This window comes from Phyllostomus hastatus, unplaced genomic scaffold (genome assembly GCF_019186645.2).
Source record: "Phyllostomus hastatus isolate PE091 unplaced genomic scaffold, TTU_PhHast_1.1 phas_contig_283, whole genome shotgun sequence".
In the NCBI taxonomy this organism is placed as follows: domain Eukaryota; kingdom Metazoa; phylum Chordata; class Mammalia; order Chiroptera; family Phyllostomidae; genus Phyllostomus; species Phyllostomus hastatus.
The window spans coordinates 5154433-5267802 of NW_025333833.1; the positions used below are offsets into that span (position 1 = coordinate 5154433).

Genomic DNA, 113370 nt, shown 5'->3' on the forward strand with positions numbered 1-113370 from the left:
TGTTGGGCTCCTCTTTCCTTGTCCATCCCCAAAACAATGGTATTTGTTGCCATTTGGCTTATGGCCCTTTTGTCTTCCCATGTGGCCACGGTAAGTAGGGAGGTAACGTGACCCACTCCAGCGTCATCAATTACCGCCTTTGATGACGATGCCCAGCTCCATCTCAAGATGAGCTCCAGGTATACACGTGCCACTTCCCTCCGGCCGTCTCCATTTGGGAATCTCATTATTCAGCAGGTCCAAAGTTGAATGTAACTGGTGCCCATGCAACTACTTCCTTCCTTTTTGATTCCCAGTCCTAGCGAATCCATCACTCCACCCTCAACCCATCCAGTGGCCAATTCTTCATGCCTGTTTCTCCCTCACTGCTTCCCCTCTCTCCAGACGAATCTTGAATAACTCTTGAACCCAGCTCCCTTTTCTCTGGTCCCACAACCATTACCCATGTTGACTTCCACTCTTACTTTCCTGCAATAATTTATTCTCCACATCACAACCACCATGGTCTTTCTGAAGGAAAGAAAGAATGAGAGGGAGAGAGAAGGAAAGAAAGAAAGAGAGGGGAGGGAGAGAAATGAGAAAGAAGCGGGGAGGAAAGTTTGATTACAATAGTCTTCTATAAAATTCTTTTTACGGATCATCCCTACCTTCAGATAAATTCTGGCTCCTTTGTCTGGTTACCAGGACTCTACTCACATTTCCTCGCCCCCCTCTTTATTAATCTGCACTCTCTAATAACACAAAACTACCTTGGGAGTGGGGGGTTCTTCAATGGGTATTTCTTCAGCCCTGGGCTCGGGATTATTAGGCTGTTTGGCTTGGAATGCTTTTATCCTCCCCGGGTCCCCTCCACCTGGCTTCACTTTGTCCTCAAGAGCTCAGTGTAGAGCTATCGCGTCTTCTGGCCCTTCCTCCACCACACCTGCAGTCTAGGTTAGACGCCCATCCTGTGTGCGCCAGCTGCACTTTGTCGTCTCCTCCGGGATGGTGTAGAGAGGAACACCACCTATTTAAAGCAAGAACTGACTGTAGCAACCTTCAGGCCCTAGGGAATGTTTCTGAATCGCTCGTCTGTGGAGCATGTTCTGCGCACACCCTCCTTCCACCCCAAACCACTGGGTCTGTTTGGGGAGGAGAAATCGCACTGCACAGAAGACCCAGGAGGATTTTCAGGTTTGGAGACTGCCATGCCACAGAAAGAGTGTTTACGAAGAGCAGGAGGCCAGAGCATCTGGTAGCAAGCTGGGGCTGAGCCCTCCCAGGCTCACAACATCGGCTGGTGGACTTTCAAGATGATAACACCCGAATTCCCGTAAGTCGGTATCTGTACTGAACTTTCCTGCAGACTTCTATTTTCCCCCATTAGCTCCCTTTAATATACATGTAAGAAAAGGTATAATAAACTCTGCTGCAAATATCTCTTATAAATAGTCCTGGGCTGGGGGGAGGGGAGCAGGGGGATTGTACAGAGCAAAAGGCACCACGTGATATTTCATCCCAGAGTTGACACGGGCGGAGAGAAAAGCTAGCCATGTCCAGAATCAGGTTTAGAGTAGGGTGTTTGCAGCAGTACTGACTGAATGCTGGACATTTGCCCACTGCGCCTTACCCCCAAAGACTTTTTAACGGTGGAAAATGGACCAGACTTCCTGCTGTTGCTGGGATGGGGATGGAACCCGACCATTTAATAATCAAGTGAAAGGGACAGGAGAAAGCTGGAGAACTTGGAGCCTTTGCGTTGCATCAGTACTTAACCCACGTACTGCTTTTGTCTGTGTATAGGCCAGCATGGGGAGTGACTTAAGTCTGTGCTCATGTGAGCTGCAACGCCATACTGCTGACATTCACACCCTGGCTCTGCCACTTCCTGGCTGAGGGGCGCTGGGCGCGTTATCTCACCCCTATGCACCAGAACTCGACCGTTATCTTACCTGGGGGTGAAAATGGCAGCCACCTGTCTCATGGGGCTACTGTGAGAACCATTTTGTATATGTCACGTGCTTTGATCAGAGCCTGGCGAAGTCGGGGTTGATGTCTGCCCTGTGTACTCTCACATCCTGCGTGCCTAGCGCAGTGTTGGGCACATAGTAGGTGCTCTGTCAGTATGCGTTGAGTGCATTAGGAAGTGAATAAATTGTATGTCATTCCTTCTGCTTGATATATTCTCCCACCTCTTCTCCCCAGGTGAGAAAATCCTTCCCCATCTTTAGTTGAGCTTAGGTCTCAGGTATATCATCACTGGGGCATGAAAAGCCTCTCTCTCTTTTTTCATCTCCAATCCCCATTCCCATGCACTTTATCCCCACAAAGACGCATTGTAATGTGTTCGATGTGTATCTGGGCATATGTGTATATATACTCTAAAAGTATATATACGTAAAGGCATGTATGTAATTGTGTATTTATATCTTATATACATTAAAATATAATAAATATATTTTCTAAATCTTACATTCATATAAATATACATATGTATTTGAAAAACTGTCACTTTGGGTATGTATGTGAATGAAATTCACTTACAAAAGCCTCCATCTTTAATTAACCTTTTCTCTGCACTCAGGGAAAAGCTCACAATACATACCCACTGTGATAGACAGGTTTGTAAAACTGGCAGAATGTCACATTCCGAACTGGGAGGGCAAGAAGAGGTTTTCTGCAAAGGCATTCAAAAGCCAAAATTGTTTCAGGCATGGCCCTGGACCAGAGATATAGCATAAGGTATGGGGGTTACCTAGCTCTAAAAAATATGCGTGTGTATCAATTTAGACATAAAGTATTCTACTGGACTTGCTCAGCATTGCTCTCAAGGTCTCTGCTGTTCAGGGCTGGAATAAGGGACTAAACAACACAAGGTGCAGGGTAGCTGAGAATACAGACGTTCTGCCTCCAGGCCCTGCACGGAGACCCAGCAAGCCCCAGACCAGGGCCTCACAAGATCCACTGTGAGTGGCGGGTTCCCCAGTTCCGATTGCCTAGCGTTTGTGGGCTCCGAATCCAGAATTACTCGGTTTGCACAGAATGCCCCTGGAGTAGGAGGCCCCTCCTCCACTACTTCCAGTTTTGTTTCTCAAATGAATCCCAAGGCCCATTTATTCCTGGAGTAGAGTTTGGCCAACCACACATGCCTCTTTGGAATGTTTATATCAGCTCCTGCAGGTGCTGCCGTGGGTGTTTCTTCACCAGCTGCGGTTTATTTATAGCCCAAGAGTCAACCATGCATACGGACTTATTTCCTACCTCCCTTTCCTGCCAAAGCTTTCCATGCAAAATGAATTGGAGGTTTTAAACCAACGGTCTAGCCTCCACTCAAGCAGATGGGTGCAGACAATCTGGAAGCCCTGTGGTCCAGGACGGGATGACCGTCACCTCCAATTAAGTGCTCCTCATTTTACTAATCCCTCTTAAGACAAGTATCAGACACTCATCTGGGATTCATGAAGTACTGCCCTCAGATTCATGACTTAGCATTTGAGAATATAGATCAATGAATATTATGGGACTCTAGCCCTTCGGAAAAATAACCTACTTCCCAAGAAATCTCTTTTTTGATCATTGACACTATTAGAGCTGTCCCCCATTTCCCCCCACTTTGCCGCCCTCCGCCCCCAGCCACCCTCTCCCAGCCTTCCTCACATTGTTGTCCTTGCCCATGGCTGTGCGTGCATGCATACATGCCCCTTGGTTATACGCTGCCATCCCTGAGAACCCCTGGAAAGAACTATGACTACCAGAGGGACCGGGCAAGAAGAGGACTCCAGCACAGTGCTGGGCCTAAACGAGAGGGCACAGATGGTACTTTAAAATTGGGTTTGCTACTCTGGAGGGCAGCATGACAAGAGGCACGTGTTATTTGAGAGCGGAGGGGCTGAGCAACAAGGCTGCTAATGCACCCAGGTAGAGAGTCCGAGAGGGAGAGAAAATGAGATTCTTCATGATAGGGCAAAACTAGCTGTGTCGCATGACTCTGTGCTGGTGACTTACCATCTTTTGGTGTGGCTTGACCTTGGAATTTTTTTAGACAAAGTTTTGCAGAAAATGTGTTTCTTGGAATTCGATGAAGGGAAAAAGGCTATTTCTGATAAAGAAGACAGAATGGAGAAGTCATGACTTCAAACAAAAACAAACCTACCCCCTTCTTAGGAAGCCCTCAGCAGTATCTGGGCAAATGGACCAAAAGCCGAGATGAGAAAGGATGCCCGCGGCAGGCCCTCCGGGGTCGGGGGAGCCTGTGGGGCGAGGCCGTGTGTTCCGTGGCCAGGAGAAGGAGCAGGAACCCGCGGCACCAGGACAACCTTGCGCCCGGATTCTCTCTGAAGGACGTGGGGAAGAGTCGAGAGCTGAAACGTTTGTTAGCGAGGAATGGCTTCGTTCAGATCCAGAATTTCGTTTCCAGGCAGATGCTGCTTTTGTGAAGCAGTGTTGGCTGGACCATTCGGTTCACCACAATACACACTGATGGTGTGCTAGGTGCTGGAGATACAGCGGGGAACGTCGGGGGCCCCATCTTTATTTTTTAAATATATTTTTAAATTATATTTTCAATTACAGTTTACCTTCAACATTACTTTGCATTAGTTTCAGGTGTACAACGTAGTGGTCAGACAACCACAGCCTCTACAAAGTGTTCCCCCTGGTATTTCCAGGGGCCGCCCCTCCCGCCCCCTCCCCTCCCCCTCCTCCTCTCCCTCGGCAGTGATCCGCGTCGGCGCAATGTTGTTAGCTGACAGTGCCAACACCCCGGGGTCCAGAAGCAAATTCTAAATCAATTCAAAAGGCATTACATGTGGCCAGACCTTGTAAAATGGTTCTCTCTCTACCCCATGACCTGCTGATTGCTTTGTTATTATTGCTGTTACTTTTTGCATGAATGGAGAGGAGTTGCCTCACTCTACAGGTGTGGCTTCACCTGAGCAAGTGACTAACTGCTTGAAACTCACGCAGAGGCTAAAACAGGAATTGGAAGGATTACAAAGAGGCCCGTGGGTGTGAAAGGGAGTCTGTCGAAATTCCCTTTCCCTGCCACTTCCCTGCTGCTGCTTCTGTCCTTGGACTCCGGAGAGCTCTGACCTCAGCCCAGGGAGCAGCTGTCCCTTCATCTTTAGGATTGCTGTGGCCTCCAGGGCACTCTAGGGGCCGCTCCTTTGCCCATGGTGAGCCCACCAGTGGTTTTCCAGACCCACCCAGATGCACAGCCTGGGAAGAGAAAGAAGGAGTCATTCCAACGTACGTGTTGTTCACACCATTATGACACCATCTGTCTTGCTAGCTGGAATCGGTCGTGCTCACATCCCTCCTACCAAAGTGTGAGCACTTCCAGAGAAAGAGGCTTGTCTTATTTCCTTTTGAGAAACTCCACTCTTCTTCCTCCTAGAACGGAACACAAGTTTGGTTCACTTTGTGGAATAAAGAAATGAGTGATTAATAACATTTGACTTATATACAGTACTTTACAACTTCAAGTACAATCATAATAGGCATTTGGGTGGTGCTTTAAGAGCTTGTGGGGTATGTCTAGACACATTATTTTATTTAGTACTCAGAATATTGTAAGGTAAGACAGATATTTTTAGCACCCCTATTCTTACAGGTGCCAATATTCAGAGTCAGGGTAAGAGAATTCACTTCACACACAATAATGGAATGGGGACGTGAACCCAGATATTTTGGTTATAGGTACGGTGTTCGTCCAACCACCCTAGGCACTCTGGGAGATAAAAGGAAATATCTGAAAAAGGGGACTTGACTCTGAGATTCATTCCAGAATGGACAGGCCTGATGTCAACCTGGACCCACAAAAGACGGCCTTAGCGCTTCCCAGGATCAGCAGGCAACTCCTTGTTGTTTGTCAAAGCAGCGTAGAGTTTGGAAGTTAAGGACTCTTGAGCAGCTATATTTGAGGCAACAAAGGGAAGGCCCGTGAAGAAGAGGACATGGAAAGAGAAAGACAATCCAGGTTGTCCCGGGAAGGCTGTGGATGAGGAAGCTATTTGGTATTGATCAAAGGCAAATGAGACGATTAAATGAGGAAAAAGAAATAACAGTCATCCAAATGAGAAAGGAAGAAGTAACATTATCTCTGTTCACAGATGAGATGGTCTTATACATAAAAAATCCTAAAGATCATACACACACACACACACACACACACACACACACACACACGCAGCTATTAGATACAATCTGTGAATTCAGGAAAGCTCCAGGTACAAAGTCAACACAAAAATCGGTTGCTTTACTATATTCTAACAATGAACAATTTCGAAATGAAATTAAGAAAACAGTTTTACTTACAATAGCCTCAAAATGAATAAAATATTTACTAATGAATTTAAGGAGGCAAAAACTTTGTACACTGAAAACTATAAAACACCACTGAAAGAAGTTAAAGAACACATAAGTAAATGGAAAGCCATTCCATCTTTATGGATTGGAAGACTTGATTTTATTAAGATGACACTACTACCCAAAGTGACTTACAGATTCAATGCAAGCCTTATCAACATTCCAATGGCATTTTTTTTGTAGAAATAGAAAAGCTCATCTTAAAATTCTTATGGGATCTCAAAGACCCTGGAATAGCCAAAACAATCTGGAAAATGAAGAACATAATTGAAGAACTCACACTACATGAGTTTGAAACTCACTATAAAACTGTAGCCATCAAAATCCTTTTTTAGAATCATTTGTGAAAGATTGGTATTGCTTCTTTCATAAATGTATGGTAGAATTCACCAATGAAACCATCTGGACTTGGGCTTTTATTTATGAAAAGTTTTTAAATGATTAATTCAGTCTCTTCATTTGCATAGTTTTACTCTGGTACTCTATTTCTATTTGAGTCCACTTTGGTAGTTGGGATCCTAGGAATTTTTTAATTTATCCTAAATTGTAAAATGTTGTCATATAGAGATCTATCTAGCACCCCCTTATAATCCTTCTGTAAGTTTGCTAGTGAGGTCCCCTTTTTTATTTTTTATATTACTTTTGTAATTTGAGTATTTTCTCTCTTTTTCTCAGTAGTTATCTAAAGGTTTGTCAATTTTATTGATCTTTTTTAAAAAACCCACTTTCTCTTTGATTTTTCTCTATTGTTTTTCTATTCTGTTTCATTTATTTCTGTTCTAATCTTTATTATGTCCTTCATTCTGCTTCATTTAGGTTTGGTTTGCTCATTTTTTCTGAGTTTCTAAACATAGGATATTACATTATTGATTTGAGATCTTTCTTTTTTAATATAGGCACTTACAGCTATAAATTTGCCTCTTAAAACTAATTTAGCTGTACTTTATAAACTTTATTATACTGTGCTTTCATTTGAATTTATCTCAGTGTATTTTCTAACTTTCATCATGATTTTCTCTTTGACTCATTGGTCACTTAAGAGTATCTTTAATTTCCACATATTATGAATTTCCCAAATTTCTTCTCACTGTTTATTGCTCATTCAAATGTTCATTAATTCATTAATTCATTAATTCAAATGTTATGAAAGAAAATAATTTGTATGATTTTGAGTCATTTAAATTTACTGATCTTTATTTTATGGCCTAGCATATAATATACCCTGGCAAAAGTTTAATGTGTGCTTAAGAAAAAAAATGTGTATTTTGCTCTTGTTGAGTGGAGCGTTTTATAGCTGTCAGTGAAATCTTGTTGGTTAAAGTTTTGTCCAAATCTTCTAATCCTTTGTTGACATTTTGGGATTGAATCCTCCAATACTATTGTTTAGTTCTCCATTTTTTCCTTTAATTCTGTCAGTTTTTGCTTTATTTATCTTGGGACTTTGTTGTTAGGTGCATATATGTTTATAATTAATATGTCTTCCCAATGAACTGATGACTTTATCATTATAAAATATTTTTGTAACCATTTTTGCCTTAAAATCTTACTTTTCTGGTATTGCTTAGCCACCCTGGCTCTTTTTTGTTACTTGCTGCTTTGTATATAATTTTCCATTATTTTAAATGTAAGCCATGTTTCTTGTAGACAACATATAAATGGGTTATATTTTCTCATATATCCTGCCAATCTGTGCCTTTTTATTGGAGTGTTTCATCTATTTACATTTACAAGGCAGGGTTTATGTCTGCCATTTTGCTGTTAAATGCATATTTTCTACTGTTCCAATTTGATTCCTTTGTTGCTTATGTTACTATTATATTTGTTTAAATATATTTTATTGATTATGTTATTACAGTTGTCCCATTTCCCCCCCTTTATTCCCCTCCGCCCTACATACCCCCTCCCCCGCACCTTTAGTTCATGTCCATGGGTCGTACATGTAAGTTCTTTGGCTTCTACATTTTCCTACACTATTCTGAACCACCCCCTGTCTATTTTCTACCTACCATCTATGCTACTTATTCTCTGTGCTTTTCCCCCTCTCTCCCTCTCCCACTCCCCCACTGATAACCCTCCATCTGATCTCCATTTCTGTGTTTCTGTTCCAGTTCTAGTTGTTTGCTTAGTTTGTTTTTGGTTTTATTTTAAGTTCAGTTGTTAATAACTGTGAATTTGTTGTCATTTTACTGTTCATATTTTTAATTCTTCTTTTTCTTAGATAAGTCCCTTTAACATTTCATATAATAAGGGCTGGGTGATGATGAACTCCTTTAATTTGACCTTATCTGGGAAGCACTCTATCTGTCCTTCCATTCTAAATGACAGTTTTGCTGGATAGAGTAATCTTGGATGTAGGTCCTTGCCTTCCATGACTGGGAATACTTCTTTCCAGCCCTTTCTTGCCTGCAAGGTTTCTTTTGAGAAACCAGCTGGCAGTCTTATGGGCACTCCTTTGTAGGTAACTGTCTCCTTTTCCCTTGCTGTTTTTAGGATTCTCTCCTTATCTTTAATCTTGGCTAATGAAATTATGATGTGCCTTGGTGCGTGCCTCCTTAGGTCCAACTTCTTTGGGGCTTTCTGAGCTTCCTGGACTTCCTGGAAGTCTATTTCCTTTGCCAGATTAGGAAAGTTCTCCTTCATCATGTTTTCAAATAAGTTTTCAATGTTTTGCTTTTCCTCTTGTCCTTCTGACACACCTATGACTCAGATGTTGGAACATGTAAAGATGTCCTGGAGGTTCCTAGGCCTCTCCTAATTTTTTTGAATTCTTATTTCTTCATTCTGTTCTGGTTGACTGTTTGTTTCTTCCTTTTGCTCCAAACCATTGATTTGAATCCCAGTTTCCTTCCCATCACTGTCAGTTCCCTGTACATTTTCCTTCATTTCACTTTTCATAGCCTTCATTTTTTTCTCTAATTTGCTACCGAATTCATCCAATTCTGTGAGCATCCTGATCACCAGTGATTTGAACTGTGCATCCAATAGGTTGGCTATCTCTTTGTCACTTAGTTGTATTTTTTCTGGAACTTTGATCTGTTCTTTCATTTAGGCCATTTTTTTTGTCTTAGCACACCTGTTATGTATAAGGGGTGGAACCTTAGGTATTCACCAGGGCGGGGCAACCCACATCACTGCATTGTGACGCTATATGTTGGTGAGGAGTCCGAGAAGGAACAGTGCTGTTTGCTGTACTCTCTGCTGGTTTTCAGTCACTTCCCCCGCTACCCACAATCAAGAGGCTTTGAGGCTTTGTTTCCCCATGCTGGAACCCTGGGTTGCCCGGTCTGTCTTGCTCCCCAGTTGTTCCTCCTTGTTTATCTGCATGTAAATGTGGGACGACCCAGTCCACAAGCCACCGCCTCACCTGCTCCACCAGCTGCTCCCTTGCCTGCCCTGGTCCTCCAGCCACTGCCTTGCTGCAAGTCCTCTCAGCCCGGCTACCCTTCTCCACCCCTCCTACCAGTCTGGATGAATGTTTCTTCTTTAACTCCTTGGTTGTCAGACTTCCATACAGTCCTATTTTCTGTCAGTTCTGGTTGCTTTTTGTTTTTAAATTTGTTGCCGTCCTTCTCTTGGTTGTGCAAGGAGGCACAGTGTGTCTACTACCACCTCCATCTTGGCCAGAAGTCTGTTAGTATTGTATTTTTAAGTGATTTTAATAGTGGGGATTAAAGTTTGCAGTTTAACCCTGCCTGCTGTGGCTCAGTGGATTGAGTGTTGGCCTCAAACCCAAAAGGTTGCCCATTCGATTCCCAGTCAGGGCACATACCTGGGTGCCGGCCAGGTCCCCAGTAGGGGGTGCACCAGAGGCAGCCACACATTGATGTTTCTCTCCCTCTCCTTCTCTCTCGCTTCCCCTCTCTAAAGTAAATAAATAAAATCTTTTTAAAAATAAAATAAAATTAGCAGTTTGACTTAATCTAGTTCGGTTTAATACCAGCTTTATTTCAATGGAATATGAGACCTTTGTTTCAATACACTTCTTCTCCCTCTCCCTTTCTTTGTGCTATTATTTTCACACAAATTATATTCTTATCCATTCCAAGTACATCAGGTTGATACTTACTCCCTTATGTAGTTGTCTGTTACATTAGATAAAAGAAGAGAAAAATAGAAGCAAAATATGTTTTTACTATCTTTTATGTTTAGCTATGTACTAGCCTTTTCCAGTGCTCTTTGTTTCTTCCTGTAGGTTTGAGTTAACATCTAGTGTCCCTTCATTTCAGCCTGAAGGGATTCTTTTAGTATTTCTAAAGTTGGGATATCTCTGCTAGTAACAAATTTTCTCAGTGTTTATCTGGGAATATCTTCACATGTGCAGGGTCGTTTTGCTGGATAGAGAAGTCTTCACTGACCATCTCTTTCTTTCATTAATTTAAATATGTCATCTAACTGCCTTTTGGCCTCTATGGTTTCTGATGAGGATCCTTTGTATGTGATGAGTCACTTCTCCTTCTGTTTTCAAGATTCTCTATTTGTATTTGTCTTTCTAAAATGTGATTATAATGTGTCTTTGTGTAGATCTGTTTGAATTTATCTTACAGTTTGTTGAGCTTCTAGGATGTGTAAATTAATGCTTTCTGTAAAATTTGGGGCATTTAGGGCCATTATTTCTTCAAATATTCTTTCTTCCCCTTTCTCTCTTCTCTTCTCCTGAGACTCTTATTTTGTGTATATTCATGAACTTGATTGTATCCACAGGTCTCCAAGGTACTGTTTATATTTTATTCTTTTTTTTCTTTCCAGTCCTAGACCTGAATAATCTTAATTGATCTATCTTTAAGTTCAGATTCTTTCTTCTGAAGCTCTCAGATTTGTTTTTGAGCACCTCTAGCATTTCAGTTATTATACTTTTCAACTCCACAACATCTACTGAGTTTTTTAAAATTATTTATTTATCTTTATTGATTTCCTCTAATTGGTAAGATATCATTGTCATCCTTTTCCTTAATTTCTTGTTATCTTAACATGGTTATAATAGCTGATTTAAAGTCTCTGTCTACTAAGTCCACCACGAGTCCCTCCCCCTAAGGACATTTTTTCTTGTCTTCCTTTTTTTCCCCTGATATGTGTCATATTTTTATTCTTCTTTGCATATCTCATAATTTTTGTTGAAACTGTAGATTTTAGATAATAGATTGTATGTTGTAACAACTACTGTATAGGATCACTCTCCCCTCCAAATTTTGTTATTTTTGCTGGTATTTTGCAATAGGTAGCCACTGAGTTCTTTGCTAGATTTTGTTTTTAAGTATTGTTTTTATTTTCAAGCTGGGTTCTTAGGGGTCATTCTTAAGTCAGTATTAATTAATGGTTAGCCAATGATCTATCAGAAGATTTCCTTAAATGCTTTGTCAGTATGTCTGTCACCCTTTGCCAAGAGGATCTATGTATAGAGGCACGCCTTTAGATTTCGGGCAATTTACAAAACAGACTTAGCTTTCACTTCCTGCTTGTGCGGGACCTTAATTTCAAGCTGCATAAACTAGAGTGACTAGAACCTTCTTCTTTCTCAGGTCACATCTCATGCATATACACACTAACTTCTAGATACCCAGAAATGTCTTAGAGCCTTTTGAAGTTCCCTAGTTTTAGTTGTCTAGATCTCTGAGACTTCCTTATAAATTTTCCACCATGCTCTTCTGTCTCTTAACTGAAATCACAGCCTTGGACCAACAGCTATGATGTTTTTAGCAAATTACTGTTATTTTAGATAATGTCCTGAGAAGAGGCCTCTTTTGTTTTTGAAATAGCTGCTAATTCATACACTATATTGATTGTACTATATGGATGGGGCTTTTAATCAAGTTCCAGAAGTGGTCAGTCCTCTTATTGGCTTTGATACTGTTAGTTTTTCATGACTGCCACACTGCTGGTCTGGAGAGAAAGAGGGGTTGGAACTTGTGCATGTACATGACATAGATACCACTATCTTGCAGAGACTTAGTAGTTTCTCTTGAACAAACAATTTTCAGTTTGTCCTGTGGCTCTGGTTAATTTCCAGAGTTCTAAAATATTTTATTTTAGTTGTTTAATTGATTGTTCTACATTTTCATGAGAAAACAGTTTCACTGACTTTTTTACTCTGCCATACAAAAACACTTCTCAATTATAAGTGTGGCTTTTTATCCATGTATGTGCTTTTATTATTAAAATAATATGCAGGAATGTTAAACCAGGGTTCTCTTGTCCTTTTCCAAGAGCCAGACCTGGTCAACTCAGATTTTAGGGTTTCTTTTCAAATTGTAGTTTCTCCCACTATATGGAAATAACACCATGTCTTCTATTAAGAAAGAAGAAGGAGGAGTTGATGTAAGAGAAGTCTATGCCAAGAAGGTAGAAGTAGATCATTTTGTTGCACCTTTTGTCCTGGTGAATTACAGAAAATAAAAGAGAGTTGAATACTATACAGTGATCTTTCATTTCTTTATTTTCTTCACTCAGAATGGATCCCAAGGGGAAAGGACCCAATGGGAACATCCCCGTACAGATGCCTGGAGACCCTGGGGCAGGGTGCTCAGAAAGATGGTCCTACAGCATCTTTCTTTGTTCCCCAAGCCTGTACATGGTACTCAACCATGTGACCAGATGTTGAGGTATTAATAGGGGCAGAAGACTGGCTAGGACCCAGGGTACAAATAAAATGGTTGCCACATTTAAAGTGTTGTATCAATGCCCTGGACTGTAGATTCTCGTCACAGGTGCTTGCCTGTCCTCCACAAGGTCAAGTAGAACCAGCTGCACCTGAAAGATCACCAGTCCAGGGAGCATTTCTGAGTGGTTGCCCCATGAGAGAGTCTAGAGGAGACCAATAAGGTTCTAGAAAGTGCCACATGAGTTCCAAACATTTATCTTCCCTCTTGCCACAAGGTTATCCTGGGAAGAAAGCAAGGGAAGGCAGCAGGAGTAGAGGTGAGGAGAGAAAAACTGGAAAACATTTACCAAAAAGAGAATGAGTCATTCAAAATACAGTACTCAAGCTAGAAGAGTCTGTGATGCAAACACTGAGAAACTGAAAGGCTCTGCCTTCACCTCCCAAGGGGATGAGAGGGGATTGTAAGAAAGGTCAGACATGTCATGGAAAATAAAGAAGCTCCTTTTCTTTGTACATCTAAATGCAGTTCAAGCGCATTTGTGATCCATTTGTGTCTCTTCTCTTTGTCCAAGTCAGACAGAAGTATGCTGCTCTCCCTTCCAGTCAACAGAAGTTGACTGTCTCCAGCTGTTCTCTCATGTTCTTCTCTCCTTTCTCTTTTCCTCTCTGGTATTCCCAGCAGAAGAGCTAGGGCTATGACCCCCTGGCAGAACCAAATTTCTATGCTTGTTGTCACCCCTGGGAATCTCCATGTAAGGTCATAGGCCCACACTTCCATTAACATAGAGGACAGCAAGCTTCTGTTTCCTCGGCCTTGAATGTCTTCCACCTGTTTTCCCCTTCTCCACCTGACTACTTGTCCCTAATGAGTCAACGTGAACCTCTGTCTCCTGGTCCCCAGCCCGAGTCAAAGAACAGTCCCCTAGGCTCCCACGGTGTCCTCCCCATCTGTGCCTTCCTCCTGCCAACAATACTGTGGGTGTTCCCTCACTTCTCTCTTTCCCCCGCCAGCCCGTCAGCTCCTGGATGCCTGTTCTGCATTTCCACTGGCTTTTCTCAGCATCTGAAAACAGAAGGCACTGGGTGTTTATTATTTTTAATTCTGTGTCCCAAATTTTATCACTTTGCACTTTTTGTTCACTCAGAATAGTGAACACCTCCCCTGGGTCTAGCATCACTAACTACTCATTCAATAAATACAACCCAGCCCTTAAAGGTGAAGAACTTACAATTCTGTGGGACAGATAAGTGCCCATTCAAAATACAATGGGTTGAGTGCTTTAAGGGAAAAAGTAGTGAGATTAGAATAAACAAAGCCCTAACTTTCAGGTGTATTAAGGTAGACTTCATGTAAGAATATGTTTTATTTGTAAATGAATGGATCAAAAAACTATGGTACATTTACACAATGGGACTCTATGCAGCAGAAAGAAAGAAGGAGCTCCTACCCTTTGCAACAGCATGGATGGAGCTGGAAAGCATTATGCTAAGCGAAACAAGCCAGGCAGTGAAAGACAAATACCATATGGTCTCACCTTTAACAGGAACCGAAACAACAAAACAAAGAAACAAGCAGAATATAACCAAAGACACTGAAATAGAGGACAGGCTGACAGTGACCACAGGGGAGAGAAGAGGGAATTTGAGGGGACAATGGAAAGGGTTTACAGGAACAAATATAAAAGACACATGGACAAAAACTGGGGGGAGGGTGGTAATGGGAGGGAAGTGGGGAGGCTTGGGTGGGTGGGCTGGATTGGGAGTAAAAGGGAGAAAACTGTACTTGAACAATAATTAAAATAAAAAAATATTTTAAAAAACATAAAAAAGAATATGTTTTATTTGAATCTCAAAGAATGAGTCAAATTCTGCAAGAAAAGTATGGGAGGCAGCCATTGATTAATATAGGAAAAGTAAAGAGAGATAGTTCAAGTTTACATGTTTAACATGTATCATTCCATCTAAGAATGGAAAGGATGACTACAGGTTGATTAAAAACCTCAACTGCATTTACCAATTGAAAACTAGTAAATATTTGAATTACAACCCCACATCCTAGACCTAAGCTTTTTGCCACAACTTGATGTCTAAGTGAAACTAGAGACTTCATCGTTATGTTTAGCTTGTCAGTGGCTTCCATTTAGGCAGGACATTACAAGCTGGGAAAGGAATTTTAGTGGTACCTCTTCCATCATCCCTGAATATACGGGATCCTTCCTGAAGTATCCATGTCAGGAGGTCCTCCCCTAGTCTGGCCCATATTCTGGTCATTCCCTCCGGCATTTTTGAAAAATAAAATGCTAAGGATAGACATGCATTGCCTAATCCTAAATGTCATCTTTACTCAAAACCAGTGGCAGCAAACTGTATGAAGATGCTGTCAGAAGCACACTTGAATTTTCTAACACATGCCCTGGTTTTTGAAGTGAATAATAGGGCAAGGAAAATGATTTTCAGTTCGTGAAACTCGTGAAAATTCCTGTGCACTACATTAGAGCATTGTCTAGCTTCTCTCCTCTTCTTTGTGGGTGGGTGGGTGTTTTATTTGTGCAGATTATGCTCAGCTATTTCTTTTTCTCTGTTGAGTAAATCTCCACCTATTACATGCTTTGGTATGTCTATAATTCACTCACCTACTACTCTTCTAAGAAATATTCTCTGGGCATCCGCAATGAGATCTTAACTATCAAAGTAGAATATAGACAATAGCAATATAAAAAACAGATATCAAAAGGTCTATTTGAGCAAATAAAAGTGAAGGCAAAATAATATACACAATTCAAAAAGATTTTCATGAGTGTAACTTGATAAAAGACATAATATTTTACTGAGATGCTGTGAGTGACTAGATACCAAGTGAATGCTAAAAACTATTAGGTGCTTTTAAAATGAGAGAGGGGGGGCGGAGAGAGAGAGAGAGAGAGAGAGAGAGAGAGAGAGAGAGAGAGAGCCTTCACAGGGCTGTATGGGGTGAGGGGAAAGAGTGCAGCGAGAGGAGAGGTGTTCTGGGGACTGTGGCCTGAGCCCAGAACATGCAAATCGGTGGATGTCTGGTGACCTTTATGGGGAGTGACAGGGATGTGGTTAAGAAGGGACATGCAGAGAGCTTCTGGGGGGCCAGCAACGTTCTATTTCTTTTTTAATTAGGTGGTAATTACATAAGTGTTCGTTTGCTTTTTGGAACATTCTGTGTGTGTTAAATTCCACAATAAAAATACCTTAGAAAAGAGATGGGTGGGTTGGAAAAGGCTTGAGTAGCTGGAAGTCGAGAGTTCCCTTGAAGCCTCCACCTTGAGACAGCGAGGTCGGGCATGAGTAAGACACAGTCATGGCTCTGGGGAAGGAGCAAGGGTGACTGGAAGGGAGCCCCGCAAGGGAGCCCAGGGTGAGGTCACGAACACTCCAGCACATGCTGCTGGGGCGCTTCAGCTTTTCCTGAACAGAAACACAGAACTGCGCAACCGTTTGAAGAGGAAGCGAGGTGCTACTGAGGGTGCGGTATCGCCCATAAAGCCCTGTATTGTTTTAACTTTCTCACACATATGTTTTCCTGTCCCAATATTTTTGAGCTTCGGAACAGCTGTGTCACCATCTTTGAGGATTTTCCAAAACAGTGTACAAAATCCCTGTGAGTAAGTAAGCACAATAGATCCAAGTTAGCTACTTTAACCTTTTTGTTGTTGTTAGACTAGAAAGAAGGCTACAGGAATATTATTACTTGAATGGACGGTCTGATCAATTATCCTGATGTCCCAAGCTTCCTCAGACCTGTTCAGCAGTGCCCAACTGTGCCAACACCATTAGGTCAGCTCCTAAAATTTGATTGGCTCCTAATGGTGTTTATCCCATCTTTATCTCCTCCAGTCCCTTCGCCACACCAGGAAAATTTAAAGAGCTATTTATAGCAAATGAGTCCCCAGTCATTATATATATATATATATATATATATATATAATTGCACACTGAAGAGGAACCTTAGCTCTAACATTTCCTCATAGGCATCTGTGGGTGCTTGTTTGCAAGGGTGCATTCAAGTCACTGCCTAGAAGCCACATTTCAGAAAACATTGATGGGAAAGGATAGAGAGAGCAAAGGATCAGAAATCATGCCTCTGATGTCAGCAGTTCCTCAACTTGATAACACTTGCATCATGTCTGAAGGGAATATGAGAATACAGATTATTTTTAGAATGTTGTTTTCCATGTTCTGACAGGAATCCTTCCCTTTTATTTCTTCTCAGAGGTGGTTTCTCCACCCTCCTCCCCCTCCTCCCCCTCCCCCTCCTCCTCCTCCTCCTCCTTCTATGGTTTTGAGTGGAAAATGCCCTGCAGCAGAAAGAGGAGGAAGGAAGCTCCAGAAAATCCTCAGGGGGTTCCAGTTTTTACAGGAATCGTGTCTGGTTCTGCACATGTGTGTGCATGTATTTTTGAGGGAGGAATGGAAAACAGACTGGGGAGAGTACATCCTTTCCCAGGGAAAGATTTTATCCTCTGCTAACCCTCAACATGCTCTGCCTAGGGGGTAACTTCAGGGAGGACCTAAGGGAAAAAAATCAGATACAAATTGAGGCTCGATTTGAAAAGCTGTATAGGACCCCCTTGCCTTAAACAAGCAAGAAAATGAAGATCAGCCAGTAGTCAGGTCTGAAAGTCATCTCTGCCCACCTTGGACAGATGGATACTTCTTCAGGTCTTTTTCCGGAAAGAAGAGAAGCACATCCCGGGGTGGAGTTGGGGGCGGGAATGGAATCCTCGAAGCAGGTCTCCTCCTAACATTCTCAGGTCCAGGTGTGAAAAAAATAAAGGGAGACTTCTGAATCGTATTCAAATCTTTGAAACACCTAAGACAGACTCAGAGGCTGCTAAATTAAATATGTTCTATGATCTCGCATCGATCGTAGTAGTTTAGAAGACTATATTCAAATTCAGAATTTGCAGGCTCTGCTCAGAGTTCTGTGCTCGAATGTGCTAGCATAAGGGAGCTGGTCCCCAGCCCTACCCCAGAGTCCGATTCCCCTTTCCGGCTCTGGCTCTATTCCAGAGTGCGGTGAGCCATGGACCTGTGTGTGGGCACTCCAGCCTGCATACATACCCAAGGCATGATCCAAAAAAGAGCTGTAAACTGGACTTCATTAAAATGAGAAATTTAGCCCTGGCTGGCGTAGCTCAGTGGATTGAACGTGGGCTGTGAACCAGGCATCGCAGGTTCAATTCCCAGTCAGGGCACATACCTGGATTGCAGGCCACGGCCCCCAGCAACCGCACATTGATGTTTCTCTCTCTCTCTGCCTCTCTCTCTCCCTCCCTCTCCCTCCCTCTCCCTCTCTCTCTCTCTCTCTCTCTCTCTCTCTCTCTCTCTCTCTCTCTCTCTCCCTCCCTTCCCTCTCTAAAAATAAATAAATAAAATCTTAAAAAAATAGAAATTTCTGCTCTGTGAAAGATACTGTCAGCAGAGTGAAAAGACTAGTCATAGACTGGGAGAAAATACTTGCAAAAGGCATAGCTGAGAATGAAATGTTATCCAAAATATACAAAGAATGCTTGAAACTTCATCGGAAAACAAACAATACAACTAAAAAATAGGCCAAAGACCTTAACAGACAACCTCACTAGAGAAGATATACAAGTGGCAAATAAACACATGAAAAGATGCTCCGCATCATATGCCATCAGGGAAGCACATAGTAAACAAAAGGAGACGCCACTACACACCTATTAAAATGGCCCAAATCCAGAGCACAGATGACACCAAACGCTGGTGAGGATGGCGTGGAGCAACAGGGAATTTCATTCACCACCGCTGGTGGGAATGCAGAACGGGGCAGCCGCTTTAGAAGACAGTTTTTCAGTGTCTTACAAAATTAAACAGACTCTTACCATGTAACAGCTATTGCACCCCTTGGTATTGACTCGCTAAAGCTGAAAGTTTATACCCACACAAAAACCTACACATGGATATTTCTAGCAACTTGATCCCCAGTCGCTGAATCTTTGAAGCACAAGATATCCTTCAGCAGGTGAACGGATAAATAGGCTGTGATCCACTCAGACAATGGAATATTATTCAGCATGAAAGAGAAATGAGCTATCAAGCCAAGAAAGGACATGAAGGGAACTTAAACGCTTATTTCTAAATGAAGAAGCCTATCTGAGAAGGCTACTTACTGTACGATTCCAGCCATATAGCATTCTGGAAAAGTCAAAACTATAAAGATAGTCAGCAGATCCATGGGTTGCCAGGATTTAGGGGGAAGAAGGGATAATAAATAGGCAGAACACAGGATGTTAGGGCACTGAAACTACTCTGTGTGAATCTATAACGATGGATGCATGCCATTATGTATTTGTCCATAAAATGTACAACACCAAGGGTAAACTCTAATGTATACTATGGTGTGGGGTGATCATGATGTGTCAGTGCAGGTTCATTAATTGTGACAAATGCACCACTCTGGTAGGGGATGTTAATAATGGGGGAGGCTATGCATATCCAGGAGCAGGGAGCCTATGGGAAATCTCTGTATCTTCTTCTCAATGTTGCTGTGAACCTAAAACTGCTCTAAAAGTAAAATATTTTTGAAAATTAACCATAAAGTCATGGGCTTATTTCTGGGCTGTCTATTCTGTTCCATTGATCTATATGCCTGTCCTTGCGCTAGTACCATGCTGTTTTGATTATTATGGCCTTGTAGTATAGTTTGATATCAGGTAGCATGATTCCTCCAACTTTGTTCTTTTTTTTTTCTCAAAATTGCAGAGGCTAACTCAGGGTCTTTTGTGGTTCCATATAAATTTTTGGAAAATTTGTTCTAAATCTGTGAGATTTGGATAGATACATGCAACAACAACAACAAAAAATGAAACTAGACCATCAATTTACACCATACATAAGAATAAACTCAAAAATAAATTAAAGACTTAAATATAAGTTGCAAAAACATAAAAATCCTAGAAGAAAACATAGGCAGTAAAATTTCAGACATTTTCTGGTAACAGTATTTTTGCTGATATATCTTTGCTCTCCTTGAGCAAGAGAAACAAAGGAAAAAATAAACAAATGGGACTACATCAAATTAAAAAGCTTTTGACCAGCAAGAGAAACCATCAACAAAATGAAAAGTGAACCCACTGAAGAAGAGAATATGTTTGCCAATGATACGTCTGATAATTTCCAAAATATGTGAAGAATTTCTACTACTCAACACCAAGAAGACAAACAATCTAATTAAAAAATAGGCAAAGGAACTGAATAGACAATTCTCCAAAGAGGACAGATGACCAATAAACATAAGTAAAGCCTATTTTTTAAAAAATCTAGACAAAACAGAAACAAAAAAAAAATTTTTGATCAGCTATGTGAGATGAAAAACTGAATTATCTATAAAGTATTTTCAGTAATACTTACCAGAAGAGTATGAAGCTGTAAGTGTAGGAATAATCATGGTAGAGGAGTATAAGACAGATACTTTAAATCTTTTATTTTTTTCATTATATTTCATTGATTATGCTATTACAGTTGTCCCAGTTTTTCCCCCTTTGCCCCCTTCACGCAGCACCCCCACTCCATCAGGCAATCCCCACAGCATTGTTCATGTCTAGGTGTCATGCATATAAATTCTTTGGCTACTCCACTTTCTATACTGTACTTTATATCCCTGTGGCTTTTCTGTAACTACCTATTTGTACTTCTTAATTCCCTCACCTCTTCACTCATTCCACCACATCTGTCTCTCATCCAATAATCATCAAAATGCTCTCCATATCCATGATTCTGACTCTGTTATTCTTGTTTGGTTAGTTTGTTTTTTAGGTTCAATTGTTGATAGATATGTACCTTTTGCCATTTTATTGTTCATAGTTTTGATCTTCTTTTTCTTCAGTATGTCCCTTTAACATTTCATATAATAGTGGTTTGGTGATGATGAACTCCTTTATCTTTTTCTCATCTGGGAAGCTCTATATCTGCCCTTCAATTCTAAATTATATCTTTGCTGGGTGGAGCAATCTTGGCTGTAGGCTCCTACTTTCCATGACTTTGAATATTTCTTGCCAATCCCTCCTAGCCTGCAAAGTTTCTGTTGAGAAATCAGCTGACAGTCTGATGGGAACTCCCATGTAGGTAACTAACTGCTTTTCTCTTGATGTTTTTTAAATTCCTCTTTATTTTTAACCTTTGGCATTTTAATCATGATGTGTCTGGGAGTGGGCCTCTTTGCATCCATCTTGTTGGGACTCTCTGTGCTTTCTTGGCTTGCCTGTCTATTTCCTTCACCAAATTAGGGAATTTTTCTTTCACTATTTATTCAAACAGATTTCCAGTAACTTGCTCTTCCTCTTCTCCTTATAGCACCCATATGATGTGAATGTTAGACCTCTTGAAGTTGTCACAGAGGCTGCTTACACTATCCTTCTTTTTTTCTATTTGTTTTTCTTCTTGTTGTTCTGATTGCTTGTTTTTTGCTTCCTTATGTTCCATATCATTGATTTTATTCTCAGTTTCATCCACTCTACTCTTGTTTCCCTATAAATTGTTCTTTTTTTCCATTAATGTATCCTTCACTTCTGACTGGATCTTTTTTATGCTGTCAAGGTTCTCACTAAGCTCCTTGAGCATCCTTATAACGAGTGCCATGAACTCTGCATCTGATAGATTGCTTACCTTCATTTCATTTAGCTCTTTTTCTAGAGTTTTGATCTGTTCTTTCATTGCAGCCATGTGTCTTTGTCTCCTTGTTTGGCAGCCTCCCTGTGTTTGCTTCTATGTATTAGGTAGAGCTGCTTTGACTCCATGTCTTGGTAGTGTGGCCTAATGTAGTGGGTGTCCTATAGAGTCCTATGGTACAGCCTCCCCTATCACCCAAGCTGGGTATTCAAGGTGTGCTCTACATGTGGGCTGAGTACACCCTCCTCTTGTAGTCGAGCCTTGGTTGCTGTTGGCAGATCAATGGGAGGGATTTACCCAGGCCAGTCAGTCGGCTGCAAGGATTGGCCATTACCACTTGTCACCAACTGCCATCCTCTGTGGATGATCGGCTGTGCAGGGGCAGTGTAGTGGTACTCCAAAGTGGTCTGTAGCTGTCCCTGGGTGTGCTGGCCCTGGGGTTTCCCAGGCAGTGCACCCCAAGGTGGTTTGCCTGGAGCCACCCTGCCTGAGCTATAAAGCAGTCTGAGGTGGCTGCTACTTGTGCTGGGCTTGGAGATTTCCAGGTGAAGCCAAACTGTGACTCTTAATGTGGCTGTTGCTAGTGCTAGGCCTGGGGCTCACTGAGGCCAGCTGTTGCTTGTTTCATAGGATTTTGGAAGTTGTGAAGCATGAACCAAGACCAAACATTCTTGTGAAAAAGCAGCTTGGATAGGGCAGAGTTTCTGGGGATCTCCAAGGTTGGTCAAACAATGTTAATCAGGTTGATGGAGTCTTGATTATGGCACCAGTTTCACGGCTCTATGGATGGGGTTAAAAAAGGGACAGTGGCCTCTGGTCTCCTTGATGCCAGGCACTTCAGTTTCTGCCTGTATACCTTTCAAGCTGCTACCCCAGTGCTGGAGCTCAGAGGGAGTGAGTCTGAGTAGGTGAGTCTGTGTGTGGGTTCTTTAAGAGGAAATGATTGGGGCTCCAGAATTTTCTTCTACTGACTCAGTGCTCACTGATTTTTGTAGCCAGAAGTTACGGGGACTTATCTTCCTGGCACTGGAACCTTAGGCTTTGGGGGACTGGTGTGGCTTAGGGGCCCTGGTGTAGGGCTGGGACTCCTCATTCCAGAGATATCCCTCCAGAATTTTTACCCACCACACTTGGATGTGGGACCAGCCCATTTCACATCTGTGCCCCTCCTGCCAGTCTGGATGGATGTGGTTTCTTTAATTCCGTAGTTGTCAGGCTTCCATTCAGCTCAATTTCTGATGGTTCTGAGTGATGGTTGTTCTGTACTTCAGTTGTAATTTTGATGTGGTTGTGCAAAGAGGCGAACCATGTGTGCCTTGACCAGAAGGTTCAGTCGTACTTGTAAAAAGATATTGTTACAGATTGATTTATGTCCCCTCAAAATTCGTATGTTGAATCCTAACCTACAATTTGATGCCATTAGGAGGTGGGGGGTCTTTGGGGGTGACTGGGTCATGAGAACAGAGCCCTCCTGAATGGGATTGTTGCCCTTCCGAAACAGACCCAGGGAGCTCTCTAATCCCAGGCCCCATGTGGGCAAACAGAGAAGATGGGGCCGTCTGTGAACCAGGAAGTCCTCCTCACACGCCAGTCTTCGGAGATCTTGAACTTACTTTGAACTTCCCAGTCTCCAGACTGTCCGAAATAAATTTCTGCTGTTTACAAGCCACTCGATCTATTCCTTCTGTTACAGCTGCTGGAACAGACTGAAATAGATACCCAGGAGGAAAAAGTAAAACACAAATAAACCAAAACACAGCTGGTGCCCCCACCCATTCCTACCAGTTTCTGTATAATAGTTTTTAAAAGGTTTTAACATTCACCATGTCCCAGATACTTGCTATGTAGAGATTATCTCAGGCAATTCTCTTTATCCCCATTTCAGAGATGGGGTATGTAGAGATGGGGCCAGAAGGCACACAGGTAGTACTCAGTGGACCCGGGACTTGAACCCAGGCCTCTGGTTTTCTGGAACACACGCCTCAGCACTAGACCTCACCATCTTCCCAGATCCTCGCTGCACACAGAATGGAAAAGCTGCACCCTAGTCCCTACTACCAGACCTGCGACCAGGGTTGATGTATTTCATGTCTCTGTTGTCCTTTGTAAAACAGAGAAAATGGTCTGTTTGTTCTCCCATGCAGGGCTGTTCCAAGGACCAGGGGAACAGCTACGGAAGTGCCCAGCACCATACCAGGTATTCGGTATGTGTGGGTTCCTCCCTTTTTTCTTGGGCTACTTGACTATTTTCTTTGATTCATTTTTGCTTGTTTGTTTGTTTTTGTGTCCTCTTGGATGTGCAGTTCCCAGTAACAACAGTGATTTCCCCCCTGGCATATTTACTAACCAGACAGTTCCCTCTACCTGTCTTAGGTCTTCTGTTTGTACAAGGATCACACGATTGCTCGTTGTGTTTGTTTTTGCAAGAGAGCACTACAAACCCCTGATTTTAAGGAAAGGAGAAGGCTGGGTGTGACTTTTAAAGTAAGTGCAAGGCTCCTCGGGTCATGTAATTCTGTCATCAGCCCCAGAAGAGCTCTTGCAAAGCACATGTCTTTTTCTCACGGGTCAGCAATTCTGTTCTGACGCAGAGTGGGCCGAGCAGTCTTGGGAAACTATGTCCAGTTCCTGCAATTACTGTTTAAATCTGGCATGTGTCTCCTGCTTTCTGTAACTGAGCCTCTTGTGACTGGGCAGCTTCCTGATTTTGCAGGTGGGTCCCAAACATGCAGTGAGAATAAGCGGGCTGGCAGAGCTGGAGGGCCCATCATCTTTGCCATGGTGAACAAGCTGTGTTATTCTTTGCTTAAGGTGCTCAAAAGTCAGACCCTTCCATGGGCTGGGGGTGGAGGGTGAACTATTTACTCCTTATATTCAGAGAAGCAGAGTGATCAGGAAGATTCCATCCCCTGCAGCTGTGTCTCCATGCAGTGGGTGGATCAAGACAGCAAAAATCTGAGCTGCTCCTCCCACAGGGAAGAGGTGCCAATTTTTATCCTAACCAGCGAAAGTCCCGCTGACTGTTCCACCCACCGGAGAATCCTCCTGGGCTGGCCCGAGCAGTGGGCGATTTTCATCACAGCTGCCACCTCAGGCCTGTTTGTATCAGGAACAGCGGAAACCCTGGAGGCATGTGATCTCTGCCAGTTTCTCTGAGTTGTTACTAGTTTTAAAAGTGATTATCAGAGGGAAAGGGGGGTAGGGGAGGTAGGGGAGGGGAAAGGGGGTATACCCGATGGTGGGAAAGAGATTTGACTTTGGGTGGTGAACCCACAATACAATATACAGATGATGTATTACAGAACTGTACATCGGAAACCTATGTGATTTATTAATCAATGTCACCCCCAATAAACTCAATAAATTTCTTAAAAATATAGATATGCACACATATATTTATATCTAAAGATATAGATAAAACCAACCGTCTGCTTCCTTCCCTTGGCCCACTGCTGGGGCACTGCTGCTACTTGCAGGGTTAGCTGAGCAAAGCAGGGAGGCTTGGGCCCTGGCCAGCTCCAGCACTGCTTGATTGACAGCCCAGATCCACCCTTAAGGCTTGGTGAACCTGCTTGTAATCCCCCTGATGACCAGGTCCTTTAGTGGCCTGGTGAGGTCACACCTATCTGATACCCAAATAAGGGAATGGGGCTACTCCTGGAGAAACTGAGGGGTCTGACATCCATGGCCCAGGGTTCAATGCCAAGGACAATGCCATGACCCTGGCACCCAAGGACTTAGGGTTCTCCTTGAAATCCTGCGAATAGGCATGGAGAACACTACCTAGTGCCTAACCCAAAGAGGCTTTGCAGGTACTAATACTTTGCCCTCTCCCCTCCCTTTTTTTCTCTTTCAAGCACCTTGTTATGTAGAGCCTGGGAACAATTTTTTTTTCTTAAATAGAGACTAAAAAGGACAGCCCAGCATGTTCTCCTTAATCCTCTGTGTACCTGTAGGCTGAGGGGGATTCCAATGTAAAGACCGGAGTGTAAACATCCTATTTTACTGACCCAGCACTTCAGCTCCTTTCCCACACCTCCACCCCCGTTCCGTCCCTCCTCCGCTCGGGTTCCCTGCTCAGCTGCAGTCTGGACCTACGTCATGAGCTTCCTTGCTCTCTGCCCTGGCTTCGCACAGACTCCTCAGTCACCACTTGCCCGGAGGTGGGAAGAGCTGAGCCAGGTTCTAATGAATGAAAAGGGAGGGCTCATCGCAGAACACACCCCAAGGCACCTATTCCCAAGCGGCTTCCCAGGTATTGACTTGTGCTAACAACCGAAGGGAAATTTTGCAGGTGGAGGTTTCCACACCTCAGCAGCGCAAGCTTGCTCAATCCTGAAACCGAAACTGAATACTTTGCAGGTCATCAGTGTGTTCTGACTTAATTCCTCACATTCTTTCTTGCATTCCAAGCATTACTAGCCTGGTTGTACCTCAGGGGCTCTTTGCAGAAGGAAAAGAGATATTTAACAACTTGTGTTCGTTTTCTACTGAACGCTCCAAATGTATTATCTTTGGCAAATTCAAGTTATCAGATAGTTTCATAAAACTCAGATCCTGTTTTAATTGCCTGGAAAAAGAAAAAATAAGAGAGAAAGAAATGGTGAGCACTTTCTTTGCATCAAGGACAAAGCTAGAAATAAACGGGATGTCTTCGGTCCCCCACCACCAGGCCCTAGTCTGAGGAGGGCTCCACACGGTGGGCAGTCTGGACACGCCACTGGTGATCAGAAACGTTTTCCTTACTTCTGTGCAGTGTCTTTCACACAACACTGAGGAATAAGGAGGAGGCAGCCAGGTCGACACTGTGATGAAACCCAATTGTAACCGGCCATTCGATGATGCCAAGACCCTTTCTCATGTCCTCACCGATGGGCCTCATCCTCTCTCACTGCCCAGGGGTTTTCACTACATTTGGATAAAATGTGGTCACCAACAACTCTTGAGTTTGACCTCTTGTGATATCTGCCACCAGAGATGGCCTTTCTGACCTCTCTGTCTCTCTCTCACTCTCTTGCTCTCTCTTCTCTCTCTCTCTTTTCTCAACCTCAAATTTCCTTGAGCCCAGAATTCAGTGATTCAGCTTGGGAGACCCAGAGAATGGTCTACTCTGCCCAGAGATTGGGAACAATGAGATATTGATACCTTCATGGAAAACCAAAACGTGTTGACTGGCTGGAGTGGGGAAGGAGCCAGGGACCAAGATCACGAATGGTCTTCTCTAACATTGTTGGGTTTTACCTGGCAGGTGCTGAAGGAGCCGTTGAAGGACTTTAAACAGGGTAGTGGTGGGAGGGGAGTATATTCTCACGAGCATACCGCAGTGTGGAAGAGAGGCTGGAGGCCGTGCAGCCACGCATCCGTGCCCATGGACCACGGTGCCTTTCTCCTGCACACCTACATCCCATGCAAGAGTCAGGCCCAGAACAGCAATCACCTGGGCCCCAGCTTTAGGCTTTAGGCAGATCAACAGCTGTGCCTCACCCTTTTCATTGGAAGGACAGAATCTAGGGGTACACACCTCCTCCTGACCCAGGGTCAGAGGAGAGAATGTTAGTGGGTTCTGCTCCTACTGAGGTTTGCTTTTGGGTTTGTTGGTTTGTTTTTTCCAAACTCTCTGCCCGCTACCACTGTGAGAGAGTGAATGTGGGGTGTCTGGGTGATAAGGAGCAGCTCTCGTGTCTTCCCCCAGAGCCATTACAGCCTTGGAGTGAGCGGCAAAATTATGAACCGCGTATTTGGGAACAGCTGCAGGAGTGTCTCTACCTAAGTGTTGGGGTAAGAACAGTTTTCCTCAAACACCTTAGGTTCCCTGGTGAGGCCTGGCAATTACACTGACAAAGACAGATTAACAGGAGAAAAGTGAGAAAATGATTTACGTTTCATGTGACAGTGGAGACTTGATGAGCAAATTAAAATCCAAAGAACTGGTCCGGCCTGAGCGTTTCTGTGCTAGGCTGCACAAAGAGTGGAAAGTCATGGGAAGACACGAGAGGACAGAGGGTATGAGCTCAGGGCGGTGAGCTGGGGAAGCTCCACAAGGCCCGTCCATTCGGGTTCCTCCCGGTGTCCCTCTGTCTTCAGACAGAAGAATGCTCCTTTCCTCCAGGCATAGGGAGGGCTGCTTCAGGGGGAAAGGGCGAGGTCACAAGGTCCTTCCTGCACCTGCCAATACTCAGTATGTCAAGATGCCATGTTTTAGAGTTAACATGTTCTCAACTCCATCCAGTGACCTCTCTCAGAAACTGTCTTGCCTAATTTGGCCTCTGGAGGAATCAAGTCTTGTTGTTGGGTATTACTCCATTGCTGAAGACCAGTTTGCTTGCTGCTCCCTTCTCAGAAGTGTTACTTGTTATTTCTGATTAATAGTTCATGCCAGCAGCTCTGGGAAGTGGGCTCGGAAGATTGCTGCCACTGTTGAACGACGCCTCTGGCAAAGGTAGAAGCTGGTGAATATGCACTTTCTTTTCTCCCCTGCCAGTGAGAACGGACACTCCGTTATCTGCTTCCTACATTCCTCCTTAATGAGCAATAAGCTTTGACACAGGCCACACATCGATTTGTCTAAGAAACGTTGCTCAAACAGAAGACTGTCCAAAGGCGTCCTTGCTGGACCCGATTTTTAACCACTTGCCGGCAAGTGTGGGTTTGTGTTCAGCCTCTACCAAAACCGTGAACTCAGTCGCATAAATCCCATGGTCCCTAGGCTGCTGGCTTTTGTTTTCTAGTAAATCCCATTGCTGAAGGGGGAAAAATTAATCAGGCAATAAAACCCACCTTTGATTTTTCCTCTGGGTAGTCTCTTCCACAGTGCCGTTTCTCCTTTTCATTTTCATTTTCTATTATTATAATATGTGGATTTGTAAGTCCTGCTTTAATATCTTTTTGCTTAACAACTTTTGGGTGCTTTTTTATTTCATTTCTGCCAGTTTCCTTAGGACTTCTAATGTATTTTTTCCTCCTACATAATTAAGCTCAATGCTTTCTTTGTTTATTTATTCATTATTTTTAACAGCAAAAGTTATTGATGACTATGAATTGACCTCTGTGTATTTCTTTGACTTCACCCCAAAGTTTTTCTGTATTTTGAAATGTTCTAATTTCTCCAAAGTCTGTTATTAACTGAATGGTGTATGTCTAATTTTGGTTAATAACAGACTTTGTTATTAACTAAACATCTTTCATATGGTTTTTGTTGTAATTTGTCTGAATCTTTGCACCAGTAATAACAATAACAATAAAGTATTACCATTTCTCGTTTTATTACACTGTGAGCAGAGAACATAACCTGGAGAATCCCTTCTGTTGTTAATTTTTTCAGATCCGAGGAAAATAATTCTGTTTATTAAGTAATTCTCTTTTTTAAAGATTTTATTTATTTATTTTAGAGAGATGGTGAAGGGAGGGAGAAAGAGAGGGAGTGAAACATCAGTGTGTGCTTGCCTCTAGCACACCCTATACTGGGGATATAGCCTGCAACCCAGGCATGTGCCCTGACTGGGAATCAAACTGGTGATGCTTTGGTTCACAGGCCTGCACTCAGTCCACTGAGCTACACCAGCCAGGGCCTATTTATTAAGTAATTCTTGATGCTTGTCTCTTATTTTCCCTGAGAAAATTTGAAAGAAGCAAAAGTCTTGATGATATTCACTGATGTTCACAGCCCAACAACTTATGTAGGTACCAAAAATGAAACCAAGTACCCAGATATCTGAAGCTGTGAACCTCCCAGATGTCGCTTGATACATATCCTGAAGACAAGACGTTATGTCTAAGAGTTCTGCAGCAAACTAGAGGGAAATTCCCCTGCTCAGTGATCCAAATTCCTAGCATAATCTTCTGTCTCGGTATGAAAATTTCCCATATTTTCCTGTTCATCTCATACATGCAGACATTTTTCTCTGAGTTAATGAGGTTTACTTTCTCTGAAGAATCCATTACTCACTGTTTGCTTATATAATCTATTACTCATTGTTTACTTGCATACTCTGCCAAATCCTCCCAGTAAGTGACTGACACTACCCTTTCCTCACCACACATCCCATTCTGCAATTACTTGTTTGCACTTATTAATCTGATGCACAGGAACCAAGTACCATGTTGTGTTTATTTCTGGGACCCCAAGGCCTCACTACCACTGCATAGATGCTTGTTGAATTCAGTTTGTTGAATTTTAAAAGCATTTTATGTTTATCAAAACTCATACCTGTCCCCAGTTTCTTTAACCAGATGTTCGGAAGAGATGCCTGCTCCCTCACCTCGCTCCCAGGGCAGATGTGGGCTTCCAGGGGGCTACGGACGGAGCTTAATCTGTGACACTATAGGCCACAGGGACTGGAGTCTGAGGTCTACTGTCCTCCCAGAGAATCTCAAAATACAAGCTGAGTGCTCTGGGGGCAGGGACAGGGAAAGTGCTGTGATGTCCGGGCTGGCCAGCACCACTAGAGTGTGTCCGGGCAAGGGATGCTGATGGGAACCAGGTGCAAGAAGCCACCTTGGGGGCTTGTTCTATGCTGCTGACTAACGAGGCAGCAGAACCCAGCAGCAAAAAGGTGGAGATGAATGCTGAATTCCAGAAACGACAGGAGGCACAAGGAGCCATCTAGGGTAGAGGAGCAGCTGCTCAGCACAAGGGAACTGAAGCCCAAGAGACTTGATCCTGGCCCCCAAAGAGCCACCAGAGAGCTTCTCAAAAGACTCTGCTCCAAATACCTGCCACATTTGCACTGACTTTATTTGGTCGGTTCAGCTGATGCCTTTTCTATCCTCTTGACCCTCCCTGAACCGTGAGTTCCAGTGAAAGGGTGAGAAAGATCAGGAGGTGGAGAAGCAGCCAACCATGTCCCCTCTCCCACTAGAAGCTTCCAGGGGAGGAAAAAATAAGCCATTAGATAAGGATTTATGCTCTGTTTAATGTCTTCTCCTGGATATTCTAATTACTGACTTCAGACTGTGTTCATCACTGAAAGTGACCATATCTCCTGGTTAAGAAAGCCCTGGGGTCCACCAAAGTTTTCCTCCAGCAGTAGGGACAGCATATGTCCTCTGAATAAACATTCAAGGGGTGAAAGAAGACAATGAACTTGTCCTCTGCCTGCATCCTGAGTTATACTGGGTCACTCTACTGCTTAGACTTCATGTGACCCACTCAATAACCAGTGAGGGGTGAAGGGCATTTCTGAAGCCCAGACCTACAGAGCTTATTAGAGCTAACAAAAGATCACCTGGGCTTCTTAGCTGCCAAAAGAGAAGCCACTCTGGCTAGTTGAGGGAGACGTGAAATGTATTATGGGAAGTTAGGTAGCTCCTAACCTATGAGAAATAAACCTATGGCTGAGTTTCTAAAAGCTCCCCCCAGTACCTCACCACAGAAAAAATGCTTCCACTGCTGACCCCAGAGCCAAGCCACTGTCACCTCGCGTAAGTCACCCCGAGGGTGAATGTCCCATTGATGGGATCTAGATGACACACCAGCACCGTTCTACCCAAGAGAGGTGGGACAAACCTTATGAAGCTGAGGGTCTGCCTTGGGAAGGTGTTCTGGGTAGGACAGGGGCTAGTGGTGGCCTCCGAGACACGGAGGCCTGTCCTTCCTGCCCTTGCTCCGCCTTCATCTCTCCTCACTGTCACCTCTCTTCTCCACCATTAGTGGGTGTGAGACTCCTGGGTTGTTATTTCTAACTTTTTTTTCAAGACTATCTACCTTTTCGTTCTCAACAACTTTTAAAAGATTTGGCTGACTCTGACTCAATTTACTCCAGTCCCCGAAATAATTCAGATCCCCTGTGAATTTTATTTGCAGTTCAGTCTATTCTGACATTGGATTGACCAGGGAGGCGGGAGTGAGTGACTGTGGATAAAAATTCTTCAGTATGTATATCTTAAGTACTTTTCAAACACACACAAACAAAAGTTGCTACGTAAGTCTCAGCAATACAGCGTCTCTGGTTCTCAGTCCCAAATCTCCTTTTGTAATTTCAGAATTCCTTCTGGACACCTTCCCAGGAGACAGTTTAGAAAGGAGTCCTTGTCTCAGTGATGGAACATAAGGTCAGGGATCGGAAGTGTTGTTCAGAGCTGCTTGAAACTCAGCTGCTTTATTTGTCCAGCCTTTGAGGGTAGACATTTCATTCCTTCCCGCATCACAAGGATTATTGCCAATCCAAGGCAGGTCCTCTTTTCTGAGGAACAATTCCATTTTAGTTACCTTTGACTCACAAAGTCATACTAGTAAGCCACGGGCAGCAGAGTTCACACCTGGCCAACAGATGTATCCAGCTAGCTTTTGGTCTCTCCACAGACACAGACGCCAAGATGAATTAACTTTTGGCAAATTCTTATTATTATCAGAATGGGAAGAAAAGTCATAAAAGTGTGAGTAACAATAAAAACTGGGAAAACAAAGTCAAACTTATGCCAGGAGTTGACGGTATCAGCGCAACATCTGACGCATAGCCACACTCTCCAAACTCTTTCTACTCAACCGCAAAAACCCCTCACGTACCCTTTGGCTTGTATGTGGTTTAAATTAGAGATATTTCTTTTCCAAAGAAATACTAATCCTCACTTGAATTTTCTTCTAAGCCATGGTGTATGGGAAGGGAACAAGAAGAGAAAGAGTGAGGAGCACGTACAGATAAAGACAAATCATAAATGAAAGTGGCAATGGGCCGCCTTCTCTGGCTTCCATGAAACAGGAAGCGTGATGTCAGGAGAACCCAAAGGACCACCCAGCTCCTTCGCAGAAGCTGCATTCTGACCCTTCCTATAGGCAAAATAGCCTCGTCTGAGGCAGCTCCTTTGGATGCATTCACAATTATAACTTTATTCCTTCCTTCCTTCCTTCCTTCATTCATTCATTCACCCGTCACCACACATATACAGACTCTAGTCCTGGCTCTCAGGTGCCAGGATTTCCATTAGATAGTAGAGATAAAACTGTAGGCATGTCTGAGCTCTTGCTGTCACTGAACATAAACCTAGTGAAGGAAGCAGACAAGCAACCCATCCATTGCAATTGATACCAGACAAGATAGAAAGCAGATTTCATGAGAGTTCAGAGGAAGGAGAATTATCCAAACTTGGAATAAAGGAAAAGCCTTCCTGGGAGAACTGACAATGAAGACTAGAAAGAAGAAGGGACATTTAAGTAATCAAAGACAAAGAAAATATTTCAGGCAGAGATAACAGATCGACAAATGTAGGGACCTGAAAGGAACGTATTCTGTTTAAGATGTGGGTCTTTCAGGGGTGAGGACCAAAGTGGGTAGGCACAGCGGAAGACGAGGCTGGACAGACAGGCAGGCAGACACGGGGCCTCAGAGCCACAGAGATCATTTAGACACCGTGTGTGGCTGTGAAGAATGGAAGACACACCAACAATGGTTTAAATAAGACAGGGGGGTTATTTCTCTCTCATGCGAAGCAAATCCAGGAGTAGACAGCCCAAACTATCCCCATGGTGGAGGGTGTCCCAAAGATCTCAGACCATTCTTGCTTCTGGTTCTGCCATCTTGAGTGCAGGACTTCTCTCCATCAAACCACTGTAAGGTCTCATGATGGCTGCTTCAGCATGAGCTACTATTTTTCCCAGTCAAGGAGGTGGTAGGAGGAAAAAAAAGAGCAAGAGGTTCTAATCCTCCCGAACTGGTTCCTTTTTGATGGAACCTTTCTGGATGCCACACTTGAAACTTTGGCTCATATTTCATTGGCCAGAACTTAGACATACAACTATTCCTAGCTGCAAGGGGTGCCGGGAAATACAGTTTCTTAGCTGAGCACAATTGCTCTCCCTCACAAAACTAGGGTTCTGTTAGTAAGAAAAAAGGAGAAAAAGATGTGAAAGACAACTAGCAGTTTTTGCCATGCCACGCCACGTTCACTCTATCCCCAGGGCAGTGGAGAGTCATCCCAGAGTTTCAAGCCAAGAAGTGACATGATCAAATTTGTGTTTTCAAAAGTCCCTTTTGGATGCTGTGTAGAGACAGGATTGAAGGAGACCTGACTGATGGCAAGGGGACCTGCTAGGAGGATGTTGAATGCAACCAGGTAACAGGCGGCAGGACGGGGGAGGGGGGAAGGTTGGTAAGAGATAAGGCTGGGAAGGATAAGGATCCTGTTGGACCAACGACAAATCTGATGCGGCTCACCCCTAGGGAGCCCCATTCTTCCGGGCAAGGCAGCCAACATCGCACTATCTCAGCTCTTCAGGTGTCGTGGTGTAAGTGGGGCAGTCAGAGTGCTGCTTCTATGGCACATTTAAATTGTAAAAATACATTCCTATCGTATAATTTATATCATTTCATACTAATTTAGAAATAGGGCTTCACAAATCCTACTGTTTTGATGAAATATTTGATGCGTGCCAAATTATACATAGGCAGATGTACATTATGGAACCTATTCATCAAACTTACACTCATTACCTGCTGTTCAACTTAAGAATCAAAAGGTAAGTAATACTTCCTCATATTTGAAAGCCATCACCCACTTATAGGCAAAAGACCCAGGCTTTTCAGGTTCCTATGACATTCTCTTTACCTATAGTTAGATCGGGAAAGATGGCAGATGACAGCAACAGGAGGCCATTGAAGCCTCATTGGGTCTCGTGCCCATTTTACAGGTGAACAGACTAAGACATGGAGTGGATTAGTCTCTCAAGTGGTGAAACCAGGATTCCAACAGGTCATCGATCTCCAGAGTCTGTTCCTAGCCATGATTCTAGCCCATCGCCTATAGAATCACGGTGATGCTGATGGTGGTGGTGCTGCTGGTAGTACCTTTCCCCCTGAAACACAGAGGACACAGGAGGAGTTTTAGAGATTATACTGACAGATCCACCCATTCCGCACATTTAGAACTTCGTGACACTAAGAACCGGGATGAAGAATTACAGATCTGAGACCTGTGGTTGTGAGGGGTGTGGCAGACTCGATACTGGAACCTAAAGGTCTTCTTGCCTCAAGGGCATTGCTCATTCCTATGGCAGACTGGCCGGGTTCCAAAAGACATCCTAGCTACGGACTTGCAAACAGAGCATATGCGATGAGTTATACCAGACAAGTCGGCGGTCAAATTTTCAATGCTTGCTTTGATCACTGCCGCACGGCATCTAGACACCCTTGTGTTTGTGAAAACTCCAGGAAGTCATTTGAGAAATCTCCCTGGGATAGAGACATGGGATCCCTGCTCCCTTTGAGGTAGTAGTGAGTAAACCCTCAAATTTCATAAACCTCTAGTGTACAGCCACGCTCTGGAAGGACACTTAAATTGTCCCTTTCTGGGTTTCTTGTCTTGTCCATGGCTGCTTTGTTTTGGCTTTTCCCTCCCTGGCAGTCCCCCTGTCCTCCTCCTGCGGCTTCTGAGGGCCATCTCAACCCTGCCGAGGGGGAAGGTTTAATTAGGAAATCGCCAGGCTCCCTGTGCTGGACTCTTCGTCACTTGAGAATTCCTGGCAAAAGTCTAATGAAGGGCATGACTTCTTGTAATTTATGGGAAGACAATTAGTTCAGGCCAGACCTTCTTGTGAAATGTGGATGCAGACCTGACTTTCTGCATGTCTAGACAGAGCTTGGTGGACTACTTTTTCTCTAGTCCTCCCACCTAGATTTCATTCCTTTTAACAGAAAGACTACTATTGGATGGAATATAAGTTATGTTTTCGGTTGAAACTGAACGGGGCAGTCTGCCAAGGAAGAACGGTGGCGCTTTTTTTTTTTTTTGGTCTGAAACCAGCTGGCTGAAGCCTCCTCTTACAAATGTCTCCTGCTTGAAAGCACAGAGCTGGGCTACAGACTCGGGATGAATGCTACAGCTTCCTTATATCCTGCACAAGGTACCTTATTTTTTGGACTATAAGATGCACTCCCCCCCACATTTGGGAGGAAAAGGGGGGTGCATCTTATAATCCGGATGTAGTTTACCTGGCTTGCTGGGGTGGGGGGCAGGAGTGGCGGTGGAGCGGGGTCACAGGTTATTAAATATTTTACCACATTTTTTGCTTCAAAATTTTTTTCCTATTTTCCTCCTCTACAACCTAGGTGCATCTTATGGTTCGGTATGTCTTATAGTCCTAAAAATATGGTAACTTGTTTTGCAGCAAGGAAGTGGTGGGCAGGTAATTAGTAATGGTGTAATTGCTTTTTTTTGTGGGTAGCTAATTATGGTTTATGAGGCTTGTCTCACAAATTATATCCACAGATAATAACTGCCTTCAGAAGACAGTAAAATTGTGGGTCCTTGGGGATCTATGTCTATGCTACCAATCTGGACCAAAAAGGAAGGAAGGAAGGAAGGAAGGAAGGAAGGAAGGAAGGAAGGAAGGGAGGGAGGGAGGGAGGGAGAAAAGAAAGGAGGGAGGGGGGAGTGAAGGGGAAGGGAAGAAGGAAGAAATTCATGAGGGGCAGGACCTGGACTTATAAAAGAATATTTTACTACTTAATAAGGAAACATTATTAATGAAAATGCTCTGTTGTTCAGCTATTGCATGGCTTGGGGGAAAAAAGAAACATGGATCAGGCTATGAGAATTTTATTAGCAACATCAATGTTGTATCTCTATACCTGCAAAATTTCTTCTAAATAAATCATTTATTTATTCACAACAAAACAAATGCCCTAGTCTGCTTGATATGCTTAGCACTACACCAAGTACAGAAACTCATTGTCATGGTGCTTAAGGAAAAAAAAAAAAACCCTGCACTGACCACTATAATAAAAAATACAAAAAAACTGTGTCATGAAAGAATTATATAATGTGTAATGGGAAACCAAAGAAGGAACCAATTTCCTCTTCCTCGTGGAATTAAAGGACACCCTACAGAGGAGTTTTCTTCGAGCTGAGCCTTCAATGATTATTACACATTTAATTGATTCCACACAACGGAATGGCAATACTAATATAACTACCATTGATACAGTTAGTAAGCACAGTGTACTAGATTTATCAGGGGATCACTTCATAAATTATATAAATGTCTAACTACACTATGCAATGCATCTGAAACATAATATTGAATATTAACTGTAAATGAAAATTGGTTTAAACTTAAAGACATTTTGAACCCTTTGTCCCCTACTCATTTAAAATTATAATAGACCTATGTTCTCAGAGGCTGTAGCCATTATATATTATGATCTCTTCATTTGAATGCTTATTTTATAAAACTAGGTGTTTCATAATCATCACAAGTTTTTAAGTTGTCTTTCTATTTTAGTTGTCTCATTTTCTAATAGATTCTCCAGGAAAAGCTCACAGAACCAATATTTCCTCAGTTCTTATAAGTTGAAACAATTTGTGCCTATCATGCTTGAATATCACTTTGGCTAGATATAAAAGCTTGGCTCATATCTTCTTTTTCTTGAGTATTTTAAATATATTTTCCATTTTTGTCTGGCTTAGTGGAAAGAAGTTATTTGTCATTTTATTTATCTTTATATTTTTAGGACCTACCACAGTAGGTACACCATAACACACAGTAGGTGTGGATGAATGGGTAAAATAACATTGGTTATACAAGAAATGTTAGATAAGAAGTCTGCCAACTCTGTCTCTAGTCTATTTATCTTATGAATGCAATACTCTAAGAATTAAAATTCATAGGCAAAATTGTTTTGGACTTTCAAATGAGGGCTTTTTCTAAAAGATTCTGTGTATTGGACCTGTAACACAATTATATTTAACTGTAAACTGAATGAGAATTTTTTTATTACTCATGTAAAAGAACTGTGTTTGTGTCACTTTTTAAGAGTTTAAAATAATGTGAACATGATTAAGGGGATTAAAAATTTTATTGATGAAAAATATAAAAATAATGTACAGTTTATCAATGCCTGTTATTGACTAAATGTGTTTTTGGAGTGCATGTGTGTAATATGTGTGTCTTACAGGTAGGATGGCCAATAAACATAATAGTAGCAAGTATCTGGGGCTTTGAGGTCAAGATCAACGATAACAGCTCCTTTCCACTTCTCCTGAGTGAAAAAAGCTATCACTAAGTGCCAGGCACAATGCCTGGAATATAGTAAGAGGAGACCAAATGTATGTCAATTGCCTGACTACTCCTTGATTTACAATCATGAGTGAGATTTTTATAAATTGAAAGGTTCAAATTGCCTTAAGAAATGGTCACAGAACTATGAAATGTTATCTCTTGAAATAGATAAGGGGAGGACAGAGATTGCTCTATCCTAAAAGATCATGAATCCTAAATCAAAGTAGGGAGCTGAACTGAAGTGACGTTTAGAGATTACTTCCTGCTTATATTTCTACAATATCGAGTCTTCCAGTTGATCACTTTTATTTTGTTATTGGTCTCCTTTTAACCTCAAACCTCAAAAACCAAAGAAGGTCAAGAGTGCATAAATCAGGAGGAAAATGAAAGGCCTTCTCTATCCATCAGCAATAAAGAGAATATATATGAAAGTAAAAGTATTTGCTCAGCATTGGCAAGACTCCAAGGAAACCCAAATGCTGAAATCTGTCTTTCAGCTCTTAGCCTCCCTCGGTTCCCTCCGAAGCAGTTCCATTAACCAAAAAGCTGATCAAGGCCATGTTCAGCCACACCCCATGCACAGTGGCTCTGGATTCCTCAAGCAGGGGTGGAATGGCAGAATACCCTAGACATTCTGCAACCTCTTCTAAGGCTTCTGGATTGAACACCACCCAAGTTGTCCCCTAGGCATCAGTCAGTGCTCAAGACCCTTGCATCCCATGTCCTCAAGATTAGCATGAACCATCTGACCAGCTTTTTGTTGGGAGGTGAGATGGGGGCAGGCAGGGAATGGTGGTGGTAAAGTGTCGGTTCTCCTAAGTAATATTTATGTTTAAAGTTTAACAATGCCCTTCCGTGGCTCAATCCCATGGACTGTGGATTGAATGAGTGACTGTAACAGGCGCGATGGCTCGTTACCAGGGACATTACTGTGGAAGGTTCCAGGCCCCAACACATACTGTGTGATGAATACTACTGCAGGGAAAAGAAATTCATGGATGGGTAGGTAGGTGAGTCATGGACAGATAGATAGGCAATTCCAAAGCACTGCCAAAAACTTCATTTTAGAAACAGGATATATTCAAATCCTAAAGAAATCAATAAATGTGCAGAGTAATTGAAGTTTTCAGGGATTAATTTTTTTAGTCTTCATAACATCTCAAGTTGATATTTTAAAATACTACTATTTTAGTCCTGGCTGGTGTGGCTCAGTGGAGAGAGCACCAGCCTGCCAACTGAAAGGTCTCTGGGTCGATTCCCAGTCAGGGTACATGCCTAGGTTGCCAGCCAGGTCCCCAGTTGGGGGTGTGCAAGAGGCAACCAATCGATGTGTCTCTCACACATCGATGTTTCTCTCCCTCTCTTTCTCCCTCCCTTTCCTTCGCTCTAAAAATAATCAGATAAAATCTTTTTTGGGGTTGTAACTTCTTTCATTGTTGTTGTTCAGTTACAGTTGTCCCACCTTTTTCAATCTTTAGAAAATATATATTACTATTTTAAAAACCACCCAGTAGGGTCTTTATTAAACATTTACTCTGAATTTAATAATAAGAAGCTCTCTGTATATCTTTTCCCCAAAGCATCAAAAGCTTAGCTCCTATGATATTCCTTTTTCTTATTTTCTTCTTTTTTAAATATATTTCATTGATTATGCTATTACAGTTGTCCCATTTCCCCCCCCCCTTTATTCCCCTCTGCCCTGAACACCCCCTCCCACCCCTATTTCCTCCCCTTTAGTTCATGTTCATGGGTCATACATATAAGTTCTTTGGCTTCTACATTTCCCATACTATTCTGAACCTCCCCCTGTCTATTTTCTACCATTTATGCTACTTATTCTCTGTACCTTTTCCCCTTCTCTCCCCCTCCCACTCCCCCACTGATAACCCTCCATGTGATCTCCATTTCTGTGATTCTGTTCCAGTTCTAGTTGTTTGCTTAATTTGTTTTTGGTTTTATTTTAAGTTCAGTTGTTAATAACTGTGAATTTGTTGTCATTTTACTGTTCATATTTTTAATCTTCTTTTTCTTATATAAGTCCCTTTAACATTTCATATAATAAGGGCTGGGTGATGATGAACTCCTTTAATTTGACCTTATCTGGGAAGCACTCTATCTGTCCTTCCATTCTAAATGACAGTTTTGCTGGATAGAGTAATCTTGGATGTAGGTCCTTGCCTTCCATGACTGAGAATACTTCTTTCCAGCCCTTTCTTGCCTGCAAGGTTTCTTTTGAGAAACCAGCTGGCAGTCTTATGGGCACTCCTTTGTAGGTAACTGTCTCCTTTTCCCTTGCTGTTTTTAGGATTCTCTCCTTATCTTTAATCTTGGCTAATGAAATTATGATGTGCCTTGGTGCGTGCCTCCTTAGGTCCAACTTCTTTGGGGCTTTCTGAGCTTCCTGGACTTCCTAGAAGTCTATTTCCTTTGCCAGATTGGGAAAGTTCTCCTTCATCATGTTTTCAAATAAGTTTTCAATGTTTTGCTTTTCCTCTTGTCCTTCTGACACACCTATGACTCAGATGTTGGAACATGTAAAGATGTCCTGGAGGTTCCTAGGCCTCTCCTAATTTTTTTGAATTCTTATTTCTTCATTCTGTTCTGGTTGACTGTTTATTTCTTCCTTCTGCTCCAAACCATTGATTTGAATCCCAGTTTCCTTCCCATCACTATCAGTTCCCTGTACATTTTCCTTTATTTCACTTTTCATAGCCTTCATTTTTTCCTCTAATTTGTGACCATATTCAACCAATTCTGTGAGCATCCTGATCACCAGTGTTTTGAACTGTGCATCTGATAGGTTGGCTATCTCTTTGTCACTTAGTTGTATTTTTTTCTGGAACTTTGATCTGTTCTTTCATTTGGGCCATTTTTTTTTGTCTCAGAGCACCTGTTACGTAGTAAGTGGTGGAGCCTTAGGTATTCACCAGGGTGGGGCAACCCATATCACTGCATTGCGGCGCTATATGTGGGTCCAAGAGGGAACAGTGCTGCTTGCTGTACTCTCTGCTGGTTTTCAGTCACTTTCCCTGCTACCCACAAGCAAACTGGGCCCGTCTGATGCTGATTCCCGGGTGGGTGGGCTTGCATACGTTCTAAGACCCTGTGAGTCTCTCCAACGAACTCTCCTGTGTGGCTGGGAGTTTCTCCTGCTGCCACCTCAATCCCCACAGGTGTTTTCAATAGGAGGTTTGAGGCTTTATTTCCCTGAGCTGGGACCCTGGGTTGCACCATCTGTCTTACTCCCCAGGTGTTCCTCCTGGTTTATCGGCACGTGAATGTGGGACCGCCCGCTCTTCCAGCTGCCTCCTCACCTCTCCCAGTTCTCCAGCCACCACCTTGCTGCAAGTCCTCTCTACCCGGATGCCTGTCTCTGCCCCTCCTCCCGGATAAATGTTTCTTCTTTAATGCCTTAGTTGTTGGACTTCTATACAGTTTGATTTTCTGTCAGTTCTGGTTGGGTTTTTTTTTGTTTTTAAATTTATTGTTGTCCTTCTTTTGGTTGTGCAATGAAGCATAGTGTGTCTACCTACATATGCCTCCATCTTGGCTGGAAGTCCTTATTTTCTTCTAGTAAAAGTCATTCTAAGCTTTGATTCAATAGGCAAACAGTAAAGTATTCATATGAATTGGGTCAAAATGAAAAGGGATATTGAACTTCGTCTCTTTCCTCAAATCATGATAAATTCTCATTCAAAAATCTTTAGCGTCTTCCTTTGCAGGACATGACCCAGAAATTCTTAACCGTGTCTCTGATGCGTCCAATATGTCGTCCTCAAAATGCCCATTAATTCTTAAGACCAACCATGACCATGCACAAATTCCTGTCTTAAGAAACAGAATGTGCTCAGGTCATGGGAAGAGAGTGAGTGCCGTAACCAAGTGGTAGCTCTTCGGCTGCAGAAAAAACCTTGAGGATTCCTACCCATCAGTCCTTATGTATGCTGTTCTTCCTCTGCTACATTCTCCTTCCCTCTCCTTCCGCAGTCGGAGTCCTGCCAAGCTCTTCCATCAGGCCTCAGTGTTCTCTGCACCCCCACATCCCCATAGTTCTGTTATTCATTTGGCACCTATCTTCTGCTTTGTGGAGTGACTTTTGTAAATTAATCATTATTTAGTATTAAGACCAACTATGCTTCAGGCAATATACTAGGTACTCTTATGTTCACAATAACCCAGAAGGTATATATTAATGCCCCCACTTTACGGATAAGGAAGGTAAGATTTAGAGTGGCTTTTAAAAAAGGGAAAAGAAACACTTGCCAGGGTCACCCAGCTCATAAACAACAGAGTCAGGATTTAAAGCTAGGCTCCGCACACCATGGTCTTTCCACAGTGGCACCCTGCTCCACTTTGGTTGTCCCTTTCACTCATTCCTTGACCTAGGGTCTATCATCTTCTAAATCTAACCAGGACTCACTAAGGCATATAGGCTTGGTGGAAGATTACCGCAATGTCTGAAATACAAAGAGTTAATGAGAAGAAGGCAGTGTCCACAGGCACATAGGCGGGGACAGAAAGACTGAGAAAGTAGGGTGACACTGGGACTTCTGGCTTCTGGCATGATTGTGATGCCTCTAACCAACATCATGCACCAGGGGGATAGATGGGCTCAGTGAGGAAGAAGACCGTCTGTGCGAGCATCCTGTGCTGAGTCCTTCCTGCATCCACCTGGAGCTTCCCAGAGACAGGCTACCCATGGGTAAGAGCATGGTCTTTGGTTTCAGCTACCCCTGGTCTTGAACCTGGGCTCCACCACTTACTAGCTGCATGCCTTTGGGCAAATTACTTTCCCTCTAAGACTCTCAGGTGTTCTCATGCAAAATATAGGAATAATAACACTCACCTGAAAGAGTTTTTAGGAAGATACTATTAAACGATGCATATAAAGTGACTACTATGATGCCTGACATGTCATAAGTAATCAGTAAGTGGCATTTTATTGCTAACAACCCAGGTGACTGCAGTAAGTGTGACCCCAGAGTGGAGGACATCTGTACTGGAGAATGGTTTTAGATATCATCGGCGTATGAGCAGTGGTTGAAGGCATAAGAAAGTCCATGAAATGGGCAAGTGTGTAGAGCAAAGGTCACAACTCAAATGCCTAGAACTCAAATGTAGCAAATGAGTGAAATGGGCCAGTCTAAGCACATCATATGAATAGGGTACCTCTGGGGAAGGGGAGAGTGCACAGTCTTTCCAAAGAGGGTGGCTGCTACTCTGCTTGAGTTGATTGCTGCCATTCCAAAATCCAGCCCAGAATCGCTGGGTCTCCTATTTTGTTTCATCAAAAGAAACCAGATATTTCCCAATGTTTAAATATTGGCAACTCTATTCAACTTAACAAACAAACTGAATGCATGCATAGGTTGGATTGTGGATTGCTGGCCACCAGACTGTAGAGAAGAAGAGGGCTGAGGGTGGAACCTTGAAGAATGCAGTGTTAAAGGTGGGGTGGGGGGCACCCTGACTGATGTAGCTCAGTGAATTGAGCATGGACTGAGGACCAAAGGGCCGCCAGTTCGATTCCCAGTCAGGGCACATGCCTGAGTTGCAGGCCAGGTCCCCAGTGGGGGGCACTCAAGAGGCAACTACACATTGACATTTCTGTCCCTCTCTCCTTTCCCCTCCCTCTAAAAACAAATAAAATCTAAAAAAAATAAAACCAACAAGGTGAGGTAGGGGCAGAGAAAGGGGAGGGGTGAAAGAGATGAGCAAAGGCAGGGAAAAGAAAACCAGAAAGGGCTGAGGTCAAAGAAGCAGGGATAGGAGCATCTCCTGGGGGAGAGAAGGGTCAACACCATCGTGGGTGGTACAGGAATCACGGTGGCTGACTGCACACAAATCCATCAGGAACTGCGACCTCTTCTTGAGACTGCAGATGTAATTTCTGCTGAGGAGAGGGGACATAATACCCACAGAAATCATTCCAGGTTTAAAAAATCAGGCCAGAAGTCCTGAGGGAAAGAACAGAGTGATGTAGGATTCCATTTGGATCAGAACAGTCTCTTGGACCATGAAGAGGCGCCCTGAGGACTTCCAGCACATGAGTGTCTTTTCAGAAGCAAAGATGGAGTTTGACCTTAACCACTCACTGGGCCTAGCTCCGGCGGCTGAAACAAGAGGCAGAGAGGCAACCAGAACACTTGCCCCAGGTTCCCCCCATCAGGGAGTCAGCCAAGCGTGACCAGGAAAGGGAGAGAAGGATCAATAAAGACTCCAACACGTTAACCAGTACTGAATTCTGAGACCTTTTATTTGTTTCCATGTAAATATGAATATTATTATTAGCTATATTATTAATATCAATATTAATACTCTCTGAGAGTCAAGAAAGTACTAAATACAAAACCAGGACTTAAAATAGGGGACCTGCCCAGTATGTTCAAGAACAAATTATGACTTAGATCAAGATTAGATCCCTTATGTCATTCCCTAAGGAGGAAGTCACTATGTAACAATTGATAACCGGTCTTGAAGGACTCACCGAGAAGGCTGAGGAAAGACTGCTAGCTTGTCCAAGGGGGTGCAAGGGGAACATATAGTAAAAGAGGTTACATATATGTGGACTCACAGCAACCAGTACACGGACACTCAGCATGCACTTTCACGGTTGCCTATGAGCATTAAGATTCTAAAGTGATAGCTTAACCAGGGCGGAAAGCAGGGTTGAGAAATGGGAAATCCTTTGCCCAGAGTCATTTGGCTAGTTAGTGACTGAGTCAAACTAGAATTCCAGTCTCCTGACTTCTCAATTCAGTTCTATTTCCACAGAACTCTGCTGTGTCCAGAGAAGAGCTCATTGTCCCCCTGAAGGAATGACTCAAAGGGGACATGCCTGTTTTGAAGGAGAGGAGGTGGGGGGGGGTGAGTTTGCTCCATGGCAGAACATCCCTGCGTGGCTGAAGGAGGCCAGCGAGGAACGAGCAGGCCAGGTGTGCCCACAGGGAGCAGGCACCTGTGGGTAGAGGCCATGACACCAACGGCAAACACCCGCCAGAACAATTGTGTGTAGGCCTGGAATGTGCGTGTGCAGGTGAAATACAGTCAGAAGTTCCAAACGTAACAAAGTAAACATACATTTTCTTAAATATTATCTACAGTCATAAACGTTTACTTATGAGATAACACTCAATGAGTAATATCAGCTTTGCCGACCGTAGTCAACATGCTCCTGTGTGTGCGTGTCTACACACATAGCTCCTCTGAGTAGTCGAGACAGATTTACGGAGCATCTTGCTCAGCATGGTTCGCGTAAACCATTTATCCTGATGCCCAGTCCACAGTAGGCCCTCCCTAAATGTCTACCTATGGTCATGGTTAGGATTACGTGAGGCCTTGGCCACCATCTAGAACTTGATCACTCCTACCTTTAGGCACAATTTCTCTTAGTTACCTTTTTCTTTTTACTGAGCACTTATTTATGTCCCACAACAGACTAAGATAGAAAGGTGGGAAGATCCTTGGAAATAGATACTTTCAGATGAGATGGAAAGCTACGCTGAGCAGACATAAAAGTAATGAAACCTGAGCGAGACCATCTAGCGCAGGGCCAAACTGCCTGCCACCTTTCTGAACAGCCTGGAGATGTCACTGCCTTGCAGCACAGGACAGCGACGGGGAGGACGCAGAACCACCCAGAGAAAGTCTGCGGCATTTTGTGCACTGTATTTAAAATGGCAGGGAAACACTGGCTCCTGTTAAAAAATAAAATATTGGCCAGAATTTGAGAACCTACACAATAACGTGAAATTTGACTTATGAAAAATCCCACTGTCTACTATGCTGGCAGCCTGATCAAGAGGAGCATTTCAGTGAAACATTAAGGGGTTGGCTGATGATGGGCCCCTCTAGTTTCAGGTATCGCTGGGATACCAGGGTGTTTCTACATAGAGATTATTGTTTTTCATAAGAAACAGGGTGCGCTCCGTGTCTTTGACATGACTTTGCATGTGATCATGGAATTGCTTCATCTGTGAAACTAGCCATGTGGTGTGTGCGTGTACAAGGCATGGGGGTGAGTGTTTGTCAGCATAAGGAGGAGGACACATCCGTGCTCCTCTGGCAAACTGTGGCAAAGAGCGTGATTTCCTCCCCAGGCTGCTTCGAGTCTTACTGACTTTTCCCCTGAGAGTTCCAGGTTCACGGTTCTCCCGTGCACTCCAGCAAACCCTCTCACTCTCCTGGGTTAGAGAGTGCTTTTCCTTGGTTTTCCTTAATGGCCGATTTGATTTTTCCCCGTATCACATCACCGGGGTGGGCTTTTGAGAGAGAATTTCTATTTAGAACATTTGGCGACTGGGGGAGTGGTAAAGAAAGCAAGCCCAGGCAGGGCACGGAGTCAGCCTTAGCTGCCTCTCTCCACCAAGTCCGGACAGCTGCTCGCAAGGTGACTTTCCTTCTGAACTTCACCAAACAAGAGGCATTCAGGCAACGATCAAACTGCACCCAACTCCACGCTGGAGAGGCAGCCCCGGCTATCAGGAGGAGGTCCACACTCTCTTCGGCAGACTCATCGCCCCCCTCCCGGGTCCTCCACGTGTTGACAGTGCCAGGTGTCAAGTGTCTAGCAAATGGTAGTCCAGTGTTTTTGTCAATACAGCAAGTTTATTACGACGGTTTCCTGCCCAGTGGAAACAGTGCGTCTTCGGGGGGAGGCACCTACTTTCGCATCCCACAGAGGCACCTGGGAGGCACCTGGGAGGCACCTGGGAGGCGTGAGGCACGTGTGGGGGAGGAGGGCTGAGTCGTTTGGTAGATATGAGGATAAATAAAGTTAAATGATACATAAAATAAGTCTTAAATATCCCTGAGTAGGGGTGGGGGGATCTTCCGGTCACATCCTGTGTGGCCGTAGATGGGGCTGAGCTGGCACGACTCCTCCACTCCCAAGGAAGAGTCGGTGTCCTGCCCACCCTCCGTGTGGCATGTATGCTCGGCACTGGCCTCCATGTGGGCGTCAGGTCCTCATTCGGCACAGAATCCCCCAGGATTTTGGTGAATGAGAATTAACTCCCCGCCATTCACCTGGATGTCTTCATACGAGGTATTGTGGGTGGTCACATTCAAGTAGACTTTGTCCTTGTAAGCCAGAAAGGCCACGGTGACAGAGTTGACGAATGTGACTTTGCTCAGGGAGAAGAGGGATTCCAGGTTTCTCCGGTAATAAAGGTTGAGGTTGATCTCCTGGGAGAAGTAGCCCTTTATGGAGATGAGATAAAACCCATCACATTTGATGGGGATTGAGTTGTCTTGCACCGTCATGGTCTCCTCGCCTGGGGATGTGAGGAGGCAACCTTGGTCACTGTCACAGCCTAAGGAGGGTAAGACAAAAAGAAGAAGGAACAAAGAATGATTCCTTAGCACAGCTTTGGACAACAACCTTCCAGCATGTCTAGAAACATATGAGGAGACAGCAATAGGGAGAGATTTTGAGGAGGATGAGAGGAAGCGAGCACCATGCTTTGTCTGTGGAATGGAGGAGGGCACAGCTAGGGCTAGTACCTGAGAGGGTTCCCGATGGGGCTGGGATTCAAGAGCCGAGGAATTAAAGCAATTGGTAGTCGTTGCAACAGACCTGTGGCAAGAAATGGAGCTTGCAGGTGCTCCAGATTTTCAAAACCAGGAGGGACTGGCAACTTCAGGGTTTTCTTTCTTGCTCAGTGGCTCTGAGAGCAAAAGGGGGTGGGAGGGCCACTTGCCAGGTCCCGTGCACCCTCTCCATGCAAAGTCATGGCTTCGAGCTCTTCCTATTCTCTCTCCATCTGACTGTGAAATGCACATGTTTCACACACCAGGGGCACTGGACTTCTAAACAGAACCGAGTGTCCTTTGCCAGCAGCCACTAAAGCTGAATCATGCTGCCGTGTGCAGAATGTCGGTGAGCTCAGAGTCTGCTCAGTAAGAAGAAGGAGACAGCACTCGGGAACACAGGCCTGCTTCTCCCTTCAACTTTGTGTTGCTAGTTTCCCCTGGAATGCGCCTTGGGAAGAACTGTTTCCACCAGAGAAGGAAAAGGAAGAGGAGGAGGAAGAGGAGGATGCAGAGTAATGACTTTGGTAACCTTGTGTGGAGCCATTCATTCCAAGTGTAAGCCAAAAAGTCTAAATCTCTTTTCTCTTCCATCAGCTCCGTCATGGCTGAGCAGCCACATCTCAGAGTCCCCACTGTGGCTCGTGTCCCCAGTGCTGGACACAACTCAGTCATTCTTGCTTTGTAGCAGGCCCGCGGGGCATGCTTGGAATTGAAGAGGAAGACCACTCACGGAGGGCAAGATACACGTTCCTCGGGCTCAGGAGAACGTAGAAACCAATGAAGAGCCTTGAGGAAACTACCGGTGGGCGTCCTGGTGTTAATCGTGGACTAAGCGACGCCCTCCCAGTAGTTAGTGAGAGCTGGGTCCCAGCTCTCATTAAGGTAAAAACCTTGTCCTATACTGGAAATGGTGTGTCCCACAGACCATCTTGTAAGAAGTAAAGCCTTAGTTTCCTTACCTAAAAAATAAGAATAATTCTTACCCAGATGGTTCCTGGAAGGATTAGTGAGGCAGCTACAAGAATTCATTCATACAGTGGCAAGCAGATTTGGTAACTAAGGACTCCCCCTTTTTTTCCTTTCTACACCTTCTTTGTCCCCAACAAGCACAACATGCAGGGTCCAGCAATTCCAGGCTGTAATGCTTCCCTGAGAAAGGGTGAGACGCTGGGTTGTGGAGGAAGTGAAGGGGCTGGAGAGGAGATTCTTTTAAAAAAGTAAACTTTCAACAGTACTTACTGGTAAATTGTGCTCTGATCCTTTGAACTGGAGGATACTGAGGTGGCACCTGAAGGAGGAAAAAGGACATGCTTTTAGGAAAATAAAATAGTGAACGAACGGAATCGACAAGTCATGTTCTATGACACAGGGGTGTAGTAGCCTAGAGAGGGGGCAACTTGCCAAAGACTTGGTGTTTTCCATGAAGATTAGACCCAGGCTGCCTCCTGGGTGCCCCCAACCCGCCCCCGGCTTCTCTGTCATGGTTCTTGAGATAAGTCAGGAGTGTTCTGTTGTTCCGTGCGTGCGAGCAGCTAAGGTCTGTGCTGGTCCCTGCCCAACTTTCCTTTGGCACATGGTTTTGGCTCACTGAGTCCCAACTTCCCGTTTTGGATACCAGAGCATTTGATAGTCACCTCGTCAAGAAACTCACTCAGTTGCACAGATCCATCCCCTCGTGGGACCAATCAGTCCACCGTGGCCACAGACTCCCAGAATGCCCTGGGAGTGGCTCCCGACTGTAACGCAGGAGTCAAGGCGTTTTATATTCAGGGCGCACAGGCCATAAAAACTGACCTAACCCTTCAGAGTTCAGAGCATGCAAGTGTAGCTTTTTTTAATGTTGGGTTTTCCCCTTCTCTTTAACAGCTTGGAAAAAATCGAACTTGAACCCAGAGAGTATTCCCCAGCAAGCAGGAAGAGAGGAAGTCTGCTGGATAAAGTGTTGCAGTTAATTGACAGTGAAAAGAACAAACAGATTCAATAAGGAGCGAACTCCGAAATATATAAAGGGAAAGAAAACAAAAGGCGGGATTATGCACGAAGTACATTACTATGTATTAACAAAATAAAAGCGATGCCGGCGTGGGCGCTGAATCTATCTGAACGGAGACACAAAACGCTGCTCACAAATGTCACCCCTGGAGAAAAGAATGGAAATCCTCAGGTCAGGACCAGGAAGGACCCCCACTTTTCACGGTCTGCTCTGTTACATTTTTTAAAAATTTTGCGCCACATGCTTCGGTCACCTACTGAAGAAGGACATGGAAATAAAATTCTACCTCCTGTTCCTCCCAAGAGCAACAGCTCTTTCCACGGGACGTGGTTTGGCTGGATGTCCGGACGGGAGGGAGGCGAGGGAGGCCTGCCGAGGACTTTGTTTTCTTGCCCTGGGGCGCGGAATCCCCGCCTCCCACTCCCTGGCGCGCACCAGTAGCTGCAGTCGAGTGGATTCCTCTGGCGACTGCCCACAGGCGTGAGGAATCCCCTGCTTCCCGAGGGAATCGGAGCACAAGCCTTACCACGCTGAAACCCGGAGGTGGCGGGGGCGGAAGGAGAGACGCCTGGAGCCCTGCCAGCTCAGGGAGGAGCCCATGCGGCGAGGTGTTCACTCGGGGTGGCTTGAGATGATAAGCCTTTGGCTCTCTCCCCTTTCTGAACTGCGTGTTGGGGCCCAATGGGTGTCCTTGGGGCAGTGTTCTGGAAGAAGGCCCCTTAGAAGGCATTGTACCCTATCACCCCAATCCCCGGCGCAAATAAACGCCCCGCTGCTCTCCGAGCAAGTCGGTCGCAGCAGCGTGTGTGGCCACCTCGTTCCAGTCGGAGAGCGCAGGGCTTGGCTAGCGGTGACCTGCGTTCTAACCCGGCCAGGCAGGAGTGATGTCATCTTAGGCAAGTTTCCTGACTGCTCGAGACATCAGTCTTCTCATCTTTTAACAATTACTGGAAGATCAAGGCATCCCTTCCAGCACTAACTCATGATCCAGGTTTCTGCAGCTGCAGCCCCAAGCCAATGTTAATACAAGAGAAATAAAAAGGAGACCTTCTCGTCCCCAGGCTGATGTCAAGCCCTCTGATCTCCAAGCCCTCGTGATCGGACCATAGGACTGAAGCAAAATCTCCAAACAGTTTCTGCAATGTAAAGACCGCTCCCGTCGTTCTGAAGCGCCCTGACAACGTAAGGGTGGTAGTGACCCAGGGGACGTCCTCTGACACCCAGATGCCAAGAGGCTGCCAGGAAGGCACACGTGACTTCCTCTCTCGGTGGAGCTACTGGAACTCCAGCCCGAGGCTTTCTGTTCCTTCTCCCGGAGGTCAGCCGGTGTCGGAAACGGGCGCATTCCCAGAAATCTCCAGCGTCGGTCCCGTGGAGTCCAGACACTATTGTGAAACCACCTCGGCGGCCCTTCCTCTTGCTCCCGGCCCCTCCGCACCTTCCCCCTCAGCCCGCATACCCGGTGACTTCACGCTGACTCCCCCACCGCCCGGAAACACCCCCACAGCACCCCATTCAAGGCCCCCCCTGGCCTGGCTCCCACCTCCTGATCAAACTTGACTGCCACACATACCCTTCCTCTGTCTCATGCCCTCGCCAACCATTTGCTCTAATGTCTTTGTCCTCGCTCGGAGCCCGGAAAGACAAGACCGAGGGTGTATGTCGGCTTGAGGGTCACACTTGGTTCGAACTGGGGCTCCTCTGGTTTTGCGAATTCGGAAACATTGTATGCCATCCCTGAGCTTTAGCTCCTGTGTCTGCCACAGCGAGGGCCCCTGCCATCGGGATATCCCCAGGAGGTGACTGCGCAGTTGCAATCAGAGAACACACTCGAAAGCACCGAGCGGTCGCCCCGGTGCATGGTGAGCTCTCGAAAATACTCGCTTCCTTTGTTCCAGGCAACGAGAATGTCCCTCCGTGTGCGGGGACTCTGTCGTTCCTGTTCCCTCGGCTTCACTTATGACCTCAACCCCAGGAGGGAAACTGGAACTCTGGGCTGTCCCTCTGCCCTCTCCTGGTGAGGTCGCGGTGAGAACACCGCCGGCCGACCTGCTGTCTGCCCCAACTTCTCCTCTCCTCCCAGCTGGGTGCTGCAGCGGCCCTGGGAACGGAATACTGACAACACCTTCCTCCTGCTTCCTCCTCGCTCTGAACTGGGATGGAGTCGGGGGAAGGGGGCGGTGCTTGTGTGCCAGGAAGAAAATCGTACTGGGATGGAGGGCTGGAGCTGAACCCCTTCCCTTCCGTGGGCCCCCATTTCTTCATCTGGAAAACGCAAGGTTCAATTAGAAGATGACTCCTCAGGCACGTGTGCTTCCGAGACCCTCTCGCTCAAAGTCCGGGACCACGCTTCTGGTGTGCAGATCCGCAGCAGTCCGACTGACCGTCGATATTTTCCATTTTCCTAGTGTCTGCAGAAGATCCGAGGATTTTGCTTTGCGTGCTAGAAAAGACAACCACGTCTTTGTGTGCGTGGGTAAAATAGATATCTTCTGATATTTACCCTTACGAAAGTATTTGTCTGCGGGTCCAGGGTTGATGTGAATTATTTCCATCAATACCGAACACAATTAAAATATTGTGTTTGAGATAATTGTCACAATATTCGGATGTATCTCAAAATACCGCAGAGGTTCTCGGGAAAAGATCTCCTCGGCCAGCCCCAGGAGGCGGCCTCTGTGGTGCAGTTTGGAAAAACCTGCAGCCAGGCTCCGTTTGGGTGCCACTTGCCGGACCCGGGGAGGCAGGCCCATGCACAAGCACAGGGCAGGTGGCATGCAGGCAGCACGCAGGCGCTGCGAGGAAGAGACAGACGCAGGTCCTCTTCTGGCCTCTCTCAGCACCTCGCCCACTGAGCTGTCTGAGCACAGCGTATGGGCAGCAGCCTGCACCGTGTTCCCCCAAAAGGGCGGCGCTTGTTCCAAGAGCTCGCCTTTGGAGACAGTTTCTAATTCTGACTTGGTGGGATGTGGCATGAGGCTGCCATCCTTACACTCGCTTGACATTTGTCCTGGAGCGATGGATCACAGGCAGGAGGGAAGGAGCCTCAATAAGCATGACACCAGGACACGGACTCCGCATTCGCTCTGTGGGCCTTGCCTGCCCTTCCTCGCTTGGTACCCGGCCGCAGCGTCAATGTCTCAGGTGGGAGTGGGGTAGGGCGGGGGTGAGAGGAGTGGGGGGAGGGAAAGCAGATCTGTGTTGGGGACCCCCCAGTTCACCATGCCACCTCCGCTGGGGTGTGAAGGTCGCCTCCCCCACCTTGGGCGCCATGTCAATCAGAAGAGACTTGCGAGATCATAAGAGCACACCCCACAAGCTCTCAGGGTGCATCTCCCGGAGCCTCTGAGGGAAGGTGGAATTTTCTTTACGCAGCCATCACAAGAGGCAGGGAAGCGAGAGTCTCGTCCTGGGGAAGTCAGCGTGTGCTCAGCAGAAGCAGACTCCTTACCGAGAAGAAGGCCTTCACTTCTGCTCAGGGAACCTCGGAGCCCCACGCAGAGGCGGTACCAGGAAGAACAGGCAAAAACCAGTCCTCTGCCCAAGGAGCCTTCCATATTCAGAGAAACCTTTCCCACAAGTGGAATGTCTTCAAAACAAAGACGTGTGGCTTGAGAACCTCACTGAATAAAAGAGTCTTTGGGGATTTAATGAACACAAAGAAAAGGAATTTCAATTATCATCCCAAATTTTCATCTTTCTCCTTCCCCACCCTTCTCCACGGCCGCCAACACCTTTGTGCTATGAGCTCTCCCTTAGCCGTCATTGTCTTCTCCACTGCATGGTCCCCATGACATCCTAGCATAGCCTCCCCCCTCTAAACTCTTCCACTCTTCTTGTCAAAGTCAGCAATGGCTGTCCCACAGAGAGGACACTATTCGCCCACCCCGTCCTCTCTCTCTCAGAGAACAAGGACTGCGGCGTCATTGTCCCAATTCCTTAGCAATGAACAGATTCCCAAGAGGCATCTCAGGCCTTTGCGTGAACAACCAGATGACCCCAAAGCATCCCTGTGACATGAGCACGCCCGCAAAATTGTGTGATTGACCAAATGCAACCAATTTTTTGTAGCATCGAGGGGAAGATTTCTCTCAGATCTGGGTTTCCCTTTCCACATGAACTGGGGAAGTCCTCAAAGCACAGCGACAGAGGCATCTGCCAAAACATTTCTAAGAACTCACTTCCTCACCTCGGTGGCTGGGTGAGTCTGCACCATAACATCCTTGTAGCAGCTTAGTTTCTAAGCAACTGGGAGGGTCGGTTGACAATGCACCCATTGTATTATCATAAATCTTCACCTGCCTCAAACATGGCAGCATTCAGCAGGTAAATGCCTGTGGCGCTAAGGTGGAACTGAGCCCCTTAGACTACGCCTGGGCCTTGCTTAGTGACTTCCTAATCGCATGGTGTCTGACACTGGCTCTAACCAACAATGTGTGACATTGCTCAGGTTTCTAAAAATTGTCCCTGAGCACAAAGGGAACTGCAGAATGACTATAATCAGTATCTCCCTACTTGGAGTCACTCATCCCCATCTCATTTGCTGTGCGAAAAGGAGAGGCGAAGCCTTGGAGAGGCGACCTAGAAGCAGGGACCAGACATTGGGGCTGGGAATCGAGACCTCTGGGTCTGGCCTTGGGCCAGAACACGTCCTTTCCCTTCCTCAATGTCTCATCGCCTCATCTCGACATCCGACCGCAACTGCAATGGTGGGATAAACAGCATCTCAGGACCCTTCTGTATCACAGATGGAGCAAATCACAACATCCCAAAAGGAAACCTCAGGGGGTTGGGTAAACAGAAGACCTTTTCAACACAACAAACCCTCTGCTGTCCGGGAAGCAGCAGAACCTCCTTTTCTCCCTCCACCCCCAGCTCCACTGATGATTAATGAACAGTCAAGAGTGTCTCTAGTGTCGTTTGTACAATGAAGCTCTTAATAACCCAGAACCTGCGCTCTGACGGGAACTGAGGTTGGTGAGTATTAAAAATCATCACAGAGTTGCAATGGGAAGACTATGGTGGCGGTGACAATGATGACAATGACGTTATAACCAAAGCCTTCCTGACACACGCAAAGGAGAAACAAGGTGCCTAATGCAAAAGAAACGTAGGCTCACTCTATGATCTCAGTCAGGAAACTAGGCATTGAAGCTGGTGGCTAGCTTTCTGTGAAACTTCTCACCGAAGGCTTGGACTCTGCCTGGCTGTCCAGTGCATGTCACACCCTGTGTGATTGCTTCTTTACCTGTCTGCTTTCGACATGGGGCTAGACACTCTGGGAGGGCAAGGAAGACCATGTCCCCCCGTGTCTGACAGGTAACCAACACTACACAGATGCCGTTGAGTAAGTAAATGAATTTTTACTTATTTTGGTTTGTAGTGAGTTTAATAGTGTCTCCCCCAAAATTCACATCCACCTGGACCCTCAGGACAAGACTTTATTTGGAAATGAGGTCTGTGCATATGTAATTAGTTTAATTCATATAAAGTCCACTAGATTAGGAACGGCCCTAAATCCAATATGAACTCTATCCCTAAACAAAGAGGAGAAGACACAGAATATCCAGGGAAGATGTTCACGTGAAGATGGAGGCAGAGACGGGGGTGACGTGGCTGCAAGCCAAGCGCTGCCGCGAGCCAGCAGAGGCCAGAGAGAGGCAAGGAAGGATTCCTCCCTGGAGCCTTCGGAGGGAGCATGGCCATGCCAGCCCTCTGATTTTGAACTTCTATCCTCCAGAGCTATGAAAAAACAAATCTCTGTTGCTTTAAGGTGCCTAGTTTGGGTACACGGTTGTGGCAGCTCTTGGACATTAATACAGGATTTTATAGATATTTGTATAGAGCGTGCAAATCACACTAGCACATGAAAGTAGATCTTTGCATCAGAGCCTGATAGAACTGGAAAGGTCTAGGGGAATGACAGTCTAAGCCTCTTATTGTTAAAAAAAAAAAAAAAGGAAAATAAAGCTCAGAGAGAATAAATGATGAGATGCGTCCCATTTCTCTTCCAAGAACGTATCACATACGCTTTGCTCTGCTTTTAAAAACAATCCCTAAGGTTTTCTGTAATTGTTAAAGCCTCATGGATGTTATCTACATTTGTAAGTACGTTTAAATCTCTCTTAGAATCTTTCTTCACTCCCTATCAGGTCATAAATCTCCCAAAGTTGCCTTCAAATACAACTACTGGCAGAAAAAGAAAATAGATTTTAAAACAGCCAGCCAGAATTCCTAAAGCATAGAATCATGAAGTCGTGGCCAAGGGGGATGGAAAGAGACAGGACTAGCATGCAGACCTAGCCTTCATGTCGAGCCCTGCTTGACCTTTCGACACCAGCCTAGACAGGTCTGTACCACCTCCAATTTCCTCACTGTGAAACTGCACACGAGTCTCTGTCTTCCTCCAAGGTCATGGTGAAGAAGTGAGGACAAAAGTGGGGAAAAGATCTGCAAAAGTGAGAGACCATTGTTGCAGGTGACACCAGGTGTGATACCCCTCAATCCCCCCCAAAGGGGTTCCTAGTCTTCTTGAACCACGTACAGGGCCAGATGAAGGCCTTCAGGGGCCTTGGAAGCTAAAAACAGTAAGTATTCAACACACAAGTAATTCAAAATCTGTTTTACATTACTGAACTGGAAACTCGGTGTTTGTTTTACAGCTTATTCTTTTTTAAAGATTGGACTATTTTTTAAGATTTATTTATTTATTTATTTTTAGAGAAGGAAGGGAGGGAGAAAGAAAGAGAGAGAGAAACATCAATGTGCGGTTGCTGGGGGCCGTGGCCTGCAACCCAGGCTTGTGCCCTGACTGGGAATCGAACCTGCGATGCTATGGTTTGCAGCCCACACTCAATCCACTGAGCTACGTCATTCAGGGCTACAGCTTATTCTACAACCCCAAAAGGTTTTCATACTTGCCCTTAATGAAGTCCTCAGATTCTCGTTGATCATTTTTGTCATGTTAATTGTCACTTTCCTCCTGGCCTTTGCAAGTTCCCTGATCACCTACAGGGAAGCCCAGCCCTGAGGTCCCATCCCTGAAATGTCTCGGGGGGGCCCCCTCAGTCCCCCACCTAGACAATGCAACACTTCGGGAATGAGGTTTTCCACCCACAGGCCCTTATTAAATTAGTACTGAAGGAATTAGAGTGTGGGCCCAGTGTCCTTTTCCTGTCTGTCGGAGTGTGTTCTTTGATAACATGCCATAGCAGGTACATGTTATCAAAGCTAGAAAAAACTATACAAATTAATAACCCACCTAAGGTGCATGTCAGAATAAAGGTTCTACTGAAAAGAAAAAAATTAAGTACAGTAATCTCCCCTTATCTGTTGGGGACATGTTCCAAGACTCCCAGGGGATGCCTGAAACCTCGGATGGGGTGCTGCCAAACCCCATCCACACTATGTTTATCCTACTGTTATCCGTGTTATTGCACACCTATTCACGGCAAGGAAGCGCTTTCTGACTACTCTTTGGCATGCCCAAATTGCCAGCATCGCCACTCTTGTGCTTTGGGGCCACGATGAAGTAAAATACGGGTGACTTGAGCACAAGCCCTGCACGACTCAACAGCAGACCCCAAAACGGAGGCAGCAAGGAAGTGACCAGCAGTCTGGCTGCTGAGCAAGGCGATGATTTGCACCCCACCCCCCAGCTGGACCCGCTAGGATTTTGTCACACTAGTTAGAAAAGTGCACCGTTTAAAACTTAGGAATCATTTCTTTCTGGAATTTTTCCTTTAGTATTTTTAGACCACGGTTGAACATGGGTAACTGAAACCACAGAAAGCGGAACAGCATGAGGAGGTGGGGGGAGGGCTGGGGCTGACTATATCCCCGCCACAGTCCAGTGTCTCCAGAACTGGGAAGCAGGTCACACCCTTCTCCGAGATACAACGGTCTGCCCTGCTTTGCAGCCCAGTCATTGGAGAATGGGTGGGAGGAGGCCCTGGCTGGTGTGTCTCAGGAGGTGGGCTTCATCCTGCAAACCGAAAGGCTCTCCCATTCGCAGTCCTGCTCAGGGCACATGCCTGAGTTGCAGACCAGGTGCCGGCTTGGGGCGCATGCAAGAGACAGCCCATCGATGTTTCGCTCCCTTTCTCTCTCCCTCCTTTCCTCTCTCTCTAAAAATAAGTAAATAAAATCTTTAAAAAAGAAAAGAAAAGAAAAGAAAGAGGTGGGGGAGGTGAACCTAGTAACACTTGATACCCTAATAAATTCTCCCCTTTGTTCTTTCTTTGTTCCCTAAGGCGGCATGAACTTTCATCAGAGGTCTGTATTCAAAACCGCTAGAATTATTCCAGAGATTGTTTCTTATCCTAAAAACTACAGTTATAAGGAAGTCAGAGTCCATGCAATGGAGGTTAACCCATATTAGAATACACTTTCTGAGATTTGAGGTAGGGTAGGTGTGTGTCCACACCCACGCCCGCGCTGCCGTATACACATCTCAGTGGTGACACGCTTTGGGAAGCGTGTCCGTGAATAATCGTAATCGTCTCGGCATTTCCAAAGCTCTGCACCACGACTGCTCCTCACATCAACCAAATTCCAGTTTCGAAAAGTGATTCAACTGACACTCAGGGAATTTCGGGGAGTTTACGTTGAAGACCGGACTGCACCGGAGCCTCCCGGTTTCCGGCCCCGCGGGCTCTCCTCCGCCTCGGCGACCCCCTCGGAGCTCCGAGGAGGTGGCTCTGCACTCGGGGACAAAGAAGTGTTTAATCCCTTCATTTAAAAAGATCTGGCTATCAAAGGTACGATGGCTACAAAGACAATACACGAGCCACAGGATGTCTGGGAAGCCGATTCATCCTGACATCGCCATACGCTTCGTTTGTGACTCTGTTATATCTCTTCATTCACTAAGTACTCGTGAACCTGTATGTGGCTCCTCTGGCCTAAGGGACTCCAGGACACTAACGTTCATTTCCCATGGACGCAGAGTCCCCGACGTGGGTGGAGGGCACAGGTTCCTTGGAGGGAAGGGCGCGGCAGTGACGGCTATGAAAAGACAAGGCTGGAAGGGCTGGCGGCCAGCCAGCCCCACCCCCGACCCCAGGCAGGGCTGGGGTGAGGTCGGAGCAATGGCATCAGGAGATCACATCCCGACGTCTCTAGCAAGAGCCTAACTGCTCAACCCCCACCTCTCCTGTGTGTGTTTCCAGACACAGAGTCCAGCACAAAGAACGCCCCTTTTTTTTATTACACAATCTTTTATGACAAAATCATAAGCATGTGACCCTGTGACATAACACTGTCACACTCAAGCACACCCTGTGATATTTTAGGTGAAATGTTCAAATGAAAACCATCGATTATTACGCCCATACTCTCACCCTACCAACAACACTCAAGCAGGCGTTGTTTCTGCCGGACCCGGTATGGGGGACCCATGTCACAGTTTCCAGCACGACCCCTGCACAGATTCTTCTGTCCTGTCTTGAGTACTTGGGTCCGTACCTGTATCAAAATTTTCCATCTACAAAATATCATCGCTGTGGGAGCCATCTGAGGCCCCACTGCCAGTGCCCATCCTCTTACACCAGAGCAAGCACTTAGCTGCCCGAGAAAAGTTTCTTCTCTGAACGCAGGAGGAAAACAAAGTCGACGCGCTTTAAGCCCCCTGAGGTTCGTTTTACTGTGGCGCCCTCTAGTGTCGCATGAGGTCAGAGTCACTTTCTAGCCAGAGACGTACGTAGACCACAGAAGAGAAGCGAAAATTGGAAAAGCAGTCATTTGGGTAATTTTTTTCCCGTGTTTCCTTTTGCATAGCGTGGAAAGAAGTGTGTTCCCTCGCCTGAGTCACAAGGCCCTTTCCAGTCTTATCCTCCGCCATGTCGCCCGGGAACACTCAACTTCAACCATTCCCAGCCGCTTGCTGCTCCGCCCAGAAAGCCTTCTACCGCCTCCCCCCGCCCCCCCCCCTCGCCCCCCCCCCGCCGTCCCTCCTGCCTGTTTGAAAACTTTCTACCCCTCCTTCTAGTATCAGCTGAAGCGTCACTTCCTCCCCAGCTCTTGGCCCCTCTGAGACTCTGTTTCCTTACCTGTGAGTAGACCACATTGAACGTCTGCTCAAACTCCAGTGATTCTCTACGCTGCTTTTAGTGCCTCCTTTAAGAGCCTCCAAATATTAAATGACAAATCAGTTCAATACTTCAGATGCCTCTCTGTAATTGTCATAGGCCCGCTTATGAAATGTAAATTCAGTTGCATTGAAAATCACTTAGTTGCATTTCTGTCATTTTTTTTTTAAATAATGATTTCTAAGAATTTGTTAGATTACATGGGAACACACTTAAGTTGAGTAATCTGAGATAAGAGCTTTAGGCAAAAGAAAAAGACATTTTTTTCTCCCTAAATGATACAAACAGAAGTCCAAGTTAGAGCCTGAAACTTCACCATGAAACTGTCATGTCTAATTCTGACCATCACAACTGATAAACTCACTTTCCGAGTTCCTCTACTTCTGTTTTTCCCAGCAGTCAAAATGACCAGCATGCAAACCTTGAACTATGAGACTTCCTGAAGAATTGTCACTAAAAGCACTCATACCGGTAGATACACTGCTGTGCGAGGGAGACCCAGACCCTGGAAGGACCTGGCTCCGGCAGTCCTGGTACACAGACCTGCTTTCCTGCCGCCGTTCCCAGCTGAAGTGCCAGGGAAGGCTGGCAGCTTAATGCTTTAAGCAGCAGCTCCGATAAATGTCCAAATCGCGTGTACTGTTTTCAGTGACAGAAGCACCCAATGGTATGATTTGTACCATAGATATTCTTCTAGCACCCACTTCTTTCTTCCTTCTAAATATTGTGTTTTGCTAAAGCCAGAATAGGTTGTTTAGGTATGTAGCTAGCAGATAAATAAGTACAAATTACTAACACATGTGCAAACTGAATTTCCTCCAATCCCTCCTTAAGAACCATAAGCTCAGACACAGAAATCTGTTTGCTTACATTTTGTATTTCTCAAAACCTCATATCTATGACTGTATGTGCAAAGCACATACTTATAGGACATTAAACCGGAAGAGATCTTTCTGGTCATTTGATCCAACTGCTTACACGGGAGGAAAACCAAAGCCCCAAGGGGGAGGTGCCACACAAGAGTGGGAAAACTCTCTCTTTTCTTTTCTGACACCCCAAAACGAGAACTTCTGCTTTGCACGTAAGTCAACCTGATGTCACAGAATGGTGAGGGGAAGGTGACTGCCAAGGGAGGTGACAGTCACATCTGTGTTCCCACAGAGCCGTCTGTGCCAGCAATTCTTTTACAAGGTGAAAATCAAATCTAAAACATGACAGGAAAGTATGGTGATTCACCAACTACCTTTCTCCTACAATGAAAAAAAAAATACCCAGCTCCCCTGGGTAAAGGACAAGCGCTTCAGCTCTCCCTCACACCCGGTACCGACCGCTGCAAGACCAGTCCGTACAAATAGGCGGGGTTTGTGCATCATCATTCATCCGATCCTTCAACCCAACTTCCAAACAGTTTTATCAGTGAGTTGCCTCTTTTTCAAAAGCTATTCTGCATCCTTTTCTCTTAATGTCTCTCTCTCCCTCTCCCTCCCTCCCTCTCTCTCTCTCTCTCTCTCTCACACACACACACACACACACACACACACTACAGCCACCACCATCCCATCAAGCTTCAGGGAGAATACACACGGTCTATCTGTGCCATCTTTCTCCTTAATAAAGCCCATGAAATTAAAATGTTAGCACCCACTGCCCTGCGTCCTGTGACAGTATAAGAAATCATGTCAGCTAAAACAGTCTAGCTGGAAATTTTAAAAAAGCATTTGAAGTCAGCGTCAAGGGAAGAACTGCAAACATCTGTGCCCCCAAACCTCTGTATCCAGGATGCACGGAAGCACGTTTCCTGAGCCAACAGCTCCGTAGCACCTCCTGTGTCTTTGCTCCCGTGACTTTTGCCAGGATCTGAGACTTCCCAGTGAATCCCCGCATCCTGGAAACCGGCGCTGCGCTCTCTGCCAAGGCTCCGTCCCAGAGCTGCTGGGCGACGGGCCGGGAAGGATCCTTCTCCTTCTCAGCATCCCCTGGACTTTGAGAGTCCGCAGCAGCCCTGCCACCAGCGGTCTAACCATCCATTGCCCCCTTTGCTCTATCCCGCCCAGAGCCCTCGTTGAGCCTTGACGAGCGCGGGGGGTGGGGGCAGGCACCTGTCCTGGCTTTTCATCGTCACAGCATAAGGAAATCCGTACCACTGTGGTGGTTTGAAAAAGCCACGCTCAGGGCTCCCAGACCTGCTACACGCACTCAGCTGTTCTATTTTTGGTTACACTCTTTGTTTTCTTCTCGGAAGTGCCTGATTCCGGTCTGTGCCTCAGGCACCTTACCATGGACACACTGCGCCACCCCCGCACCGGAGATAGAAGGAAAGGTATGATGGGATGGGGACAGGGAGAGCGTGGCGTGGTGCTCGCCGGGCTGCAGGCGGGAGCATGACAGCAGCTCCGCTTCTGGAATTTGGGGACACAGGTCCTCTCTGCAGTGCCGTGAACCTAACCACACCCCCCACCAGCCTCTCTGCATGAAAAACCCCGTTTCCGGCAGGCAAAGGCAAGCCGAGGCATCTGCTAGAACTCCACTCATCCCATCCCGGTCTCTCTGAGGTACCCAGCCTCTGGCATGTCCATCAGGAAGAAAGGTCCTATCATCTAGTCTTTACCAGGGACAGTTCTCTAAGCCAAAGCAACCTGCCAGGGAAACGAGAATGACCAGACTAGCCCTGGTAAGGAGCATGGGCAGGTTATACATGTATTTTCAGTGGAGTTGCCTGCAGTCAAAAACAGCCTTAAAGACCTCATAATGTTTGCAGGTGTGAACAAGTAAATAAGGAAAAATAATGTCAAAGGGACCAGAATAAGAAGAAGGAGAAATGGAAGGAATCTCTTCAGGACGTGGGGGAAATATTAGGAAAACGATCACCCACCACATCATGTATTGGACCAGATGGAAACCGGGCACGGTGATGTCCGTACGTTGTGACCGGCAGAGAAAGGCTGGGAGAATCAATATCAGATTCAGTGGTTGGGGCAGATGTTCAGCCATGTGTGCGTACACACGTGAACACACACACATCTCTGCCTTTGACATGCACAGGTTAGCTGTTTAAGGGAACGTAATAGCGATACCTTGAGCGTTCTTTACAAAGCAGAAGCGAACGCCCCCAGGCATCTGTGGGTGGGTGGAATTGAGCTCATTCTTATTTCCTTTTTATTTTAATTCCCTGATCAGACACTCACTGGCAGAATGGGTAAACCAAGGTATATGAGTGACGCGAGGCTTCCAAGTGACAGCTCGTGAAACGGCACCCAAATTCTTGCACTGCCGAGCAAAACAGACCGCTCCAGAAGCGGCACCCCTGCCCTGCCTCCCCTGTGCCCCGCCATGGCCACTGCTGAGAAAAGGGAAGGAAAAAGGAGACCAGAGAAGGGTGTTTAACCACACTCTACATTCCCCGGGAGGCAAGGAAAAGAAAATCTAACAATCTGGTGACCAGATTATGTGCAGGGGACACTCTGCTGCTGCTGCTGCTGCTGCTGCTGCTGCTGCTGCTGCTGCTGCTGCTGCTGCTGCTGCTGGAGTGGCCATCGTCCCGGGCATGTGGAGACAAGATGCCCGTGTGCATCTTACCTGGGGAGCGTAGACGTGCAGGCAGATGTAGGTGAGACAGAGGAGCAGCCCCAGCCCCTGGACCACGGCAGCCACCAGCAAGAGCTTGTTTGTCGGGAATCGCCGCCCTGGTGTGCTTCTCACATTCTCATCCAGGGCTTGGACCCCTTCCATCTTCGCAATCCGGATGCAGGAAAGACGAAAACTGAGCCAAGGGGAGATCTGGGGGAGAAAGGGTCCTCTCCGCAGCCAAGAAGGCGAGGATCACGAAAGGAAGCGGGTCGATCAGAAAATCCACAGACGTCCCAGGACCAGAGAGTAGAGGCAATTGAAAGCGCAGAGCGGACTCTCTCGGTTTTAACGCTGCAGGCAGGCGGGGAACTTCTTTGTGACTAATCTGAATTTCCCCTTTACTTTCTTTCTTTTTTTTTTTTTCTTCTCTGGGCTAACAGGGAGTTAGTTGTTTTTGTGGCATTCCAGTTCTGATTTGAGTGATGTGAGATGACAGTCATAAAAGAATGCTGTTTTCTTAATTTCTCATTGCACCGGTAACCAAATCGTGGGCCACTTCTAAGATAAAAATCAGCATCCGTTCCTGTAGGAGCTCCTGTATCCCTCCCCCTGAGGTGTCCTTACATCCCAGAAGAGATTAAGGGAGATGCTGGGAACTAAGCATCGAAGCCGTTCTACAGATTTTGGGGGATGGGGAGGGTCACACACAAATCATTTTCGAAGTGAAAAAAGAGAGAAAAGAACATAGGATGGTGGGTCCTACAGAAATAAAGGAGCAAGACCCTCTCACGTTAAGCTTTGAAGGTTGCTCCTTTCTCCGAAGTCCAGGGTAGACTCGGAACTTGGAAAATAAGGATATTCTACCAACTGACAGGCAATATTTACTCTTTACCATGGAAATAAATGACGAAACTATTTATAATGCCAAGTTCAAATTGACAAATATTGACTGAGTACCTAGTAATAAGCCTCGTGAGATTCTGGATGACAAGGGGTGCTGGGGAGGAGCTGCTTAAGCCAGAACTCCAGCTCTTCTCTGGGCAAGAAGGCCCCTCGGAGCTCCCCATCAGTCACTCGACAGACGTCTGAAGAGAGAAGGGAGGGACTGATATTTTGATATCAGCCATATGAGATTTTACATGCAACTTAGTCTTGCAGAACATGAATATGAGGTGTATCTGAGAGATTGTGAAAAAAGGAAAGTGCATTTATTATTACAGTATTAGTGACTTAAGACATGAATTAACACCTTCATGATCATCATTATGCCTTGTGTTTGAGGGCCACATTGGTTTTCAGAAGTTCAAGTTTTTGTCTGAAACAAAAAAGGGAACTGAGACCATTGTGTCATAGACTCCAAGCCAAAACTAAAAGTCAAGGTCCATCCAGATTACCTCCTAACTCATTCCCACAAGCAAAGTATGTGTAATACACAGGGTGTGGAGAGGGAAAATGAAATAAAAATCTGTGTAGAGCCCAGTCCTCACGGAATAGTTAACAGCTATAAATAGACACTAACACAGATAATGATTTATGCATTTATTTCAAAAACTAAAAGAGTCACAGCAAAAAAAAAAAAAAGCCAAAGATGCTATTGGACATGAGAACAGCTGAAAAAGAAATTGTAAAAACCATGAATGCTGAAAATTGTAGAAAATATTTTTAAATGATGGCCAAACAGGTGAAAAAAAATATGCATTTGCAGAGTGTACACCTGTGCCCCGAACAGCCTCTCACTGTTCATGTCACTCCTAGGAAGGACAACTGACAACTGCCATTTCCCCTCAGAGACCAGGGGGACAGTGCGACAAGAGGAACTGCCATTTTGGTGGTGTCCCCCCCCCCAAAAAGCAGAGGGTCAACTATGCCAACATTTGAGCCCACGCGGCTCTCGTCTCCCGCTCCTCAGTCTCGGGCTGTCATATTTTGCCTACTTGTAAGTTTTGGTTGAAATTTAAATGGTTTACATTTTACTGTTTCTTTTTTCAGTTATCACAGCCTTACAGCCCCTCTTCACATTCTCTGTGGGAAGAGGGGGAATTTGCATAGAAAAAATAAATATGAATTGACTTGGAAGTTCCTGGTGAGACCTTCGGATAGACAAGGGAAGCGTTTCGGAGTTCAGCATCAGGCTGGCCTGGCAGCTGGAGCTCAGGAACCTGCTATCAGAGAGAGCCCGAACAGCATTTTGGTCTTAACTGGGGGGAAGAGTCCTCCACCTCCAAAGCTGACCTGTTGTAAAGAGATCAACATGTTACCTGAATCCATGGGCAATTTTTGTATCCTCACCCAAGAGCATGTTTCCTTCGATTTTGAGTGAGAAAGAGAGAGGGAGGGAGGGAGGGAGAGAGGGAGAGGAGCACCAATGTGACAAAGAAATGTCAACTGGTTACCTCCTGTACGTGCCCCTACCAGGGATCGAACTCACAATGCAGTTATGTGCCCTGACCAGGAAATGAACCAACAACCTTTTGCTGTACGGGGTGATACTCCCGCCAGCTGAGCCACACAGCTAGGGCTGGGTAATTTTTTAAAGCATCTCACACATACTCTGGTTTCTCTTCAGATTGTATAAATCCTTCCCTTTTTAAAGCATCTCACAAAAATCAAACATACAGACACACCTGAGCAAACCATCCCTGGCATGGGAGCCTCAGACTCCATTCAAGTAATTACCTTTCCAAAGATGATCAGCCCCTACATGCACACCCCTTTCAAGACTACAGAAAGGTAGGGAAATAAGGCTCTCACAGTTGACGTGATACCTCATGTTTAGAAAGCAACAAAAACTTTCTTCGATTTTTTGGTTTGGGGGTTTCTTTTTGTTTGCTTGGGTTGGGGGTGATACACCTGTACTGTTCATTTGTTTGTAAGTCGTTTGTCTGTTCAACAAGCAAGAACCAGGTGACGACACACCAGTGCTGAGGGGCAAGAGAGGAGCGGACCGTATTCTCAGTCCTCAGGGGGGTCACAGCCAGGACAGCGCTGGCTCTGGCTCGGGGTGGCCGCGCGGGAGGGGAGGCACACAGGGCGGATGCTAGCTCAGACCGGGGTGACGGTTAGGAGCACTTCCTTGGGATGAGTCAAGTAAGCCTCAGAGAATCCAGAAGCCATCTGGCCTTCCGGGGGAGCGCGGAGGGCCAGCGACTGACTGCTGGCAGGGAGTGGGGAGAATGCAGCCTGGGCCTCTCTCGCCCAGGAGACCGCAGCTGGAGAGGAGGAAGTCGAGGAGAGTGGCCGAGGAGAGTGGCCGGGGAAGAGGGCGGGAAGCTGCCATGAGCGGAGCTCCACTACCAGAACAGGCACTCTATCCTGAGGACACTGGGAGCGCGTAGAAAGGTATGAAGCAGAGCGGGATAGAATTACATTGCACACAAAAATCACTCTGCACAAAAGGGAAATTGGCAAGGCGGGATCAAGGAGACCTGCTGGGAGACCGTTTCAGGGGCCGGGTCCCCGCCGAGGGTCCCCCAGCCCCACATGCAGCTCCCCGAGCCCTCCATCCTGCAGCGGGGTGAGGGCTCCATCCTCCGGGGAGGGGAGGCTCAGGCGTCCCACGAAGGTGTACTCTGCGCCCACGCCCTCAACGAAGGGCTGCCGTCGCCTAAGTAAAGGCCCTTCTTCTCATTCGTAAACTTAGAAAGGACACTTTGTTCCAATCCACACAAAGACAGAGTATGGGCAGGGGGATGGTCCTCAAGCTTACAATGAGGATTTTTTTTCATCCTTGTCCAAGGATATGTTTTCACTGATTTTAGTGAAAGAGGAAGGAGAAGAGAGGGGTTGGGAGAGACAGCAAGAAAGAAACATCAAACAGTTGCCTGTCGCAGGTGCCCTGACCGGGAACCAAACCTGCCACCTAGGTATGTGCCCTGATCGGGACTCGAACCTGCAACCTTTTTGCTGTCAGGGACAACACTCCCACCAACCGAGCCACCCACCCAGGGCTTACAATGATCTAAGCGAGAAATAATAAGACCTTGAACTGAAGCGGAGAGGGTCATGAGAGAAGAGGATGGTGACAGGGCTCTTCATCCCCCAGACATTTCAAGGGCCCGCCATGGGCCCGGCTCTGAACCCACAAAGGGAGCTGTAACTAAGCTCTCTGCTCTGGTACAGGGCACGGGGGATGGGCGGTGATGGGAACCCATGCATTCCAATGCATTTCAAAAACCCTATTTGCACCCTGGCTGGCGTAGCTCAGTGGATTGAGCGTGGGCTGCAAACCAAAGTGTCGCAGGTTCGATTCCCAGCCAGGGTACATTCCTGCGTTGCAGGCCATAACCCCCAGCAACTGCACATTGATGTTTCTCTCCCTCTCTCTCTCTCTCTCTCTCTCTCTCTCTCTCTCTCTCTCTCCCCCCCTCCCTTGCCTCTCTAAAAATAAATAAATAAAATCTTAAAAAAAAAAAAAACAATTTGCCATCTGTCTTCTTAACCTACTCTCGATCCTGAAGTCCCCATCTGGTTCATGTTGCCAACCCTGGAATCAGCTTTGATGCTTCCTTGCCCAATCCACCCAGCATTGTAGGGCTGCTCTGCCCTACAGCTCAGACTCCCCCCCACACTTTGCTCTTCCTACTGCTTCCGACCCGAAGTCCTTACCGCTCCCCACGTGAACTCCTGCACTAAACTCCCGTTCTCTTACACCTCCAGCCCCGTCTGCCTTGGCAGGCTTCTCCAACCCAGTCATGACTGGGATCCTATCAAAGGGCTCCATCTCAGAGAGAGAAAAGTTGGAATTCTCTAGCGACATCCAAGTCACTCCATCGTGGAACCCCCAGTGTCCTCTCCAAACGTATCTCCCTCTACTTCCTGAGTATTTCTGACAGTCACTTGGCCTCCAATGTCCTTACCCACCCTCCGTCTCAGGTGACCCAAACCCTGCGCACTCACACTTCCATGACGGGGCTGGCTGCCTTGTGAGGTGAGCTTGCATTGTTCTCAAAGAGGTTACGCAAAACCCTCCTAAAGGAGCACCGCTCAGGGAATTCTAGCACCGGGTAGGAGGTTTGTAGAAGCAGTCATTCCCAAAGCCTCACTAATCCTCACTAGCACAAGGAGAACTTCGGGAGGATCCAGATTTCTTAATCCCTTTACTCAGGAAATTCTGATTCAGTCTCGGTAACTCTCGAGTAGTGCCATGTGAATGTGTATCCCTATAAATTTTCATTAAAGCCAGATGTGATTCTCTCCCCATGACCACGTAAGGTCTCTTTCCCTGTTTCATTTCCACGATAAGAAGCTTGCCCTGGGCCTCCCAGCAAAAAATGCAGTTGTTTCCACCCTTTGGAGCACGTCTTTTGTGATTCGTCTTGTCTCATAACTATTTAAACTTATTTCTGTCTCCCCCATGACACTGCACGGGCCTGGGGTCAGCAGGCTAGCACTGCGCTCGCTCACGGGCCTGGAACAGTCTTTCTACAAAGATTTGCCAAATTGCCTTGAATGTGCTTGCTGTCGATCTGAAGCATGCTACTTTCAGGATGAGAACAGATGAGAGTCTAAAGAAAACTGAAAATGGCACTGTGAAATACAGAAGTCTCCGGATAGCTGGACTTTGATCTTAGACCTGAAGAATGAGCAAACCTGAAATGTGCACTTTTCATTGAAACCGGACGTATGGCATTAGTTCAAATGCAAGTGTGAACTAACATAATGACATTCCGCTTGGGTTTCAGACTCACCAGCCCCTCCCTCGTCAACCCCTTTCCTTCCAGGGCTGATCTTTCCTTTCATTCTTGTCATGCTCACGGCTTTTCTTTCTCTTGAATTTACCACTGGCGGTTATTTTAGGGCATGATGAGAGATTCTAAAACTGAGGGGCACAGAGCGGCAACAGAAATGTTTCTGTCTGTGGAAACACGCCCGTGAAGTACCGCGCCGTTACGGAAAGCACATCTCTAGACAGATTTTGGGCACTCACAAAATTACATTTTAACTTGTGCATTTAAAACACGTGTACAGGGGGCCGGGTGGAGGTGGGCGAAGGTGGGGGAGGAGAAGGGGGAGGGGAGCATCTGTAATGGTAAGAACAATAAAAAAACTACAATGAAATGAAAGTGAGAAAAAAACACGGTTGCAATGCCAAGGTTATATACAAATTTGTAAGGAGGTCTTTCCATTCACAATAGGGTATAGGCAATTTTCTTTTTAAAAAAAAATCTGCTTTATTAAAATATAATTAAAGGCAATACACAATTGGATGTGGCATATATACTCATGAAGCCACCATCACATGCGGAACCTTTGCACCCCACAAGACCATTTTCGTTGAACAGCAATCGTTCTAAAAGCAAATCTAAACTGAGTCCCTAAGACATTCCCTCCCCTTTCCAAAATACGTTTACATGAATATACATTGGAATTAGTGTAAATGAGTGATTCTCCACTGAGGGCGATCCCCCCTTCCCCCTACCTGGAGCCATCTGGCCATGCTTGGAGACACTTTTTCATTGTCTGGATGGGGGGTGGGTGCTGCTGGCACCCAGTGGGTGAAGCCCGTGGACGCTGCTAAACAACCTATAAGGCACAGGACAGCCCTGACTGCAGCAAAGGGTTATCCGCTTAACGTCCATGTGCGGGTGTTGGAAACCCTGGGGTAGCTGTCCGTGTCCCGATTGGCCGCCCATGACGGAGGCCATGTGGTGCTCACCCCCTGAGTCTTCGCATTTGCGTATTGTCCTGTCGGAAAGGCCTCTCCCCTGCCCAATGACCAGTCTATGAGGAGGGTTCTCCTCTTCTCCCCGTTTGATAACTGAGAGAAGCTGAGGCTTAGAAAGATGGACCGACTTGGCCAAGGTCACGCTTTCAGTACTTCGGAGAGCTGGCGTCTCAGACCCGCTGGTCCTTGCACCCGGGATCCTGTTCTTAAACCCCACGGGGTACTACTGATTTCTAAATGGAAATGAAAGCTCTGCACCTGGGCTGGGCACCTAGTCAACAATCAGCACACCTGAGCAGATGTGAACAAGCTCAATGCACAGAGCTGCTAATTCAGGAAGAGAAGGTTTCCTACTGATCAGGTCTTTTCCCCCCCAAGTTATTGGGGAGTGGGACTGCGTGTTTCTTCGATACCTTTTCTGTCACAGACATGACAGGCCTCCTCTCATTTAAACCAGGAGGCATACCCACCCTGCTTGGTTATTACTAACCACATCTTTAACATGAGGAACCAGAACCTCAGCGCAACTTAACCACAACAGCGTTGGGATTTAAGCCAAGATCCTCTGGGCTTGTGTGTTTGTTGAACTGCACTGAGCTCCTTACAGATGGGGTTATAAACTGAATGTTTGTGTTCCTCCAAAATTCACATGTTGAACCGCCAACAGGGCGGTATGTGGAGGTGGGGCCGTTGGGAAGTAATAGGGTCATGAAGGCCAGGCCCTGGTCTGATGGAGTAAGTGCCCCTGAAGAGACCCCCCTAGAGCGCTCGCTCTCTCTCTCTCTCTCTCTCTCTCTCTCTCTCTCTCTCTCTCTCTTTCTCTCTCTACCTGCCCAGTGAGGATACGGTGAGAGGGAAGAGCCCTCGCCAGCATCTGGCCGCGCTGGCTCCTTGACTGTGGCCTTCGGGCCTCCAGAGAGTGAACAAATACACGTCTGCGGTCCAGGGCACGCCAGCCTGCGGCGCTTTGTTATGGCAGCCCGAGCGGACTAAAAAAGCTGGAAATTGTAACAACCCAAGAGCACTGTTTGTCGAACGACGTCTAGATACATCCGCGAGTTTTATCCTCTTGCCGTCAATGCCCTTCTAAGAACTCTTCTGAACGCACTTCCCGTTTCCCAGCGAGAGGGAAATGCGCTGCATCGCGCGTGGAGCGATGCGCCTAGACAAAGTGGGCCCCAACCAGGCGTCCCTGCGGGGTGTTTTCGTAAACCTGTACGGGCTTTTCCATGTTTACTCGCTCGCTGACACACGTTGCATGAGCCGCCCCGCGCAGCTTTGCCAGGTCCAGTCGGCAGTCTCGCTTAGTGCAGGCAGAGCTCCCTCAGCGCCCCACCCCCGCGCCACCTGAAACAGTTTGTCCACTCGATTCCACCGCCCCAAGCTGTACTGATAGCACGTCCTCAAGGGCATGTCCTTGGGCATGTCCTCAAGGTCATGTCCTCTCTGAAGAACATCACCCACGGAAAACAAAGAACAAAGCATAACAAAACAAAAAAACCCTGCAGCTTTTATGCAAATCGGCTTGGGGGATTCCTCCAGGCTCTCCTTTCTAGCTTCTGCCGTGTGCCGGGGTGCTTTCTGCAGCCCTCGCCCTTTCCCTTCCTGTATCGGCTCAGGCTTCTCAGCTCGTCCTACTTAAACGTGGAACCTAGGCCCCGACTTCCTGCTTCACCACCGACCCAGCAGGCCCACAGGACGCCCTGCGGGGCACGGCTCAGGCTCCAGGTCCCCCACATCCCTCTGCCCAGCGTGCACCTTCCCTCTGCGCCAGGACCAGCCTGGGGAAGACGGCCGGGGGCTCTCCTTGGAGCTCCGGGCCCACATGGTCTGTCCTGTGTCAGAGTCCAAGCCCCATCCACGTTCACGCGCCCGCGCCCCTGCCCCTCCCCCGGCACCTGTCCGGCTGTGCTCCAGACAGAAACGGAATGAGACTGAATCGAGGGTTATAGTTTTATTCTCGTTCTTCCCTTCCTTGATCCCACTTGCTTGACACTCTAGACAAAAGTCAGAGCATCCGTATTCAAATGAAAGCTCTGCTAACCTGGGAGAGGAAGAGAGAGCAACACTGTCTGATCCATGGTAGCGTTCAGTAATTGTCCGTTGTCATTATTGAGGCTTGAAACGGACAATGGGGAGAGTATCTGCACCATGAAAATTGGTAAACACTACAAACCGAGACTGTTTTAAAGATATTTCTTTTGTCAGCACACCACTAAGCTAGTACCAGATCTCAAACATAATATCTGGGATCTACTAGGTTAGACAAAACATTATTCAAATTAATTTTACCTGTTTCTTTTTATTTTTATGTAATTATTTAAAAATTTTCCCTGGCTGGCGTAGCTCAGTGGATTGAGCGCGGGCTGCGAACCAAAGTGTTGCAGGTTCGATTCCCAGTCAGGGTAGATGCTTGGGTTGCAGGCCATGACCCCAGCAACCACACATTGATGTTTCTCTCTCTCTCTTTCTCCCTCCCTTCCACCACTAAAAAATAAATAAATAAAATCTTTTAAAAAAATTTTCAGTTACACTGTGATATTTCTATTGGCTGGTGCTGGGCTAGGTAGACCCTGACCACATGGTAGCACCACCCTAGCACACCGCACAGTGTGGTCCGGACATTTCTGGGCCCCCAGGGAGAGCTTGGGTGCTCCACGCAGTGGCCCTGGTTGCTGTGTGTCACCTTCCTCAGCAGTTGTCTCTTCGAACCATTATTCTTCCCGAGTCTCCAGGTCCCTTGCATGGTCTATCACCTTGACATTCCAGACGGACCTCGCTACAGCCCTGCTCCTATTTGCTATGGGGTAGGTCCCCTCTACTGCTACTAGAAATACCTGCGCACACCACTCAAGGGCCCAGTGTCTCTGCCTTCAAGGGTCACTATCCACTTCATGAGTTTCCAGGTGGTAAGGGGGAGGCCAACTCAATGCCAACCGATGAAAGAATCCTAAGACCCCTTACATGCAGAAGCCCCCTTATTTTACACTGTCTAATTAACTGACCCAGGGAGAGAAGAGCAAGATTCTAGGAGAGACGGAATTCCTCTAACATACAGAAAACACTTTTGTTGTTTCCTCCTTGCCCCGCCTCTAACTCTGACACTATAGTAAAGCTCCTTCATAATGTATAATGTGGGAGGTTCTATTATTGCAAGGTCTTTACTTACCGCTTAGAAAAATAAAAGGGAGAAAGGTTTATTTGTTAGGCTTTTTCACTCATATAGGGTATTGATTAATGCTAAAAATTCATGTAAGCAGCAAGACCCCGGAGTCCAGCCCTGGCAGGCGTGATTGGTTAGAGCGTTGTCCTGTAACCAAAAGGTTGCTGGTTCAATTCCTGGTCAGGGCACACGCCCAGGTTGCAGGCTCAAGCCCTTGGTCGGGGCGCATGCAGGAGGAAGCCGGTCAGTGTTTCTCTCTCACATCTTGTTTCTCTCTCCCTTCCTCTCTCTCACTCAAACGAGAATACAATAAAACTTTAAAAAAAAAAAAGACACAAGTCCAGGCAAGATGTGAAACGCCTTGACTACCAGGGTTGTAGCAATAAGGTAGGTGACACATGGGCAGATTTGGCATGTCCTTTGCAGACAGAGCAATGAGGCTTAGTGGAGTCGATATGGTGACGGAAGGAAGTCAGGAATCGCAGGTGACTTCGGGACGACGTGGATGGGTAGCTGTGCAGCGGTGCGTGTCACTCACCGAGTTAAGAGGAAGACTCAGGAGGAGGCGCCCACGAGGGAGGCAGTTTGCAAATCAAGAGCTCCGTTTTGGACAGCTCCTCCTGCGAACAGCACAGGGGCGCTTCGAGTGACTCCAAGAGTCATTTCCCTTCCCCCATTTTACAGATGAGGGAGCGAAAGCACAGAGAGCTTATGTAACCCAACCAAGGCCATGTGGCTAACTCGCTTCCTGTGCTATTTACCTTCACACAGCAGCAGAGAGGCCACGATTGCCGCATTTGAACCCCAGGGCCACCAGCTACTAATTGTGCAACCCTTTGGCAAGGTGCTTAATTTCTCTGAGCCTTGATTTTCCTCCTCTTGAAAATAGCAACTTTCCTGCTCTGGGTTTGTAGGGGGGTTAAGCGAGACAAGATGGGATATAAAAAAAGATCAGTAAATGCTAGTAGCTAATGTTGCAGCGGGTCCCCCCAAAGCTGGGAAGAGAGCAGCACGGTCATCCTGGAGTCACTCTGACCAACAGAACTCACATGGGAGGTGTGTCTTGTCCTCGCTCCTAGTTGTTCTCATGGCTAAAACTGCACAGCAGAATGAGAGCATGATGCCTGTGGTGGATACTCTCTGCTATCTACATCTAAAAATTAGGGCAGGCGGGAGGGGGGAGAAGGAGACACTAAGTGAAACCTGAAATAAAACCTGACTAACTAAAGGAAACATCAGAGGGAAAGAAAAGATATGAGAACTCCACCAAAAGGGTCTGAAATGACCAACAAAAAAAAGTCCCAACCTTAATCAGGGAAAGTTAGTTGCATCAGTGAAAAAAAAAAATAACCACACACGATATAATCAGGCGGTAGAGATCTTGAGACTGGAAAGCCAAAGGTGAGGACTATTCAGAAGCCTTTCCCCCACGCTGGCCTCACAGGAAGAACTGGTCCAAAATTAGCAAGACCGAGCAGCTTGAGCTTCAATACCTAGAGAGTGGCCTCCCTGAGCCCACCCCAGTGCGGCCGCCTCACCCACCATCCCCAAGCACACCCAACATCAGGATGCCTTTGGGGATGCTCTTCCTCCTCAATACACAGCCGAGAAAACTCAGTGCCAACGGAGGGGAGCGCGGCGACTCTCCTGAGCAGTCCCCAAAATGACGCCTTTTCAAGAACTTGAAAAGGTAAAGTGAGGATATGATCATTAAGACTCAAATGCAAAACCCTCAGCGGAAGCGAGGCGAAGGCAAGACCATGGAGACAAGTAGAAATGGCTCAAGCCAAGCGTGGCTTTTTTCAGAAGCGTGGGAGGTACCTCCGCCCCAAATCCAGCCCCGTCCCCCGGCAGGGGTCCTCCAGGTCGGATCCTGGCTGTGCCTCTGGGGTGGGGTCTCCGGCTCCCACACTCTGAGGAGACTAGGAAAATGGTTACAAGCAATCCTGCGGCAGACTGGCTGCCTGAGTCTGCTTCCGGGCTTGCCTCAAGCTATTCGGTCACAATGAAAAAAATCATTGGAACCCTGGCTGGGTGGCTCAGTTTGTTGGTCATCATCCGGTAAACAGAAAGGTCGTGGGTCGATTCCCGGACAGAGCACATGTGTAGGTTGCGGGTTCTGGCCCTGGCGGGGACGTGCACAACAGGCAACCGGTCCATGTTCCTCTTTCAAATCAGTGTTTCTCTCTCTCTTTCCCTTGCCTGCTCTCTAAAACCAACACACATGTCCTTGGGTGAGGACAAAACTATATACAACAATTGTTGGAGTAACTTGGCACATTGCGTAAGCTTTTTAAGCCTTTGTGGCCTCATTACCAAATGTTGGAAAGAATATGATTGTGTCTAGTAGCCAACCGCTCAGGGCTGCTGTGAGACAATACTCGCGAAGAGACTGGCACGGAACCTTAAATAAACGTTTACTTCTCGTATCATTATCGGAAGCTTCATTCTGGTTAGACCAGGATTTCTCCGTGAGACCAGGATTTCTCCGTGAGAATGTGGCGTCCGGAGGTGAGGACCTAGTGTGAGCTGTGATTTCCTCTTTACATTGTCTTGCTCCCCCTCCTTCCCTTCCCCAGACACATCGGGAAAGCGGTGTTGGCAGGAAGCGAGTAGAAAAGGGAAGGGAAGAAACTGTTGGGTCTGTGTTTTATTTCATTGACAGCTCCGCAGGAGAGAAACCCCAGGGGAAAGAATAAGGGGTGGAAAGCAGAGCTCCAGACAGTCCATGCTGGGGTCCCCCAGACAGTGGCGAAGATACAAATTAGGGGGTTGCCTGAGGGGATGCCTGTCAACTCCACAGCCACTCGGGAGACAGCCATCTGCACCAGCCCAAAGCCCCCTGGTGATTTCCTCCCCAGCAAAGGCAGTCTGGGATCCTGGCTAGAATGCTAGACCCGAGGACAGAAAGCCCAAGGGGGTACTAGGATCATTTACCGACAAGCACAAACACTTCGCGATCGAAAGGAAAGACTCTTCAAAATTCTGGGCCAACAGCACACGCCAGGACTGCCCAGGCAAGCCAAGACATGACTGGCTGGGCAGTGCCCGCCATCCTGAGCTACATGCGGACACAGAAGTAGAAGACTAGAATGTGTGTGCTGGGAGAGAAAGAAAAACAGGGTGGATAAGCGATGGGGACAGAGACAAACTTTTTTTTAAAGCACTACTGGTCCACCGGGACTGCGTGGAGCACTTTATACCCAGGAACTCATTGAACCCCTGCAGAGTGGGAATTACAGGGGAAGTAATGTGCTGCCTGAAGCTAAAGCGCTTCTTCCTGTTTTTCGCCGAGCTAACCCCCTGGTCCCAGCACCGCCGCCTCCCTGGTAGCTCGCCATGAGGGCGACTGCTTACCGAGCCTTTGAAAATGGGACTGGATGCTTTGAGTATGGTAGCTCGTTACAATCATCAAGAACTTGCGAGGCAATGGGGAAACTGAGGCTCAGGAAGGTTCAGTGAACTTCCCCAAGGTCACGTACCAGTAAATAGTGGAGCCAAAATTCAAACACAGGTCTGTGTGCCCGTAGGCCAGCATTGTCACTCACCGGGCTGTAGGGAAGGGGCGTGGGATGACACTGAGCGTGCAGGAGGGCATTCACCAAGTGGGGCAGCGTGGGCAGATGGACAGAACACGTGGCCACCGCGGCAAATCTTCCCACCCGAACCTTGGCTCCCGTCGGCCCGTCCGACCTGCCACCTGGGCCCTCTGCTCACCGTGCCGCCTCTTTGCCATGAACTGACCACACGGTTCTCCAATCTTGTACTCATCACTCACTCTCTCTGCCTGTCTACAAAGCAGCCTTGTTCGTGGTTCTGCTTTATCTCCGCCACGGTGTTTTATTAGTACAGTTCTGTTTCCTGCCTGTCCTGGCTGTCAATTTTCTTTGAGTAGAAACTCCAAGCCACTTTCACAAGTGTGGCTCTTACTGCCCTGGTTATCCCAACTAGAGGTGGGTTTCGCGCTACTGCATCAGGTTGAGCGCTTGCGAAGCTCTTCCTTCCTGACCCCAACTTCCAAAGAGGATTTCCTAGGAGAAATACACACACACACACACACACACACATCTTCTCTAGGTCTCTTCTGACTTCCAAATATCACCAGCTCTCAATTTTAATAGATCATGGTGGAGCAAAAAATTCACTGAAAATGGAAAACCATAAATAACCCTCAGATTTCCCTTCATCGTAAACTTTCTTCCTCTACACTTGAGGCAATCTTTTAAATCAACTTCTCTAATGTGTGCATGGTTGACCTTGCTCTTGGGCCAGGATTTTTAGCAATGCACCAAAATTCACTACGCAATGTGTTCCATAGGGGAGGCAATGAAGCGTTTCCTATCACCTGGCACATATAGGTAGGTGTTTTAAGTATTGTTTTGAGTGAATAAGGCCCCGATAGATATGACTGTCCCAAGAAATGCCAGATCAGAGAGCCCCAATAACTTCTGGTGTTGTGTCAGTCCTGAAAACATGGGTGCAATCGGCATTAAAAGAGGAACCATGAATTGAAATTAAATTTCCACTTCTTGGAACACAAACATATGGAGGTTAAAAATAGAAAAATAGGAATTAGATTGGTTAGAATTCTTGAAACCAGAGATTGCGAATCAAGAATCATACCAAGTACAGATGTGGAAGAGAAATAAGGATCTTCTGGAAAACAAAAGAACAAAACAAAGACTACTGAGCACCTAGAAATCTAGTAACTCATCACTTATTTATTTTTAAAATAAGTTGATTTTATCCAGGTTATAAAATGTGAATGATAATGAAACGTACAACCTTTCTTAAGCTAAAGAATGAACCAAGGTCTCTTTTTCAGCATCTTAGCTTTTTCCGTGATTAATATAATTAGAGAGAGATTCATCAGTTTTCTCAAGGGCTCTCTCAATGTTTTTGTACCAGAATCATTCTCCTCCAATCACGCTATCATCTTTGTTGGTTTTTCTTCAGTTGTTGATAGATCTGAATCCGCCAGAGCCTCCTTTTTCAAAAGCCTTGAATGTAATTCTCCGGCTTCACTTTCACACGTTCCTCAATATCTGAATTCTTTTGTGAGGTTTTCAATTCTACTCATCCCTTGATTTGCTTTGCATGCTAGTGTTTACAACCATGGGCTTACAAAAGAAGGGGAAGGATGTTTATGGGACAACTAATATCATTATTAGCCAATTCACTAGCAAATATTTCATATTGCAAAAACTTTGGTTTTCTTTGCGACCTAATTACAAGGACGTGGATAATGCTACGTAAGAGCCAAATCACCCTGCCCGAGGAGAATTTCAAACTGCGTTCAGGAAAGGGAGAGCTGGTACCATCTATTCTTTTAGGGGTTACCCCAGAGTTTTTAACAGGCATACTTAAACTCTAAACTTCATACATATTTCTGTCCTCCTCTACACAAGTCTTATAAAGTTTTTAAACTCTAATCAGCAACACTCCCTGAACTTAAATGCTATATCCGTCCTGTATTTTTGTTCAACCCTGTTGTCATTTGTCCTACCAACTAGCCATTATCATTACTGTTATTTTTTTAATTTGTATGTATTGATTTTAGAGAGAGATAGAGAGAGGAAGGAGAGAGAGGGAGACATCAATTTGTTGCCCCACTTATTTATGCATTCATTGGTTGATTCTTGTGTGTGCCCTGACCAGGGATTGAACCCTTAACCTTGGCGTATCGGGATGACACTCACCACCTGAGTACCCGGCCGGGGCTCTGCAGTTATTCTATATGTTCAACATTTGTTTTTAATTTAACCGCATATTTAATCACATAGTTGCTCCCCATTTCTTTTTGTAACTCAGATTTTCCATTCATGTTCAAACCCCAGAGAGAACTGGCTTGTGGTTATAAACTCTCAGGTGAGATTTTTTTTTTCCCCTCCACTCAAAGGAAGGTCAAACCAGACAAGTTTTCTTGTTGTCCCATTCTATAGGGCACATTCATTTTGGGTTTAACCTTAAACGGAGGTCGCAGCTGTTCGGCGTTCCAGCTCTATGTGTGAGTGTCTTGTGAGATTCTCACCCGAGACCAACCTTGGGTTTCCTCCCATGTCTTCCAAGTCCTGTGCACCCATCAAAACAAAGCTTCAAGGCTACCAAGGTACGTCAGGTGACCTCAAATAAAATCCGCTTTGATGTTCTTCGGTCCTGTACGTTCCCACTTTCACTTTTTAACCTCTCTTGATGGCTCCCTTTCTTGCTGGCTCAGAGATGCATTTTTAAAGTGTTCTTTATATTCTATCCATTTTCCCAAACACTCAGTCACAGTAGCAGTAATAGTAATAGTAATCATCATCATCATAATAATAGCTAGTAATCACTGAGCGTTAGTATAAGCTGGGTGCTGTTAAATGTGTTTTACTTATATGATGTCATCTAATCCTCACAAAACCACTGAAAGGTCAAACCCCAGTAATCTGGCTCTAGAGCCCGCGTTATCAAGTCCTGTACATTCTGTGTCTAGAAGGCATGGATGACAAAAGAGGGTTCGTCTCATAGGCACAGGAGAAAAGCATGTAGGCCTTTTATTCCTAATTAACTTGGCCAGTGAACACTCCACAGACCCACCGAAGTTGCTTTTCTGGTACCAGGAGTGAGTCATCCACAGCCCCTTGACGGGCTCTGGGTTTGAGAGGTTCACACCTGCTGCTCAGACGGGACTACAGGTGCAACACAAAACCAGGATGGTAATAAGGTTGCGTCCTGTGTGCCGCATCCTTGCCGTGGAAGGACTGCGTGGGACCGGCCTTGAGGGGGAGACTGAGGTTGTCTATAAGCTTATTGAGAAAGAGGGTTTTGCTCCGTTCTCGGTGTCTGCCGTGGACCAGGCTGTAGAAGTGCCATCTCTGGGCTATTCCTGAACTAAGGACATGGGACAGGGCACATACCAGTCCTGGAGTCGGATCTTCCTGACACACGCCCTGGCCAACAGAGCCACCCTTCCCCAGACTCACTCCCCCACACCCTGCCTTGTCTCTAGTTTCTTCTCCGCAGGGAGTGAAAAGCCTAACCCAGACGGGTCCAGCGTCTCCGCACTTCCTTTTTCTAGGCTGTGTTTTGTCTAGCCTGAGTCAATACATTTGCGCATAAACTGGCCCATGTCTTCAGAACTCAGAAGAAACTAAGGTAAATAGAATTAAAAATGAGCATAAAAAATTCTGTTCTGGTTGGGGGTAGGCTAGGGGGCAGTGAGTTTTCGGAGCTTCCTAAATCCAGAAATACCAGCCCTGGCTGGCATAGCTCAGTGGATTGAGTGTGGGCTGGGAACCAAAGTGTCCCAGGTTCGATTCCCAGCCAGGGTACATTCCTGGGTTGCAGGCCATAACCCCCAGCAACCGCACATTGATGTTTCTCTCTCTCTCTCTCTCTCTCTCTCTCCCTTCCCTCTCTAAAAATAAATAAATAAATAAAATCTTTTTTAAAAAAATAAATAAATAAAAATAAATCCAGAAATACCAGAAGGCATTTTTAGTGGTGACAGTGTAAGTTTGGGAGTCTTTCTGCTGGACTTTTTGAATATTGGCTCTACAACCTAAAAGCTATTTGACTTCAGACAAGTTACTTCAAATCTCTAAGCTTCAGTTTTATTATCTGTAAACTGGGGATAATAACTATACTTATATAATAGACTAAATGTAAACCGACAATTCTCAAACTTTGTTCTCATCACAGGATTTCTTTATACTCTGAAAAATGATCGAGGATGCTTAAGGGTTTTTATTTGTGTGTCTTGTATGTACTGATATTCACCAGAGCAAAAACTAAAAACTGAGAATTTTAAAACTATTTACTCATTTAAAAAATAATCCTATTACCAGCCCTGGCTGGAGTAGCTCAGTGGATTGAGCGCGGGCTGCGAACCAAAGTGTCGCAGGTTTGATTCCCAGTCAGGGTACATGCCTGGGTTGCAGGCCACGGCCCCCAGCAACCACACATTGATGTTTCTCTCTCTCTCTCTCTTTCTCTCTCCCTTCCCTCTCTAAAAATAAATTAAATAATAATAATAATCCTATTACCATAAACAATAACTTTTTATGAAAAAACTATATTTTCCAAATAATTAATGAGGAGAGTTTCACATTTTTATAGTTTTTTAAAATGTCTGGCTTGATGAGAGGCAACTGGATTCACGTATTTGCTGCTCTGGTTGGTGTAGATGAAGAAAATCGAACCAACCAAATATGTAAATTGGAAAAGAAAGGGGTATTTTAATAGTCTTTTCAGATATATTATCATTTGACTACACACCAAAATTCAACAAGTGGTAGTTTCTTGAAGGTTAGCTGCCACAATGGAATCAAAAATCACATTGATGAACCCCTTACACTGTTACTTTAATATCCATTGGAATATCTTGCATTTTGAAAGGATATTTTATCCATGGGTGAATTTGCAACATACTCCATCTGTCATTGTGAAATATTGGCTCACTGAGTTACACAGATCTCCTAATATTGACTCATTGCATTATGCCAAGGCAAAAAAAAAAAAAATCCATTCATTAATATCACCACTTAAGTCACCAGAGAAGTCAAGTACTGGAGTGTTGCCAGTCTGAAGGTGGCAGATGCAAGTTTTCCAAAACTAACTTTCATCTGAAAGCTTGAGTGCTATCACTGGCACCAAAAAAAAAAAAAAAAAAAATGACTGCCTGTTGTTTTTCTGGAAACGACAGGCTTATTTTTGACAAAATGTTTGCCAAACACTAAAGTCTAAAAAAATCAGAAAGACCAACTAACTCTTTGTCAGTTTTGTTTTTTTCAACTAAAAATGGTGTTCAAAACAAAAAAACAAAACTAGTTTCAGTTGCCAACTCAATCACACTAGAGATGATCATCATATTTCAATCTGCAACATAAGCACTTTCCACACCCTTCCCGTCTCATCGCCTGGAATACTAAAAAGATGTATCCTTACAGAATCCAGACTTAATGAAATTAATTTCTGCTGCTTCCTCAGCACCCTCTTAGGTAAAACCGGCCATTCAGTTTACTGTGAGTCAAGAATATGGTGACTATTACAGTCGACACTGTCACATGAACTTGCGCTCAAATGACAGCAATCTTCTCTACCATCGACACAATTGTCAGCACAGCGGAAAAGGCAAGAATGTCATTATTACCATAAAAGTAATTTTGACCTCAGTGAATTCTTAAGCAACTCCAGGGCCCACAGACCACACTTGAAAACAACTGTTGTAAGACCAGGTATGAGAAAGGTTTTTCGGTAAAGGGTCAGATAGTAAATATCCTTGACTTTGCAGCCCCTCCAGCCTTTGTTATCACTGCTTGACTCTGCCATTGTAGCACAGAAGTAGTCACAGACTCTACACAAACAAATAAGCATAACTATGTTCCCATAAAATTTTATTTACAAAAACAGGCAGCGGGCAGGAGTAGGCCCCAGGCTATAGTTTGTTAACCTCTGGTATAGAGCAAATGACATAATGAATAAAAAGTGCCCTGACTGCTGTGGCTCAGTGGATTGAGTGCTGGCCTGTGAACCAAAGGGTCACTGGTTCAGTTCCCAGTCAGGACACATGCCTGGATTATGAGCCAGGTCCCCAGTATGAGGCATGCGAGAGGCAACCACACATTATGTTTCTTTCCTTCTCTTTCTCCCTCTGGTATCCTCCCTCTGAAAATAAACAAATAAAATCTTTCAGAAAAAAGGTTCTTAGCATAATAATACCTGGAGTATAATTGTAATAACTACTTAGCTAGTGGTAGCTATGATGACAAGATTTCTTAGCTCTCCACCACGCACATGCGCACATTCACATGCATGCACACTACAGCAAGACTGACAAGTCTTAAGAATCCAATACTGCCTTCTGTCTCCTGCTTTTCATCATAGACTGAATGAATAATCAAGTCACCCCAACAGGTTGCTGAAATGATAGATTCAAATTAGTTGAGGAAATAAATAATAAGGAGATGTAACTAGAAGTTAAGCAAACATGTGTTAGGAGTTTCAGGTGTTTACATATTCACTTCACAGCAAGGCATGGTTTCTTGCACAGACATAGGTCCAGCTATCTGGAGCTCTGGATACCAGTTCCAGATCTGCCATTAAGTAATGTATAACCTACACCTTCTGGGCCTCAGTGTCCATCTGTTCAAAATGGAAGACATTGAGTTATCAGCTTCCTATTGCTACAATAATGTTGTATAACAACTCCCAAATATGAATCACACGTATAATATGCACTCGTTTAGCTCATGCATTTGTGTGTCAGCCATAGGTCAGTTGGTACAGGCTTGGCTGGGTTGGGGATGGTCAGCTCTGTGGGTCTCCCATTCCCTTTCTGGGACCAGCAGAGGATTCTGGGCATTTTCTTCCCAAGGCAGTAAAAGAGGCAGGAAATGGCCAAACAGAAACACAGAAGGCTTTTTGGGTCCCAGGCTTGGAATTGGCATACCATCACCTCAGCCTCATTCTATTGGCCAAAGCAAGTCACGTGTCCAAAACAAAGTCAAAGCATAGGAAAACACGTGTCCACCTTTCCAGAGAGTAGAATGTCACAGCCACGTGGCAGACTGTGGTTGCAGAGAAAAACTGGGGCCATGATGCAACGTACTACACTTTGCACCTAAGATCACTTCCATCTGTGATAAAAATTATAGCAGGTTTTCAATTCAAAGCCTATGTGGTTTTTCAAGACATTAAGACCCTTGTTTAGTTACTGGATTTCTTCAAATTCACTTGGGCCTATAAAAGGAAAGGAGGAAGGACGGGGAGGAAAGAAAATAATGGAAATGGGAGAGAAGAATGGCATGGGGGAGGGAGGTGAAGAAAGAGAGAAGGAGGAGGAGGGAGGGAGGGAGGAGGGAAGGAGGGGCCTGAGCTACAGAAGGGGAGAGGGTCTGTATTGGTCTGGTCTGTATTGCTCTTACAGACCAGAAGGGAAAGATTTCAGCATTCATCGGCTTGTCATCGGATGAGGAAGGGATGGAAGAAGGAAGACATTAATGACTGAACTGGTTCTTGGAGAAACCTCTCCAAAATGTAACCAGAACTAGCAAACAAATTAGAAGCCTATTAGAAAAAAGAAAAGCTTATTCTTAAGAACTGGGTTTTAAAAAGATTTCTATTATGATTCCGCCCAGAATGAGCTGCATGGAAAATGTGGTTATCTAATAAACACTTTATTTTTAATCATTCTGTAAAGCTGTTTTAGCATAAAGCCTGCCTAATTATGTGAAACCTGCCAGGCTTTTTTTGATTTGATTATAAAACAAATCAAATTTCATAGAAAATTATCTATATTTAAAAACTGAAAGTGAAATTCCAAATCATACTTCTTGTTTAATTGAGCTAATTTTCTACCACTTTCAGATCATATTCATAGCTTTACCCTGTCTTTTCACAGCATTTACTGATTGGAATTGGTAGCTTCAGACTTTATGTCTCTGATTTAATACTAAGTTGGATTTTAAGGTGTTTCCAGCATTATGTCCTGTTATTTTCATCTTGCATGTGTTTCCCTTATTTTTGTATGTCTTCTTTATTGGCTGTTTTCAACAATAGAACTTTAGGCCTACAAGCAAAAAAATATATAGGTGTATTTTTGAAGAGGACACCTAATTTAGTAAGAGAGGAAAAAAGTCACAAAATCTTCACTTTTATTAAGGTGCCATTATGACAAAGGTTAACACATGTTTATAATGACTTAGAAAGCTGGAATCAGCCAAGAACCTGAAACTGTGATGATTAAAATTTTCCACCCGAGAGCCTCTAAACTCTGAAACTGGTTTGAACCTATTGTGTTTGGAGGCAAGTGAAGTGTAGGAGGCAAGAGCACAAACCAAGACTGAAGCATCTAGGTCCCAGCCCCAGCTCCCCAACTAAGGAGAGGGCAAGTGACCTGAGTGGGTCCCATTCGAGAGCCTCCATCTTCTGACTTGATTTTTAACTTCTACCTTTAGAATCGGAGAACCACATCAGCTGAGGTTTCGAAAGAACTTTCTGCTGTGACACACTCCACTGGAATCCCTCCACCATCCACCCACCACCCACCACCCTTCACAAACGGCCACTCACACTCACCACATTGCTCAGTCATTTCAGACTCAATCTGCTAAACTCTCATCTGTATTACAGATTTAACAATGGCAGCATGGCAGGCCTGCTAGCCAGCTCCCAGGTGCAGAGGCAGGACACGTGTCACTGCCCTCCCTGTAAGTCACCCTTCCTGCATGTACGTGGCTGTCCCCAACTCATGTCCAGCCCTGACCCAGGGCCTAGCCTTGGAACTTTTCATATTGATCTAGTTTACTTTGTGCGGCAGTGCGTTGTCTCAGAGCCACACCGTCTTGCCCAGACCACCCTCCCATTCCTCTGCCCAAGAGCAACTTCCTCTCCCCAGGAACTTACATGGTAGCTACTTGCCCTGATTAGACAAGCTAGCAGATTTTGACACAGTGACTAGAATCTCAGAGGGTCCTGAAGGGAGAGTCAGGTTTAGGAGGAAAGAACCTGAAGGTTAAGTCTTGGGGCAAGAGGCACAGAACAACAACAGTTCCTGGCCTGTTGGCTGTTTCAAGCGCCTTTAGAGGAAACAAGATTTACATAAAATGCAGAGTGGTTTGTCAGGATTTGTGAAGAGCCACTCAAGTTTAGATTAGAAATTATGGCTAGGTGATTGCGGTCGTTGTGAGAACATCACAGAGCGCACTTACACAAACCTAGATGGTATAGCCAACACCCTCGGCTATGGTTTAGCCTGTGTCTCCTGGGTACAAGCCTGCACAAAACCACATGAGATGGAAATGAAGTTGAGCATGAGAGAAAGTGATGCAATCAGGTGCAATCAAGGGATGTTCTCTTTTGCAGCATACATTTTTTTAATAAGTAGAACGAGTATACTCTAAAATATAGTATATAAATACATAAACCAGTAATGTAGTCATTTATCATCAGGAGCAAGTGCATGTACTGTACATAGTCCAGCTGCTATGCTTTTAGAGGACTGGCAGCACAGTAGGTTCATTCACACCAGCATCACCACAAACACAGGAGTAATGCGTTGTACTATGATATCAGTCACAACATCAATAGGTGATAGGAATTTTTCAGCTCCATTATAATGTTGTGGGACCACCTTCACATATGTGGTCCATTGTTGACGGAAACGTTGTTATGCAGCACATGACTGTACAAGCCATGTAGGGTCAATCATCTGACCAACCACCCATCTCCCATCCCTAGCTATATCTGAGTCACCTTTGGGTGTTGCTACCAAGTACCTTCCAGTCTCAGCTTCAACAGACTCAATGGTCAGGACTCATCACGGTCCCAAAGAATCTACTCCACCTGTGGATTACTTTGTGGATTGCTGGATAGAGCAATCTTGGATGTAAGTCCTTGCCTTTCATGATTTGGAATACTTCTTTCCAGCCCCTTCTTGCCTGTAAGGTCTCTTTTGAGAAATCAGCTGACAGTCTGATGGGAACTCCTTTGTAGGTTACTGTCTCCTTACCTCTTGCTGCTTCTAGGATTCTCTCCTTCATTTTTACCTTGGCTAATGTAATTATGATGTGCCTTGGTGTGTTCCTCCTTGGGTCCAACTTCTTTGGGACTCTCTGAGCTTCCTGGACTTTCTGAAAGTCTATTTCCTTTGCCAGATTGGGGAAATTTTCCTTTATTATTTGTTCAAATAAGTTTTCAATTTGTTGCTCTTCCTCTTCTCCTTCTGATACCCCTATAATTCAGATGTTGGAACATTTAAAGATGTCCTGGAGGTTCCTAAGCCTCTCCTCATTTTTTTGAATTCTTATTTCTTCATTGTGTTCTGGTTGGATGTTTCTTTCTTCTTTCTGGTCCACTCCATTGATGTGAGACCCAGCTTTCTTTCCATCACTATTGGTTCCCTGTGCATTTTTCTTCATTTCACTTATTGTAGCCTTCATTTGTTCATCTAATTTGTGACCAAAATCAACCAATTCTGTGAGCTTCCTGATTACCAGTGTTTTGAACTATGCATCTAATAGGTTGGCTATCTCTCAGTCGCTTAAAAGGATCATTCTGGGGCTTTTCCTTTCTTCTTCTGTTTGAGCCATCTTTTTTTTTGGTCTGGTCACACCTGTTACGTATGAAGAGCCTTAGGTGTTCACCAGGGTGGGGCAACCTAGTCTCTGGGTTGTGACGCTGTATGTGGAGGCAGGATCTGAGAGGGAACAATGGCACTTGCTCCACTCTCCGTGGACTTCAGTCCCTTCCGCCACTTCCCCCAAGCAAACTGGACCTTTCTGGTGCTGATTCCCATGTGGGTGGGCTTGTGCACCCCGTGGGTCTTTCCAATAACCTCTTCTGTGAGGCTGGAAGTCTCTCCCTGTGCCTCAACCCCCACACGTGTTTTCAATCAGTGTCCCAAGACTCTATTTCCCAGCACTGGGATCCTGGGTTGTGCGCAGTGTCTTGCTTCACAATCACCACCTCACTGGGTTTGCCAGTTGCCACTCCTCAGCCAGGGTTTGCCAGCCATCCACTTGCGTACCCAGGGTCCACCACTGAGGTCCTACGCGCCTGATCTCAACGCTCTTTGTGCTGTGCAACCCCTCTCTGCTTGGCTGCCCGACTCTGTCCCTCCTACCAGTCTGGATGATTGTGTCTATTTTAACTCCTTGGTTGTCTGACTTCCACACAGTTCAGTTCTCCATCGGTTCTGGTTGTTATTCTATTTCTAAATTGTTGTTGTCCCTATCTTGGTTGTGCAAGGAGGCACAGTGTGTCTACCTATGCCTCTATCTTGGCCAGAAGTCCCTTCTTTCCTTCTTTATTTCTTTGGAATGAGGTACACAGAATTGAGCTCATCATAACTCCCATATTGTGGTGCACCGTCATTTCAGTCAAGATAAGGCCCCTTATTGACTGTATCTTACCTTATTTGTTTAACTTCATCCTCCATCCACAATCCCACTTCCCTCTTCCATGCCCATGACAAATTCTCTTTCCAGTCCATTTTTCATACATTTAACATAGAGAAATGTGTGTGTTTAAAAGACATGGTGAATTTTGTGTTTAGATTTTAATTTAATAAAAAGGAATGTCTATAAGTGTCATTCTCTTTTTGAGGGTTTTTTTTCTGTATACCAGTTCTTTATTGAACACATGAGTTAGGAATATAGTTACAATTCACTGTATCACTTTCTTCATGATGTCTTTTGAGGAACAGAAATTGTTAATTTTAAAATAGTCATACTTATCAATCTTCTGTTTTGTGGTTAGCAAACTTTTTGTCTCATTTAGAAAATCCTTCATCCTCCTTCCTACCTCTGGTGATAAAAAATTTTATTCTTTATTTTCTTATAAATGTTCTAAAGCTTTCCCTGTCATATATATAAATGTTTTGGAGATCTATCAATGTTGCTTAATGTAAATCTAAATTATTGCTTTTGATTGATGCTGAGAACCCAATCTTCTCATCCCATTTTATTTATCTATTGTCTTGGGAATCGACAGTCATTCTGTTGGCTTTTAAGAAGTTTTTTTGCTTCCAAAAATCACTTGGCTAAACAGCCTCATAAACGTCCCCTGGAGGGCTTCTCTGGGACATATTCCTGAGAGCAGATGACCTTAATTTCACTAATGATGTTAGACAGTGCTGTGGACACACTGTTCCCACAGCTCCAGGAGAATCTCAGTTTCTCCACATTCTCACCAGCACTGATACTATCTGACTTTCTAATCTGCCAAAGGATGAGTGTAACATAGTGCTGTTGTTTTGATTGGCGTGAACTCAGTTATTGGTGAGATTTGGCATCTCTTCAAATACTCAGTAGCCATCAGGGTTCCCCTTCTGGCCAATTGCCTAGCCACTTTCTTGCTTATTTTTGTCTTTTGAATTTCTTATCTTTTTCTTGTTGATTTGTAGGAGATCCTTTCATTTTCCAGACATTGATCTATTACACACATACTTCCTATTTCTACAAAAGTCAAGAGAAAAGCTCTGTTGGGAAAGTGAGATGGAATGGCGCTCCATCTTGCCAAGAACCAGTCCCTGCCAGCACATTCCCAGGCCAACCACTTGGCTGCTGAAAGGCCATGATCACGAGCTAGTGAGCCAATTTCCTTATGTCTTGTCTTTGGTCACATTTCAGCCATGTTCCTGGAACTCCCTAGAAAAATCCCATGGGCCTTGATTTCATCTTATATTGATTTTTTCCCTTTCCCGTGAGGAAAGCTGGGCCTGTGGCTCCTAGGACTCTCTCTCTCTCTCTCTCTCTCTCTCTCTCTCTCTCTCTCTCCAGAGCACATACCAGGTCCTTTGCAACAAGAAAGCAAAAATGTTCTCATCACTTCCTATCTGCTCAGTTGGTGGAAGGAGGAATTCACCACCCTAAATAGAACAAGAACCAGGACACCTGGTATGAGACATAAGGCATTGGCAACAGTGTCACCTAGAGTCACCCCCAAAGGAGCCAGTAGGCTGCAGGTTGTACAGGGCCACATGGGATGGCTCTTGGCCACAGAGTAAGCCAGCAGGGGCTGTGGGAGGCAGGCTGGCAGTGACAAGAGGACGGGTGACCTTTGATCTTTGTGGGAGGATGTGATTCACTTGTGGCAATGATTTTATCTGCTGGAGGAAGGTGAGGCCCCTTAGGGTGAGGACTAGGAGGGGTGCACAGGTCTGGCTGATGCAGGAATGAGCCAGGAGGCGTGACTTGGCCGCTGAGCAGGGGGCACATCAGGTGAAGGCAGGGGAACTCATGGCTGGGCCTTCCGGGTCCTAGGGGTCCTGGGACACTCACTGATGCCCAAGCAGCCAGCCCTTAAAGTTTTGGTCTTACAATATGTAATACTTACAGTTCCACAGAGAGAAGTCCCTTTTCTCTACTAACCATGCTTACTTGATTTTATTATTATTTTTATTGATTTGAAAGAGAGAGATGGCTTTGCTGTTCCACTCATTTACTTTATGCATTAATTCGTTATTTCTCGTATGTTTCTCGCCTTGACTGGAGATTGAACTCACAACCCTGGTGTATCAGGACAATGCTCTAACCAACTGAGCTAGTCGGTCAGGGCCCATACTCACTTGATTTTAAATTTAAGAAATGAGATAATATCTACAAGTATCATAGTCTCTTTGAGTTATGTTTGCAACTGGACAGTGCTACAGGCCACTGTGTCTTCCCTGGGAAAAATGAGAATGGTCAGAACACTCAGGCTCCTTTTGGGATAATCTGGAGGCTATGCTCCGGCTTTGTAACCCAGTCTCCAAACACCACGAGACTCAGCCAGTGCTGGATACCCTGGACCGTTCAGACCTTCAGACTCCCATCCTTAGACAGAGCAGAAGAAACACAGATATTGCTTAACAGTGAATTGCTGGTGACATAGAGAATAGAATTCTTGGCCTAGTATTAGTGTCCTCATTTCATTTTAATTTGAAGAACTAAAGTAGCCCAGAGAAGGCACTGTCCTGTGGGAGGCAGAATAATGGCCTGTGAGAATGTTGTCTTACATAGCCATTGCAGGTGTGGTGATGTCATGGACCTTGGAGGATTCAGATGGATCATCCAGGGGGGCCCCGTTTAATCACATGAGTCCTTGAAAGCAGAGGATCTTTGCAGAAGGAGATGTGACTGTGGAAGATGGTTGGAGAGACATGCAGTGTTGTCAGTTTTGAAGATGCAGGAAGAGCCAAGAGCCAATGGGTGTGGGTGGCCCAGAGAAGCTGGAGGATGGATTCTCTCCCACGGTCTCCGGAAGGGCCCACAGTGCTGATGACACCTAGAATTTGGCCTGGTGAGGTTCACATCAAACTTCTGACCTACAGGACTGTCACAAACTTGTGTCATTTTCAGCCACTCAGTTTGTGACTTCATTTGCCACAGCCACAGTTAGAAACGATCATTCATTTCTAATTTTGGCAAGTCAGAAAATAAAAGGCATCTAGCCATTCCCAGAACAGAACATGAAAAGTCAACGATAACAATCTTTCCACTTCCTTGTGACTTCCCCTTTTATAGCACCGGCCTCCTGTCGGCTCGTCCTCTCCCCCTGTATTCTCACACCTCGCTCTCTTGCTCCCAGTGGTGACTGTCTCTGTCCCTCTCCTCCTTTGATCCCATGCTCCCAGAGCCACCAGCCTGTGTCCCTGTCTACCCTCGTCCCCCGGTGTGTGGTGAGGCTGTTTCACAGTCCCCTTCCACACCACAACAATTTTGATTACCTCTCTGTCCTTAGTACACTGGGGGAGGTTTGTCTTGACAAGTCATCGTGAGGAGTTTGCCAGAACTGGGAATGGTCACTTGCAATTTCAGAATTATGTCAGTGCACTCATCTTTTGACCAGCCCTGTCAAACCCTTTCCTTCTTGCCCTGATCTTATAAATGTTTATATATAGTAAGAAATAAATATTAAACATTCAAATTATAAAACTTAAACTATTAAAACCATGCATTTGGCAGCATAAAATAGAGTCTGTCATTTTGGGAGCTATGATAGTAGAATCAAATAAATACATTCCAGATAAAGTGGGTTATTTCGTACTGTCTTGGCTGAGTCCCGTATCAGCTGGGGTGTGGGAGGAGGGAGGGACGGAGCAGCTGGCCAGTGCAGCAGCTCAGAAACCCAGACAGTCCCACCGAAATGACAGCTTGGAGCCAGAGGTCACTATGAACACATAAGCCCCAAATTGGTAAAAATCTACAGGAGCACATGGGACTTTCCAAAAAGGTCATGGTGACCCAGCTGCCCAGGTGACGTTAGGGTAGGCACACCCAATCCGTGCATTAGTTTGTACTCTATGACAGAGCATGCTCTGAATATCTTTTTGCAGGGATACCTATGTCACCATGTGCATGTGCGTGGCTGTGTGTGTCTATACGGAGTACATGCTTCTAGTATGCGGTGCTTCTTAGTTCCATTCCTGTGTAATTGGCTCTTTTCTTGCTAGTGCCGTTTCGGAGAGGCATCCGATACAGTAAGACAAAACTGACATGATCTGAACTTTATTTGTATGATGATGGGTAATATTAGATTTGTAGATTGCGAACTAAATTCCAAAGAACCTTCAGTTTCTCTACAGACTTCAACTCAGTCATAACAGCTTTGCCTCAAACTGCTTTCTATCTGGTTTTGGCATGACTAAAAAAACAAACAAAAAAAAAAAAAACAGAGACCAGCAGTCTTTAACAGCCTTCAAGCCCCTGGACTAGGTGATCAATCAAGGCTCCCCTCCACTGTCTGAGATATAAACCGTATGTGTGGATGATGACAGTATTTTTTTAAGATTTTATTTATTTATTTTTAGAGAGGGAAGGGAGGGGGAAAGAGAGAGAGAGAAACATCAATGTGCAGTTGCTGGGGGTCATGGCCTGCAACCCAGGCATGTACCCTGACCGGGAATCGAACCTGCGACACTTTGGTTCACAGCTGGCGCTCAATCCACTGAGCTACACCAGCCAAGGTCAGTATTTTTAATTATTTATTATATTTTCATACTACTTCATTTCTCATGGAGAGCATCTTTGCTTTTGCAGAGATTATTCTGGGTTCCCCTGATTTCCTCATTATTCTGAATGTTCAAATCATCACAAACAAAATGACGTCTTTAACGTGAATTCTTAAGAAAAACTGTATATAAATGCGCTGAATATATTTAGCAATGGTGTTAACATCAAATACTTTAATCCATTCACGAATACACACACTGTAGTATTACTTGCAAAAATCCTTTTTTCCTCTTAAAACATCATTGCTACTTATGATAACATGTGTGCAAATAATAACGATAATAATAACAACAATAACAATAATACAACCTTGCAACCTCTGTTCCGTCCTGCTCCCCCACCCCCAACATAAACCCGCCACCACTGACCACTCTTGATCTCCCTGGGTCTCCTGTCCCCCAAGCACCCAGTCTCTCTTTTCAAGTGGTCCCAAGTCTAAGACAAGAACGTGGCGAACTTGGAGGTAGCTCTGCTTTCCTGGCAGGGGCTTATCTCTCTTTTGACCCCCTTTTTCCTGTGTCTGTGGGGCCTCCTTCTAGCCTCTTTCTCCCAGGGAACCCAATGCCTTCAGTGTTATCCCCTCCCATCTGCTACCTACCCTGATCTCAGAAAGAGATGGGTAAACTCCCCCCAGATCTACACTGGCAATGAGGCCCAACGTCTCCTCCCTCCCAGGGACGGGCACCCCTTCCAGGGGGGCTTCAGGCCCATGTGCACCACCAGCATGGACTGTCTGTGGAGGCAGGGAGTTCCTGGTCACCAAGGGTCTTTCCCACAGGCACGCGCTACCTCTCGGCATGAAAACAAGAAGGAGTTAGAGCCCAGGGTGGTGAGGGAGACTAGACGTTATCTGAGTTCCCTGCAAACCTGTGACTCCATGGCTCCACATGAAGCAGAGCACAGGGCATGTTCTGGGGGAGGAGGGAGGGAGGGGACAGAGCTGAGGGAAGCTTTAATGAGATTTTTAAAAGACTAATAGGAAAAATTGAAAATTCCAGAGGGGACATGGGCCTATCACGTTTCCCAACTGAGAACACTGGGCAGAAAGGAGCAAACCCTGAACCTCAGCCACCTGAAATGAAGGACCACAGAATCCATCTTTTCTCTATTTCTGGGGGTTTTTTGTAAAGGTTTTATTTATTTATTTTTAGGGAGAGAGGGAGCAGGGGGGAGAGAGGGAGAGAAACATCCATGAGTGGTTGCCTCTCACATGCCTCCTACCAGGGACCTGGCCCACAACCCATGCATTTGTCCTGACTGGGAATCGAACTGGTGACCCTTTGGTATGCAGGCCAGCACTCAATCTACTGAGCCACACCAGCCAGGGCTCTTTTCTCCATTTCTGTTTTACCTAGAGATAACCTAAGGTTTTAGATACCTCTGACACCATGTGGGGTATTTTAATTTTTTGTTTTTTAAAACCAATAAGAAGCACTGTGGCTCAAGTGGTTGGGTGTCATACCACAATGTGAAGGGTCCCCAGTTTGATTCCCAGTCAGGGCACATGCCTGGGTTGTGGGTTCAGTACCCTGTCGGGGTGCATATGAGAGGAAACACGTTAATGTTTCTCTCTCACATTGATGTTTCTCTCCCTCCCTTTCTCCTTTCCTTTCCCTCTCTCTAAAAATAAATAAATAAAATCTTTTTTTTTAATAAGGAAAACAAGGGTAGTAGAAGTAAAAATGTTTTCAGTGACTTAGGAAGGTATAAGATTATACAATACTTGGCCCTACTTAAGTTATTCATTAAATTCATTCATTAAATCACTATTTTGCTCCTCCTATGTGCCAAGTATTGCGATATTTATGAACAATTGGATATAGTCTCTCCTATCCCTGAGCTTCCAGGCTAGCAGACAAGATAGACTATTAAACAAGGACTTATAATAACATGAACAAGTGTTATGTAAGAGAAGTTCGAGACACATATAGCATCATATGTGTAGATTAGAACGTTTCCTGGAGAAGGGGATATTTAAGCCGATGTCAGAAGTGTGAGTTGGAGTTGAATTTTTCAGAGCGAATAGCTTAGAAAAGGCCCAGGCTCATTTTTTATGAGTTGGAGAAGAATTTTTCAGAGAGAATAGCTTAGAAAAGGCCCAGCTGGGTCAGAGCTCATGGCCCTTTCAAGAAACAAAAGCAAATTCATCCTGATGAGTGTAAGTGGCTGGAGACAGACAGGAGAGGTAGGCAGAGGCCAGTCATGGAGTGTCTTATGAAATCTGGCACTGATGCTCATAGCAGTGGAAGGTGTTAGAGGATGTTTAAGTAGGAATGTAACATAGTAAGATAAGTGATAAAAAAGTCACTTTGATGATAACTTTGATGATAACAAGATAAGTGATAAAAAAAGGGTCACTTTGATGGTAACAAGACTAGCAAACAAGAAGGAAAGAAGGCAAGAAAGTGAATGCAGTGGGTCGAGAAAAGAGTGGGTGATCTTTTAAGAAGCAGAGATAACAAGACTTGATTAATCAGATGGGGTGAGAGATAGGGAGGGAGTGGAGGTGAAGGATGAGTTTCTGACTTGGACAACCCTACGCACTGCAGGGCCGTTCTTCAAGGTGGGGGATGCCAGAGGGTACATGCTTTTTTAGTGCTGGAAGATAGTGAGATCAGTTTTGGACACATCAAAGTTGAGATATATTTTGAAGTACCAAGAGGACTTACGACTGCTGAAGAGTTCATCTAGATATCAAGAAAAAGGTCTTTATCAGTTTCTGAGAGTATCTCTCAGATTATCAGCATCAAGGATGAGGGAAATCGAGATAAAACTGTCCAATCAATTTCTCCAAAATGGCCCACCAAGGGAAAGCTCTACTCTTGGTGCCTTGTAGCAATGCCACATCCTGCACACCAAGGGTGGGAGGACCCAAGAAAAGGGCAGAGCTCAGCTGGGTTTTAAAGTCAGTGGGAGGACTTGGGCAGAGCACTTGTGACTGCTGGGAAGTAGCCTGAATCCACCCACTCATTTCACAATACCCCCCTCCCCCCAGGTCAAAGCTTATGCACCGGGATACCAAAGCTTCCTGCCCTTAGCGGCAGCACCAACACTTAGAACACATGCTTAGGACTAGATCTTTCTAAGCCTTACAGAAATGGAGATAATACAGTACCTGCTTCACAGATTTTGTGAGGAGTAAGAGCTAATGCATCCTTCGCGCTAAGGCATAGTACTTGACACACAGTATGTACTCAGGACACTCTAGGTGGTTGTGGGAGAGACGGTGGTGGACACCCTGATGATTCATGGACATTATATGATCTTGAAACTCCTGAATCATTAAATCATCTAATTCTCACGTATCTTTTTCATGCCAAGTATCCTCGATTGTATTCTGAGCATTTGAAAATGGATAACCCATATATGGCAACTTCCTGTTCATCACTACAGCTGATGAGCCATTCAAGAGCTAGCCATTCCACGTCTAAAGCATCTAGAAACTAAACTGAGATCTTTCTTTCAATTTCCCTGATTAGTATTTTGTATCTCTCTGTTTCATAAACACTTTTAAAGGATTTAACTAGCTTTGATCATTGGCATATTAATAAAACAGGTGAATTTTAAGTTTTGATATAGTTTGATCATCTTGAAACAAACTTCCAACAGTAGAAAAAATAGGCCATTTAAACATTTTAATGAATACACTGAAATTTAACAGGGAGATAAGGTTAAGAAGAATTTTTGTCTTATATATACAAAACTCTCAACCATCGGGGTTTAACTCACTCCAACATCTCGAGTTTCTTAACACAAATCTCAGTGACTATTTTTGGAAGGATGGAAGGTAGCGACGGAAAGTGAAGTCTAAGATCTTAAGATCAAATGTCTATTAAAAGACTAACTTCATGAGGGATCCCACCAGAAGGAATTCATGATGTCCGTAACGTATCCAGGAAGACCAAAGTTATGCGTGGAGGGCCTAACACAAGTCATCAGCCAGCCCTGGATCCACAGCCCAGCACCGTCCTCCTCACCAAGGAACTTTTCCTAAATGTAAATCCGGAGGCTCCACCTATGAGTCACTAAATCAGGAACTCTGGGGTTGGGGCTGAGCAACCCCTTTCAGCAAACCCTCCAGGTGATTCCCGTATATATTTAGTTGTGGAAACCATAGAGGATGAAGGCATATGCACGGGCAGCAAACACAGGACCCGCAGGACGGTTCCGGCCCTCCGCCTGGTTTTACCCGGCCCGGCACCTTGTTTCTACCTGGTAGCAGTGCCCAGCTCCTTGCCCCTAGTTAGGGAGTAGTTACAGTTACACCGCCCTAAAATCACATTTGGCCCTTTGAAGGCAGCCGCGAGGCTCATGTGGCTCCTGGTGAAAATGAGTGTGACACCCCTGGGATGGACATTTTAGAGCCCTTGGGTGTTTCCAACGGTGAGTATTAGACTGATGTGTAGGGCTTGGACAAAACAGAAGAAGCTTTGCTCCCGGAACTCTGCATTTACTTGGCACATTTCACACCATTTAAGCTAACTGCAGATTCCATATAGGCCTCTGAGTTTGCACGTCTAGTTATTTGCCCAACAAAGAGATCTGAAGACGAATGTTGCCATAGAAGGAAGTGGAGGGGCCGAGAATGGTCCCTCAGGATGGTCTAAGTGGGAAGCTGATAATAAAGACCTGGGCTTGAGTTCCAGTCCCACACCTGCAGGTGTGTGACTTTGCACTAATTACTTAATCTAAGCTTTATTTATTGTCCTTGTATGTACCATGGAGATAACAGACCAGACTCTATTCCATCGACTTATTCTGAGGGTTAAAAAAAAAAAAAAGGAGATATCAAGGACACAGCCAAGCTCCTGAGACACAGGAAATGGTTGATTGATGTTAACTCATACGGTTATTTTTTTATTCATATTTGTCCTTCTTAAAATTGTACTGCTTTGAAGGAGTTGACATGTAGGAGCAAGGCCCCTATCTTGTTCAACTGACATTATAATTGAAACAGGGTACAGGGCAAGAGGTCCCCAAGACCCCCAAAGCCCTTGTTTGGGGGCTGGGGGGAATAGACACTACAGTAGTTAAGATACTTTTCACAACAATGGCAAGCTAGTAGCTAAATAATAGCTGTGCCACGGCCCCGGGGCAAAAGGTGAGTATGTGACTTTCAGAATCTACGTGACTCAGCTGGGGGTTTGTTTAGCGCCTGTGGGAGAGGCAGGGAGGCGGTGCCCCCAGCGTCACTGAGTCACACTTGCCCCCGACCAGAGGTGGCAGCCAACGGAAGGTAAACGATACAGGAAACCGGCAAACGCAGCTCTTTGTGGGCGGAGCCACATCGAGGGTCAGTGGGAAGCTGCGGGCCAGGACTTAAACTGAGGGTGGGCGGTGGGGGGGCGGGGGAAGGGGGCTGGCATGCCGCGAGGGCTGAGAGAATGGGTGGCAGCTGCGCAGGTCTGTAGAGCAGAGGGAAGCCACGTGAGAAAGATTCAGCCACGCAGTGGGTGGTGAGATAGGAGCCCCGCGGGCGGAGTGGGTGACGAGGAGGAGAGCCACGATGTAGCAGCCGTGCCACAGGGATTCGTGCTGTCTGTAGTAAGGGATCCGGCCACGCAGCCGGGGCTAGTCAGAAAGCAGGCTGCTGCTGCTCTGATCGTGCCGCACTAGCTGCCTCCAAAGCCACCAAGGATTCTCCTTTGCAAGACGCTGACCTGCTTGCTGCCTTGTAGACCCAGACCCTATCTGGACTCTTGGGCCTTGGGCCTTTCCTGGCCTCCACCACGATCCAGGGCAACACGGCACATGTGTTCCGGGACTATAACACAGAGGCGGCGGACAATGTGCCCCAGATCCTGAAGGAGAGCGCTGCTGCGAGACTGTTTGCACAGCTGGCTTAAATTCAGATAAAGAGATGGGGAACTTTTTTGGGCTTGGCTTTGGCTTTTAGCCTTTCCAGGAGCAACAGAAGTGCTAGGTTCCGGGGAAGAACAGGGTTCACAAGGGACGTGCTAGGTCTCGGGGAAGAACAGGGTTCCAAGAATAAGTGCTCAGCACCCCCAAGGTTAGAATATCGTAATAAAAGCCCATTTCTTCCTATGCTAATTGTTGGGTCATTCACCAAGGCACCAGGCGAATAGGCCTCTGTTTGCTGGGTTACGTAGCAGCTGAGTCTACTGCCTATGGCAGCCTGATTTTCCCAAAAAGAAACATAGGAACCTGTCCTTTACTGAAGTCCTTTCCAAAAGGTAGAGAATTAGGATCAGAAAATCAGGCAAGCGTCCTAGCATTGTGTGATTCCTGAGTTTTAGGCAGGTTTCCATTGGCTACCATGGTCAAATATTTTTTTTCTCTATAGAGGTATCTCTGCCAAAGGTCAGCTTCATCCCCTTTCGTGATATTTCTTGCCCTGAGCTCTCATTACAGAACAAGACCATGGGGAGGGAGGCAAGGGAAGGAGGAAGAGCAGGAAGAAATGGAATTTTCCCTGAAATTCTATCTTAAAAGATGGCCAGCCCCATGGTTGATAATTGTGTCGGAGGGATGCAGCCCTAAGGTTCTAACAGCTTAATAATGGATCTGCTGACATAAGTCATACAAATCTGATCAGGGATTTGAAGCTCCGATTTTTTTAAAAAATACTAATGCCTAAGTCCCCCCTCCAGAAAGTCACATAAATTGGGCTGAGGGGCAGCTTGGGAAAGGTGCTAAGACTACTCGTTCTCTTCTCTTCAGGCAGCCCACGGGGTCCTGGTCTGACCTGGACACTCAGGTCTGCGGCAGGATGTTTGCCACAAGGCTCAGAAAGAACGGCTGTACACCACCAGCTCGTCCTCACGGCCTCTGCCGATCTCGTGCTTTATTTATGCCCTGTTTTCAACTGATTAATTACTGTAGTGCTCCTCAAAGTCGTGAATTATCTCAGAAATTATCTCATTATCTAAGAAGGCCAAAATCAGTTTGTCATAGAAAACTTAATTTATGGGAACGCTCTTGTTAACCTCTAGGGGGAGCTCAAGGCTCCTTCTCCCCACCTTTTTTTTTTTCAGTCCCCAGCTTTGTTGAGGTTTAAGCCTCATTCTTTTTACCTGTGTGTCATTTCAAGGGAGGAAGAGTGGGGGAGAGAGAGGAATGGTAGGAGGCACAGAGAGCGAGAGAGACCGAGAGAGAGAAGAACTTGGGATGAGAGGATAGATCTTGAGAAGGTAAAGGAATTGAGGCTGAACTTCATGGTTTAAATAGTAGAGAGATAAGTGGTTGATTGTCCATCAATTCACCTGTGGAGACTGGAGATGAATACAAACATAGAACATTTAATAAAACATTTACCAGAGCCTGAGCAAAATTGCCATAAACCACTGTCTTAGTCTCAGTGACTTTGGACACCGACTACCCGGCACTGGGCCAGACTTCATAGGGGAAGGCACAGCCTTTCGCAAGGCTGCCCTCATTTCAGGCGCCCACCCCAAGTGCAGGGGTCCCCTGGCCGCCCTCACTTCCGACTGCGGCGTACAACTCTGGGGACTGCCACCACCCGCCGGTTCGATAATTCACCACAACCATTCACACACCTCAGAACACCACTGTACTTATAATTACAGGATTACTATAGCAAAAGGATACAAATCGGCGCCAGCCAAAGGGAGAGAAGCAGGGGGTCTGGGAGGGTTCCAAACTCTGACATTCATCACCTTCTTCCCTCGAAGTCACAGTGCCTGGCCCTCCTCCCACATCATGAGTGACAACACAGAGAACACCATCAGCTTGGGAAACGCACCCAAGCTTCGCCATCCAGAGTTTCGTTGGGATTTCATTACACAGGCATCATTGCTGGAATTATGGGTTGAACTCCATTTCCAGCCCCGCCCTACCCCCCTGGCCCACTAATATCACTGTGACTTGAAGCCCCAGCCCCCTAATGGCCACTTGGACAGCACCCTGTCAACAGCTACCGACTGACCAACAAGCAGCCTTTGGTTTGTAGACGGCAGTTCCAGGGGAAATGGACAACATTCTGCTTGGCTGTCCACCACTCTGGTTGGAGAAGGTAAACATGGGTCAGCTCAGTGGGCTGAATTACAAGCTCTTCGCCCCTGTGTTTGGGATTTTACTGCCTCCTGGGTAGTGACCAATGGCCTCTTCTCTGTCATCTGATCATTGGGAACTCCCCATGAGGCCACTGGTGCAGGCTGGGAGACGGAAGGCAGTGTGGCAGGAGTGGGGACCATGGGCATTCGGGCTACTTCCTCCTGTAACTTACTCGTGCCTTCAGGGCCCAGTCACAGAGATGCCCCTCCCATTCGATGACTCAGCACTACTATGCACGCCCAACTTCTTGGCTTGGCCAGTCATATAACACCCAGTTCGTGATGGGCAGCTTAAGTCACATGGTATCTCCATGGTTAAACATTCGGTCTCTACTAAGGCCCAGGAGCAGGCCAAGAGTAAGAGTGGCAGAACAGTGTTCCAGAATCCTAAGGGCCTACGCTGGGGTTTACTGACAGTTAGAAGGGACTGCCGAAGTCCCCAGACGGGATCCCTACCTGCTCTGACACTTGAGCACCATGGGATCCTCTGGGTCCTGTGGCCCCAAGGGTGGATAAAAGGGGCTTCCACCGCAGCCTGGAGCTGTTGCAGAACCTTCTCTTATTCTGGGCTTCTCTCAAATCTAGACGCCTTTCAGGTCATTCAGTAATGGGTCAGAGTAGCACCCCCAAATGAGGATTGCATGGCCCGCAAAACCCAAAGAGGCCCACACGGCATTGTGGCTCTTTCTGGCTGTAGGACAGGCCAGAGGCAACAACACTCAGGCCTTAAGGGGGTATCTTGACGTGCCCCACACGACTGCACCCCTCCAGTGTTCACTGAGGTCGAAGGGCCGTGAGCTTGTATCAGTTTGATTTTCCGTCCACTGACATCCACATGTCTGACCAATAAGCGTAGAGTAGTTGGTATTTCCTGTTTACGTGGTCCAGTCAGCATAACGCCATCAATGGAATGGGCCAGTGTGCAGTCTTGCTGAAGGGAAAACCAGCTGCATACCTGCAAAGTACCCTATGAGGTAGGGCTGGAGAGTGGATACACCTCGGACATCCGTTGTCCCATTCCCCTCCCGGCGCATCCTGAGAGACAACACATGGAGCATCGCCAACCGCAAAGGCAAAGCTTTTTAGTGGGGTTTCCTTACAGAGGCCGGATTGACCAAATCACTGCCCATGTATTCGGGGAGGCGGGGGCGGGAGGAGAGTCTCCAGCCCCAACCTTCCGCCCCCAGGATATCAGGATGATATCACGGTGACTCAAAGCCCTAACCTTTGGATCTTATGGTTGCTCTTTATGATATGAGAGCTTCCCATCCTGAGTCATTTCCTTAGCAGTCCCTTGGGACCCCTCATAAATAACAACACCCGAATTCATTCAGAACCTCAAAGGACTTAGAGGTACTTCCAGGAGCCAAGAACAAACCCCAGCCAAATTCTTCATCCCGAGGGGTTAAAGGCTACCTCCCGGGAAGTGGAGCAAAAGGCCGGCCACATTACTTCTTATCTGGGCATACATTTTCCAAGTGAAAGAGCTTGCTCCAAAAACACGGGATTATACACATTTTATTCCATCCAGGGCAAGTCCGTGGCAGAGCAAACCCGAATCCAGATCGGCAGTCTGACCCGCCTCCTTGATACGAAGTGTTCTTTCCTAACAGGACCTGTTTAGCACATCCGTAGTATTCCAACAGGAGGACGCACCGCACCGTAATTTACGTAACCACTCCCCTCCTGCTGGGCACGTCCACTGTTTCAGCCTTCGGCTCTCAGTAACATTTTGATGCTTGAGGATACAGATTACTGACCTGCTCTGTTAGTGGGCTGTTCAGAAGGCTCTGAGACGCAGTAAATGAGCAGGAGTTCCTGCCCTTGGACCTCAGAACCCACTGGGCGAAACCAACCAATATCCAATCACGATAAAATGCGACCGAGAGCATTGTGTTTCCTAGGGAAGCGTGTGGCAGGAGCAGTCTAGGGCAGTCACTACCTTTTTTTTTTCTTACATACCCTCTAAAAGAAGTTTCAAAAATGTTGTTCTCTTCTCACACATATGAGTTGCTGTCTAAAATTTTTTTTCATGTTGGAATTTATGTAATCCCTACTATAAGTACTTATCATCACATAGTTATGAGTGTTCATAACATAGTTATGACATAAGTATTTATAACATAGCTGGACATTATATACTCTCCGACTATGTTATAAATACTGTGGAAGAAAAGGGGCCATACACGGACCCTGACGAATTTGGGAGAGGCCCGGGGGGGGTGGCCTTGCACACTCGGAGACCTGAAGTAACCACACAGGACGGTCTGAAGAGTAAAACTTTCTAACTAAAAGCAGGTCGTGGCGGGCAGGCAGACAGGTTCTAGGCTAGAATCCTCCCTGCTCACAGTCCATCTTCATCCTGACCGAGCCTGTCTGTCGTCTTTCTGCATCTACCATAACACACCTTGGAAATATGAGATTTCCTTTTCCCAGACCCCTCAAAGTACGGACACCACCGGGGGGCGGGGGGGGGGCACGCATCCCCCGCACTGCTAGTTGTTATGGTCACTGTTGGCTATTAACTACCCTGTACTCCCCTGTGTCAAAGAAGTGTGAATCATTTTCCGTTTTATCCAGCCCCCGAGGTTCCCCCACCCTTTACTTTCTCACGCCTCCCTGCTCCGTCACCAGTGGATTTCGTGTAAGCCGCTTGTGTCGTCTCTTGCGGTTGTAACAAATGAATTAAGATGCAAGACTGCCGTTTTCTGGAGCATCTTCTCAGTCTGTTGAGGTTTTGCTTCCCAGCAACTAGTATCAGTTTGGCTCAAATAAACTCCAAAAAAATTCTTACAGGTTTGGACATTTCTTATGTGGACAATATTAACATTTTTAAAAAACACCATAACTCTTTCATGTTTGCACAATACACAACGGGCAGAGAAGAAATGTGCTACTCACCAGCCTCCAACGCTTAAAATACATGAGTTAGTGCTTCCTCCGTGGTCAGAAAAGTTACATCATCCCTTTGTTCCTTGAAATCATATTTTCGTCCCACTTCCCCACAGAATTTTATCCAAATCTATTTATTTTTGAAACACTTTTCATTCTTACCCTACCACATTTCCTGCCAATAAAATATAGATAGTAGTTGCACTTGCTACTTATTTTATTTCTGGTAACTATAAGGTTGTAATTCTTGAAAATTCCCTCTGGATTAAGTTATAATTAAAATTAATAGTATACAATTGATCAAATAATATGTAGAAACCAAATTTTATTGGAAGTGTATTTTTTTAACAAGGTGAATGAAGCTTTGAAAAACACAGTGTGCAAATCCTTGCACAAGTAATACTTTCTGCTGGAAAGAGAACATCTCCTTTATTCCTATTTTAGTTTTTACGCCCCACCCTGAGAAACCTTATTCATATAAATCTATGAGAATTGGAGGACATTTCCCGTAGCAATTTACTCAATTCTTCAGACTTTTTCTGATTTACATCTAAAATCAGATAATAAGTGAACATCAACAATTGTATTTAATGTGCATCACCTGACAACTCAATTTGATCCTGTTGTAATTTTGTTGAAAGCCAAGACTTGGAAACCACCTAACTCACTGAAGAATTTGTTGCCCAGCAATTACAGTTACTCACTTTTTCAATTTCTGGGAAGTAAACCAAAAAGCAAAAAGGCTTCTCCTAATGTTTAATCCACAGGTGGCAAACACGAGGCCCTCGGGCTGAATCCGGGCCTCCACCTTGCTTTATCCGGCCGGGCACCGTGTTTCTACGTGGCTGCACTGCCGAGCTCTCGACTAACTAACTGTTAAGGAGCAGTTACATGGATACAGTCCTAACGTTACATTCGGTCCTTTGAAGGCGACCTTGAGGCTGGTGTGGCCACCAGTGAAAATGAGTTTGACACCCTTGAGCCTTAACCAATGATCACTAGTAGAAGCTTTACTCTTTCATGGAGAGGGGCTTCCTCGGCTTGAGAGCTGGGCGGGCCCTTCCCAGTCGTGCCAATGGAGGCCAGGGGTGGCATGTGCGGACGCTGGCGTGGACCAGTCACCCAGTGCAGGCCGACCCCAGGGAGCCTGTGGCATTACAGAGCAAGTCCCGGAGGAACTGTGAGGAGTCCCTGTCCTGGGAGCAGGGCTGTGAGCAGCCACCTGCAGGCACAGCCAGGGAACTCGGTACCTGGGCCGTGAAGGGCACACCTGGGCCATCCTGCAGCCCCTGTGGGATGGCCGAGTGTATGTATGAAAATCACTGGCCCCAGGGCGCCCAGATGGAACATTATTCCTGGTTGTAACCAGGAGGTGTTAGGATGACATTAGCATTTGAATGGGGGGGACTTAGTAAAAGCAAATCACCCTCCCCAGCTTGGCTGGGCATCCCTCACTCATTCTTGCAGACCTCCAATCCAACAAAAGGCCCTTCCTCCCTCCCTCACTGTTTGAACTAGGACATCTCACCTCATCATCTGCCCCAAGATGGTGGATTCACGTCATCGGCTGTGCCGGTTCTCAGGCCATCTAGCTTGCCTGGGGACACCCGCTCTCCTGCATCTCCAGCCTGCAGGGGCCAGGTTGCGGGGACTTCTCGGCCTCCGGTCTTCCCCGAGCCACTTCCTCGTTAGAAATCTCCTTTGGCACGTGTTCTTATATTGGTTCTGTTTCTCTGGAGAACCTTGACAGACGTGCAACGATAAAAAGGGTTTGTGCTGTATTTCGTTATCAACATTTAATGTCACATAAATATTTAAGTTAATTCTACATGGAAACATACTTTCCACCAAACCTTGAGGCTGCAGGTTGAGCAGAAGCTATGGATGCAAAACATCTGCCGTGGGAGCGAATGCCCAAAGCAGGTCAAGCCCATCACTCAAATCAGACCTACTTTCTGACTACATCAGACTACTTTCTGACATTAGTTTTTAATTAAAAAAATATATATATATTAACACTCATCTCTGTACCAACCAGGAACCTGACGAACTGTAATTCTGAGAAAGAGAAAGGAAAAGGAGGTACTGAAACTCACCCTAGGTTTTGCTGAACGCAGTAAGGCTGACCTCCCTAGTGCCTCCCAAAATTCTGCTGTCCACATATGACCTCCCCGCGGGGTCCCCCAGGGCAACTGTATTCAGTGACATTAATTAGGGACAAAGGAGGGACAAGTTGTTGAGGAACAATGGTCATTATTCCATTGCCTGGCTCTACAGTGGATTCAAGTTCAGAACATCACACCACAAGGCAAAAGGCCTCATTTCTACGGCATGCTTTGCCTTTAATGGGAATATATGTAAAACAGAGGAGGTCATAATTAAGTAATCAAAACTTAATGGTGCCTTGACCAAAGGTGACTTCTCTGGCACCAATATTCTAAATGGTCTCTTTGTTTAGAGCCCCCAGAAGTTTTTACACACACACACCCCACCTAGAGTAATGTAGGACGGTGAAATTCGGCACACCTGACAGGTGGGACTTTCTTTTGTAAAAGAGGAAGCGATCAGTTGTGAAAAGAGGCTGAGAAAGGTATACAGAATCTTCCCATAGCCAGGTGGTGGAAGGTCACAGGATAATTGTAAGAAAGAATATATTTGGAAGTTGAGCGTCCTTAAAACTACTCATGAACGTATAACCCCCTAGGTTATACATGCTGGTCTGGCAAGAAGGGCAGGTCGCTGAGATCTATAGAATCAATAGGAAGTAGCCCAAGAAAGGGATATAGGGGACACCCGGACAGGCTACCTTTCAGGATCTGAAACAGAAGAGGGGGTTTTGTGTGAACTATGCTGTATCAGAAGCTATGTAAGTGGGCAGGAGCCTTTAGATAGAAGTTACTTTTTCAGTCCCATCAGCCCTCACTCCCACACACAAGCCTGTGCTTATATCTCCTTCTTCCTACCTGAATGACGGCCCATTCTGTCTATCCAAATCCTTTCCGCTCTCCAAAGGACAGCCCACATGGACCACAGACTTCCTTCTCCATCTCTCAAAGTGCTGGAATTCCAGTGTGCATGCATGGGGTGTTTCCCTGCACCCAGCCATTCTTGGACACCAGCCGGGTGTCCTGCAATTCAACTCATTTCTGACGCTGTGTCCTGGGACATGCTTGTGGTTCCACAGGTGAAGGGCTCAGTCCCACAGGAATGCTCCCTCCCTCTGCCAACTTCAGGCAACTGTCGAATGTCCAGGTTGTCCCCTGTGCTGCTGACCGACCAGCGAGAGATTGGAGGTTCCAACTACCCACTCCTTGGTTTGATAAACTTGCTGGAGCAGCTCCTGGAATGTGGAAAAGCATTTTATTTACTAAACAACCAGTTTATCAGGAAAAGGATATAGCTCAGGAACAACCAGATGGGAGAGATAGACAGGGTAAGGTACATGGGAAGGGGGTCCGAGTTTCCATGGCCTGTCCATCGGTCCCACTGTCCCCAAATCTCCATTGTGTTCACCATCCAGGAAGTTCTCCCAACCCTGTCCTTTTAGGTTTACATGGAAGCTTCATCCCAGAAGCATGATTGATGAAATCATTGGCCATTGGCAACTGATTCCATGTCCAGCCCCTTTCCGTCCTTGGGCATCGTGGGGTCCTCCCGGCAACCAGACCTCATCTTTAGGTGCAGACCAGAAGTTGCCTCTGTAACATAACAAAAGAAACTTCTGCCACTCTCTTGTCACCTAGGAAATTCCAAGGGGCGAAGGTCAACTATATAGTTCTTGCTATGAATCACAATATCACAGTCTCCATCTCCTCAAAACCCCCTGGCAGCCATTTGTGTCACAGAACTTAGCACTTGACATTCTGGGCTACAGCACTGCCTTGCAGCTTCTGTGCATTCCTGGTTTCTGCAGCCAGAGTGGTAGCCACTGGAAGGGCGGTGCCGTTTCTCACAGCTCTTCTGCATTGTGCTCTCCGTGTATCTGTCTGCCTCCCTCCCGGGCCATGGGAGCTCCTAAAAGGGAATGACTTAGCCTCTAGAGTGCTTATCCTCAGCCCAAGAGCTGGGTACTCAGTAAATATTTGTTGAATGAATGAGACTTCCACTTGGCTTAGATGAATGCTAATCAGCCCCTGGATGAATAACAGCTACTATACATGAATCCTGGGTTTCAAGGCACCACAAGGAGAACTTTAGATACACTCTCTTTTCTTTATCATAGACCTTGAGGGCACAGAGTATGTTCCCTATTTCACAGCGATGGATGTGAAAACTCAGAGCAACCAATTTGCCCGAAGTCACACAGGAAGTGGTGAAGCAAATTTTGACTCCAAAACCACGCCATGCACCTTCTGTTACATCATACTTCCTTTAAAGAATGCTCTTCAATAAATTGGTTTTCGTGTTTAGTTGGCAAAAGGTTGTCCTTAGTTGGTGAGACTACCAAAGTATATGCAGGGAGTTTTAAAATCTCACCCCTTTTTTAAAAGATTTTATTTATTTATTTTTGGGGAGAGGGAAAGGGAGAGAGAAAGAGAAGGAGAGAAACATCAGTGTGTGGTTGCCTGTTGGTGCCCCCCACTCAGGACCTGGCCCACAACCCAGGCATGTGCCCTAACTGGGAATCGAACCAGCGATCCTTTGGTTCACAGGCCAGCACTCAATCCACTGAGCCACACCAGCCAGGGCAAAATCTCACCCTTTTATGGATATCTTTATGGGAAGCTCATAAAAGGAGGGTGAACATGGGGGTTCACAAGACAACACATAAAACCAATGTTGTCTTCATTCCACACTACATTCTTAATACATTTAAGTTTTGCATTTATTTTTACTAATTATGGTATGTATTCCATGTGCATGACTAGTTGCTTCTGGAAAGAGCTTTCTGTTTCCTAATATAGTAATAATTTCTTCATGCTGCTAAAAACTTCAGAATTCAGTCCTCCCACAGTTGAGGAAGTTCTGAATGTTCTACTCCGATCCAGCTGGACTCCTCTTCCCATACCCCCGGAACAATAGCCACCATACAATTTTGCCAAGAAGGGACCAGAAAAGACACACTTAGATTTCATCCCAAAATAATGAAGCACAAGCACTGTAAGCCACACTCAGAACATTTTCCTTCATGAGCTCCACACTGAGCGTTAGGCTTAGCAAAGTCTTCAACATTCCAAGACTAAGTAAACATTTGGTGTTATTTTCTCCTGTTGCTTCCCTGACTTCATTTTTTCTGCCTGTACATCTTTAATTCTTCTAGAACATTTTAATTATTTACAGATGGAGTGCAGTAGGAATTCAAATCTATTTCCCACCCAATGGTTGGGAAATCAGTTGTCTCAACAGCCTCCGTTGGTTGGAACTGCCACCTGTGTTCTCATACAGGCATGCCTCCTCATACAGTGCTGGGCCTTATTGCTCTTTGCAAATGTTGTTTCCATCAGCATCAAGGTGACACCCTCCACCAGCAGAAAGATGTCAGCATCCTGAAGGCTCAGGTGATGGTTAGCATTTTTAGCAATAAAGTCATTTTTAATTAAAGTATATACCTTGTTTTTTAGACATAATGCTTTTGTACACTTGATAGAGGACAGTACAGCGTAAGCATAACTTTTATGTGCACTCGGAAACCAAGGACATTTCTGTGACTCACGTTATTGCCATACTCGCTTTACTGCGGTGGGGAGAACAATAAATATCTCTAAGGGATGTCTGTGGGTGTTTGGGTCTGTTCCTAAGTCTTCTCCTGAGCTCCGTACACCAGCACCTCTACTTGTTTTCATGGTACTTTTTAATGTCTCATAGTTCAGTCTGTGTTCCTTATTTTCGTTCTTCCTTATTTTCAAATCTCTCTGGATGATCTATCCCTCCCAATGTAGATTCACATGGTCAAGTTTAGAAGCTTCTGTTGTGGTTTTTATTGTGATATCATCAGCTTCATGAAGTCATTTACGGGCAATCTGACATCTTTGCTATTGAGATCATCTACTCAGAAATGTGTTACATTTTGTCACAAAGGCAGGTTACAGAGAGGATAAAAATTAGGTGAGGAATAGAAACTGAAGTTAGTCTCCTTTGTTAACAAGGCAACACCCATTCTTGCTGTAAACATATGGGATTCCTGGAGTACTGCATCCCTACACACCCTTTCCAGGACGCGTTACGGATTACGAAATCATAAGTAACTAAGCAAAACATATCTTCTCTATAACACTGGATTTTAGTGAGGAATAGAGGAAAAAGTCACTGTGTGCCTTTTCCTTAAATATATACAGTGCATATGGCACATGCTGATTCCTACTCTGCATACCAGTAGGTCCATCCAATCACGAAAACAAAACATCTGCTAGACTGTACACATAATGCTAATTGCTCATCCACAGTGCAGGACATTGATCTCATTGGTGGGATTTTCTATCAGTCACCTATGCTCTTCTTCAGGAATGATGGGAGAAACAAAGGCATCTTCATTAAGATTGAGGGAAGCTAAGATAATTTATTGCTAACAGAACTACCCACAAAGAATGGCATAAAAAAATTTTTAAGCTTCACACCAAAAGGAGATCATAACAGGGGAAGGCTAGGTCCCTCCAACGGCAAAGACCAACAGAATGCCTTCCTGATACCTAGTAGACTGTCCTCCACTTCACAGGGTTCTTTAGTCATCTTACATGTTTAATACGGAAGTTGTAACACCATCTGATGTGGTGTTAAGTGTATGGAGGAAATATTCAAGACCATTATACTTAAAAGGTGAAGAGGCTGAAGAAATCTCAGGGGAAAGTAAGGTTTTGACTTCTCACTGGCTGCAGTGAAACACCAACATGGGTAATACGCAGAGAGCTGCACATGTCCACAGAAATAGCTAGAACAACCCTCAGGAAAATATGCAAGGTGATATCATCAAAACACTATAAACAAATCAACATGAAACTTTAAAAAACACTACCCGTGGACAGGCAAGCAATGAAAGCAGGTATTAAAACACACAGCTTCGCTCTCTATAAGAAACCCACACGTCATGACAGGAGTTGAAAGTAAAAAGGTGGGGGGAGGGGAGGAATCACGTAAATTATCTAAAGGAAAAGCAGGAATGGCTATAGTAATACCAGATAAAGTGGACTTCAGAGCAAAGAACATTACGAGGGACAGCAGGGGACATAACATGATGACATCTGGCTGCTTGGATGTTTGAAACCTTGGGTGGTAATGATACAGGCTGCGGTTGTAAATCCATCATCTCAAAAAATGTGAGAGAAGCCCTTTTTCATGGTGTCGATGATTTGGCCTTCAGCTCAGTGAGTCAGAATACATTTACTCCCCTGACTAGAAAATGCGTTTTTAGTGCCCTGGCTGGCGTAGCTCAGTGGATTGAGCGCGGGCTGCGAACCAAAGTGTCGCAGGTTCCATTCCCAGCCAGGGTATATGCTTGTGTTCCAGGCCATAACCCCCAGCAACCGCACATTGATGTTTCTCTCTCTCTCTCCCTCTCCCTCCCTCCCTCCCTCCCTCCCTTCCCTCTCTAAAAGTGAATAAATAAAAAAAAGTCTTTAAAAAAAAGAAAATGCGTTTTTATAGAGCAATATACATTATGTGCATGCCGCTTGCTAAGATGGAATAAATGGATATTTACAGGTATTTATAATTTCTACTCTAAAAAAAGTAATTTCCAAAAAGCATTATTAAAAAAATATTAATAATCATCAGAGGGGTCTCAGCAGTGAGTGGAGGGATAGATGAAAAAAGAATGGCAGAGGCCCTGGCCAGATAACCCAGTTGGTTATCATCCTCAGAGCATCATCCTGACAGGCCAAGGTTGCGTGTTCAATCCCCGGTCAAGGCGCATACAAGACTCAACCAATGAATGCGTGGATGACTGGAACAACAAATTGAAGTCTCTCTCTGGTTTTCACTCTCTCTCTCTCTCTCTCTCTCTCTCTCATCCTCTCTCTAAAATCAATTTTAAAAAAAAGAATGGTGGGATGTTGTGATTTGAGTAAAGGGCTGACTGGATCTGAGCTGTTTCAAACGGGGCCACAGTGGCCACCGCTGAGGACAGAGAGAAGGGCGGCAAAGGGGCAAAGCAGACAGCCCACGAGGCTCTTCCGTTCCCCAGCCGAGCACAGAGAAGGGGGTCCAAGATTCGTGCAAAGCCTGGGGAGAATGTGATGTCATTGTTGGCTTAAAGACGGAGAGGGTCTCGTGGTAAGGAGCCTGGACATCTACACTTGCCGAGAGGGGCCTGCAGCTGACACCCAGCAAGGACACGGGGATCTCAGTCCTACAATGGTAAGAAAATGACTCTGCCAACAGCCAGTGAGCTGGAAGGGCCCCCAGGGAGAACTGTGCGCAGCAAGCTCTTGGATGCCAGCCCTGTGAGATCCCGAGCACAGAATGCAGCGGCACCATCCCTGGACTTCTGACCTACAAGAAGGCACTGTGAGATAATGCACTTGTGTTGTTTTGAGCCACTCTATGTGGGGTCATGTAAAAAAATTAATACAGTAAGAAGTTACTTCCTCAATAGTAACATGTCAGGGATTTATCTTCTTTATCTTCTTACCCAGCATCTAAAGTTAACTATGTATGTTTTTTTTAATTGAGTCAAACAATCTAGAGATGATTTAAAGTATACTGGAGGATGTACATAGGTCGTATGCAAATACTACACCATTTTATTGAACATCCATGAACTTTGGTGCCCACAGGGAGGGGTAGACCTGTGACCCATCCCCCAAAGACACTGAGAGAGGACTGCACAGGTTTATAGAAAGATATATTTAAATCTACGCGATCCCTATGACCTCGATGTCCAGTGAATGAAATTTTTCCTTAGAGTGATACCTCTGAGCCCCAGGCTCCAGCCTCTCACCCAGCTGTCCTCTTCCTCCTCTTCGCCCCACCTCCTCCCATCCTCAGAGTGTGCGCCTCTGTTTCCGGCTTCCCAGGACTGGGAAAAATTCTCAGACACCAAGATGGCATTCCAACTCCCATAATCTTGCCCAAGGGAAAAGCACATGAAGCCAAAATTGAGTGCAGCAGCAGAGAAGAGAGCAGAGACGGAAGAGGGCTCTGTGAGTCAGAGGCTGCAGGCCCCCGGGGAGAAGTCGAGGTCTCACCCAACTACATCCCTGGTTAGTGACCGGCATTAATCTGTGGACTCAACTTGGCAGAGATTTACCACTTTATATGTTACATTTAGGAAAAACAATGACTAAATGGTATTGACAAAACAAAAAGGACACCGGCCAGCATTTTAAGAAAAGGAGATTAGGACATTGGGTGGACGACAGGGACGGGGGTCAGGGGCCGGGTGGAAAAGGTGAAGGATTTAAGAAGTACAAATTGGGAGTTCCAAGTTGTGGTGGAGATGCAAGGTACAGCACAGGGAATATAGTCAGTAACACTGTGATAACTGGGTACCGGGCCAGAGGGGTCCTGGACGTATCAGGGGGAGCACTTTGTAAAGTCCACGACTGTCTAACCACTATGCTATACACCTGAAACTAACCAGAACAATACTGAATATAAACCACAATTTAAATTTTTTTTAAAAAATAGGTCATCGGGTGAATCAAAAGCAGAATCACAGGGAGAACGGGCTCATGCCTGCCACCGTCAGCCCCCAAGCCAGGCTCCTGACCGCCTCTTGGCCTCCTTGGGCGCTTGCTTGGCCCCAGCGCTTCCCTTTCTGCAGCCGGATGGGGAGCATGGCATCCAGCTGCGAGACTTTGATGGACGTTGTTCCTGAAGGCAGCTTCTCTCCCCCTTTCACACAAGGACACACAATTACAGTCCCTGAAAAGAAGAAGAGCCCTGGGTATTCTGAACAAGCCAGCATGATGATGATGATGATGATGATGGTGATGATGGTGATGATGATGGCGATGATGATGCTTCGAACAGGCCAGGTGGTGTAACGCCACCGGTTAGAGTGAAACGGTCTCTTTGACCCCATTCGAGCAGAGTGAAACCCCGCCTGTGGTGAAAAAAGAAAGCAGCCCATGGTTTCATAGTACTCACCCTGCCACCGGGCACAGCCACAGGGCAGAAACCCGTCTGCGTGAACCTGGGGGAATTTGTAGCAGTTGTGATCCGTCATAAATGTAACTGCTCCGGATGTGTGCCATCCAACCAGCTTCTGAAGCCCTGAGCCTGAGAAAAACCAGAAAGGGGCCCCAGTACAAAGCTGAGTGGAAGTGGCGTCTGCCGCCGGCTGCCTCGAGGTCCAGTTCTGCCACGATGGGTGTGGCCATTCTTGCCCGGGGTGCCCCAGTTTCCAGGGAATGCTGTATTCCTGGGCCTCGTGGGAATTTCAGCGGTAGGAGGGGTAAGGGATGACAAGGAGGAGGAGATACCGTCACCTCATGTG

At 45.6% G+C, this 113370-nt stretch overlaps 1 protein-coding gene across 2 annotated transcripts; it reads right to left on the minus strand.

The window, feature by feature from the left end:
* Positions 1-45726: 45726 nt before the first annotated feature.
* On the minus strand, positions 45727-106235 carry TNFSF4 (TNF superfamily member 4). Of its 2 annotated transcripts, XR_006785634.1 has the most exons (4): positions 105962-106235; positions 104527-104740; positions 48366-48414; positions 46828-46906 (listed from the first exon to the last, which is right to left on the minus strand). XR_006785634.1 is itself a non-coding variant. In XM_045838742.1 (3 exons), exons 1-3 carry the CDS (start codon positions 62934-62936, stop codon positions 46560-46562), a joined length of 549 nt encoding a protein of 182 aa, XP_045694698.1. In that variant the 3' UTR covers positions 45727-46559. The 2 variants fall into 2 exon arrangements, 1 of the variants encoding a protein (XP_045694698.1); XM_045838742.1 differs by lacking the exons at positions 104527-104740; positions 105962-106235 and adding an exon at positions 62784-62936 and having other exon boundaries at positions 45727-46906.
* Positions 106236-113370: the final 7135 nt, after the last annotated feature.

What these genes read in the sequence shown, in the direction of transcription:
- TNFSF4 (XM_045838742.1), bottom strand. Translation starts at nt 62,936, where the DNA reads ATGGAAGGGGTCCAAGCCCTGGATGAGAATGTGAGAAGCACACCAGGG. An exon ending in TGCACGTCTACGCTCCCCAG is followed by an intron (nt 48,415 to 62,783) that starts GTAAGATGCACA and finishes TTCCTCCTTCAG; the next exon opens with GTGCCACCTCAGTATCCTCC. An exon ending in GATCAGAGCACAATTTACCA is followed by an intron (nt 46,907 to 48,365) that starts GTAAGTACTGTT and finishes TACCCTCCTTAG; the next exon opens with GCTGTGACAGTGACCAAGGT.